At 36.3% G+C, this 144,179-nt stretch overlaps 8 protein-coding genes across 12 annotated transcripts; 3 read left to right on the top strand and 5 right to left on the bottom strand.

Annotated features, from left to right (window-relative positions):
- Positions 1-44,839: 44,839 nt before the first annotated feature.
- Positions 44,840-45,883, bottom strand: LOC123536692 (putative deoxyribonuclease TATDN2). The gene is made up of 2 exons (XM_053521007.1): positions 45,788-45,883; positions 44,840-45,625 (listed from the first exon to the last, which is right to left on the bottom strand). Exons 1-2 carry the CDS (start codon positions 45,881-45,883, stop codon positions 44,840-44,842), a joined length of 882 nt encoding a protein of 293 aa, XP_053376982.1.
- An 11,832-nt stretch (positions 45,884-57,715) lies between these two features.
- Positions 57,716-70,695, bottom strand: LOC123529688 (uncharacterized). Of its 3 annotated transcripts, none has more exons than XM_053522459.1 (2): positions 70,298-70,695; positions 57,716-58,955 (listed from the first exon to the last, which is right to left on the bottom strand). In XM_053522459.1, exons 1-2 carry the CDS (start codon positions 70,336-70,338, stop codon positions 58,286-58,288), a joined length of 711 nt encoding a protein of 236 aa, XP_053378434.1. In that variant the 5' UTR covers positions 70,339-70,695; the 3' UTR covers positions 57,716-58,285. The 3 variants fall into 3 exon arrangements, with proteins under 3 accessions (XP_053378434.1, XP_045166069.2, XP_053378433.1); XM_045310134.2 differs by lacking the exon at positions 70,298-70,695 and adding an exon at positions 69,149-69,330; XM_053522458.1 differs by lacking the exon at positions 70,298-70,695 and adding an exon at positions 63,402-63,538.
- A 4,252-nt stretch (positions 70,696-74,947) lies between these two features.
- On the bottom strand, positions 74,948-78,641 carry LOC123529685 (uncharacterized). 2 transcript variants are annotated; one of them, XM_045310130.2, is made up of 4 exons: positions 78,235-78,641; positions 77,709-77,880; positions 76,729-77,456; positions 74,948-76,009 (listed from the first exon to the last, which is right to left on the bottom strand). In XM_045310130.2, exons 2-4 carry the CDS (start codon positions 77,875-77,877, stop codon positions 75,338-75,340), a joined length of 1,569 nt encoding a protein of 522 aa, XP_045166065.2. In that variant the 5' UTR covers positions 77,878-77,880; positions 78,235-78,641; the 3' UTR covers positions 74,948-75,337. The 2 variants fall into 2 exon arrangements, with proteins under 2 accessions (XP_045166065.2, XP_045166066.2); XM_045310131.2 differs by having other exon boundaries at positions 78,173-78,240.
- On the top strand, positions 78,390-84,931 carry LOC123529684 (leukocyte receptor cluster member 9-like). Its single transcript, XM_045310128.2, has 4 exons — positions 78,390-78,506; positions 80,940-81,159; positions 82,000-82,179; positions 82,472-84,931. The coding sequence occupies exons 2-4, from the start codon at positions 80,943-80,945 to the stop codon at positions 83,731-83,733; spliced, it is 1,659 nt and encodes a 552-aa protein (XP_045166063.2). The 5' UTR covers positions 78,390-78,506; positions 80,940-80,942; the 3' UTR covers positions 83,734-84,931.
- A 2,280-nt stretch (positions 84,932-87,211) lies between these two features.
- On the top strand, positions 87,212-91,019 carry LOC123530095 (uncharacterized). Its single transcript, XM_045310796.2, has 4 exons — positions 87,212-87,368; positions 88,394-88,490; positions 88,936-89,093; positions 90,818-91,019. Exons 1-4 carry the CDS (start codon positions 87,317-87,319, stop codon positions 90,991-90,993), a joined length of 483 nt encoding a protein of 160 aa, XP_045166731.2. The 5' UTR covers positions 87,212-87,316; the 3' UTR covers positions 90,994-91,019.
- Positions 91,020-105,955: 14,936 nt separating this feature from the next.
- LOC123528662 (uncharacterized) lies at positions 105,956-113,084 on the bottom strand. Of its 2 annotated transcripts, XM_045308555.2 has the most exons (7): positions 113,024-113,084; positions 111,961-112,070; positions 110,671-111,223; positions 109,824-109,982; positions 108,050-108,541; positions 107,643-107,733; positions 105,956-107,091 (listed from the first exon to the last, which is right to left on the bottom strand). In XM_045308555.2, exons 5-7 carry the CDS (start codon positions 108,290-108,292, stop codon positions 106,238-106,240), a joined length of 1,188 nt encoding a protein of 395 aa, XP_045164490.2. In that variant the 5' UTR covers positions 108,293-108,541; positions 109,824-109,982; positions 110,671-111,223; positions 111,961-112,070; positions 113,024-113,084; the 3' UTR covers positions 105,956-106,237. The 2 variants fall into 2 exon arrangements, with proteins under 2 accessions (XP_045164490.2, XP_053378432.1); XM_053522457.1 differs by lacking the exon at positions 113,024-113,084 and having other exon boundaries at positions 111,961-112,267.
- A 4,182-nt stretch (positions 113,085-117,266) lies between these two features.
- On the bottom strand, positions 117,267-119,580 carry LOC123529101 (heat shock protein 70 B2-like). The gene has a single exon (XM_045309308.2). The coding sequence runs from the start codon at positions 119,485-119,487 to the stop codon at positions 117,565-117,567; it is 1,923 nt and encodes a 640-aa protein (XP_045165243.2). The 5' UTR covers positions 119,488-119,580; the 3' UTR covers positions 117,267-117,564.
- A 63-nt stretch (positions 119,581-119,643) lies between these two features.
- LOC123529102 (selenoprotein K-like) lies at positions 119,644-142,356 on the top strand. Its single transcript, XM_053522456.1, has 6 exons — positions 119,644-119,779; positions 127,921-128,005; positions 129,286-129,304; positions 132,767-132,825; positions 135,666-135,709; positions 137,967-142,356. Exons 1-6 carry the CDS (start codon positions 119,761-119,763, stop codon positions 138,002-138,004), a joined length of 264 nt encoding a protein of 87 aa, XP_053378431.1. The 5' UTR covers positions 119,644-119,760; the 3' UTR covers positions 138,005-142,356.
- Positions 142,357-144,179: the final 1,823 nt, after the last annotated feature.

The following is a 144,179-nucleotide window of genomic DNA, read 5'->3' as shown; positions in this document are numbered from 1 at the left end:
CTCGCTTGGTGCTTTGCATAGAGGACAGCGTCCTCGCTTGGTGCTCCGCATAGAGGATAACTTTTGTTTTGTGCTTCGCATAGAGAGGATAGATTTCTCGTTTGGTATTCAGCAAAGAGAGGATAGATTCCTTGCTTGCGGTCAACATGATTAGGGTAGCTTTCTCGCTTGGCGCTGTACATGGTTAGGGTAGCTACCTCGCTTGGCGCCCAACATGGATAGGGTAGCTTCCTTACCTGGCTCTCAACATTGTTAGGATTATTTTCTGACTTGACTCTCAACATGGTTAGGGTAACTTTCTTACTTGACAATTAACAGGGTTAGGGAAGCTTCCTTACTTGGCGCCCAACATGGTAAGGGTAGCTTACTTACTTCGCGCTCAGAGTTGGGAGGATAGTTTCCTCGCTTTGCGCTCAACATGATAAGGGTAGCTTCTTAACTTGGCGCTCAACAAGGTTGGGGTAATTCTTTATTTGGCGCTCAACTTGGTTAGGGTAACTTCCTTACTTGGCACTCAGCATTTGGAGGATAGTTTCCTTACTTGGCATTCAACACGGTTATGGTAACTTTTGTACTTGGCGCTCAACATGTTAAGGGTATCTTCCTTACTTGGCTACTTGGCGCTCAACATTGTTGAGGAAACTTCATTACTTGGCGCTCAACATGGTCAGGAGAGCTTCCTTACTTGGCGCTCAACATGGCTAGGGTAGCTTCCTTACTTGGCGCCCAGCATGGTTAGGAAAGCTTCCTTACTTGGCGCTCAACATGGTTAGGAAAGCTTCCTTACTTGGCGCTCAACATGGCTAGGAAAGCTTCCTTACTTCGCGCTCAACATGGCTAGGAAAGCTTCCTTACTTCGCGCTCAACATGGCTAGGAAAGCTTCCTGACTTTGCGCTCAACATGGCTAGGAAAGCTTCCTTACTTGGCGCTCAACATGGTTAGGGTAGCTTCCTTACTTGGCGCTCAGCATGGTAAGGAAAGCTTCCTTACTTGGTGTTCAGCATTGGGAGGATAGTTCTTTCGCTTTTCGCTCAACGTGGTTAGGGTAATTTCCTTACTTGGCGCTCAACATGGTTAGGGTCAAGATGAAAAAGATATAGCGTCCTTGTTTAGCACTCAGAATAGAAAGGGTAACGCCCTCGCTTGACGATCAGCATAGAGAGCATAGCGTGATCAGTTGCTCAATATAAAGATGATTGTTTTAGGACTACCAAGTCCGATTCATTATGACATGACAAGTCGAGCTTTAATGTGTTGTTTCTAAGGTGTGATATTCTAGTGAGACAATATCTTCATTATATGACTAGAAAAGTGTTATAAAAGATAAAGACAGCATAGATACAGTATTCGTTGCTTGAAAGCCTATCACTATATAATTCTTTTAATGAAAGAAGCTAAAGGAGCATGTGACACATAAATGAATGTTTTTAATGCATACGAGCATCGTATAATTAGTTAGTTTAATTAAATCATTGTGATTATTAGGCTGACTCCATACTTAACAGTATAAGCAATTTAAGAGTTTAGAAACCCAGAAGCGATTAACTATTTCTAACATACCCATTTGGCGTTTCTTAAGTCCTTCAGTATATTTGAAATAATTCTGAATCCAAACAAGTCAGTACGAGCTATTTTAACGTAAAAAAAACACAGGAAATAAAGATTTTTTGAAAATTCCACTTCCTGTTTTTTTGCAGATTCAGTTTCGTACTTGGACAAGGACAGGTATGTAGAAATTAATTATATAATTATTTTAATACGTACCATAATTTATTTTTTAAACTTGCACTTTTATAAATATCTCGTAAAAGAGGTTGCACGGATTAATTATAAAGTTTGCTGATCTATAGCAAAGCGAGATTGAAGCGAACAGTCAGATGAACAAACTTAAGGTTCAATGGCGATGTCAAGGTATAACCAACGACCAAATTACTTCGTGGCCGTGCAAGTCACGAACAGGAACATAGTTGAAAATCTCAAAGAAGCCCTGAGGCAAAACATGTCAAGGCTTTCAAGATACATAGAACATAAAATCCCAGCAAACGGATTCTATTTGAAGCTAGCTGTTCTAAACCTTGACTTTATGTCAGACAAACAAGTTTGTGTTGAAGCAATGAATGAAGTGAAGCCTGAGCTAGAATGTTTGGCTCGGAGGACCAAACCTCTAAGTTTTCAAGGATTTGGGTTTTTCGGCGCGAGGGTTGTACTTTTAGCATGTGTAAATGTTGAGTTCTGCTCAACCCGGGGCTAGAGGGCGTGGACGGTAGCATGCATTTTAACTACCGTCCATGAACAGGCTCAATCAAACCGAGTCTGCAACATTTTCGTTTTTGTTGTGTTGAGCGACCTGTGGAGTTTCCACTTTTTCTATTTTATTTATGCGGAAGTGAAATATTCACAAGAGTTTCTGCAATTGGTCGAGAAGATCAGGGATACCCTCGATAGTGCAGGCTATTTTATGAAAACTTTCCATTTTCAACCTCACTTGACTTTGTTCAACGCCAGAAAATCTTGCTTTTGGATAACCAGAGTATTCAGCTCAATACTGATGATGGTTCGAATCAACATTTCGGCTCACAAGCTATCGATAATATCCAAGTATGCCAAATGGGTACGTTACCGGCAATCGACCGAGCATCTGGATTCTACCGAAGTATTTTCGGCATGGATATTAACTGAACCAAACCATAAAGCGTGCGACTACATTGTGACGAATGCAGTGTATCGTTATGGAACGTTATAACATTGTTACACAATAATATACCTGTACTATAGCCATCATTAACAATGCTTATTCAGATGCTCAAATTTTAACATTGTTCACGTGCCTGGTTTAAATAAGAATAGATGTCTTTTTGTATTTTATCTAATTGAGATACATTGCGTATTTTCAACATTTTAATAGCGTTCCGTATAAAGTACCTTGTTGATTACAATTTACATGAGACTTCAGAAAATAAATATATTCAAAGTAGAATCTAACTACAGTTTTAAATTTAAGGTTTATCTTAAACTTTGTATATTTGCCAAAAATTTAACAGGGGAATTGCCCTACATTTTTACAAGGGTGACTGAGAACACAAAAAGGCTAAGAAGATTGGATGTGAAGACAAGTAAAGCTATTTTACCTGAGAATTTTATTTGGTATGTGTTTTAGTATCAATTAATTTAGTTATCTTACGTATTCTGGATTATTCCCGCAGTAACGAACTACAGGCGTATTGTATATTCTTTCAAATCACCTGGGAGACAGTTGAGAAATATCCTGTCTCCAAGAAACTATTACTTTATACTAATTTATTTTAGCCCAATTGTTATGAAAGCTTCAAGCTTATTTGCTTATTTGAACCACTCTCGAGTCCGCTTCCTGGAAAAGCCAGTATTTATGAGAAGGCGTAGTCGTGACCCCAGTGTGGTTTGAACCCACGACCCCCAGGTTGAGCGGCCGACACGTTAACAATTTCCAAATGAGCAAAATAACAAAGCTTCATATTCGTAGAATTATTTTAACACTTAAGAATAATCTCAGCTTCTATTAGTTAGTTCCACCCATTTCCTCGATGGTGTTTACATGTTTACATCTACGTAAAACCCAATCTGGGAATTTGAAAACAAATTAAGTTTGTTGCTTAAAAATGTTGTGGTTTCATCTACCTGTACATCCATATGTGGTACCCAGCATGTACGGACTTCAACATATACTTTTATAATTCCATACTTCCATACCACCATATATGGCTTACCTTCTATGTAAGACTGTAGTTAGGATATTTCCCTACATGTCTGTGTATAGTGTTCTGATGGTAGGATCTCGATCAAGGAAAACTTTGCAGGTACGGTCACCGCTGTGGGTTTTATCGTTGCTATATAGGTCGAATTTGTTCATGTAAGGAAGCCATACAGCTGGTTTGCTTGACGTAGACGATTCTGTGACTATGTGCCCTACACGACTGAAATGGTTCTCCAGCCTGTAAATAATACTTCCTCCAAACTCAAGCCATTATTATGCAAACAGTAGGAGAAAAGGCAATCAATAGAAATTAGTTTTTTTGGTGACAGTACCAATAAAGGAAAGGCAGACGACCAAGAACATGTGTGATAAGCAATGATTCATATTGTCAAAGAACTCTCATTAAACTACTTTCATTTGACTTCTACTGTTGAGTCATATATTCAAAATTGCATTGCAGCTATCGTAATGTCGGCACAAATTTAAACTTTCTAGTTTATGAAACTTGCTGATGTTATTAGAAATGAGATAAAATATGCTGCAATGACACTTAACCACGATGTTATTGTATTTAATGTTGACTTAGAGACAAACAAAAAGAGATTATTGATAAATTCCTGTCTCCTTACTATTTTATTCTGTTTTTACTTTCAATGGGAGATAACTGTAATGGTAATGAAATTATGTACAACTGGCGGTTATGCCTCTTACATGTTTATTCTGTATAGGTTGTATCGCTTTGCCCTTACCACTGTATGTTCGAATCTTGTCAGTGCAGTCTTCTGGCATAATTTAGAAGACATATCATGGCCTGTTGTTCATGTCACACAATGGACCGATCGCGGCTGTATTAGCGTGTAGAAGGGCAGACTTTGACGCCATGGAGCAGGAAAGAGTTGACATATGATTCAGATAAAACTGAGAATAGTATGGACATCTTTATATTGATCTTTTTGATCGCTAATTTCTTAAGTTTCTTGAATATTTTTTGAAACTTGTAGCTAATGTTACGATTCTATATCTAGTTCTCGTCGTCTATAATTATGTTTCTTTGTATACAAGTTGATATATACATAAAATTGAACGATGACTTTATATGGTACTATGGACAATACAGAAAAGGATTTTACACAAAGCAAAAAGCAAACAACATGCAGTAATTCTTCTACTTCTTCTTCTTGTTCGCGACTACACCGTCAGACCAGTAGCCTCGATGAAACTTGTGGTTTGCCGCAGATCCTCAATGCCTCCGTACAGTTTCTGGTGGATTGAGGTATCTATCGGCCAAGTCGCAGCTCGCTCCTGGTCATGCCTTTTACATCTCTGAAGTATATGCTCCGCAGTCTGATCTTCTTCACCACATGGACAGTTTTCATCTCCTTGATTGGTCTGAACAAGTGATGATGGTCAGGCTCCACTCAGGGCACAACAAGCTCAATGCTCACATGTACAAGAAATACAGACTGGCATCATCGCCAACTTGTCCATGCAGTAATTCCATTCATACAAACATCAAATAAATCAATGATATATCTGATAAGTACAGAATTTAATTAAATTAAATCAACACAGTAATTGCTATGTATGATTGAACTGGTATACACTTTCGTAGATGTTTTCCCACTGACCATTCCAAGACGGTGATCCATAGTATGACTTTATTTGTTGGTTTTACTGTTGTCTTTCCTATGTAGTTCTGTGTACATATTTATCGTATACTCATATGTATATCGGTGTAGGGATACGACTTTAGGGTGATGAGTTCTTGGAACATGGTCATTAAGTCCTACTGGATGCTTTAAGAAAACTGCGTTCTAAGATCCATCCTGGCTATTCTTTCTGATACTTCCGCCCGCCTTGTTATAAATAATGTTTGAAAGTAGCACTCGTTACAAAGAGAAATATACACAAAGAGAAATATACATATACATATTAATCTATTTTCATTGGTAAGAATATCCATGCTTGGTTCATCAATTTAAATTGATAAGGCATTTACGTTCAAAGGTCTGTAACTATCATATTTCTTTTCTTAATAAATTATTATTCATCCTTTCTGTAATAAAGGACAACATCCAAGGGTATAATAAATTTTGCTTTATTTGGTCAGTGACGAAAGGGACTTCTTGTTTTTACTTTTATCAAAACACCGTCATCGTGTTTTTCAGAACAACTACTAAAGACATATTTCATGCAATGATTGAACCTGTAAGGTTTCTACAAACGAGTTGTTACTACGTTCGTGAGACCGGTGCCAAAAATGTATATTTGCTGTTACCACAACAACTTTTTACTACAACGGAACAACTGTACCCACGAAAAAGACTCTATCTTGTTACAAATTTCATTCATGATAGCTTTCAATACTGAGTAAGTGCCCACAACATTTTATAAGTTGCTGGAGATTTGAAGACATATGTCATGCTTTATCGCCACAGGTTGCTTCTCAAGTCCCTATTTATTCTCAAGAAGTAGGAAACAGAAAAGATTAAGCAAAGTTAAAAGAAAATTTGATGATGGACATTGCTGCAAATTATGTATGAAACTGGTCATATTTTTGCATTTTTAATGTCAGACCTTTTCTAATGGAGACTTCGTGTGTAGGGGCATTGAATATCTTAATAATAAAATACATTTGGATTGTATGAATTCCGTACTAAAACAGAAGAAAACAACCCGAGGCAACAAATCATGTTCGTCAACTTTTCTTACGGGTATATACAATATCATGTTTAATATTTTTGGTATTTCGAAACTTAAGGCCATTCCTACATACTACGGAAGAGCATTAGTGCCAGTTGCATTTTATTTATTAACACGAAATTTCGGGTTACTAACTCTAACTCGTACAATGACCTTTCTATTTAAGATGGTTCTTCTGTCAGTTATTTGAGATTTCTTGGACTTGCAGAAGTGAAACTGTAAATGTAATCCTTAGAGGCTTCAGTGGCTGATTGGTTCAGGTTTCTGGCTTTAGATCACATACGCCTCACTGCTGTGGACTTGAAATGTCATTTTGGGTATAGAATTCTTTCATGTGAGGAATCATCTTGTTGGCTTGTGGAAGGTCAGCAGTTCTACCCATGTGTCTGTCCATGTCTGAAATTATGCACGAAGGGCACCTGGGATCTTTCTCAACCATGAAAATCTGGAAAGTCACCAATGACCTATAAATATGTGGGTGTAATGTTTAACTCAACCACAAAAACAACCATAGATAAATTATTTGATATTCCGTGCTAAGCAGATGACTTCCGCTGTTATGAGGTCAAAGGCCAAGTTCACCACATACTTAGTAACAGGGATACCTCAGATAGCCAAGAACATACTGTGAACAAATCATAACCCCGCAAACTTCGTAGTGGGTATATAGGAGTGAGCTTGTCGTCGGTCTGTTGGTAGGTCGGTTGGTTCGTTCTAACCCAAAAATTCGAGTTAGTAACCCGAAATTGGAGTTAGTAAGTCGAAATTTCGAGATAGTAATTCGATATTTCGAGTTAGTAAGTCGAAATTGCGAGTTACATAACTCGATATTTTGATTTATTAAGTCGAAATTTCGAGTTATTAAGTCGAAATTTTGAGTAAGTTTTTCGAAATTTCGAGTTAATAAATAAAACGCATTTGGCACTAATGCTCTTCCGTACATTCCTCATAGACATCGAAAGATATCAGCAAATAATATGGAATATTTCTAGTTCAGTCACGTTATTTATAGTACTAGCATGATTCATTTAATTTATACATACGTATATGATATATGCAATCGACACAGATATAACGGGTAATACCCACCTTGCTATAAATAGATATGTTTTGCAGTAAAAGAACATTATTCAAACTATTACCAAATATTCAAAAAGAAAATGTGTTATCACAAAAGTGTTTAACACCGGTTTCCAGTCGAAAGGGACGCGTCCTTTAATACTGTAACATTTGATCATGCAGACTTCTTGTATATGTGAAAATTTATTTGTCCTCAGACATGATATATAGACTATGTGACAAGGAAACAGAACACAATCTTTGAAGCATTCTGTTTACCCCGGACTGTACAGAAGTACTCAGAATAAGTGTCTTCGTTCCTGTAAAGGGTTAGATAGTATATAAAGAAAGAGACACATCCGTAACTGATAGAAGTTTTCGAAGAAATTCGGTTTCCGGATAATCAAAATGGTCAATAATGTAAACATTTTGGAAATGTATGTTTGTGTACTTGCGTGCGCGTCTTAAAATTAGTGCATTCATAGTAATAATTGTCAGGCATAGATTAAACATCGGTTTGCCTGTGTTGGTTGCGTATTCGTTATGCTCATTATATAAAAGAATAAACTGCTACAGAGATTTGCTTTAAATGAAACTGCGCGCTGGTATTTTCATCAATAAAATTAAAAACACGAGAAATGAAATAAACTCGCATAGTAAGAAAGACATAGATCTGGTAGAAGAGTTCACGATCTGTCTCCTGTAACATACAAAAAGGAAAAACGAATGTTGCTAAAATCTCTAATTAGCGCAATAGAATATTTTATCATTTTTGCGCTATATAGATTAATGCCATGTGTTTGTATTTGTATCGAACCCAGTGAACTTGATTAGATAGCAACATGGCCTGTAAAGAAATATATTAAGGAAGTCTTCCGATTTATCACAACCATGGTGTACGATATAGTAAGTTCCAAAGAAGTTTAGAATGTGCAAATAATGCCTCATCTTCTAAGGAAACCTGAACTAGTACAAACTATCTTCTCACAAAATAAGTATAAGTTGCGCGTTCAGATCACCCTCTAAAATGTTCACTTATTATATCATTATGCTTAACCAGACCCTTCATTTCTTCTATTGAACAGACTCTATAAAACCGACTATGCTATAATGTTTAGTTGCATTGATGTTCTTTTGGATTTCTTTTACTAAAACAACAACAGACCACTCTTCTTTCGGCGTGGTGGCCGTTAAAAGTTGACGTGTCCTTTGCATTCTTGTTACTGTTAATTTTTGATAAGAGTTCTGCTAAATGTGGCACTAAGGGGTTGGTGTTGACAACGTTCACAGACGAAACCAATTCAAGACTTCTATTAGCTTGCTTGCTTACGTTTTATGCTTCTCACAGGGTTATGATTCGGACGTCCCGCCACGGCCATAATTTATATCTTGATCTATATTTGTAATTATTAACAAATGCGAAAATCTGAATCGTGATCCTGTATCTCCAATTTCAAGTTACAATTCACGTGATATTTTAGGTTTATCAGTACACGTACTATGTTATTAAAGGGGTGCAAGAATATATCTGACAATTACTTGAACGGAAAGTACTTCACTATGAACAACTTGATCATGATAAATTTCATTTTTAAAAACACCATTAAAATCTTTATACTTTGTAGTTTGTGCACATATGTGGATAAAGTTTGTACTTAAATTATAAAAGTACGAAATTTCTATTTGAAAAATGATTATTTATAAAAAATGGCTCTTCTCTTTCTGTTTTCTATTGTGGGAATAGGGAGTGATAATAGAGAGTTTGAGATTTCAACCTTCGCCTTCCCCTTCAACGTCTCTTGCGAAGTTAACGTATGAAGTTGAAGTTCGATTAAAATTCCTTGAGATTTCAAACATTAGAATGAACCTTACTTCTTTTAATCCGCCCATTCAATTAATCCGTAATTATGATCGTTCTTTTCGTGCATTTTGATACCAATTTTACAAGGGGTTTTAAAAATGAAAAGAATGAAAATTAAATGAAAAAAACAAACTTTTCGATTAATATAATCATCGCATGGATATTAGAGCGATTACCTAAAAAAACAACAACAAAAAAAAAAAAAAAAAAAAAAAAAAAACCACGATAAAACAATGTGAACAATGTAAAAACTCGTTAGTGTTGCTCCAAACATTTAAGTTTTATATAAAATTATGTCAGTATAGTCAGTATACAATGCACCATTGTAAATCATACACGAGAGGAAATAAAAATGATTATTACATACCTAAAATTATTTTCCATTGGGTTTCAATGGACCGCGATCGTGCAATATTTTTCCATATCATGACGTTGAACGCTTTCATATCGGACTAGTCCCAATCCGTGACTCTAGTTACCTCCCCTGACGGTCCGTCCATTGCGAATCTCGTTTCTTTAGATTTTTGTTGCTATTGTGTATTTGTTTAATTTGTAATTTATGCAACATTTTGTTTACTTTTACACTTTGATTAATCTGACCTATTAGATATTGACACGTAGTAATTTATCAGACTGAAATGAAATGAAAGTTATAATTACGTCATGAGTTGGACTAATATAGAACGTGGAATGTTTTCTTAACGTTGTAATGGAAAGAATCGAGTGACATCCATGGCGTCCACGCGCACGTTGTGACAACAAGTTGACGTCATTTTCGCCAAAAATATTAATGCGCGTCAGTTTGATTTGTTTATTGCATTTTCGGAGAATTTTTTCCGTATTTTTTCCTGTCTTTCGTGACAGAACGATAATTTAGATATAAAGTAATCATTTGATAATGGCTATGTAATAAAAAGGTTATCAACTTTGTATGTGGATATATGCACTCGTTTTTTCGCGGACAATATTGCGCTCCTAAAGTCGCGCAATATTACCGCTGCAGAACTCGTGCAGATATCCACATACAAAGTTAATAGCCTATTATGATCATATCAAAGTGATAATGACACTGTATGACTCTGTATAATGCCAAACTCTCAGACAGCACAATATGATTTTAATATACTATTTTATAAGTAAAGCATCTGCGGATCCAGGACTTTTTGTTAGAGGGACACTAACATTAAAGAGGGGGTCACCAATTTCAGGGGGAGGGCGGTGGGGGAGGTGAAGGGGGAGGGGGGAGGGGGGAAGGGCGTAGGGGTAGGGTAGGGTAGGGTCACACCGAGTTTAAAGACTGACTTTCTTTGTAAAATATAAGAATATAAGATTCTTTCACTGGCTGTAGGTGCAAATGGGAATATCCGGCCTCGAGGGTAACTGTTTAGGCGGTAACGAGGCTCCTTTCCGAGTTACCGCCTAAACAGTTACCCGAGAGCCGGATATTTCCGTCTGCACCTATAACCAGTGACAGAATCTTTTTCTTGCATACCGATTTCAAGAAATAATAATAAAAATAAAATCAATCGAACGACTTTCTTTTTAGAACTATTTCATATGGCAGTGTATTTAAACAAAGCGCGGGAAACCAACGTCCGTAAACAGGAAAGACGTCATGGCGTTTCAAAACAAATTAACAATGTTTAGTTCCGGTTTTGTTTCATCAATTGCAGCGTAACGTTATGAATTTTTGATAAAATAACGTGATTTGAATCGAGAAATATACAATCAGGAACAAATAGGAACTGTCAAGGTATTGAATTTCTATTCCGTTTTTTAATAAAATATATATTACTACATAAATCTTCTACATATATGTAGTTCGTAATACGTCATTTACAGCACGAGAGTCATCTTACACCCCGGGGTGTAAGATGGATTTTTCCAGCACCGATAAAGATACCGGAAATCCCGTCTGGTATGCAAGAATCAAACGGGGAATTAACCCACAATGTCTCTCTGCCAGGCACTGGTTCCGTGCATTTAAAAAATGGAGTTATCCCATACGGCTAACAGGAAAAGTCTCTCATCAAGATATCATAAATCTGAAATTGTCTGACTTCAAAAGAATTTTCCGTCTTACTAGTACCATTTTATGTTTATAATTAAAACGCAGTTGTCGTATTAAGTGTCCGACAGAAACAGATTGATTTTATTTGGATGTGAAAATTAAATGTTCCACCAAATGATAATCGCGCGTAATTATTTATTTTTCAAGTAAAATGACTGTCATGCCATGTGCCTCCATCCAGATTTCAGTCTTTGATGCCGAGTATGTGGACAGACTAGATGTAAAAAGAATGAAGTTTCGACTTTCGTGATATCACATCTTCGGACGTTCAAAACTTCATTTCATACGACAAAAAGGCCCATCTGGTATAATCGATACCGTCTGGGGACACAAATATGCCGTAGAAGTTAAAGTTTGAACAAAATCTCAAAGTTTCTCAAAATCAGTTAATAACTTCGTACTTCCAGGTTCAATTCAATGTATTTAGTTAAAATCATTAGCCATACAAAACTTCATTATTCTTATACCTATTGATAGTGTTTCGCATCAAATTTAGTCTAATTATATATATGGATAATTAAATAACTTAATAAGCAGAAATCCTGAAACTAAGCTTTTTATTTCGCATAGTAATAAAGCGAAGTCTTAGGCTTACGTGATATTACATGGAAAACTTTAGTAGCAACGTGTGATTTAAATAAAATACACGCATGTCCGTGACGTTTTACCCAAAATATATATGAGAGACGTTGAAGGGGAAGGCGAAGTTTGAAATCTCAAACTCTCTATTATCAATTTTATAACGAACAGGGAAGAATTAAGCTGCTATTAAATCACAAAACTTTTTACATCATTATGATAGTGAAAGATTAAAGTTTGTTCTCACAGGTGGATAAATTATTCGGCATAAAAAATAAAAAAGTTATTACAATTTAAAAAATCATTTCCTATATATCTCTGTAGTAGCAAAATCAGTCGGATCGAGAAATCGATAACGCCTAAAGCGTATTTTCAAGGGCGACAATTTCATCGATAAGCCAGCGATTTGGCTATGAAAGTTGGCAATGGAACAATTTTTTAAATAAAGGGATGACTATAAGAGCTAGACAGGTGATGACCGGTCTTATAAATTAATACAATGAACTACAGTTATTGATAATGTCATCTTGCTTCAGCAAATAGCAGTTTTAGTAAAGTATCGTGATTGTAAGATGCCTATAAATAAATTTATATATGACGAACCAAACAAAAAAGGGAACTAATGAAAATAGTTTTCTACTATCATATTTTACATATTCTGCTTCATCTTCGGCGATATATAACCTTTTTGTGTCGGTTCGCCGTAAAACCCAACTCATTCATTCTGCTTCATCTTCTATCACGGCCATAATTTATATCTTGATCTCTATTTGGGAGCATGGGAGAACTGCTTAATTCCATATCGTCTGATTGTAAATGTCATTGTAAATGCGAAAATCTGAATCGTGATTTCAAGTTATGATTCACGTGATATTTGAGGTTTATCAGCACATGTACTCTGTTATTCAAGGGGTGCAAGGATGCACCTTACAATTACTTGAACGGAACGTACTTCTTTAATTCATAAACAAAATCATTTTTTAAAAAGGGATGGCTATGAGACTTCATCTCAGTGTTGTTATATTTGTTGGTCCTTCGGGATCATTGATTTCAACTCATTTAGATTTGAAGATTGAATACTGCATAAGCCGGTGCTAGGGGGCGTGGGCAGTGTTGCATTTTCCATTACTGCTCATGAACTGACTCAATCGAACCGAGTCTGCAATTTTACTGTTTGCCTTGTTCTCGGTGCTTCCGAGGGATCTACTTTCCAGATTTTATTTAGTTCACAACATCGGGTGTTAAGTGGCGGCCGTAAAAGGTCGCCCCGACTTCAGATGGGCCTCAGTGTATAAAGTTTCTAATTTGCATATATGTCTTGAATTTGTGGGTGGAGTTACACAAGAACTGTCCTGCCAGGCCACATTTACCGTATTTGGAACTAAACCACAGAGTTGGCGGCATGGCTTGTGCTAAACTGCGCAGGGCTGGTAATTACCGCAGCTGCAAATCTGATCCAAATGATGTCGGAATTAAGGATTTTTACAACCCATGGATTTTTATACTGTTACGACACAAGACGATACCTTCGTCGTCAATTGGTGCATCAGAAACGGCTTACTACATGGACTCATGCCCTGTCACAGACCTGGGTGCAGTGGCACACTTTCACTAAAAGGCAAGGCAGCATATCGGGAGCAACACTTTGATGTAACAAACACCGCGAACATGAACAGAGTGTTAGGATAAATACATTCTTTGAGAGGTCGCACCTTACCATACATGATGTAATGATGTTCACGTCACGGTCTTTTTCGCTGAACATGTGTGCCAAGTTTGGTGGTGTAGCGTACGGTAGTACTGCTGTGGACTTGAGGAACTTTATAAGGGAGGTGTTAAAGGAATATTATGAAAGAAACTTAAAGACTAAGACTTTGCAACAGCTTTAGGTCCCTTCTTATAGACGAGTAGTCACGGAATGAATTACATTGTCACCTAAACAAATTGACATTATGAAAGTTAGTTTACACAATTACATTCATTCCGTAGAGTTGATAACATGACTCCTAAATTATCTCTAAACCAGGTGTATATATAAAGCAATGATGACTGACTTTGGGAAAAGACAAAAAATTTGAAATGATTTAGGCATCATGGTATCAGCTCTATGTCACTCTGTTAATTTGTACTGTGTTGCCGTAATAATTGGCAGTATAGCTAATAAGTGTTTATGGGGATGGGTTCTTCTTCTTACTTTGTGGGTCAATGAGCCATACAATTGTATACAGTTTTCTATTTTAATATTGGTAGATCTATCTCCATAATGTATGGTAAAAACACATCCAGGTTGTGGACCTAAATGCACCATATGTTACAGCAGTACTCAGTCCAGCAAAACACACACACAAACACACTGTGATCTGTTTAGGTCTGTAATAATCCAATATAAATTCAACTATTCTTAAAATAAAAAGTTCAATACATGCTTTCAGAAATATGACAATCTAGACAATGACCAGATATCTTATCAGAGGCTAATCCAATGAAATTAAAGCATTTCAGAGGGAAAAATAGTGACCTAGGGTCAATGCACATGAATGCACACAAAACACAATAAAACTAACAAAGGGAGGTGACTCTGATTTTTAAATACTGCTATCCAAACCCTTAAAATCAGGACTGCCACACACTTCCCCTGCCTGAGAAATGACGTCCCATCATTCGTCTGTCAAACCTTATGCAACCTTACACTAACGTACTACTATCTGTAATATACAGACACTACATACACCTACAAAACTGACAAAGGCTATCTTCAAAATAACCCTCAAATTTCCCATTTCTAAATGATAAAGCAATTATATACTTGTTTCTCAAACAAAATTATGCAAAATTAGTTTAATTTACGAAGTTGTCTCCCCCTCTCAAAACTTTGTGGCCTCACAATTGTCCAGATCCATGAACATGAAAAATAGCAAAATAGTTTGTTAAAACAATAAAAACACAATATTACAATTGATATATGTTACTATATAATAAAGGTGCATATACTTTCATTTCAAAATTTAAAATTTACAGTACCTTTAATCTGTATATCAGTAGTTCAGTACCTTTATACATTAAATTTCATTCTAAAGATACTAGTAAATCAATCTGTAGTTAATTCAAACTTATTGCATTACAGCGTTTATAACTTTTTTCACAACTTCTGAATTCATGTCATTGAAAACTCCAGAATTTACTAAAACATCTAATGCTTGCAGTCTGTAATCTGAAGACTGTGTCACTATCATGTTCATTTCATAGTCTTTAAATTTTGGTGGGAGCTTTTTGTCTCTTACTGACTTTCGTAGAGGTTCCTTTTGAACTTGTTTCAACCTTTCCCTTTTCTTTCCTCTAGTTTGTTCTAGTTTATTCTCTTCTGTTTCATTATTTGTATCCTTTTCATTGTTTGATTCCTTGGAATCAATCACATGTATTGACTTCTTTGTAAATTTCTTTCTAATGGCTCCTTCTCTGAGTCCGACTTCTTTATCAATTTCTCCCCTTTCTGTATGTTCTGTATTTATCTCTTTAGGGTTTATACTTTCAGTAGTATCAGCCACTTTCTCTACTTCTATCTTATTTTCTTTTGTATTCCCTGTATCTGTACAAGTATGTGTAGAAACATCTGTTATGATTTCTTCTGGAGGTTCTTCTATTGTAGCTAGTTCAAGGTCGTCTGTTTGACCACCTTCTGCTTTGTCTCCTTTTTCTTCTTCTTGAACAGTTGGTATTTTATCTTCTTGGTCATCTTCTTCTATCTTTTCTCTTACATCTGCCTCTTCAGAATGAAGTATATCTCCATCACTGGTAGCTATCTTTTCATCTACCTTCTTTATTTCATCACACTTTTCAGATATGTGGGCGTCCCCACTCTTATATATGCCTACCATATACTCATCATCTGAATCACTTGATTCCTCATCATTTGTGACGTCACGTGTTTCTGTTTCTATTCCTTTTATCTCTTTAGGTATACCTGTAGTTTCACCATTTGCTTCACTGGATATATCCTTTATCTGTTTGTCTACTGATCTCTTAATCATGACCTTATCTGTCTCATTTCTAATTTCTAGTGTCCTTATTGGTAACAGATTGTTTCCATGTAGTGTTCTCACTACTCCAGATGTCGATCTAAGTTTGAATACTGGTATTTCATCTCGTGGCTGTTCAATCACCTCATACACATCCTCTTCAAATTTATCTGCTATTTTATGTTTTCTTCAAACGCAAGTATCTTAACTAGTACCTTGTCGCCTACTACTATTCTTGATGCTGTTGCTTTCTTATCATACTGTTTCTTTTGCTTTTCTCTGGCCTTATCTGTGTATTTCTTTGCAATGTCTTGTGTTGTTTTCATTCTATTCTTCAAATCTTGTATATACTCTCTAGCTGTTTTATTTGTTGGTTCTTCTATTTCAGATGTCTCGAACAAGGAATCTATTGGTAGTTTGGGTTTTCTACCAAACACGAGTTCAAATGGGGATATTTTCGTGCTCTCATGTCTTGTACAGTTATATGCATACACTAGTGATGGTATGTAGTCCTTCCAATCTGCTTTCTTGGATGGCTCTAAAGTACCTTACATATTCAATAATGTTCTGTTCCATCTTTCAGTACAGCCGTTACCCATGGCGTGATATGATGTTGTCCTTGTTTTCTTCATCCCCATTATATTACACAGTTCTTTGATAAGGTCTGATTCAAAGTTGGTACCCTGGTCTGTATGTAGTTTTGTTGGTATCCCATAATTTAGTATAAACTTGTTGTAAAAAGCCTCTGCTATTGTTTTGGCTGTCTGATTTCTGGTTGGTACTGCAAGAGCATACTTAGTAAAATGGTCTGTGATGACTAGAATATTGCCATGTCCTCTAGATGGTTCAAGAGTTAGGTAGTGCATAGATACCAATTCCAATGGGTATGTTGTCACAATGTTGACTAATTCTGTTTTTATGTTTGTGGATGACTTCCTTCTGATACATCTCTCACAGTTGGAAACCCAGTTTTCCACATCTGACGACATGCCAGGCCAGAAGAATCTTTCTCTAAGCAGAGATAATGTTCGGTCACGTCCAGGGTGTCCAATGTCATTATGCAATCCTTGAAGTAACATTTCCCTATAACATTCAGGTATGACAAGCTGGTTGATGGTATTTTCTCCTTTCACCTCACTGTATAGTATCCCTCTCACTAACTTAAAGTTGTTGAAATTTTTTCTCATAAATAGGTCTTCTTTTGTTCTACATTGATTTCTGTCTGGAAGGTACTTGTCGATAACTGCTCGTCGCCATCTTTCGATCAATCTATCTTGTCGCTGACTTCTTCTTATCTCTCTTATTTCAAGTTGTGCCATAGGAATGCCTGGAGATTCTGTTGCCTCTACTATGTTGATGTTGGCTGCTGGTATTACCTCTATATATGGTGGCACTGAGGTACTGCTACATATAGCTTTAACAGTACTGTCTTCTATCTTGATTACATCTTCTTCTCCATCTTGAAGTCTTTCATAGGGGTATCTGGACATAGCGTCCGCATCTGTGTTATGTATACCTGGCCTGTATAAAATGTCAAAGTTGATTTCACCTAACGCGGAAGCCCATCGCTGTCTGGTTGCGTCTAATTTCGCTGATGTTAGTTTATAAGTTAACGGGTTTTTGTCGGTTAACACAGTAAAATGACTGAGCGCAAGGTAATCCGCAAACTTCTCTGTAACTGCCCATTTTAAAGCTAGAAATTCTAACTTGTATGCAGAGTAATTTCTTTCAGACTTGGTAAGTGACCTACTGGCATATGCTATTACTCTCTTGTCTTGGTATAAGACTGCACCAAGGGCTTTAGTAGACGCATCCGTGTGAAGTTCAAACTCTTTCGAAAAATCTTGGAAGGCAAGTATTGGAGGTGATGTCAACTTCTTTTTCAGTTCTTCCAATATGTACTGTTCTGCACCTGTCCAAGTCCATTCTTTATGTTCTTTCTTAGAGTGTTTCTTTGTTGGTGTTCCAGGAATTAAATCAGTTAGCGGTTTGGTAATCTTCGAAAAGTCTTTTATGAATCTGCGATAGTAGCTCGCAAAAGAAACGAAGGATTTTAATTCGTCAGGATTTCTCGGTGTATGCCAATTCCTAATCTTTTCTATCTTTACAGGATCTGTTTCTATTCCATCTTTGCTGATGACATGTTCAAGGAAATTCACTTTCTCTTGTATGAAATAACACTTTTCTGGTGACAATTTAAGCTGACATTCTTTAAGTCTAGTTAGAACTTTATCGAGTCGGTCCAGATGTTCTTCGAAGGTATTGGCGAAAATAATCAGGTCGTCCAAATAAATCACGCATATGGTCATGTTGTAGTCACCAAGACACTCCTCCATCAACCTTTGGTATGTCGCTGGTGAGTTTGCTAAACCAAATGGCATTTTGACCCATTCGTAAAATCCAAGTGGTCCTACTGTAAATGCAGTTCGCTCTCTATGTGTCTCTTCAATTTCAACTTGATGGTATCCAGCTTTCATATCTAATGTAGAAAAATATCTTGAGCCATTTAATACGTCAAAGACTTCTTCGATTCTGGGCAGAGCATATGAATCTCGAACAGACTTAAGGTTCAACTGCCTATAATCTACACAAATTCTAAGAGAATTATTTTTCTTTCTGACCAATACGATATTTGATGCCCGTGGTGACTTGGATTTCTGAATAACTCCTGCAGATAATAACTGTTCAATGTGTTTTCTAACTTCTTCTATCGTATTTGGTGGTATTCTTCTGTGTCGTTGCTTGAATGGGACGTCATCCAATAACCAAACTATTCAATCAATCAGCTTTCAATATAATTCTGTCTGTACTCTTCACTTAATCAGTTCTGTTCTTCACTAATCAATACATTCAATTAAGTTTGACTTCATCAAAAGCCTTCACTTATCCCAAGCAAAATCCGTTCAGTTCAGTTCAGTTCTCTATATCCTTGACTTAATTCACTTTTGCATTCACTTCACAATATTACTTTAATAATTCACTTTGTATTACTAAGCTTCATTCGCTTTAATTCACTAATCTTTGACTATTATGCTTAGTCTAACTAATAATAGCACAAGTCAATTTCAGCAACTTAATTCAATATGCCTTTGAACTTCTGATTCAATTACTTTCTTTTAACGCTAAATCAAGTTCAAGTTCAAGTTTCAACACAACTAGTTAACTCTGTATGTATTAAGTGTAATACACGCAAGTTATTACATCTTACATCTCAATTCAACTCCATTTGAAACTCAAATTACTTCATCAAGTTCAAAAATATAATATTAAGTATCACTGAAAAATCAAGAAGTCAAATATCAGAGATGATATTGCTTAAGTTTATTCAATTACTTAAGTTCAAGCCTTTCTGCACTACTCATTTATTAAAGTTAATTCACTTTTGTACTGACTGTAGTGTTTGCTTAACACCTTTATGCACTAACTATCAACTGACCAAATTCAAAGTATTCAAGTACTCAAGTACTATGTCTATCCAATCAAGTCTATTTCCACTTTCAATAAGTATGTCTACTTTCACTTTCAATTCACAACACAATACACAATAAATCTTTGACCTTAATACTCATCAATTATAATTCATCAACTTTAATCCTGTCTATCTATAGTTGTATTCTATTCAATTACTAATCCATTCAATCTATTGTTCACTCAACTGTGAAAAACCAATAACCACTTTCATCAAAATCTAATTTTTTCAAAGTGTCAAATTCAACAATATATCTCAATCAATTATTGTTTTCCACTCTGTTCTGTTCTATTGCACCTTAATACCTTTCACAATTCTATATATGCACATCAATACATTTATCAATATTCAATTAAATCAATATTTGTAATTATAAGGCTTTCTTTTAAATCTATATCAAATATGATATTACAATAGATATAACAAATGTCTTATCATACTAACAATATATAGATATTTAAATGCTTGAGCTCAAGTTTGTTTTACTTTCTGCCATCAATTTAATTTTTATTAAATCAATTTCAGAAATTTGTATTGAAAAAGAAAGAAATTAAATTTAATCTCAAACTTTTTCAAGTATGTGTACTATGTAATTCAGTTTATTTGCTTTATCCCACTCTGGACACAGTATTTATATATGAAATTCTAATTTTAGATTTATTTAATACAAATGTCACCAATATCAAATACCAATATAGAAACTGACCTATATTTACTGTGCTAGTTATCAATTTTAAACCCTGAAATAGCCTTTCACAGTTCACTGCTACTATTTTTACTATCTACCGTCTAGTACTAGGTTACTAGGCAACCATGTCACATGACCTGTCATGTAGTCTGTAAAGTGGCAATGTCAACCAAATCAGCCAATGAGAACTGTGATCACCTTGAGGTAAACTAATGTAACAGGTAAAAATGGTCACATGATCTGAATGTGTAATGTCAAAAAAGTAGCTCCTATGCAGAACTCATCAAAAGCTGTGACTAAACAGGTTTTACTGACCTCTGTTCAATTTCTACACCAAGTTTAAAGAAACTGCTCAACCTTGACAGTTCAACTTCAAAATCCTGACAGATTTGGGTATGAAAATAGTTCCAGTACACAAAATCAGCTGGGGTCAAAACTGAGTTCAACCTGGTCCCATAAAATGTTTACAAATCAAATCCTTTAGAAATGTCTCTAAATACCAGTTTCAAATGACTGTTATTACTAGAAACACTAGTTATAGAAGACTAGAGTAAAGGATGATTAAATAGAGAGCATTTTACCAAGAAAGGTCTGTTATTGTGCAATGTGACAGCACTCTCATTGACAATAGGCACTTCCGCATGATTATACAAAAACTGCAGTTATTTCAATTTAATGCACAAAATTAATCTGTGCAAACTATATATATTACAAATGTGTTGAAATGTCAACACTGACTTTAACAATTACTGGCTAACTGCAATTTCTGCATATGAAATATTTATAACTCACCAGTCAGTTGATAACTGTACTTTACTGTAAAAATCTTGACTTAACTGTAAAATACTGTAAAATGTCTATGCCACTATCACCATAAAACTAACTATCCACTGTCTTAAATTGTAAATTTCACTTAGTTCCTTGTTTCAGGTTCTAAATTTAAGTTTTCATTTATTCCACTGTAACTGTCACTGTTCTCACTGTTTTTTAAATAAATCTCACTGTCAATTATCCCTATCACTGTTCTCTCCTCCGGCTGTCAAAATGAAAAGTTGTAACACTTTTCAAACTCCAAAACGTAACAATTTATAAATCTAAATCACTGTCTGAAATTTAACTGTTTTTATTCCACTGTTCCGTAACTGTTTTTATTCCACTGTTCCGTAACTGTTATTTAGGTAAAACTATGGTTACTTCCATCAAAATGTGAATCCAGTAAACATTCTGAATTAAAAATATCCGTATTAATGGAAATACCACAAATTTCCATAATTTATTTAAAATCCAAGGTAAAATTCAAAATCACTGATTAAAAGTTCCTATCTCCTGGTTGCTGACTGAGTTCATCGCTGTTATGTAACAATGGTTCGTTATCACAAAATTCATGTTGGGCGCCAATTGTCGCTCTGTTAATTTGTACTGTGTTGCCGTAATAATTGGCAGTATAACTAATAAGTGTTTATGGGGATGGGTTCTTCTTCTTATTCCTTTGTGGGTCAATGAGCCATACAATTGTAAACAGTTTTCTATTTTAATATTGGTAGATCTATCTCCATAATGTATGGTAAAAACACATCCAGGTTGTGGACCTAAATGCACCATATGTTACAGCAGTACTCAGTCCAGCAAAACACACACACAAACACACTGTGATCTGTTTAGGTCTGTAATAATCCAATATAAATTCAACTATTCTTAAAATAAAAAGTTCAATACATGCTTTCAGAAATATGACAATCTAGACAATGACCAGATATCTTATCAGAGGCTAATCCAATGAAATTAAAGCATTTCAGAGGGAAAAATAGTGACCTAGGGTCAATGCACATGAATGCACACAAAACACAATAAAACTGACAAAGGGAGGTAACTCTGATTTTTAAATACTGCTATCCAAACCCTTAAAATCAGGACTGTCACAAATGGGAAAAGACAAAAATTTTGAAATGATTTAGGCATCATGGTATCAGCTCTACTGAATGAATGTGTTTGTGTAGCTAACTTTCATAAGTTCGAATAGATTTATTCAGTAGAGTTTATTCGGTGACTACTCGTCTATAAGAATGGACCTGAGAATGTTGCAAAGTCCGTCATCATTGCCTTATATATACTCCTGGTTTAGACCCCGGGGCTAAACCAGGAGTATATAAAAGTGACTAAGAAAATAAAAAGCCCGCCCGCTTAGCTCAATAAGGAGAGCGTTGGTCTACGTGAGTTCGATCCCTGGGCGAGGCGTATGTTCTCCGTGACGATATGATAAAAGACATTGTGTCTGAAATCATTCGTCCTCCACCTCTGATAATTCGTGTTGGGAAGTTGGCAGTTACTTGCGGAGAACAGGTTTGTACTGGTACAGAATCCAGGAACACTGGTAAGGTTAACTGCCCGCCGTTATACATGACTGAAATACTGTTGAAAAACGGCGTTAAACCCAAAACAGACAAACAAAGAATATGAAAAATAGAGATAATTTAGGAGTCATGTTGTCAACTCTACGGAATGAATGACATATATATACGGGGCTAAACCAGGAGTGTATAAAAGTGACTGAGAACATAAAAAATTTCAAAATAATTTAGTCATCACGGTATAAACTGTACGATTGAATATAAGTGTTTAAAAGCCATAACAATACTATCCAAAAATCTGATTATGTTTATGTTTGTATTATATGCTCCTAGTTTGGTCCTGGGGGGCTAAACCAGTAGTATATAAAATATCAGCAGATTGCATACTTGTACACAATACAATACCATCCAACAATCTGATTATGTTTATGAGGAGCTTATTTTAATCAGATCGTAATTCTTCAGACAGACTGTACTATCCAACTTAAAATCAGCTCGTTAGAAACATAAGGCAGATCGTACTACTTTAGTCAGAATTGTATCCAACTGTCGTTATAATTGATGACATCGATAAAACTACATTAGTATTAAAAATTCAACATTTTAGTCTTGTTCATAGTTTACCAGATCAAACTGGAACATTGTAGGAAAAAACGCAATCCCCTTCGGGGTCTAAACCAGGATAATGCTTAAAAGTATTTTAGAAAGTGGATTTCTTTTGATTTCAATTTAATTTCTAGTATTGCATTTGCATTTGATAATATTGGTATATTTCATTAGCCTAAAACCATGGGCAAGTTTTGAAACAGCGTATATCTTCGGAATTCATTTATTTTCAGTCTATGACAAGTTTTATACAGTAATGATTCATATCATTCCTTAGGCAAAATGTGTTAATTTGATTTATACTTTTTTATAACACGAAGAGATCAACGGTTAATTTTCCGTTTATGCTGTGATCCATTACCTATACTTTTGGTATTCAGTTTGTTATCATTAGTCTTTTCTTTGTACTGGCATTCTAACGACGAACTTGGAGTTAGTTTGGAAGTGTCTTGTGTTGCATTGCCGGTGTTTGTGTACGTTTTGTATTCATTGATCTTTCACAACTGATAACTTGTTTGTTATTTTTCTCTTGTTTAAATACACAAAAAAAAAGAAAATTATAATTCAGGTTTTAAAACTCCCAAAACATCTACGGATTCTATCAATGTTTATTATTCTAAAAGGCTTCATGCATTTCCACTACCGTCCATGAACAGGCTCAATCAAACTGAGCCTATAACATTTTCGTTTTTTGTTGTGTTGGGCGACCTGTGGAGATTCCACTTCTTCTATTTTCTAAACAAATGATAGCCAATTTTTGGTTAAACTTCTTTTCAAATGATTCTCATAAGAAATGTTAGAATGTTTTTAAATTGAGAATTTACTGCTGTTTAAACCTTGGCAACATACAGAGGAAGATTAAGTGTTGTTATATTTTTAGGTCCTATGGGATTATGTAGTGCATGTATATTCAATTTTACTGTAATAGAATTCCGCCTAAGCCGGTGCATGGGGGCGTAACGGGTGGTGTTGCACTTTTCATTACCTGTTATGAACGGACTCATTTAACCCGAGTTTGCTATTATTGTGATAACTTGTGCTTAATCTTCTTATAGAAATATTATCTTAACTCTTACCCTTCTAAATTTCTATAATGAACTTGTCCATCTTTCAGTTAACCCAAGGGGTTCGTACCAGAACGATACTTACTGAACGGCGAACAGTGCATACTAATCATGATCTCCAATGGTCGCAAAGGCAGAATCAGTCGTGTCCAGCATGATGAGGGTTAAGATCTTGTTGAAAAGATTAATATTTGTTTAGAATAATAAGGGCATAAATAACAAGAGCTGTCTCTGTGGACTTGCAGGCAATGAAGAGGCAGACAAACTGGCTAAGCTAGGAGCTCAGTCAGAACAACCAACAGAACCTGTGAGTTACAAGGAGAAAGTCACCATCATCAAGGCACTAACGAGACCAAGGATGGAGGAAGATGCTTTTCATCTCCTTGATCGGTCTGAACAAGTGATGACGGTCAGGCTCCGCTCAGGGCACAACAAGCTCAATGCTCACATGTACAAGAAAAACAGACTGACATCATCGCCAACTTCTCCATGTGGTGAAGAAGATCAGACTGCGGAGCATATACTTCAGAGATGTAAAAGGCATGACCAGGAGCGAGTTGCGACTTGGCCGATAGATACTTCAATCCACCAGAAACTGTATGGAGGCATTGAGGATCTTCGGCAAACCACAAGTTTCATCGAGGCTACTGGTCTGACAGTGTAGATGCGAACGACAAGAAGAAGAAGAAGACAAGAGCTGTCTCCATAGGATGACACATGCCCCCGATGGCACTTTGAATGAATAGTTATGGCCTATGTTAGAGTTTAGGACCTTTGACCTACGGACCTGAGTCTTGCGCGTGACACGTCGTCTTACTGTGCCACACATTCATGCGTAGTTATTTTAAAATCCATGCATGAATGACAAAGATATGGACCGGACACGCCCATCAATGCACTATCATGAAACATGACATTTAACGTCTAAATGTTACCTTGACCTTTGGGCTACGGACCTGGGTATTGCGCGCGACACGTCGTCTTACTGTGGTACACATTCATGCCAAGTTATTTGAAAATCCATCCATCGATGACAAAGATATGAACCGGACACGCCCATAAATGCACTATCATGAAAAATGACCTTTAACGTCTAAGTGTGACCTTGACTTTTGAGCTACGGACCTGGGTCTTGCGCGCGACACGTCGTCTTACTGTGGTACACATTCATGCCAAGTTATTTGAAAATCCATCCATGGATGACAAAGATATGCGGACAGACCGACAGACCGGCAGACCGACAGACTGACAGACCGACAGACGGTTCAAAAACTATATGCCTCCCTTCGGGGCATAAAATCAATTAATTAACCTGCTTTAGGTAACGTACACATTCTGAATTATTCCTGCTGTAACGAACTACTTCCGCAAGTGAATGAGAGGTGGATGACTACAGGCGTATTGTATTTTATTCCTTCAAATCATATGGGAGACAGTTGAGAAAGATCATCCTGTCTCCAATAAACAATTACCAATTTCCAAATGAGCAAAATAAAAAAGATTCATATTCATAAATTTATCTTAACACTTAAGAATAATCACAGCTTCTATACTAGTTTGTTCCACCCATTTCCTCGCGGTGGTGTTAACATGCTTACATGAAGGAAACATAGCGACGTAAAACAAAATCTGGAAATTGGAAATTAACAAATTTATTCTGTCGTTTTCTTTATTAATGCCAGTTAATTGTTACTCAAAAGTTTTAGATGTTAAGTCCAAATTTCTTGTCGGTAACTCGAAATTTTGCACTAGCCACGGTTATTCGAAATTTCAACTTTGTGTCTCGAAATTTTTATCTAGTATCTCTCTCAAAAGTTCGACTGCCTCTCTTGAAATTTCGAATTACTCTATCGAAATTTCGACTTATTTACTTAAAAGTTCGACAAAGTTAATCGAAATTTCTACTTAGTATCTTGCCTCCTTGTTCACAAAATTTGAGCGCGTGTCCGTCGATGAACTCTCATTAATCTGCTTACATTTCACTTCTACTGTTGAGTCACATAGCAGCTGTCGTAAGTTCGGCACAAATTTAACTTTTCTAGTTTATGAAACTTACTAGCTGATAATAGAATATGTCTCTTAACCAGCATGTTATTGTATTTAGTTTTGACTTAGAGACCAACAAGAAGAGATATATTGATATATTTGTTCTTCCGACAGGACCTGGGAGATAACTGTAATGGTTATGAAATTATGTACAACAGGCGGTTATGCCTCTTACATGCCATTCTGTAAAGGTTGGTGAAGGCGGGGCCTTACCATTATACGTTGCATGTTCGAATCTTGTGAGTGCAGTCTTCTGGCATTAATTAGATCACTAGAGGCTGGCGTTTGCATTCATTAGCGTGTAGAGGGGCAAACGTCGACGTCACGAAGAAGGAAAGAGTTGGCATATAATAAAGATGTTGGTGATACTATTGACTCAACAAAACAAATACACAATCGCTGGCAAATTGCAAAATGTAACCAGGTAAATGTGTCAATTATTTAAATGTAAACTTATTATGAATTGATTAATCGATAGTATTTACGTACTTAAAATTACATATTCATATCACATATATTGTGCTCTTAGTGCAATCCAGTATCAAATAAACTGTCCAATATTGACAAATATTGAACTCCACGTGGAAAATACAGTACTGAGTCCCATTGAAAGCAACCCAATATAAAAATTATAGTACTACGAGTACAAAGCAGTGACGTCATTACAATGCTTTAAATGAGAATATAAAGATCTTTAAAAAGAACATGTCTGAAAACTTTTATAAGAAAAAGAGTGAAATCTCCTGCAATCTCATGACAACAAAATGAAAATCTCGTTGATCAACAAAGACGTTATGCACTTCACTTGACTAGTTCATAAGTATGAACAGGGTTCAGGCCGAAAAGGATAATCATTCTAATCTTAAAACTAGGTAAATTATATACAGTGTAATAAAACATCCAGCAGCTTATCATCGATAGCAGTCAACCTTCATTTAGAACGTCTTCATACTAATTGTAATGTATCGGGGTGTTATGTTTTTACTCCAAGATATAGGAAGACAACATAGTTGGCTTATACTGGTTTACTTACATTGTTTCTAGTACCGCATTTCAAGACTATCCTAGAACTCACTAACTCTGGTCAGTGGCATTCATACATTACATTTAAGCCACGCCTACTGGTACATGATTGGCTATAGAGATATTACATTAATTATGTCGGTGTGGGAGACATATTGACTTAGTCCTGTGTATGTGCGTGCGTGCGTGTCTGTCAGTCACAAATCTTGTCCGCACTCTAAGTCGAATATTTCTCATTAGATCTTCACCAACCTTTAACAAAATGTGTTTGCCATTAAGTCCTCGGCCAAGTTCAATAACTAGCCAAATCGGCCAAGGCACTTCGGAATTATGGCCCTTGAATTACTGATCGGAACCACTCACCCAAACCACTTTGAATCACTAAATCAAAACTTACTGAACCACTCATCCGAACCGCTTTGAATCACTTAACCAAAACTTACTCCTGAAGTGTACATTTTTTTACAATTCAAATACTTATGCAGTAGTAGGAGACATGCGCTTTTCTCAAAAACAGTTCTTGTTTTGATAGATTAGCTGGTTCTCAGCTTGTTAGTTGCTTACTGCACAGAAACATCATGGTGCTCAAAGCCTCGGTCTGTTTTGTTGTTTTAAAACAAAAATCTTAACATACCGACCTGTCAGGATGAGCCAACAAAAAAAAAATAAAAAAAAAAAAAAACGTACACGTAATCACATTTCACGATCCTTCAAAACATTGAATGCAGATACATGCATGAGTTATCTAGACTTTATTTTTCCAAATGATTAATATTCCTGCACAACCTTATCAGTATAAAATTTGTTTATTTAGTTTGCATACATGAAGTTTTACTATTGAGCATGTTTTTCTTTTTTCAGAAAACAAATAAATGACGAAAATCGAGGAGGATCTTTCAATATGTCTCATATACTCAATAACTTTAAGAGGGACTCAAGCTTAAAAGAAATTTATTTCAAGTTGTATGCAACTTATTTACTAGTAGACGAATGTCCATTTAATCCGTTCTTACTGTTATCCGTATCGGTACCACATACGTGAGCATATCGTGCTTAATATACTAATTATTGAACAAATCAAAAGTTTTTCCGCCGACAGAAATGTATATTCAGATCAGTCATAATGAATGTCCTTTTAATGATCTCAAAAATAATTGGGGTCATCTGCAGGTCATGGTAATCTAAATATATTAGATTATATTCTAAAAATCTAATATCTATAGGTTATGCGAATTAACCACACTTTCCTAACCAGAATCCTAACAGAAGTAATGTAAACACATTTCCATTTACCGTTATCAGCTCACTGAACAGCTGATTATTTGTTTACATGTTATGTACGCGGATATTGATGACGTCATACACAACCAGTATTTTTTACAATTTAAAATTAAGAAAAAGCATAATTCTACAAATCTTTGAATATATATATATGTATATATATATATACTATTTTATCCTTTAAATAAAGTATTAGTGTATCACACATCTACGAACAAAAAAATCTGTACAGAATCGAAAACCTGTCACGTGACTTACTCCATGTCCCTAACGTGAAAACGTTTTAGCATACCAATAAACCCACCGCCTCCTGGCGGCGGGTAACAAGGCAAGACACTAGCAGATGATCAGATTCGTTGCATACCACAAAGATGGCCCGGTAGTAGAACGTCCACCCTGCATGCAGGAGGTTTAGGGATAGTCGGATCATACCTAATACTGTAGCGTTTTCGTTAGTCGCTCAGCAAAGAAGAGGTAGAGTGTTAATCATGGACAGGAACGCTTTCTCTCTTGACGCTCAACAGTTAGAAGACAGCCTCCTCGTTTGGTGCTCATCCTGGAGGGGACAGCTTTCTTGTTGAGAGGATAGCTTCCTCGTTTAGTGCTCAAAATGACGGGGGACAGCTTCCTCGTTTGGTGCTCAGCATGACTGGGATAGCTTCCTCGTTTTGTGCTCAATATGGAGAGAATATCTTCTTATATATTAAGCACGATATGCTCACGTATGTGGTACCGATACGGATAACAGTAAGAACGGATTAAATGGACATTCGTCTACTAGTAAATAAGTTGCATACAACTTGAAATAAATTTCTTTTAAGCTTGAGTCCCTCTTAAAGTTATTGAGTATATGAGACATATTGAAAGATCCTCCTCGATTTTCGTCATTTATTTGTTTTCTGAAAAAAGAAAAACATGCTCAATAGTAAAACTTCATGTATGCAAACTAAATAAACAAATTTTATACTGATAAGGTTGTGCAGGAATATTAATCATTTGGAAAAATAAAGTCTAGATAACTCATGCATGTATCTGCATTCAATGTTTTGAAGGATCGTGAAATGTGATTACGTGTACGTTTTTTTTTTTTTTTATTTTTTTTTTGTTGGCTCATCCTGACAGGTCGGTATGTTAAGATTTTTGTTTTAAAACAACAAAACAGACCGAGGCTTTGAGCACCATGATGTTTCTGTGCAGTAAGCAACTAACAAGCTGAGAACCAGCTAATCTATCAAAACAAGAACTGTTTTTGAGAAAAGCGCATGTCTCCTACTACTGCATAAGTATTTGAATTGTAAAAAAATGTACACTTCAGGAGTAAGTTTTGGTTAAGTGATTCAAAGCGGTTCGGATGAGTGGTTCAGTAAGTTTTGATTTAGTGATTCAAAGTGGTTTGGGTGAGTGGTTCCGATCAGTAATTCAAGGGCCATAATTCCGAAGTGCCTTGGCCGATTTGGCTAGTTATTGAACTTGGCCGAGGACTTAATGGCAAACACATTTTGTTAAAGGTTGGTGAAGATCTAATGAGAAATATTCGACTTAGAGTGCGGACAAGATTTGTGACTGACAGACACGCACGCACGCACATACACAGGACTAAGTCAATATGTCTCCCACACCGACATAATTAATGTAATATCTCTATAGCCAATCATGTACCAGTAGGCGTGGCTTAAATGTAATGTATGAATGCCACTGACCAGAGTTAGTGAGTTCTAGGATAGTCTTGAAATGCGGTACTAGAAACAATGTAAGTAAACCAGTATAAGCCAACTATGTTGTCTTCCTATATCTTGGAGTAAAAACATAACACCCCGATACATTACAATTAGTATGAAGACGTTCTAAATGAAGGTTGACTGCTATCGATGATAAGCTGCTGGATGTTTTATTACACTGTATATAATTTACCTAGTTTTAAGATTAGAATGATTATCCTTTTCGGCCTGAACCCTGTTCATACTTATGAACTAGTCAAGTGAAGTGCATAACGTCTTTGTTGATCAACGAGATTTTCATTTTGTTGTCATGAGATTGCAGGAGATTTCACTCTTTTTCTTATAAAAGTTTTCAGACATGTTCTTTTTAAAGATCTTTATATTCTCATTTAAAGCATTGTAATGACGTCACTGCTTTGTACTCGTAGTACTATAATTTTTATATTGGGTTGCTTTCAATGGGACTCAGTACTGTATTTTCCACGTGGAGTTCAATATTTGTCAATATTGGACAGTTTATTTGATACTGGATTGCACTAAGAGCACAATATATGTGATATGAATATGTAATTTTAAGTACGTAAATACTATCGATTAATCAATTCATAATAAGTTTACATTTAAATAATTGACACATTTACCTGGTTACATTTTGCAATTTGCCAGCGATTGTGTATTTGTTTTGTTGAGTCAATAGTATCACCAACATCTTTATTATATGCCAACTCTTTCCTTCTTCGTGACGTCGACGTTTGCCCCTCTACACGCTAATGAATGCAAACGCCAGCCTCTAGTGATCTAATTAATGCCAGAAGACTGCACTCACAAGATTCGAACATGCAACGTATAATGGTAAGGCCCCGCCTTCACCAACCTTTACAGAATGGCATGTAAGAGGCATAACCGCCTGTTGTACATAATTTCATAACCATTACAGTTATCTCCCAGGTCCTGTCGGAAGAACAAATATATCAATATATCTCTTCTTGTTGGTCTCTAAGTCAAAACTAAATACAATAACATGCTGGTTAAGAGACATATTCTATTATCAGCTAGTAAGTTTCATAAACTAGAAAAGTTAAATTTGTGCCGAACTTACGACAGCTGCTATGTGACTCAACAGTAGAAGTGAAATGTAAGCAGATTAATGAGAGTTCATCGACGGACACGCGCTCAAATTTTGTGAACAAGGAGGCAAGATAGTAAGTAGAAATTTCGATTAACATTGTCGAACTTTTAAGTAAATAAGTCGAAATTTCGATAGAGTAATTCGAAATTTCAAGAGAGGCAGTCGAACTTTTGAGAGAGATACTAGATAAAAATTTCGAGACACAAAGTTGAAATTTCGAATAACCGTGGCTAGTGCAAAATTTCGAGTTACCGACAAGAAATTTGGACTTAACATCTAAAACTTTTGAGTAACAATTAACTGGCATTAATAAAGAAAACGACAGAATAAATTTGTTAATTTCCAATTTCCAGATTTTGTTTTACGTCGCTATGTTTCCTTCATGTAAGCATGTTAACACCACCGCGAGGAAATGGGTGGAACAAACTAGTATAGAAGCTGTGATTATTCTTAAGTGTTAAGATAAATTTATGAATATGAATCTTTTTTATTTTGCTCATTTGGAAATTGGTAATTGTTTATTGGAGACAGGATGATCTTTCTCAACTGTCTCCCATATGATTTGAAGGAATAAAATACAATACGCCTGTAGTCATCCACCTCTCATTCACTTGCGGAAGTAGTTCGTTACAGCAGGAATAATTCAGAATGTGTACGTTACCTAAAGCAGGTTAATTAATTGATATTATAACACATACCAAACAAAATTCTCATGCAAAAAAACAAAATTTACTTGTCGTCACATTCAATCTTCTTAGCCTTATAGTGGTTTTCTCACCCTTACAAAGATGTCGGACATTTTACCTGTGAAATTTTGGCTAATACATTAGATTCTACTTATTAATGTATTTATTACCTGAAGTTTCTTGTAGATTGTACCGAATTAAATAAAATACAAAAAGACACCTTTTCTTATTCAAAACACGTGTTTGAAAAATGTTAAAATTTAAGCATTTGAATAAGCATTGTTAATGATGGCTAATGTAACGACCTTTGAGTTTGCTAGTATTTTATTCATCGATAACATCCCTCCAGAGAGGCAAGGTAAAAAGCTGTAAATACACACAAACAAATAAATAATAAATACAGTGAAACATAGGTATATGGCCAGAGACCACCAGTTCAAAAAAGTACAGGGAACTTACTGGGAATAAGGTAACGTATGTTTGGGAATCAGGTAAGGGTTATTGCGTCCTGATTGGTCAGTTATGTAAACAAACACAAAAGGTGAACATTTTTTAAAAATTCGACATTTTCTAATGTTCTCTCAGTATTTAATTACAGATTTTGACAATATTTGCTACCTTTGATGAGTATTGAAAAAAAGTTGTTTATAACGCTTTTCTCCCATCATGCAACCGATGTAAACAGGGGTCATACCGTTCACGCGAAAATTACTCAAATAAAGTATCACTATTCATATGTTTTTTTTGCCGTTTTTTCTGGTGGATCTAAGATAGTTCTTTCAGAAAATGTGACAACATATACATGTTTCGATTTTGGGAAGTCGGTAGACATCAGAATGCTATAATGTAAGTCTATGGGAAAATAATTGGTGGTCTCATCCCTATAGAGCGGCTGGCGGATTAAGATTCACGTGCCTTTAAGTGATCAGGTTTGTTTATATTTTACAATTTAAACGGTAAGAACTATTTAATCAGATTCTATTTATATCTCAGCATGTCTAGCAATGACCGTTTCTGGAATAAACTGAATAAAAGCTTTCAAAAACATAGTAAAATGGGGACAGTGGTACCTGGTGCTACTGAACCGTGTGTAGAGTGGGTGGGGAGTGTTGACCGTTACGGTTATGGTGTAAAAAAGTGACTTGGCCTGATGGAAGCTGCCAAAGAGTTGGCGCCCATAGAGTAGCATTTATGCTACATCACCGGGTATTGCCAGATGAGATGCCTGGAAGTAGCGCTAGTGATTATAACCCTGAAATAAGCCATATATGTCATAACAGACTTTGCATTTTGTATTCTCACCTTGTTCTTGAGGACCATGCAACAAACTCGAGCAGACAGCACTGCCATCACTTAGGCTATTGTACACGGGCGCATACACCAGCCTGCCTGCTTCCACGTCGAGACTTCTGAACACGTTCATAGGTGTGATCCTGATTTTCAGCACACGTATTATGTAATGTAATTGTTTCAGAATGCTTTCCTGTTATGCGAGCTGACCAAATGCTATTCAAAAGCTGATAGCGCTTGTAGTTTTTCTCTTCTCTCTGCCTCTCGTACAGCTGGTACATTATTATACGTCGCATTTTTCGCTTAATTTTACGATCTCCCATCTTTTGAATGTTCTTGTGTATTTCAGACTGTCGCTGTAGGGACCTTAGTGTCGTATCAACTCTACCTTTATGTGGAATCGGGCAACGTAGTTTCTCGCATAGATGGAAGATTGAGTTTCCAGGACCGTTGTTGACGCTATGAACTGCACTCTGCGCACGGCCTGTGAAGTTTCTTGTGTATGTTACATTCTTTGGTAAGCTTCTACATAGAGATCTGTTTGTTGCCTCCACCTTTTGTGTGTTAGTATTAAGCTTAGTCTGTTGTAACGTGAGGTCTCCCAGTCTATACTCTATGCAGTCGAGTAGCGTACACTCATTAGCACCATTTGAGATGCTGATTTTAAAAGACTTTGGTAAGTAATTGTTTTGTAACCTCCAGTTATCACTACCAAACCCACAACAGACGCTGGAATGAATTATGCAACGGCTGTGGTTACCAGCGTAGCAGTGTTTTATGGCATTAATGCACTGATGCATACGGGTCGATAGCCTGCAAAAGTCTCCGTTCTCTTGTCTGTGGATAGTGTTAAACTCTGCTTGGCATCGTTTGCTCAGATCAAGGGCAAATCTGTTTTGTAAGTACTGTCTGTATGCTTTGGTGCTTCCAGGCATCATTTTTTCAACACGTGCGTCTGATTTAATTAGTTTACGGTGGCATTCAGATAAATGCCGCGTGTCAATTTGCATTTCGGGTAAAGTATTTGTCACGTTATCTTGATACAACTCCAGTGCAGCCCTGTGGGCAGCTGTGTCTGGGTCAGTTGTTATATAATTTACTTCAAGGCCATTACTTTTTAGATCTGTTAGTGCCTCTCTTGCCCATGTCTTTTCATCTCCAATATTCTGCTCAATAGGTATTGTTGCAGTACAGGGTCCATGTTTAGAATCACAAGGCTTTTGGTCATCTTTTGAATGAAATCCATGTTTGGCACAGATTTTATTGGGAGTAACACATGCAATGATTTGGTGTTGTTCTGTCATATTCTCTGCAACAATATATACTGCTTGGGTTGTTGGTTGGAATGGCGTCTTACCTACTCCCGAATACAAGTTATTATTATACATGCCGTCTGCCTGAACAGACACCTCTTGCTCAGGTCGTCCTTTAAATTTATTGATTCGTTTTAGTTCATTTTGTCTGATATTCATGTCCTCCATATTAGCTGCTTTTATATACTTACACACATTAGCTGCACACTTTTGCATACCGCTACGTGATGGGGCAGGGATATTACTTGCAAGGCACATTTTTCTGAAACTGGTAGGACCTGCAGGTGTTTGGGTCAGTGCTATATTAAGTCCAATATTGGCAGTTGCGTATTTACGCCCTGGCTTACCTGTTTCTATTTCTTCATACAGGTTGTACATCTTTGAGCGGTACATACATCGACTGCAGATGGCACACTGTCTCCGGCAAAGTCCACGTTGCTCTTCACAGTCTGGATCAAACTGAAGGTCACCATCACAGCTCGGATTCATGTGCAGATGCTTTCTGGTCACAGCATTTACCATCTCCCATAGTTTTCTGGTATGGAGAAGCTTGTAACACTCCGAGTTGGCACTATAACTAATAACAAGGGGAGCAACTCATTTTATGAACACTATACCTGAAGGAGTTACCTCCCTTAGCAACACTGACTTTTCTTCTTTAAATTGTGGAATTACTTTTTAGTACAGATTTTAATATCACCATATGAACAAGAAAACAAATAAAGTGTGGTGTATTAAGTCACTGTATTCTGTTACAAAATGTGACCATGATATACAGCCTATGCACGTGTTATGTTTGTACTCTGACAATGACTTAAAGGGCCGTTTATAGTATAACTTCGTAGCTGCCATGTTGTACTTTCATAGCATACGCTTTTATTTGTGTCATGCAGCAATCAAGAGAGGCAGAGAAAATACTTTCTCGCAATTCAAATATTTTCTCCACGATTTTTTGTGCATAAACATAGTAAAAATCCATTAGAATGAAGCACAAAATCATGTAGGGCAAAATTAATAAATCCTTGATTTATAGCAAGTACGTTTTACAGTATTTACAACTAACTTGTTCTGTTTCGGGTCCATTGATGCACGCTCACTTCCGGAAGTTTTGGTATGACTTCTGAGCAGTTTTACATTTGGCTGGGGATCACTCACTATCCGTCTTTTCTCAATTGCTCCTTTTAAAATTGGTTCCTGGGCCATGAATTCAGCTTCACGTGCCGTTACTCGTAAATATTGCACTGGTAGGTTCTCAACTGGGTCAACTACTTGTGTTGCATGCTTCGTTGGTGTCAAATTATTTCCTTTCTTGAAGCCGTTTCTCCTGCGTCTGGCATCACCTCTAGCCATTGTAGTTTTCACATAAAAAAAAACAAAGTTTTTTAAATATACTACGCTTCTAAGTATTTTTTTCTAGCTTTCTATGACTTTTTACCAACAAATACTGATAAGAGCATCAATGCATATTGTCAAGAACTGTTCAGAACTTGTTTTGACGTCGCGAACGTCGTCATGACGTCACTTCCTTTTTAACCAGTGACGGACTCGATTTAGCTCTTCTTAGATTGGTAGCGAACATTCTGTTCTACTCGATTTACACAGAAGACTCATCTACCGTTTAAAGTAAATCAAGTGTACAGAAGGCTTTTTAAATATGTCTGCCCCCATTGAATGCATTATTTTGAATGAAGATGACGACAATTTTGAACGTAGTGATGAATCAAATCGCAGAATAATCGCAGTTTTTACCGATTTACTGTCAACTCGTCCACTAGTCAACTCGTTCCCGACCTGGTAATTTTTCTGGTGTTTTATTTCTAAGTCTGCTACAACACGATTGTTTTTAATGTTCGCATTAAATTTTGATGCTGCTTATTTTAAAACTCTTGAATAAGATTAATTAATAAACTTCTTTTTTACAAATAAGTTCCTCAATCCAATCCACTATTAACACATTTCATTCAGTCAATCAACAACTTCTCATGCAATTAAATACCATTAACACCTTCCACCAATCAGCCCAATCAACGGCTGTTAATGTGATTAACAATCTTTAACACCTTTCGTATATTTTTTTTAAAGAAACCCTGTCCCCCGACTTTTGAAGTATTTTCTTTTTATTTTAATGACAAAAATGATTATAAAGCATGTTGGTTATTTGTAGTAATACATATGTGATAGATACCAGTTGTTAATTTATTTTTCATTGTTCTAATTTAAACTTCCTTTTATCATGACCAGGGATAAGGATTTATTGCTCTCTTTTTTCTCACTATGATTCTTAAGAAGTTAATTTTTAAATCATAATTATATTACTAAAGGCATTGAATTTATTCAGTTATTGTCATATATTTTCAGTATATTTCTTTTATTATTTTATCCAACCTTATTATCTAAGGTTAACCGTATCCAATATAACTCCTTCAAAAACACGATGATGTTAAATACCAATTTTCAAAGTCAAAGATATCATGAAAAAGCGAAAATACCTCCTATATTTAGGGCGCTTTTGTTAGTAACAAACTCAGTTCAGTTTCAACCGGTTTGCCAAACTTTCAATTTGTTTCATAAAACTGGTTTTGATCTCGAAAAGGTTTGTGTCATTTGTTTTCAAAAACCGCTAACCGGTTTGTCATCCGACCCGTCCCCAGAGGCAGTTTGTTCGGTTTGTTTATTTCTGGCGAAAACCCGTGGTAATCTTTATGCTCAGCCGAGCTCATTTGTCAATAATTACTTCTAAAAACATTCTCTTTGATTGGCATACATCGTTTTCATCAGTTTCTCAAACCAACGAAATAGTCCAGTCATTTCGTTCCAGTTAAGATTATTCGTCTTCCATCACTCCAAAATCCCCTTACTGTTATAGAATAAAGTTTTAATTTATAGTAAATGTGTCTGTTTCTGAAGGATTACATACATATGCAATATTTTGTCTTTAAATAAATGTCTGTGTTGCTAAGCAAGGGATCACTTCTTGTAGTGTAAAGAAACACACTTACTTTTGTAAGAATTCTAGGTTCAAGTCCTAGCAAGAAGGCATATGCACATTGACATAACTTTATATGCACATAAACATCTTTAGTATATAAATACATATGCAAAGCAGTTCTCTAGCCTGACTAAAAGTTGCAGTTTAAAATGTTTAAGAGCAAAATGAGGTTTTTTTTTTTCATGCAAACAACTATTCATATAAATGAACATTTCAGTTTCCAACTATATTTTCATTCTGTATCCCTGACAAGATATTAATTGAAAATAAATTGACTGATTGAATTAATACTGACAGAGGACCTGTTAAAGTATGCAGAAAAATGACCGAAAATACTGCAATGTCATAAATACTTGTGGGGGAGTTTTCATGGATTTCATAGTTGTGTAATTAATTTCTAACAAGCCGATAAAAATACCATCGTTTTTATCTTCAAAAGTTGAATTCCATAAATTCATGACCCCATGAAATAGCCATTTTAATGTAAATAAAGCAGTCATCAACAACAACAAAAATGACTATAAATTCTGTAAAAGGAGCTGATCCTGTACCTTGTGGTCAAATGTTGTACAATCTATTACAATGCTAACTTTGAAAACAAGTTTGAACAAGTTTGTTTCAACCGATAATGCATTGTACTCCTGTTCCATACAAGATTCTTTTGTTTCATTTTTAAAGTAAAAAAAAGAGAAACACTAACCAGCTACTGATTTCAAATATTTTTTCAGACTTTTGATAATTGACTGATGTTTTCAGGGTAGGTATTATTATATACACATGTCACAATACCTTAAAGTGAGTGTTTAACCAGTTGTGACAAAATGCATTATTTTCATTTTACTTATTATATTGCTGGAGGTAGAGGTATGGTTAAGAAATTTAAAATGTAATTACTGTCTTATGAAAGTGGCATGTACATCTAACAAATCATTAGGTCAAATATAATACCTACTTTCTACAGGTCAATAACTACACCCGCTCATATTACTCTAAATAGTACAATGACATGAAGACATTTCAATTCACTGAAACACATATTATTATATACATAATTATCAATTATGTCTAATAATGTATATCCATGGTTTCTGGTCCCCCTTAATACAGTGACATAAAAGTTCAAAGTATTAAATATTATCTGATCAAGTTAGGGGTGTCATTGGATGCCATCCAACTCATTGTTGCCAGGTTGTGGATATATATACATTGTGTCATCAGAAAAAATGTCAGGGATTAAATATGTAAACCATTTTTTGAAGAATCTTATTTTAATTAATATTTATTTAAACAAGTTTTTGAGAGGTAAGACACACTCGCTGGCTTAAAATACAACTGGTTACATAAATCAGTCCAGCATCAGAGTCAGAGTATATGTGCTTTGCTTGAATCTTGAGTAGTACACCGCCGTGGGGTAGGGGGCACTCATGTGATGCTCACTGGGCACCACATGGTGTGCTGCCATGAGGATGGTCTAAATGTGACCCTCTCCTGGCGGCTTGACACCTCGGCATATGGCGGTGCCTACGGTTCGTTACATACACTTTTCTCAATTCATTTGTCAATTTTGCATTTTGAACAATATTGTTATTCATGGTTGATATAACCTTTGGGCAATATACTTTGCTTTGTACTCTCAAATGTATACGGTTAACCTGTCATATATTTTGGGTACAGGCTACAATTGATTAGAACCAGTGTTAAGATACCTTTTATGATGCCGGTTGTATTATTCATCCTCAACTACACGTTAACTTACACTTTCACACGTGATACCATGTTTAATTGTATATTATATATATGTATATGATGATGTACTATGTACAAGTCAAAATAAAATGTATGTTCTGTTCTGTTCTATGACTATATATTTTTGCACATTAACTACATCACAGCTGTCTGTCATACTTTGCTGAGTTTGTCTTAAACAGGGAAATTGCAAATTGAATGATTTCAATTAAGCAGTTACCCCTGTTACAAAATACTTAATCTCTAATTTTCAGCAAATTGAAATAAAAAATGATGTAATTTCAAAGTCTACTGGATAGTGGATACAGTTAAATAATAACATATCAGTTTTAGTCTTTGTGGCCGGGTGGTTAGGGTTGTTGACTTTATTTGTCCTTCCATGCTGTGTGTTCGAAACCTTGCTCAGGGTGTAGAATTCTTTCATGTGTGGATTTTTAAGTAATTCAGTTGGTTTACAGACAGTGGCTTAACCTAGCTGCCCGCCCATGCCTTAAATAATGCATTGAAAGTTGATATATGAACTATAATTCTGTCAGACTGACATTAAACTTAACAAAACTGTCTATGTCATAATTAGCCTTGCTATACACATGTTAAAATAGAGTCGGCATATGGGAAGTAGTCATAGTAGTACATGTTATTTATATTATAAGTTTGGCTCTTGGATACAAAATCTGTCATTAATCTCCATTTAGAATAAATTTTATCACCTGTGTTTCTACCTTCACCATTTTGTTCATACAAACCGCCTGTTTGTTCAAGAACTCCTTTTAAAAGAAACCAGTTTAAGTTTGTCATTATTTTTTACCCAAACTGAAACCTAGAACCCAAACCGGATTTTTGCAAACAAAAGCCCCCTAGGGTGAAAAAATTACCAAAAAGGGGACGAATTGCCCAAAAGGAGGAAGAGTTGACCGCAATGGGGACGAGTTGACCAAATTTTATCATGAGGGGGGCGAAATAACCAATTCTAGGGGACAAAATGACCATATCGGGGACGAGTTAACTGAGGGACGAGTTGACTTGATACCATTTTACTGCTGCGTGCGTAACTGCGTAAGACCCTGCATGCTATTTTGTTATTCTCACATTCAAATTATATATATTGTGTTTTTGTATCAGTGCAAAAGTATTCAGATTTAGACAATAGAAACCAACAGAAAAAGAATCTTTCAAAATATTGGGAACATTTTTAAGCCATTTAAAAGAATACATAGATGTAGGCCTGTAGAAAGAGATTATATCACTAATTTATACAAAAAAGTCAATTTTAAAGGACTCTTTAACAGTACAAAATTGATTATATAAATCCTACACGCGAAAAGTGCCCTGTGCACAACTCAATGCTCCCAGTTCTCTTTCAACTTGAGGAATCACTGCTCTTTGGTCAGTCTAGAAATATCCATATATATTTGATAATTTTAATTAATAAGTCTTTTTATTTACTATTTTGGATCAGAGGGGATCGTGAGAAGATGTCTGGTTATGTAGAAGATGTAATTCCAAATTACCAACCAAATAATTTGAATATTAAGTTCAGAGCTTCATAGAGGCACATCTGTTAAATATAACTACAAAAAATATTGCTGGAAAAAATCCTATCGCTTTTTAGTATGTTACAATCCGACCGTGCAAAATGATGATATTTTTAAAGTACATACATAACACTATATGACAAATCATGTTTAAAACAATGACACCAATACAGGTCTAAAATCAGCAACTTTTATCGTTACTTCAATAATTTGTAGGACGGCAGTTGCAGCCTCTGCTCCAATGACCATAACTGAAGTGTCATTTAAACTCTACCTGACTGGAGTTTCCCAAATGTTGATTCATCAACCTCTACATTCAAGATCTGATGACTGCCATCAACTGCATCAACTTTTACCATGAAACCAGCTCTACTTGAATTATTTTTGCAAACTTAATAAGTTATCTGGAGGGCACCTACTGCAAGCGTATGGCATTAGTTCTATTCCCATTAATACTTATTTTTCCAGAACTATAAGCCTCTACAATCCGTATTTTCAGTGACCTACTTGTCAGATCTCCAGGTAGCTGGAGATCCTTTAATAATGTATACATCTTTTATCATGTGAAGCCCCAGCTAATAAAAACAGATACATGTCGAAGGAGTCTACAATTGAATCAACCAACACAGCTAATTCCCCATCATTTCATGTTTGAAAGGATTAAATTTGGATAGAAAGCACACAGATAAACTGTTTTCTCCGAATAATGTACTGCATTAGATTATCATTGATTTATCAACATGATTGATATGGTTAATTTCTGAATCATTTTGAGTAAAGATGATTAATAAGGCTCGACTTGGCTCGAGTGAGAATTACATAATTTTTACAATAACAGCATATTACTTTCCTATATCATTTTTTGATTGTTTTTGCCTCTAAGACAGAAAACATTCACAAATCTTAACGCAAAACTCATACCGACGCCATGTTGATTCGTTTCATCATTCTGTGCCTTCCGAATTCCGAGCAGAATGCTCGGTAGACCTTCTGAGTAGGCCTTCCGAATTAATCGAGTGTTCGGAATGGTAGGCTGGAAGACCATTCCCTTCTTGGAAGCTCTAAATCGAGCCCGCCTCAGAATAGCGACGTCAAATCTAGCGCCAAAACGTAAAATATTAGAAGCTCTACATTTAAAAATGTTTCTCAACGATTTGCTGCGTCTATCAAGCTTATTTTTAGACTTCCAAGTCTTAATAACAAAAGATAATAGTTCGTTAATAAGAAAGAGTTCATTTTCAGTTAGTTAAAGTGGGTGTGGTAACAATTTTTCATGTGTCACACCTCAAAATATTACGGAATCGAGAATTGTTAGCATGGCTGTTGCTCTGACATATCCCTTCATATTTGTGTATAACTTCATTGATATTGGTGAACGTATACGACCACAATAGCAATATGTAGATAATACGCTCTGTCGCATTCTTGTTTTTACACATAGCTAAAACTCGGGTGTAATCATTAGGGGTGTCAGTTTAGAAAAATGGTCACTGTAAAGGCAAATATTTGTCTAGGTGACAGGCAAAACATTGTTTTGTTTGGAAAAGACTTCAGCACATTCTGGTATACGGCTATATAGCTAAAATTAAGATTTGGTTTCTCTATAGGTCAGAGACCACCAATTTAAAAAAGTACAGGGAACTTACTGGGAATAAGGTAACGTATGTTTGGGAATGAGGTAAGGGTTATTGCGTCCTGATTGGTCAGTTATGTAAACAAACACAAAAGGTTTAAATTTTTTAAAAATTCGACATTTTCTAATGTTCTTTCAGTATTTAATTACAGATTTTGACAATATTTGCTACCTTTAATGAGTATTGAAAAAAAAAGTTGTTTATAACGCTTTTCTCCCATCATGCAACCGATGTAAACAGGGGGTCATACCGTTCACGCGAAAATTACTCAAATAAAGTATCACTATTCATATTCTTTTTTGCCTTTTTTCTGGTGGATCTAAGATAGTTCTTTCAGAAATTGTGACTACATATACATGTTTCGATTTTGGGAAGTCGGTAGACATCAGAATGCTATAATGTAAGTCTATGGGAAAATAATTGGTGGTCTCATCCCATATACAAATCAGACAAATATCGATATCGTCTAAGTAAAGCCTGAATAATATGACATATAAAGTTCCCGGACAGCCCGGTACTACCTTACTAGACTATCGGATACCGGATCTGAAAAGACGTGACCTGTTTTAAATTGATTTAGTCCCAAATATTGTGTTAAATTACACAATAATTTTCAGTAAGGAGCACAACCTTAAACAATACAATGTTATACTTTTTTAAACAATAACTGGACAATAGATATATGCAAATTGCAATTCTAGTACATTTACAAACGATTCTGAAGATTTTCAAATCATGGAGGTAAAATAGAGATGGAGTGCGGGCGAGGTAATTGGTGCTAATTATTTATTATACCACATGTAGTTCCTTGCTGAGCTCCTTTCAGAATCCTACGAGAGATATCACCGCAGACACCTAATTATCACTATTTCACATGTAATTCACATTTTCTTTGAACACACTGTGCGGCACCGCGGTTTTATCATAAATCAGCAGATGCATCAAAATTTCAACAAAACGGAAGTTGTGGGTGACATATGCGCACGTGTCATAGTTTGAAACTAATTAATACAAACAATGCGCACTGCAGGGGATTCATCGGTAGAATAAATGTACCACTACTTAAAGCATGCGTTTTCATGATATTGTAACCCTTTAGACAGCTGTGACTCAGTAAAGTAAGTACTTACAGTTTTCTATGTAGTCATTTTAAACTAAATTCTTCTAAATTTCCTAAAAATTCCTAAAAAATTTAAACATGTTAAACTGAAGTCAATGTATCAAATTTTCATTTACTTGGTATTAAAAACGTGAGCAATTGTGAGCATTTTAAATAATGACCATGTTTTTAGACTGCATATTTTACGTAATTAGTCTTTATTACAAGTTTATAGAAGTCATTCATATAACTATATTAAATTTTATTTATTTAAGTAGTTATTCAGTTACCAAACCCCTTCTTTGTATATTTATCTACCTATCTATTTATTTATTTGATTAATTAATTTCGCAGATTTGAAGCTGGTGTGAAATCTCTATATTACCTCCATGTTCAAATCAAATCTATCACGTGACCTTAAACAAAGGAAATTCTAAATGCACTTCAATGCATAAATATACATTTATTGCATATTATTGTAAACCTTGTTTTCTCTGCCTAATAAAACGGGATAAGAGTGGGTTATACTTAGCAATTGGTTGTTGGCTCCTCTAACTGTGCACTTCTGCTCTGTTGGGCGATCAGCTGTTCAACTGAAGTTCCGTGCGCAATTACCGCCAAAAGTTACCCCTACGCCGGCTAAACTTCCGGAGGTATAACACCACTAAATACCGATGGTGTCCGCTAGATGGAGTACCGTCACAACACTTCCCCCAACTTTATAAGGAATGGCTCAGTCAAGTATGGGAGAAATGCTGTCAATGGGACTGAAAGTACCCATGATCTCTTCGATCTATTAGAGGTGGACTGAAAGTCCTCTGTAGTGGTCACTGTTGCATCACACTATTGTTGTGGTTTCCCAGTCAGGCTGGAAGCTCTGTGGAACCCTTGGTACTGATGTTGGATGCTTTGAAATATGAATACCCTTGGCAAGTTAGAACAGCTGGCTAAAAGCACTACTGTCAAACTTCTTATTTAATTCTAGGCTTTATTATTCAGTATCTTTGACGTGCTGAAAGCTACGTCTCCGTCTACTGAAGCGTCTTACTGGAACTGGCCGTGGTACAAATATCGTGCGTTTGCTACTGTGATCTCCAGGATTCGTTCTGGTGTTGTTTCTCGGTGTTGAGCCACATTCATGGCAGCAGTGTAGAGCTAGCTTGGAGACGATACATTGGTTCCCATCGTCTTGAAGTATGGAGCGTCAGATTCCAGGAGCAACCTGTTTTCTTCAATGGCGCATAAAGCAGCAACTTGCTCTGGATCAAACGACTGGACCATGTTGGTGAAACCAATGTATGTTCGTGGAAACACCTCTAACCATCTTTTCAACACATACTGATTACCTGCGAAGCAGCGGAGATGAATGGGATGATTGGTGCGGACTAACTTCTTCAAAAAGTGCAGTAGAAGTAGAAAAGCTTCTGTTCCGCAGTCGCCTCTCATTCCACGGCAGTGTACAATCAATACATGCTGATCCTGGAGCTCTGGCAAGATCTTTTCCAGTATATCCACTTGGTAGGACCAATCTTTTCTAGGCTCAGTGTGGTCTATGCCTATTTCTCCGAATGCCGAGACCCTAGGATGACGCAAGAGTCTCAACATGTGTTTAATGTCCTCATTCAGTCTGCGATGGCTACTGCTGGCATGTTTTGGATGAAATCCAATTGCCACAGACATATCCTCTGGTAATGAAGATAAAGTTTGCTCGGAAGGATACGATGCTGGGTCACAGTAGACGGCTACAGTGCCAACAAGTTTGACACGTTTGTCATTGTCCATTGAGACTTTGTTGAAAATATCCTCCAAAGTACCATCGGACAGATGCAACTTTCGCAGAGTTCGATCCAAGTGGAAATGGCTATCGAAGGCCTCTGGTATTTTTACTTCTGGCTCGACCCGTTGTACCTTTTCTACGCCTTCCGGGGCTGGGTAGTTGTCCTGCCAACAGCGTATTTCGTCCTCTTGCTAAGTGGCACCTATTAACAAAACAGCTCTCCAATGTATCAGAACGGCGGGGGAATTTGCTGGTTCCAGTGTAAATTGATCAGGAACATGGACCCGAAGAAAAGTACACATATGCTTCATGGCTTCCTTCTGTACTTCTGAGATGCGGGTGTTATCTGCGGCGCTCAAACTTTCTGGATAACCACGAAGGAGACTAGTTCGTCCAGTGTTGCTGGTCTGCCCAGAAGCCATCTAGCCGCTTGATTCAAGGCGTTTCGTCTCCCTCGAAGGACTCTTTCATCGTCAGGTTTGAGTCTTTCGTCAAAGACCTCTGGAATATGATGTTCGAATGCATGAACTTTCGGGTATGTTGATGGTTCAGAACAACCCGGAATCCAACACTCGAACTTCCTTCTTTCCCTTGTCTTTCGACCTTCAGAATTTTATTTGGTAGAAGGCTGCTAAATTCACCTTAGGATTTTTCGCGTGGAATTTTCTACTCGCGTGGACTTTTCTACTTGGGGAAAAATTCAAGAACAGCCTTACTACATTAATATTAGAGTGTTTTCTAAACACTAAACCAGCTCTGCCTGAAATAAAGTTGATATTGAACAGAAAGAGGCTTTCACGACTTCCAGTCTAAAGTACTCTCTGTACATCAACAAGGGGTTCTATCATTGGTTCTACCAAGCTAAGATATATCTAGCTGTAGGTTTCTGACAAGTAATTTATTACTTTCTGGGTAAGGAAATCTCTGTCTCTGTGAAAGTCTCCCACACTCACTAAAGCCCTTTACAGGTATAACAAGATAGAGTGGACGTCTACAGGACCCACCTATACATATTGAAAGACACTGCAGGTTAGTGCTTTTTATTTTTGAACACTGGATTCTCAAAGGGCCAGTGCCGCATTCGAACCAGTGTAACCTATACACTACCTTGAGAAATCAAATATTTATTGAAGTGTCTGGGTGGCCGGTCTAAATATTTGAATTAGTAGTGTATCTGCTACATTCGAACCAAATGCAGTTTGTCTGAAAAATATTTGGGTTGGGCTTGACCGCATACATAATATTTCGGTTCAAATAAATTGAGATAATTTTGAGTATTTCATACACAAAATTAATTATTTTTGACCGACATTGATTGACATAGACATTGACCATGACCATGATTTTCATAAATCGAGCTTCAGAAGAAGAACTGAGGTCAATACCATGCATTGGGCCTAGAAGAGCTGCCAATTTGTTAAATTATAGACACACATATGGGTGTATAACAAAGGACATCTTCTGTTTGGCATTCCCAGGAGAAGTACCAAAAGATGTCTTAGATTCTATTAATTTCATGTCACCTGAAGAACTTTCAAGAAGGGGAAGGGGGAGAGGTGCACAAGAAATTTCACCTGTGGTTACTTTCAGTACCACTGGGTCAATTAAAGCTCCTTTATTTTCCACACCCATAACAAAATTAGGAAATAACACCCAAACTACATCTGTAGTTATGACAACAACAGTAAATAAAGCCCCCTCAACAACAACAACAACAGTCAATACCATTGTTAATACCAAGCCAAGGGTGTCAACACAAGGCAGTGCCCAAGGTGTACAATTACCTTCAAACAGTAATGTTCATGACCTAACAGGTGCACTTGATTATCTATTACGCTATAGTCAAGGTATAGGTAATAAAGATATAGAAAATTTAATTGCCTCGTTATCGACAATTGAAACAGCTGCTGTAAATACATCAACAGATACAGGTGCAAGACCAAAGAGTTCTGTTAAACTACAGCCTTCAGGGGTTAAACAAGATACTGTTAGCAACAGGGGAGATCAATCTAGTTCTTTCAGAAATAGATTATCTCAGCAGAAAGAAACAGGCAACTTAAAGGGGAGTAGCACCACAGGTCATAACCATACGGAAGATACTAGAAGCAGTTTACCATGAAATGGCAAATCACATCATACAAGGTCACGTGATTCATCTTACGACAGGTACTATGATGTTGATAGGTCCGACTATTACCCAGATGATAGACATTACAGACATAGGTCTCCGTCAAGGCATAGGTCTTTCAGATCTCCGCCAAGACGCATGACTTCCAGATCACCAAGGCGTGAACGAAGGTCTACGTATCAACATTACAGCCCAAAATCACGTGATACTTACAGAAGAGGGTCTTTGTCTCCATACGAAAGGTCAAGAGATAGACGGTCCAGGTCACGTGAACGTTCTAGTATACTGAAAAATGGACATCACCATAGAAGGTCAACATCAAGATCAACGTCCAGAAATAGGTCAACACACATGAGCCGATATCAATATAGGTCAGATGACACTAAATCAACTTCTCGGTTGTATGATACGGGGACAACTGGAAATCATCAACATTACAGATACGATGAAAGGCAAGACGATGCTACAAAACCGAAAGAACATGACACAACTACATCTCCAGAACATGTTCCAGAACCAGTTTCACCGGTTTCGGATACAAGACATAGTCAAAGGTCAAGACATTCGCCGCATCATCGGTCAAGGTCATATGATGATAACCAGAGGTCATGATATACACAAAGGTCATCTGAAAGGTCAAGACATTCGAGATATTCAAGAAGTAGAAGCAGATCGGGTGATAGAAACAGATACCGCTCCACTGAACGCCATATTAGAATAGACCCAAGAGCTTATAGAGATAGATCCAGGTCCAGGTCAAGTTCAAGGCAACGTCACTATTCGTCTACAGCCTTTCAGGCAAGAGACGATTCAAGATCACAAGGGTCTAGATATTATAGAGATGTTTCAACTTCTAGAGATAGACACAGTCGACGTTCAAGGTCAAGGTCGCCATACAGACTTGACAGTTATTATGAAGCATACCGTCACCAGAGATACTTCTTCGACAGCGACGACGAAGATGACTATAGACATAGCAGATCTTACAGACGCTATTCTATAGAAAGAAGGGGCGATCCAAAAAGGCTTCCCAAAAATTTGAAGTATGATGGGACTTCCAGTTGGCAGTCATTTAAACAGAAGTTTGAAAGTTATATGGTTGTTCTAAATTGGTCTGAAGAAGAATGCCGAGATTATTTGAATTGGAGCTTAGAGGGCAAAGCGCTAGACTTTTTCACAATCACAACCAGAATGGGAGAACTGTACTCCTTCAGTCAGATTATGAAGAAGCTAGAAACTAGATTTGGTTCAAAAGAATTAACGGAAACAGCTAGAGCTAAATTTTAGCAGGCTTCACAAAAAACAAAAGAATCTCTTGAAGACTGGGCAGATAGATGTCTTACCCTCGCCACAACTGCTTTTCGAGATTTACCAGAATACCATAGTATGCAGGAAGCTATTTCGAAGTTCTGCCAAGGGTGTACTCATAGAGAAGCTGCAAAACACGCCTGTTTTGAACGGCCGAAGAGTATGTCAGCAGCACTGAATGCCGTTAAACATCACCAGTATATTTCGCAAGCTGTAGATAGCAGACGACCAAGCCGAAAAGCAAAAGATAATGTTTCAGTCAGTGCTGTCGGTTCATTGTCAGAAACAAGGGTAGAAGACATGATTGCCAAAGCAATTAGAAAGTTAGCAGAGCAGTTAAAGAAACCGGAAGTTCAAGACAAACCACCAACTTCAGGTCTATCCGAGATAGAATGCTACTTTTGTAAAGCTAAAGGGCATCTAAGAAGAAGATGTCGAAAGTACAAAGAGTGGCTGCAATCGAAAAATAGAAGAGCAGAATCGGATTTAAACAATGAAGGGCTGAATGCCAAGGCCAAACATTACAGCCCAAAGGAAAAGAAGTAGGTGGCCATTACACAAAAGATGTTGAAGTGAACAACAATCCTCCATCTGAGTTAACAAGAACTTCCAGCTCTGAACATGCAATTAAGACTGCGGCTAAACCAGAAACTGCACTAACTAACCAGTCTAGCGAAGGCAATAAACAAACTAACTGTGATGCTTTCAGTTCACAGGAAGTTACAGACAATACAACTCCCAGTCCAGAATCGACAGTTAAAGAGGTTCAAGAAGAAGAAACGATCAGTGTACATCAATTTCAAGCAGGTTCATCGTATGTATACCTGAAGGTAGCTGATCAAGAGGTCAAGGCTCGTATAGACTCTGGTGCAGAAATTACCATCTTGTCTACAAAAGTCTATAACAATTTGAAGACCAAGCCTGCTAAAGTTAAAGAGGTTGTTATGCAGATGGCAGATAAAGAGGCTGTTTTGAAGGGTTTCAGTACAACACCTTTACGTCTACAGTCGGGTTCCCAAGTATTCAAGGAAAGAGTTTATGTAGCACCCATAAGTGATGAAATGCTGTTGGGACACGATTTCCTCCATCATTTAGTAGTATTGTTAGACATGCATTCTGACACACTTATTTTGAACGGGGAGCGAATACCCATGAATACCAGGTTCAAAGAAGGCAATCCAGTTGTAGCAAGAATCACAGTGACTAAACGTACTGTAGTACCACCAAATTCAGTTGTTCGCATGACATGTAAGATCGACAATCAACTTGAAGACTACTTCATTGAGCCAGATGACACCGTAACAAATTCTGGTGTTCTTATTCCAATAACAGTCCGATCTTCGAATACACAGCCCGTGGTGTGTTTAGTCAACCCTACAAAGTTCTACAGGACGTTCAAGAAGGGGAAGGTTATTGCTACAGCATACGAAGTGCAATCCATCTTGAAAGAGAAGAGTATACAGAAGGAAACTGATGTATTTACCTGTCATGCTGTAAAACAAAGTGAACAGTCTTCTGCAAAAGATGCTTTCAGCTCTTCTAGCCAGAAGGCTACACCAAAAGCACCAAATGAACCAAATATACCAGATCATCTTAAAGAGTTGTATAAAGCTTCTACAACGCATTTAGACAGGGAGCAAAGTGAGAGGTTAGCAGAACTTCTTTCTGAGTTTTCAGATGTGTTCGCCAAAGAAGATTTTGACTTGGAAAACTTTACGGCGATTGAGCATGAAATTGATACTGGAGATGCCAAACCAATAAAGCAACGTATGCGGCGTACTCCAGCTTGCTTTGTTGGGGAAGAAGAGGAACATCTGAAGAAGATGTTAGATGCCGGTGTCATTCAGGAGTCTACATCAGAGTGGGCATCTCTGTTCTGATAAGAAAACGTGACAATACAGTCAGATGGTGTGTCGATTACAGGGCCTTGAATGACGTCACGGGTAAAGATACATTTCCGTTACCATTGGTTGAAGATTGCCTAGATACGCTTTCTGGAAGTGTCTGGTTTTCCAAACTAGATGCTAATTCAGCATATTGGCAAGTTCGAGTTAGGGAGGAAGATCGAAAGAAGACGGTTTTTCTGACAAAGTAAACAGTTCATCCATTTACTAATACACTTGCATTATCATTACTTACACTGTGGGGAACATAGGGAGGCCTATAAATTTACAAATTTGCCGAAGCAAAATTGCCTTTCGCATGACGCGACATTTCCTATACAAATGGCGTACTTATACCAAGGGACACAACTCTTACAAATTTAAAGTGAAAATTCCGTACTAAACCGGTACAAAAACGGAACAGCTAAAGTGCAGGAACAATGTTATAATATAACACTTCATTCGTCACAATATAGTTACACGCTTTATGATTTGGTTCAGTCAATAATCATGCTGAAAATACTTCGGTAGAATCCAGATGTTCGGTCGGCTGTCGGTAACGTACCTATTTGGAATACTTGAATATTATCGATAGCTTGTGAACCGAAATGTTGATTCAAACAATCATCAGTACTGAGCTGAAAACTCTGTCATCCCAAGAGAAAGATTTGCTGACCTTGAACAATGTAAAGTGAGGTAGAAAAAGGGAAGTTTTCATAAAATAGCCTGCACTTCCGAGGGTATCCCTGACCTTCTCGACCAATTGCAGAGACTTGTGAATATTTCATTTCCGCATAAATATCTCTCGCGCCGAAAAATCCAAATCCTTCAAAAGTTAGAGGTTTGATCCTCCGTGCCAAGCGTTCTAGCTCAGACTTCACTTGATTCATTATTTCAACACAAGCTTGATTGTCGGACACAGAGTCCAGTTTTAGAACAGCTAGCGTTAAATGGAAACCGTTTGCTGGGATTCTATGTTATGTGTATCTTGGAAACCTTAACATGATTTGCCTCTGGGCCTCTTTGAGATTTTCAATTCTGTTCCTGTCCGTGATTTGTAAGGCCACGAAGTAATTTGGTCGATCGTTATACGTTGACATCGCCACTGAACTTTTGGTTTGTTCGTCTGATTGTTCGCTTCAATCTTGCTTTGCTGTAGATCAACAAAATTTATAATTAACCCGTTGTTTGAATTACAGATTACAAAACAAAATCAGGAAAACCAGGATTAATAGATGATATTGTTTCACTAGAATATCACAACTTTGACACAACACTTTAAAGCTCGACTTGTCATGTTATAATGAATCGGACTTGGTAGTCCTAAAACAATCGTCTTTATATTGAGCAAGTGATCACGCTATGCTCTCTACGTTGATTGTCAAACGAAGGCGTTACCCTTTCTATTCTGAGCGCCAAACAAGGACGCTATGTCCTTTTCATATTGACCCTAACCATGTTGAACGCCAAGTACAAGGAAGATACCCTTACCATTTTGACTGCCAAGTGAGGGAACTATGCTTACAATACTGAGCACCAGCTAAGGAAGCTACCCTTACCATGATGATCACCAAGCAAGGAAGCTATCCTCCCAATGTTGAACGCCAAGCGAGGAATCTGCCCTAATATTGTTGAGCGCCAAGAAAGGAAGCTTCCCTAACCATGTTGAGAGAAAAGCGAAAAAACTATCCTCCAAATGCTTAAAACCAAATACGCAAGCTTCCATTACCATGTTCGGCGTCATGGAAGGAAGCTACCCTAACCATGTTTAGCGCCAAGTAAGAAAGCTTCCCTGACCATGTTGAAGGCTAAGTAATAAAGTTACCCTAACCATTTTGAGCACCAAGTAAGGAACATACCCTAAACATGTTGAGCGCTAAGTAAACAAGTTACCCTAACCGTGTTGAGCGCCAAGTAAGGAAACTTTCATCCCAGTGCTGAGCGCCAAGTAAGAAGCTACCCTAACCATGTTGAGCGCAAAGAAAGGAAGCTTCTCTAACCGTGTTGAGCGCTAAGTAAACAAGTTACTCTAACCGTGTTGAGCGCCAAGAAAGGAAGCTTCTCTAACCGTGTTGAGCGCTAAGTAAAAAAGTTACCCTAACCGTGTTGAGCGCTAAGTAAACAAGTTACCCTAACCATGTTGAGCGCCAAGAAAGGAGGCTTCTCTAACCATTTTGAGCACCAAGTAAGGAAGATACCCTAAACATGTTGAGCGCTAAGTAAACAAGTTACCCTAACCGTGTTGAGCGCCAAGTAAGGAAACTATCATCCCAATGCTAAGCGCCAAGTAAGAAGCTACCCTAACCATGTTGAGCGCCAAGAAAGGAAGCTTCTCTAACCGTGTTGAGCGCCAGGTAAAGAAGTTACCCTAACCATGTTGAGCGCCAAGAAAGAAAGCTTCTCTAACCGTGTTGAGCGCCAGGTAAGGAAGTTACCCTAACCATGTTGAGTGCCAAGTAAGGAAACTATCCTCCCAATGCTGAGCGCCAAGTAAGGAAGCTACCCTTACCATGTTGAGCGCCAAGAAAGGAAGCTTCTCTAACCATTTTGAGCACCAAGTAAGGAAGATACCCTAAACATGTTGAGCGCTAAGTAAACAAGTTACCCTAACCGTGTTGAGCGCCAAGCCAAGTAAGGAAACTATCATCCCAATGCTGAGCGCCAAGTAAGAAGCTACCCTAACCATGCTGAGCGCCAAGAAAGGAAGCTTCTCTAACCGTGTTGAGCGCCAGGTAAGGAAGTTACCCTAACCATGTTGAGCGCCAAGAAAGGAAGCTTCTCTAACCGTGTTGACCGCCAGATAAGGACGTTACCCTAACCATGTTGAGTGCCAAGTAAGGAAACTATCCTCCCAATGCTGAGCGCCAAGTAAGGAAGCTACCCTTACCATGTTAATGGCAAAGCGAGGAAACTACCCTAACCATGTACAGCGCCAAGTAAGGAAGCTACCCTTACCATGTTAATGTTAAAGCGAGGAAACTACCCTTACCATGTTAACCATAAGCGATGAATTTATCCTCACTATGCCTAGCACCAAGCGAGGAAACTATCCTCTATGCTGAGCATCAAGCGGGGAAGCTATCCTCTCTGTGGAGCATCAAACGATGACGCTATCCTCTATGCGGAGCACCAAGCGAGAAAGCTATTGTCTCTGCGGAGCATCAAGAGAGGAAGCTAACCTCTATGCGGATCACCAAGCGAGAAAGCTATCCTCTCTGTGGAGCATCAAGCGAGGTAGCTATCCTCTATGTGGAACATCAAGCGATGACGCTATCCTCTATGCGGAGCACCAAGCGAGAAAGCTATTTTCTCTGCGGAGCATCAAGAGAGGAAGTTAACTTCTATGCTGAGCAACAAGCGAGAAAACTATCCTCTCTGCGAAGCATCAAGCGAGGAAGCTATCCTCTATGCGGAGCACCTAGCGGGGAAGCTATTCTCTCTGCGGAGCATCAAGCGAGGAAGCTATCTTCTGTGCATAGCACCAAGCGGGGAATATATCCTCTATACGGAGTGCCAAGGTAGGAAGCCATATACACTTTGTTGAGCGCAATGCAAGGATGCTATCCTCTGTGTGGAGCCCAAAATCAAGAGGCTACCTTCGCGATGTTGTGCGTCAAGCGAGAAAGCTTCCCTCTCCATAAATTAGAACAAAATGTTTGGACTTTCCTCACTATGCTGAGCGACAAATGAGAACGCTACAGTTTTAGGTATGATCCGACCATCCTCAAACCTCCTGCATGCAAGGTGGACGCTCTACTACTGAGTCACCTTTGTGGTATGCAATGAATAAAGATGAAAGATTTCCTTCAAGTCACGATATGCTCATGTAAATAACAACGATGCAGATAACTGTAAGAATGGATTAAATGAACATTCATCTTAACAAGTTATATACAACTTGAAACGCTATTAACACATGAGGCCCATCTATTAAAGGTATTGAGTATGAGCTAAACTGAAATATCCTTTCCGATTTGGGTTATAAAGTCGTTTTCTGAAAACAGCCATGTTCAATTTAAAAACTTTAAATAAGAAGACTACATGTATCCAAAGTAAATTAATAAACTAATCTAATAATGATAAGGCCACTGCCTGGTTAGTGAAGGGATATTAATCTTATAGCAACATACGGTCCAGACAACTCTTATATATGCATCTGTATTTAATCTTTCGAAGGATCGTGAAATTAGATTGCGTTAACGTTTGTTGTCTTTTTCTTGCCCGTATTGACAGGTTGGTATAAGGTTAGGATTTTTGTTTTAAAACAACGAAACAGACCGGGGCTTCGAGCAACTTGATGTTTCTGCAGCTAATCTGCAGCTATTCTTGCATACCAGACGGGGATTTCCGATATTTTTAACGGTGCTGAAAAAATCCATCTTACACCCGGGGTGTAAGATGACTCTCATGCTTTAAATGACGTATTACGTACGTTGGTTTCCCGCGCTTTGTTTAAATACGCCTCTATAAGAAATTGTTCTAAAAAGAAAGCCATTCGATTGATTTTGTTTAATATTATTTCTTGATATCGGTATGCAAGTAAAAGATTCTTTCACTGGAATATCCGGCTCTCGGGTAACTGTTTAGGCGGTAACTCGGTAGGAACCTCGTTACCGCCTAAACAATTACCCTCGAGGCCGGAAATTCTCATCTGCATCTACAACCGGTGAAAGAATCTTATAATCTGTCAAAATTAGTCTACAGAACCTCTTTTTAAATGAATGTTGTTTGCTTTCGTTGATATGCTGCTGGATGATTTGTTACACTATAATCACCTAGTCCTGCACACCTGTGATGAAGTAAATTGCATCGCATATTCGTCGACCAGGGAGTTTTTCATTTTGTTGTCATGAGATTTGAGCCTTCTTTTAAATGAAAATTTTCAGATCTGTTCTATTTTAAAGATCTTTGTAAGGGTAACCAGTGAAAACAAATATAGGCCTACGTGTTTCATAACTGATTTTACGGTGTACCTGTAAGTGATTATTTTGGTGATAATGGCTAACCATATAGGCTTGGGTTTTATGCTTGAATAGTACAGAACGTTTTATGGTTTAGAAGTAAATCGCAAAACAGAAATTTTCAGTAAACGAACAAACAAAGGTTGCTCCCCCACCCCCGCCCTTTAAGAAAAAATGTCATTTGTAAAGAAATAAATGTAAACAATTGTCAAAACCGATGTTTTACATAGTTATTTAAGTTTAAACACTGGTACATTGTTAGAAATGCATAAAAACGAAGAAAGGTATCAGCTTTTCAAAAATGGTGAGTTTTTAAAGGTGCTGAACTGTCCAGAAGTGTGGCACTTTCATGCAGTCCCTTTCCGGAATTCAATACATATATAAGTAAAATGACAATGGTTTTGTAGAATAATATACATGTTTATATTCTGTTTAATTTTCATGTAAAACAATCCTTTTTTCTCAGACTGGATGATGTTTGAACTTTTTTCTCCTAAATACTGACCTAAATCTTAAAATATATTTCCAAAATTACCATTTTCAAACAAGACTGCTAGTTTCTATCAAGGAAATGAGCCCTATTTTGATTGTTGAATATTTTACAGGTTGTGAGTAATTGTATGCATACAGTATAAAGATTTTAAAAAGTATGATCAATCACAATAAAATACAAAATATCCCCACATCGCAAATCCCTTGTAACAAATGTTATATTTGAGTTCTGAATACTTAACTCATTTTTCTATCAAAATGAGAAACTGAAAACCGTAATAGAACCATATATAAATAAATTTGTATCATAAATCAACATATAATTACCTAAGTATAATTTTATTTTATTGTATAGAGTCTAATTATTATTGTACAGAAAAGACTAATCCATAGAATATGTACAACAAAATCAAGCAACATTAACTAAAGGTGATGAATGTACCCCACGCATGCACTGACACAGTACATTGCAATTTGACGCACACAAGAATAATTATGTTGACTGTATGTATATAGACTGTATGTATACAGTTTAGTAACAAAAAACAAAGTCCCATAACTATGCAGAATATTTATCTAAAAGAACGTAACATGCACCATGCACAACTAGAGTTGGTACTGATCACTTGTGTGAAGTTTCATTAAATTGTGTGCAAGGGTTCGGAAGATTAGGCGCGCACAAGACTGCATATGCAGACTTTATGTACATAGTATGTTAACAAGAAACAAAGGCCCATAATTCTGCAATTTTTGTCGTTGAAAGAACCTAACATGCCCCATGCACAACTACTGTTGTTACTGATCACTTGTGTAAAGTTTCATTAAAGTGTGTCAAGGGGATGAGGAGAGATGGTGTGCACAAGATTGTGTCTATGTATATAGTATAGTAACAAAAAACAAAGTCCCATAACTCTGCAACTTTTTTTTCTGAAAGAATCTAACATGCCCCATGCACAACTACTGTTGTTACTGATCGCTTGTGTGAAGTTTCATTAAATTGTGTCAAGTGGATTAGGAGAGATGGTGTGCACAAGATTGTGTCTATGTATATAGTATAGTAACAAAAAACAAAGTCCCATAACTCTGCAATTTTTTTTCTGAAAGAACCTAACATGCCCCATGCAAAACTACTGTTATTACTGATCACTTGTGTGAAGTTTCATTAAATTGTGTCAAGTGGATGAGGCGAGATGGTGCGCACAAGATTGTGTCTATGTATATAGTATAGTAACAAAAAACAAAGTCCCATAACTCTGCAAGTTTTTTTTCTGAAAGTACCTAACATGCCCCATGCACAACTGCTGTTGTTACTGATCACTTGTGTGAAGTTTCATTAAATTGTGTCAAGGGGATGAGGAGAGATGGTGTGCACAAGATTGTGTCTACGGACAGACAGACAGACAGACGGACAGACAGACAGACAGACGGACAGACAGTCAGACAGACAACCTGAAACCAGTATACCCCCCCTTACAACTTTGTTGTCGGGGGTACAATTAAGTCATAAACTGTATAGAAGTAGTCTGGACAATTTCTAAAGACATTTAACAGTGCATAACTGCGCAGTCAATAACATGTCGGGATCTTCATTGCTGATTTGAAGTTCCTTTTAAATCCAGCCTACTACTGTCCAAGAAATATAAACGCTGAAATTTCATTCAATTCAAACTTCACACATTTCCGACGGGTTTGATTTTATTTCCATAGTACATACAACCTCTATTACCAAATAATTACACCCCGACAAGCAACTATCTCCACAAAGACAGGCATTTTATTTCTGAGACAAAATATTTTCACTTTGGCATTATAACGATATTGAATTTTCTGCGGACTGAAAAAGTGACGGCCCTGGAACGTGAAACGAAAGTATAGTTTGCAAGTCCTTTGATACCAGCTCTTAGGTTAATGCCAAATGATTTCATTACTGAGGCATATAATTATAGTCTGTAAGCAATATATTCTATTGTTGACTTGTAAGATTACTCGTGCACTATTTCTGTTATAGTGCACTATGAGCAGATAACGAGTTTAAAACGTTACGTGTACGTGTTACGATTTATCAATTTGCAGGTTGAAAATACTGCGGTAAAAGTCTGTTTCCCCTTCTTCGGTTGGTAATGTATGCATTTCACAAATCTGAATGTTGTTTACAGGCTGTGACCCAAAGTACGGATCTGGATCGAAAAGGGACGCCAAAATTATCTTCCCTTTATACCAGCGTCTGTCGCTATACGTCTCCTTGTCCACGTTAAATAAAGTTACATGAAGTTTTGGTGGTCTCAGCTCGGTCTTAATTCCTGCGCCTTTTATAGCGTCCTTAATGACATCCACTAGTTCCATAAACTCACTTGGAAATTTCACTTTTGCAAAAATTACTCTAGGACTAAAGCAGCCCAGCCCTTGGAACTCGAGCGGTTTTATCATTTTCGCCAGTTTCTCGATTTCAGGTTTTGCATGCTCCATAGCTGCAACACAATCTCGGATATTTGACTCATTGTCTAGCTGAAGAACTGTTAATGTCAAATGGAATCTATTCGCTGGCATTTCAAAATCTTCATAACGGGGATATCTTGACAATATGTCTCTTTGCTCGTCTAGCAAGTTTTTTATCGTCCGTTTTCTGTTATTTGTATTGTCACAAAATAATTTGGGCTTAGCTTTGAATGTGCTTTTGTCGATTTTCCACTTTCGTCTGCTGTCTGCATTTTGCTGCTTCAATCTGAAAGAGAAAATTAAAACAGTAGCTGCTGCAGCATAACATATAGATTTTTACCACATTTGGATTTCAAAGAAGTAGTAAGTTAGTTGTACAGACGTTCGTATTTGTAATGCATGTCGTAAACATACGCACTGACAGTTTCAGTGAAAACGACAATAAAAGATCAACACTAGATAATAGTTCCTTTGAAGCAGATACTCTTCCTAGTTGTGATAAAATTTTAATTCTTATATGCTTTTCTCTGTTAAAATACTCATATGCTAGAATGACGTTAACGTGCGCTGACGTCATTTTTTGCGACCAAGAAAGAGCACTACCATATTTCATCTACTGTTTTACATTAAGGGCATATTAGAATCGAAATAATTTATACCAAAACCGTATTTTAACACTATTTATGCACTCGGACGTTAATTTCACTCAGGCTACGCCCTCGTGAAATTGTTACGCCCAGCACATAACCGCTCATCGTGCAAAAATAAGTATTTAAACATTCCTTTGCTATAAATAATTTCTTAATTCATTCGGGACAGATAATCCCTAATGACCACACAATCGAAAGTCAAATTGCTATGGAGTTGATATATCGGACGGGACATGGAAAATCTAAATCGGTGATACTAGTCAGCTGCAGCTCCTTATCGAAACAGAATTCATACACTCAGTTTCACTTTATATCGTTTTAGCTTTTACAGACTTGAACTTGGTCATGAACACCTAGAAGTCTATGTTAATCATTGCAAAATCTGTTAAAGCGATTTTTCATTCATAATGCAATGAGTTGGTTCTTGCCTGACAATCAGCGTACTGGTTCCCGGTCAAAAAGCTAATGGTTGTATGTTTATAACATTGTTGCACTGATCACTGGTACCAGACCAGAAAGCAGAAGACACTGTACATGGTATATCCTATCCCTAGGTTTTACTAAATTAAAGAACAATGGACGTGAAAGGAAGCATGCACTAACCAATTTCAACCGCGTATTTCTAACGCAAAGCACGGAGTTCGGAAATTAATGAGCACTATGCATGTTAGTTTAGTTTAAACATATTTATTCCTAGAAAATAAAGTACAAACACTAATTAATACACACTATGTCGTACATTGATCAAAGCGACATAGGAAAGGAAAGTCTAATAAAATTCTTCTCCTTCGCGGACAAAATAAACATGTACGGACATATCGAGCTTAATACTTTATGGGACTAGGAACATAGTCTTAAAACATGAAAATAATACTAGTTATTAATGTAAACAGTTGAACAGGGAAATATATGATAGAAGAAAAAGTACAATTTGTTAAATACATATGTAAGTATATATTGCAGAAAGACAGATAAGTTGGGAATAGAAATTAATGAAGACTGAGAAAAAGAAGAAATGAGACAGTCTCGGGGTAGCTAAAAACTCTCTTACTTTTGGACATGTATGACTCTTCATGAGTAAATAAAGTCGTGTTATCCTGATCAGAAAGGTCTAGGTTACCAAACAGAACAGTGTCCAAGTTCATTAATATCGAAATTACGCACATTAATAAAAAAAAAAAAAGGTTGTTTCGACAGTCGGTAAAAAATCTGCGAGGATATTTAATAAGTGTTAGAAATGCAAATATTTGCTAACAAAGGGTTATGCAATTATAAGACATATTCAGGACACCTATGTATACTTACGAAGAGAAGGAAGTGAGTAAAAACTGGTAGGAACCCGTAGTATCGTGATCGAGAGGGTGATAGTATAAATTCGAGAAAGGCCGTCATGCGAATGCAAATAGTATCAGAATTTTTATAGCTTACAACCCCGAATGAGAAGAAATGGGACATGAGAAGTGTACTTTAGACAAGGAATAAAATGTATATAAAAGGAAATTGGCATTTTATGTGGCTGGAGTGTGGATCAATGAGGGACAAACTCTGCGATACTTGAAATATGTAATTCGCCACTTAGAATAAAGGTAAGGAGAAGATTTAATTCGTTTAATAAAATGTTTAAGTGGCAGTGTTACTTGTAAAACGTGTGTAAATCTAAAGGTGCAACGCGCAGTTTGAAAAGAATTCTACGGACCGTTAACCATTAACATTATCATTAACAGGTACTAAAAAATGTTACGCACAAGGAACAATAAGGATCAATACCAAGTCATTTAGGGGAAAGATTCACACGCAATATGACTCTAGGTACTTGACCAAAAGTACCTGTTACACACAAAATACTGAGCAGAGTTTTTTAAAATATATGTGTTTAAAATCAGTGATAAAGATAAAATTAGTATGTATACAATTATGAGTTACATGGTTTAAGGCAACGCTTAAAATTCATAATTGCGCTGATATCTCGTATTGAAAAACTCATCTAAAATGTATCAAAAATGTTTAGGGTAATTGCTACATAACTTAATGATACTATTAGGTTATTTAACATTGTTCTGTACAATACGGAGATATATTTGGACGAGTACCCAGCTGAGAAAACCATATTGGACGAGCCGCTATATCTATTTTATCTTACTATAATAATAGTTTAAATTAAAATGTTTCACTGCATATTGTATTCCTGCCTTTTCTAGTTTTTCTCAGTTTGGTAGGAGTGCAAATATATATTATACAGAACAATGTTAGACCTTAAAATAACCTTTTTATTCTATATTTATTTCACTTCATACGTAATATACGTAATTCATTGAATGTTGTTTTTTCTGCGTATCATCATTAAAAAAAAGAATATGGTGCAACCTCCCTACAACAGCCATTTGGCGATTTGGGTGGTAATAATACTTGGCTGAGATATTATGCCCACAAACATTGTCAGCAAGTTTGGTGAAGAGAGGATGAAAACTTCGACTTAAAAGAGCGGACAAGGCTAAATTCCCCATTTTTCGAGTGATTCAAGGACTATAATCAAAGAGTGCCTGGTACAATTTGGCTGGTTTTCAAAATTGGCCGAGATGTAATGCCCACAAACATTGTCAGCAAGTTTGGTGAAGAGCCGACGAAAACTGAATTATAGAGCAGACATGTTTTGGATGCTGACCGGCCGTCCGCTGCCTTTCATAATCTTCTCCATTTTGTTTCTTAACCGTTAAATAAAAACTGCTGAGGTAGCTATTCAGACAGTCAGGGCTGATACCAATTTCTAGGTTTCGTCCGGAACGGCTTCTTTTAGCGACTTTTCAAATATTCCAACATCTGATGATCCTTTTTACTGTATTTTTAAGTTTTTGATTATTAACGAACGTTTTAATACCTAAATCATATAGCACTGTTATCCCTTGAATCGTTTTTGTGTGTTGTAAACAAAAAAAAACACAAATTAAATCCAGATTTCAAGACGCATAATCAAACTCTGTACATAGAGCGCCTACTTCATCTGGTTTACATTCGGAACATTTTTTACGCGTTTCGGGCTTTATCGTATGTTTAACATGGGACTGTTGAACCGTCCAAATACAGATAATACAGGATTTTTTGTACGCACGTGCATCCAAATACCGTAATTTATCACATGTTTGACGTCGCGGGAGTGTAATAAAGCCATTAAATAAAAATGATAATACACTAGTGTAATAAAGCTTTGACGTCGACGTCATTTACGGTATAGGAGACGTTGGTCAAACTGACTTGTTTATATAGTAAAAGAAAGTAGATTTGTTGATGTTTCGACAGGAAAGGATAACATGTGATAAAAAGAATATACCATTTGTGACTTTCCAGATTGAATTTATTAAACTCGTTGAATAAAATTGATAAAATGCTCGGCAGAGCCTCGCATTTTATCATTTTATTCAACTCGTTTAATAAATTCAATATGAAAAGGCACTCATGTAATATCCTCTATATATTGTACGGTCACGTGTTGCAAATGAACGTTCGCGATTGGATAGATAAAATAGGTATAGAATAAATTAATTTACGTGTACGCAAAGTGCATATAAGTAAGTAAGTTTTATTTGGCACAAGTGTACATGACATGGCAATATAGCGATAAAACAAATGACAAATCAATGCATAAAAAATATTACATAGTGACAAACCAACAAATCATTAGACAGTTATATCATATTACTCAGCAAAGCCATGTAATGCTCACCAATACCAGGGATAACACAAAAAAGATGAAATGATTCTTCTTATTTCCATTGTGGTCCCTGTTATTGGCGGCATGACACAGAAAGTCATGTTTAACTGTTATATTTTGAGTAATAAAGCAAGATACATAATCTTAAATACTGAATAATTTATGAAAGCTAATTGAGATCACATATATGTATCACAGTAAAGGATTTATCACATAATATTTCATGAGGAATGATCATCCAGGCCAGGCCAGATTTGTTAATACGTCAAAGTATAGTTTAAATGCAGTTCTACCTAGAGATAAAACAAACAAACCAAATCGAAAAATATATGGATTTTGAGTAAAGTATTAATATATATAAAATATAAGGATTTACCTGGCGCATGTAAACTCTGACCTCTGGGTATTTCCAATATGGCTACGATGCGCTATAAATACTAGCATATTAATCCATATCCAGCCAACCAATAAAAGCGTTTGAACTACGGACTAAACATGTACAATGAGTTTAACACTGAACAAATATGAAGGTATTCTAAATAATGAGACTTTGGTTAGACCGATTTTACATTTTGATATTTTACGTTGTCTATACCGAGGCGGATATCAACCAGACAAAAAAAAAATTATAACGATATCTGATTATCTAGAGTTCAGTTAGTTGGACTAATATGAAGTTACATATACTATCATACATGTAAGATTTAGATTTAGTAAGATAAACGCTGGTACATACATTTAGCTGAGAGATGTATGCTATCTTAGGTGTATGCTACTTGTATGATAAAACAAAATTTAACAACCATTTGTTTTAGCTTTGTGCGTAAGATTTATTAGTTAATTTACGTTACAAAATAACATACGCTCTAATACATATATAGTTTTTAAAACGAAATGTTTAAGGTCGAAGGTGTATGCTACTTGTGTAATTAAATGAGCCGCGCCATGAGAAAACCATCATAGTGGCTTTGCGACCAGCACGTATCTAGACCAGCCTGCGCATCTGTGCAGGCTGGTCTGGATCCATGCTGGTCGCAAAGCCACTATGTTGATTTTCTCATGGCGCGGCTCAAACGAAGATTTTCATGAAAGTCGAAACGCAGAAAAGGCAGAGAATCGTAACATGACATGTTACGGAGCTTAGTAATGTGAAATGTTTACGTGAATAATTATAATTTTACAAACTTCATCATTGACATCATCTCAGTCGTGCTACATCGTCATATTAGGGAGACGCTCAAACTCCCCTCAGTCAAAACCTCTTGGCTGAAAAACGCCATGGTGGTCAAAATCCCCTCAGCAGAAATGAGAAGGTGTTCATAATCTCCTCAATGGATAGTCAAAACCCCCTTTGCAAAAATGATGGGGTGGTCAAAATCCCCTTGGCAAAATTATATCGTAGTCAAAATCCCCTTAATATGATAATAATCCCCTTTACTCAAACATCAAATTTCTCTTTGATCTTTGTCATTTTGACGATAGCAGTTGTGTTGAATAGGGGGCTATTAAGAAAAAGCAATTACGTTGAGAAGGAGAAAAGAGTATCTTTTCACAATAAAGTAGATCTTTCTTTCAAAAAATTAATGTCCCAGGTGAGAGGTGTCAGAAGCATAACTTTTATACAGAAAAAATTAAAAGACAAACAAATGCACATTTCTGCAAAAATTTTGATTTAGTTAAACAGTATTATTGGCATATTTATTTATTACGGGGTGACAAAGATGTTACAAATAATTATCAGCAACATGAAATTGTTGATACTATTTTTTAAGCTAATTCATAGCACAATAATCGGATAAAACATTGGCTGATTTTTAATAATAGTATTTGTCTTTAGAGCTAGGTAAATGACATATACTACTTTATTTTTTCTTTCCTTCTAGCACATATTTTTGCTTTTATTTTATTTTGTTCCTATAACCTGTCCAAGAACACTCAAGAAGTTCTCAAGAGACCGCTCACATATTTTAACCCTTTCCCTGCTAAATTTCTATAATGAACCTGTCCATCTATCAATTTGGACAGCACCATTAACTGATGAAAGGGGTGATTACCACAAATATACTGACTAAATGGCAAACACTGCAGATCATGATCAGTATGTGCTGGCTGGTCATGATCTACAATGGTCGCAAAGGCAGAACCAATCGCGATTTTATTTTAAAAAATCAGAATGATAATAGAGTTTCGAGAATGACTCAAATTTTGCCTCACAATTTCATTTCACTAAGGAGATAAGGGGCTTTTGACTACACATCGAGGGGGTTTTGACTACCCCAAGTTTTTGCCAAGGGGATTGTGATCACCCTGTCATTTTTGTTGAGGGGATTTTGACCACCATGTCAATTTTTTTCAGCTGAGGAGGTTTTAACGGAGGAGATTTTGATATACGCTCATATTATTGTAAAAAGCTAACGAAAATACGAATACATAGCCGATATATTTACTTAAATAATAAATAAGTGCGGTGCATGTACAGATAAAGAATCGTTTCAAGTGTCAATATAAGACATGCATTTTTCTGTGGGTGTCGAAACTACACTATTTCCTCAAAAGCTTCAAGACAATAAAGAAAACAAAATGGTTACCTGTTAACTTACCAGGATAAATTTATTTTGTGTTCATATCTATTGTATTAAGATTGTCATTTAAGTAGTACTAGAATATAAGGAAGACGCCCCGTGTTTCAAAAATCTAACGCTCGGTAATATATAGCAATTTGGTACAATGTAATGATTATACGAATGAGCTAACCTTCAGATCACCACCTGTTTGACATTTAGTTACATTTCCATCACATTTTGTATCTGCAGTGTGAGACAGTTTTTGCTCTATATTCTTAAAATTAAGCTGAAAAGAGATTGGCTGAATAAGCTTGCAGATAAGATTGTGGAAACACATTTATTTAGGAAGGGCCTAAATTGTCCCCCTGAAAACTTTTAGTATAGCTGCTTATTACCTGTATTGTAAGAATGATTTTCATGTAATTTTTGTTGGCGAAAAAAGTAGGTCACTAGGTCGTGGTGGGTCTTTAACGAAGTTTGTTTATATTTCAGACGGTGCATGGAACACAAACAAGAAGACATGCACATGTATGTGTAATCTGAAGTCAGTCAACACCACAGACGATACTGGACTCGTCAGCACAATACGAAATAAAGGGCACAAGGTCATGTTTGAAAAGATTCTATGGAGGCTGCTTTTCCTATTTTCATAGGCCTTTAACAGCACAACCTCATCTGACGACCAGGCACCAATAATTTTCTTGGATTTCACCATATAAAGAATAAATATAGAAGTTGTGACCTGTAGTTGGTCAGAGCTTCATTGATGAAGGTACCCGTGTAATTTTTAGATTTTAGCGGCAAAATCTTTTGATAGAATGCATTTCGACACCGACGGGACACACATTTCACTAGTACATATATCATGTGGCTTGTCAGAAGATTTTGGTTTACCAGCTCGGTGCGACACAGCTATACCCTGGAACGTTTACTGGACACCAACTGCAGAACTGATGTTAAGAACATGCTGGTCAGTGTCTTATTTATCAGACTCCGCAACACCTCATATTCTAACGCTATCACGTCTGCTGTACTGTTCAGCCGCGTCAGCCTGGAACTCCAGCATATCGACCATGTGTGAAAGATCCGAGTTCTCGTGATGGAGAGCTTCATTTTCAGCTTGTAGAGAGTTAATTTGGGTTGTTAAGGTGATAACGGAGTATCCGTGGCTGGCGAAACGGTCACTGCAGAATCAATGTTTTTTTGGCGATTGGTTAACTAATTTATTTTTCTTAGGAACTAATAAATCGTCGGGAGAAGATAAGTCTCTCTTTTTGCTTGCAGATGGTTCTGTTGCAGAAACACTGACACTCATAACGCTCTGATTATATAGAAAAAGTTTGCACGTGCGCAATTTATTACCTGTCTTCAACACTGACACTGAACAGAATTCACGAACCGTAACATTCCAACAATACATCATGTATCAGCTTATGCATATGTCCATGCACTATTCAAAATTGTCAAAGTCACATCATATTCCATGGAGGCACATATTAGAAAGTACTCCAATACATTTTCATCCCTCAAAGATCGGCTACGAAAAAATAATCATATAATTTTGCTCGCTGTAGAACATGAACAACATATCCGTCATTTTAGCCCCGTTTTGTGCATATTGAACAAGTGTTATCTACCTTCCATCGTGCACCATTAGGGAAGTTCATCCATAAACAACGGAGAGTTTCTACTCTGTGATTAGAAATATTAATGAATTATGGCCGGTGCACGATACATTACCATTTGTTCAATATGCATAGTACTATTTCCCGAACTCGAGCTTAACATGGAAACGGGTTAGTATATTTTTCCGTCCATGACCTTGGTACTTATAGTATACCTACAGGGGTAGGGTATAGCATGTACAGTGACTCTTTATCTTTCTGGTCTGGTGCCAGTGATACTGGAACTCTATTAGTAATATGTTTAAATTTATTGTTGGCCTTATCATTTCTTCCAAAATATTGGGACAATAACATGATATTGAATTTTGCCCTAGTACTGAATTTGTTCCAGTAGTCTGTCTGTCCTCCTGTCGGTCCCTCTGTCTCTTCGCCAGTTAATAATAAAAGATTCTAAGATAATGTTGCACAAATTGTTTGACATATGTTCTGCTATACTCTTTCTCCGCTACGTAGACAACACTCGGTTTTAATGTTACCTCCGACAAGTCATCAGACCTCTCCACACCCCTCCGCTCCGTCGCCCATTTCAAACTCTAAATACCATTCATTTAGCCTTTTAAAAACAAAAAGAACATTGATCCCGAGATCATAAACATGTTTTGTTACATTGGCGTAGGATCGATCTCAAAGTTGGAGTGGGGGACGGGGGTTGGGGGGGGGGGGGGGGCGGAGGGTGAATGGCAGGCGGCCAGATGAACCTATACCAAACCAAAAAAGAAAAGAAGGAAAGAAACGTTCTTCCCATTAAAGTGACAGGTAAAGAAATAGCTATATTCATTTTAAAGGTTCTTGTATTCAACTGGTTATTTTTGATGTTTATTAAACTAATGATTCTTGCTGTTTAGAATAAATGAATTCTTGAATGATTTTCCTAGTTCTGCGTATACGGTCGGGTCTAAAATCTTACCTGAAGTAACAGGTCAAACGAAACAAAAATGCTCATCCGCAATCTCGATTCAGGTGGAATTTGCGAATAAAGTAAACGGTTGTGAGACACTTTTCTTACCATTATTTTCGTCTAGTCACATGCTTCAAAAATATACATAATGTTTTAGATCAGTCATCTGCAGATAATACGTAACAGGTCGTGCAAGGTGTGCATTTTTGGCAGATTTTGCCTGAAATTTAGTGTCCTGAAACCGGAGTTTTACAAACAAATGTCGAATGATGAACTGTTAGGTATATGCAATAATTATTCGCTCAACACTTCCCGGACATTTCTCAAAATTTTTTTTTTTCGCACGGGTATTATATTTTCAAATTTACTGTCCCCTGCCACCAAAATGACAATATAGATATCACAGCAAATTATGGTCTCAGTACATATACAGGTTCTCTCAAATTGGCTTGTTATCTATTATGACAAAATTAGCACTTGCTAAAAAGTAAACAATGAAATTACTTGACGGTCTCTTGAGTACATGTAAGCGAATCAAGTTGACGAATGGCATACTGCAAAATATAGATACATAGAGAATAACAGGCTACTGTCTTTGGATATCAATGTTATCAGATCGAGGTTGATATGGGCTGGAAGGGGTGAGGGAACTGAACCCCTTCCCCCATATCAGCTGAGACCTGATAACATTGATATATCAAAAGACAATAGCCTGTTATTCTTTTTATCATGAAACTTATACAAACTGCCTAGAACAACATATGCCATCATCTCTTATTTCGTAAAAAATGACCTCTGAAGCAAAAAAATAATAGATCTAAATTTATATTTCACGAATTTAAAAATTCATCCGCCCCTGAAACATCTGAACGAAACAATACGGCAGCCATACTGAATTCAACTTCGACAATGTTTTTGACTTTTTGATAGATTCTATTCTTGTAAGAATAACAATGAAATAAACACTTGGATCTACCTGCGTAAAAATGCTCTTGAATAAGGCAGAACATGCTTTATTTCCACATTATTAAACATCTGACTTGGACAGCTACAAGTCCAAAGCACTGAAAATTTCACTTCCAGTTCCATGGCAGATTCAGGTCAGAAATACTTTAAAGTTTAATCATTAATTTACACTGATCCAAGAATCATAATTAACTGATCCAAGAATAATATTTGACACAAATAGTTTTGCTAATAATCAATAAAATGTGCATGCCTTAAATTAGCCATAAATCAAGAGGAAGTAGATCTATATCATACATTGTCAAGTGGATTGTTAATCTTACCAATAATCAAATCGATTCATGAAAACATTGTGATGTCATGATGAACGTTTCACAATGACGTCATTCAGTTCTATTGTATGTGTGATAAATGTGGAGACACCTTGTTAAGATTACAGAATCTATTTAGTACAAAGAACTGGACTCTGTTATAAAATATAATCTGGAAGGAATCTGATGTAAAAACTAGTCCGTCAATATGGGAGGAGCTTAATTTTGATATCAGGTCAATGACTTGATATCAAAATAAATTATCAGGCAAGTGATATCAGGCACTTTGCATAGTAGTTGCATGATAAATTAGTTCTTAGATGTTGTGACATAAATGTCAGTTTGCCTGTAGATTAGGGCAAGTATTTGATTTACCAGCCGTTGCCAAGCGTGCCGCCATGGTTGTACCATCGTCACGTGATTTGCTTGAATTTGACAGGTTACGCAAATGACTTATTTGTAACAAAGGGGAGTAACTCAGGCTATCGGACCCTAGGTAATGAAACAGTAACATGGGAGGTCCAGAGTAGGTTCACCATTTTAAAATCTATTTTTATGTTGCCATTCTCGCCAGTATAAAAGGTAAATGACGTTGGTTTCCATGACCGAGCATCCATGCCCCGTTTTGGGCCGTCGTGGGAGCCACCTTGATTGCAGCTACAAAGATGTCCCATACGCGTTTGAAATATTCTGGAGGAAAAAAGTTGCCATATAAACTGTTGGAGTATCTTAAAGCTCAACAAACATGCAAAAACTCAGTTTATTACCTGAAAGTGTTTATACTTACAGGTACATGCTAAGCTATTTTTTTTTAAAAACGGCGCATGTAAAATAATAATGTAACTCACCCGTTCTGTAAATTCCTTCCTGTCAATGTATATTGTTTCATAGCCTTTGAAAAATCATTTCAGTGTACTTAGAAATGTTGCTTTCATATAACACATAATATTATGTAACGCAGCTTGCTTATAATATGTAGTTTTCCAGGTAAAGTAGTATTTTGCTAGGCGGCATACCGTTTAACTGACGGTGTGTTTTATAGGCCAACAATTGAGTTACGTATCTAATGTATGCTACTTAGAGGAAACATGCACAATTACCTTACAAAAAATATAGGCATGCACATTTCAAAATGAAAATACGTACTTTGACAATATCTTAAAGTTGAAGTAAAATAGTGTGGAATGTCTATGAAATATTTCTCGGTGGTAACGTATTCGGTTATCTCGTCGCTGCATGCAGGCCCGGATCCTGAAATATTTGACTCGGGGGAGGGGGCTCTGTAGGACCACATTCGTAACAGATCGCATTTGTAACAGGTGTTACAAATGCGATCGCATATGTAACAGGTGTTACAAATGAGATCGCATATGTAACAGAAATCAAGCACATTTGTAACAATTTTTGAGACAAATGTGATCGATGCCGATTTTTGATGTGACATCTGATCACGTTTGTCACATGTCATTTTCAATCGGAAAAATGAACAAAAATGTGCACTTTTACATCTGAAACACATTTGTAACATGTTTTAGCTCACTTGTACGTAGTGACAAAGTGAGCTATTGTGATCATCCTTTGTACGTCGTCCGTCGTCCGACCGTCCGTCCGTTCACATTTTTCTGTGAATACGTAGAGACAACATTTATTATTTGATTTTGACAAAACTTGCACAGAACGTGTATATATCTATGATATCTCGGTTCCTTTCAAAAACAAGCCATATAACCTTATTCGTCTTGGGGTTATTGCCCCAGAGATGGCAATAATTACAGATTTTAGCCTTGTGAACGTGATAGAGACCACATTTTTTGTTTTATTTTTACTATATATAGCTATAAGATCTCGGTTCCTTTCAAAAACAACCGTATTGCACCATTTTACTTGGAGTTACGGCCCCTGAATTGGCAAAAAAATGCTGATTTTATCCTTGTCAACACAAACATAAACTTGGAAAGAATACCGTTATCATGACTGGTCTGTTCATAGTAGCATGGTGCTACATGTACATGTCACTTATGAATTTCCCATATCGGTTTTGGTTTGTAAGGTTTCATTTTTACTGAATGCATGAATATATGAATATGTATGATTAAAGGGGAAGATGCACACCGCATGCAATCCCTGTTCAACTTTTAAAGGTTGCATTGCTTCAACAACAAATAAAATGCACTAAAAACAAGATCAAGGCAGTCTCAACATAGCAAGTCCTGTAAAAGCTTGTTTTCGTAGTACACCGGGTATATATACATTTATGTATACTTTTAAATAGTGACTAGCTTGACTATTCGAAGACTGCTTAATATTATTGTTCTGATCCTGATGTCGTCGACGTGCGAGGGTTCGCTGCAAGATGGGTCGTTTTCGTTTTGTTTATATTTGTCAATTCGCATTGCTTTGAACATCAAAAATAAAAAAATTTATACTGACGACAATGGATACATCAGATGAAATATGTCCTATTCAAAACCCCGACACTCTTATTTTGTATCTCTATAGGAGCGGCACAAGTAACTCCATCGGTAAGGGTGGTGCAGTGGATAGTTTTGCAGATTACGAAACCGGCGGAGCCTGTTGAATTCCCAGTCAGGACCGGAACTTCCAGAGATATTGTGTCTCTCATCCACCCAGTTAAGACTTTACGTGTATCGGTGCGTTTTACCAGACCCGTAAACGATTGTATGTGTGTAAACTCGTATATAAGCCAGGGTATAATTTCAATTAATATTAATGGGAGCAACTAACCATCGACTAGAGTGTCGAGGGATACACGTTCGAGACCGGGTGATAACTACACGTATCTGTTGCGATTTTCGCCTATCGGTTGTACTGATTTTGATATTTTTGACATTTTTATCATCATAATCATCATCATCATCATAATCATCAGCATTATCTTGGACTGGTCCGTTGTAGGATCAATGGTAAGATTAACTGCCCTAAACTGTATTACCTAAATACTGTTGACAACAGGCGCTCTGAATCGAACAAACAAACATAATATTCATCAAAACCATTCTACAGACTGCCAAAATTTTAGTCGTTTGCAGTAATATGTGTAATATGATCACTACAGATTGTCAATAAATGGTAGTTATTTGTACCAAGGTATTTGGAAATCTGACTAAAGCGTATATATTACAGCAAAATAACAAAACAAATCTAAGTTCAAAGCTGTGACCATGATCTTGGATATAGCAACATGGATCATGATCGCAACAAACCTTCTGTCCTTGCTGATCATTTGTACCAAATAATTTGAAAATCTGACAATGCATGGGCAAGTTATACCAAGGACAAGAACCTAAATATAACTGCACGAATGCACAAACTCCGCTGTTTCACGGCGGGATTATAATAAACGAAGGCCAATTTCCTTACAAGCGAGCTCAGTGGGGGTGAGGGTAATGAAAGGTGTATTTTCTTAAAATCTCATAGACATTAGTTCGCAGCATGCACAAGGTCGGGCCCTCCTAGACTTAAGCCTAACGACTCCGTCCATGACAAATTGTATATAATTTGTCCCACGACATAGCAACTTCCTGTTTGTCACCCAACTTGAGACAGGTCTGGATAACGAAAGATAGCTACAAATGTATGTCGCCACCGGGTTCAAACCAGTGACCTAAGTATGTGGGTCACATTTCAGGTAGTCGAGGTAACAGTAGAAGTAGCTGAAGTTGTAATCATATTATAGTGGTAGTAGCAGTGGATGCAGAAATGATAATAAAAATTGAGCCAAGTATCGGGAAAATTGGCATTCGGACATTTTTGTGAATTTCCGGAAACTGTATATTAAGGCCGACCTTGCATTTGTGCATCTGAATAAGGGTCAGAAAAGTTCATATTCAGATAGAATAAGCCTTCTTTGAAATAACAGCGAACGGTTTGGGCTACGATCAGACTGCGGGGATGCACAGGCTGATCTGGACCAACACTGGTTGCAAAGCCCCGAAGATTCCCGAAGGCCCATTTTCTCATGATGCGGCTCAAATAATTTTATGACGTTTTTGACGTCGTCGACGACGACGCTAACTTGTGATGGTGCTTATGGCAGTCATTTAATGATGTTGCGATGACAACCAACTGATTGAACATTTGCAGTATAAAACTCAACATGATACATATGTGCTTCTCATGTCAACCCCCATGTTGGACAAACACATTCGTAACACATTTTACCTGTTACGAATGCGATCGCATACGTACGAAATCTGTTACAAATGCGATCTGTTACGAATGTGGTCCTACAGGGCTCAGTCTAGAACGAAGCATGGCGCGGGGACGGGTAGGTATGGGATGGGGCCTCTGCCCATTTAGAGGGTGGGGGTGTTAGGATCAGGGGGTCTCCCCTGAAAAGTTTTGAAATACAGGCATGAAATAGTGGCCTCTGGTGCGTTTCTTGATCAAAATTTTGAGAAAATATATTCCGTTGCCAAAATAGTAGGGTGCATCTTTGATGAGTACAGGTCGCTTCTCAGCCAACTAGGTTGTGGTGGGGTGGAAACGAGCCCCTCGGCCCGGCACTGGATCCGGGTCTGGTGTTTACCAGCTGTAGTGAGTGATATCGTAAATGTTACAATCAAACTTTCGTCGAAGTGTAACATTTATGATTTTGCTTCACGTAAGGAGGAGATTATGGTAAGATTATAGCATTTATGGTCAGAGTGTAACATTTATTGTAAGACTGCAGTATTTATGATAAGAGTGTTACATTTATGGTAAGATTTTGGCATTTATGAAAAGAGTGTAACATTTATGGTAAGACTGTAGCATATATGGCAATATTTAACAACAGTTTCAACAGTTGCTGGCTGATACATATAAGGAAATTTTATCGAATGAAGACACAATCGGTAATAGTTGTGTATACGTACATGTTCTTCAAACCCAAAAGATCGTTGTCCCGTATAGAAAATTGACAATTTCCGTGAAGTATCGTACCTTCGTCAATTATATTGTACAATTTATTTGACCTGTCAAAACTTGTTCCCGGCTTTCATTATATTCTATTCACGCCTACATAAGATTAACATGAAAGCCAGAAACATGTTTCGACGGGTCAACTAAATAGTACAATACATACGCGAGGAAACGTAATCGAACGTATGTTGCCGACCTCCGTGACGGGTTAAGACTTTGGACCGCGTGCACGACCAGATACATATTGTTCGCCAAATTTGGACAATATATAGAGTATTTGTTTTCCATGTGAGGTCTAAATATAGTTTATCTTGTGAACAAAAAATGCAGTAGTTTGTGTGGTGTAGATCTTGAGTACACGAATGACAGATTTTACAAACGCAGACTGTTTTTGTTTCATGTCTTTTCAATTTCATTCATTATTTAGTTATACGAGAGTTTCATTCTGAAGTTAACATGTATATCTCGTCACCTCGGTGCAAAAAGTGGATAACTGCAATGACATAAAGGACTTATTAAACTTTTTGCGCTGAGGTGACGATCTAAATAATTTATTAAAAAAGATAAATGCAGACCTTATTTACCTTTTTGTTTTCTACACCATTCCTGTATATATTATTCAACTCGTTTAAAATAATAAATTCAGTATGGAAAGATACAAATACAATATTATTTTTATCAAAAATATATACAATATTCTTTTTATTATATGTTTTAGTCGTAAAGTGCGTTCATAAGATAAAGATACCTTACCACATAACATAGCAGAAAATATTTATTATAATTGCCTTAATAAAATACCAAAATATAAAAGTATGTACATCATACACGAATTGTCCGAGGTGTAAGTTGAGTGCATCACTGACTCAGTTATGGGGCATTTATCTGAATGTAAAATGCTGTTGCAGGAGTGAAAACATGAAGTGAAATATTCAGTCTTATGCACCATATTGTTGTCTATGAATCTAAACAGTTTGGTCAATATTCAAACTGAAAATGTTTTGATAGAATTCAGTTGATTCTTTTTCCGGTAACGTACCCATTTGGCATATTTGGACATTATCGATAGCTTGTGAACCGAACTTTTGATCCGAATCATCAAAAGAATTCAACATTATGCTCTGGTTATCCCATTTGATCGACCTTCTGACATTGAACAAGCTCAGGTGTGGCCTAAAACTACATGTATCCATATGAAATCCTGCATCGTCTAAAACATTCCTAATTTTGTCGACTAACACAAGAAACTCTTGCGAATATTTCACTTTTGCATAAATTACCCTTGTACTGAAATGGTCAACTCCATGAAATATTAAAGGCACGGTATTTCGTGCTAAACGCTCAAGGTCGACCTTTGCTTGATTCATAACTTCAACGCAAGCTTGTTTGTCAGACATCGAGTCAAGTTTAAGAACAGCTAGTGTTAAATGGAAACCATTTTCTGGGATTTTATGATCGGTGTATCTTGGATACCAAGCCATTACTTGCTTCTGAGCCTCAACAAGTCTCGTAATTGTGGTCTTGTCCGTAACTTGTAAGGCCACGAAGTAATTTGGGCGTTTATACGATCTTGACGCTGCCAATGAATCTTTATTTTGGACGTCTGTCTGTTCAGTTGAACCCTGGCCTGTTTCAAACTGTAAACAAATAGAAGTAGATCTAAATTAATTTTCATTTCGGTTTCGAGATTGTCTAATTCGAGGGGTGAATGCGAAGAAGTCTAAATGCTTATTTATTTATTTATTTAGAAATAATATATCTCATTTAGTGATTTGTCGCTGAATAAATCATTGTTTGGAGTTCAGATGCGAAGGAATTATATCACGAGGGCGCATCCCGAGTGATATAATAATACGCATCTGAACGACAAACCATGATTTTATTCAAGAGCAAATCACTAAATGAGATATATTATTTCGATTCTAACACGTTACCAAGGGCTTTAAAGTACATCCTTCACGGCATTCATTAAATATTGGCCCGTTTTCAATCGGTTTCTTTTCCAGCGCGCTGCTATGCCGTTTGACGCTATGATGTAATAATTGTGACGTCAGAACAGTGAATTGTTATATAATAAATCACTTTCAGCCTTCTTAGTTTAATAGGAAAATGAATCGGATCGTGTTAGAAATACACTTAAACCTCTTTTGCATTTGCCCCTCGAATTGTAAATTCTTTAAAAAATAATTTTGGTACAAATCCTAACTCACCAGAAACTGCTAGGTCTATTTTTAATTAAAATTATTCAGATATGTTTCACTTCTGTCGAACATTATACAAACTGAAAATACAAAATGTGAACATGAATACGATTCTGTTTTAGATATTTTAAGGCTTTTATATAAAACGTAAATACCTCGTCATTTACTTCAATGTCATCTTCGCAATCACCATCACAAGCTCCTTCCTCGTGATTTTCAATGACGTCAACTTCCGGTGTTTGTTTCTTTTCACCTCCAATTTTGCTGTCATCAAGGTCTTTCAGTTTGTCCTCAAACTTTTTAACCGCTTCAACCAGCGTTAGTTTACCACCAGTCGAACCAAATACGTTATCTAAGCGTTCATTTTTGTCCCAAACTTTTTCTGTCTTATACTTGAAATACTGTATCCTGTGCTGCGGGATAGCAAGTGAATAGATATCAACAGAAGCTAAATCTTCCCATGTGAACGCAGTGAACTTCTTTTCCACAAGTCCAATTATTCTATCCATATATCCTATGATGAAATCTTCCTTATCAACTGCTTTATCCCACTGTAGTCTTTTAATAACGTCTGCTGCAGTGCGCATTGGGGGCTTTTTACTAGATTTATCTATGGACTCATGTTCGGATTTTGGTTTATTTTCGTGTTTAGATTTTCCGTTCCTTTTCTTGCATTTGGATTTTTCAGCAACAGCTTTTGCTGTTACGTCGACCTGATTATCCTGTAGCCATCTTTTACAAGTCGCCATTAAATCGGCTATCATAACGTGATCCAGCCTGGTAGCAGCATCATTCTGAAGGGAGCTTGTGAGACTCGCTGTCTGATCCGCATTTAGTACAGAAGATCGTACACTTATAGTCGGTGGAATGCGAGGATAGCTTTCTACAATACAGATATACAGTACTGATTTATAAAAATCTTGCTTAAACGTGACCTTCGATGACAGTTTAAGTTAGATACAGTGATGATAAAAAAACAGAGTTCAATTTATATAGTAATAACTTGTTTCTAAGCCCGTTCGGCTGATCAAATCTGAGAAAATCATAATGCTCGTGGTCATATAACAAGAGATACTCTGGGATATGTGTCTTTTACAAAACAATCTTAAATTTAAAATGAATCAAGTGTACAAACCAGTGAGCTGGAACTTGCAGTGGAGATCGAGGCCGTCTGGATGGATCGTTACCACATTTGTAAAGTCACCAATTCCTGAAATGACTCGAACTTGACCTTCAAGCGACGCTTTGATCTCTTCTATCTCACTCTCTTGCAGGTTAGCTGAACTTCCCGAAACACCTGCCATACTCTGATCAAGAAAATAAAGTTTTAAGTGATACAGACTAAGCTAATTTTAATATTGATATAACTGAGAATATCAATGACACTTTTACACTTACATGCCACCCTTGTAATAAGTGTAATACATTTTTTCTCATTTCTAACTGTGACAGTGTGGCATGCCTAGTTCAAAATGACAAATATTTATTATTTGACCCGAATACCTGATAACAAACTGCCCCTGCCACTAACAAAAAATGTGAAAGAGTACAATAATCCGGAAATTATTGTGTATAATAAAAAAGTACATGCAATTTTACCTTGACTGAAGTAACTTTTCCTATTCCTAATTACAATACTATTATTAACAACAAAACCATACCTTTATAAACCAGCGAAAATACGATATTTCACGAACAATTCCTTTCGTTGTGCAATGTCAAAAATTGTTTACATCAGGTGACTGCTAAATTTAGCTGTTATATTGGTTCTTATTTCCCATAGAGTTGACCGTACGGTAAATATACAATACAGGAACCATCATCGCCGGATATTGATAAAAATAGAATACATACGTCACCATGGCAGTATATAAATAAACTTTGCTGTATACTTTCGTTTCATTTTATTTCTCAGGATAGGTATTTAACCCAGGTAAGACATTTAACTGGTTAACATGTTATTTCAATAAGTGTATTACTCAATGTATTTGAAACGGTGTCGTCAATTTGTTGTTATTAAATTCTTTGTAAAATGTATAGTTTCGCACAGTTTGTGTGAAATTAATTTACATGCTCCAGTTTAACACTGAATTATTGTCCGTAAGTATTGACCTGGCACTCATGAATATTCCGTATGTTTCCGTAAATTAATTTTCGGTGTACGAACCCAAACAATGATATTGATATTGAAAAGCCAATTATATATAGTCCGTAAGTATTGACCTGGCACTCATTAATCTTCACCAATATTTTCGGGCGTTTTCGTTATTTTACGTGATATTCGTGTCCTGAAAATATCTAGATTTATCAAAATAATCAATTTAGAGAACCAACGGCACAGTGGTGTAGTGGTAAGCTCTCCGACTTGAAAACACGTTACCATGGGTTCGAATTCTTTTCTAACCATTTTTTAAAATATAATTCCTTGTGTTTGTATTTGTATATATGATTATATTTTTTTTATGACACATTGCATTTTGTATCGCTAACAACAGTTCTTTGAATTGTCCGTTGAATGAATGAATGCTTGTCCGGTCCTGAAGATTTTAAACGACATTTTGTAGAACGGTTTTATGTACGTAGAAGAATGGTAATCGATAGTAGAGTATTTCGTTGATAAAACATGATAAGTGTGACAAGTTTCCGTCTTTTACAGATAAAATCATAAAAAAATAATTTGGTAAGTCAGAGGACTCGAACACTCAACCCTGAGATTAGTGGCAAAACGCTTTCAGTGTCCGCACAGCTATATCTGCACATGATACGTGATGGTATATAATTGGCTTTTCAATAGCAATATCATTGTTTGGGTTCGTACACCGAAAATTAATTTACGGAAACATACGGAATATTCATGAGTGCCAGGTCAATACTTACGGACAATACCATCATGTATCATGTGCAGATATAGCTGTACGGACAAAGCGTTTTGCCACTAATCTCAGGGTTGAGTGTTCGAGTCCTCTGACTGACCAAGTTATTTTTTTATGATTTTATCTGTAAAAGACGGAAACTTGTCACACTTATCATGTTTTATCAACGAAATACTCTTTCTTCTACGTACATAAAACCGTTCTACAAAATGTCGTTTAAAATCTTCAGGACCGGACAAGCATTCATTCATTCAACGGACAGTTCAAAGAACTGTTGTTAGCGATACAAAATGCAATGTGTCATAAAATATATATATATATATATATAATCATAGATACAAATACAAACACAAGGAATTATATTTTAAAAAATGGTTAGAAAAGAATTCGAACCCATGGTAACGTGTTTTCAAGTCGGAGAGCTTACCACTACACCACCGTTGGTTCTCTAAATTGATTATTTTGATAAATCTAGATATTTTCAGGACACGAATATCACGTGAAATAACGAAAACGCCCGAAAATATTGGCGAAGATTAATGAGTGCCAGGTCAATACTTACGGACAATACAAACCTTGACAAATTTTAACATTGATGTCAGATTATGAAAGCCAAGGGCGGATCATGTTGTCACGGAGGATGGTTAATTCTCCAGGCAAATAGTCTTTGTGGAAAAGGCTACCTGTTTCATAGAGACAGTGACATATAGGCCTTCAACCAATTAATATGAAATCAGGCACTGCCTCAATCAGTCCATCAGCTTGCCCAGAAAAATGCGTTTGTATCAAGGTACTGCCCATATTTGTACTGATGTGTAAGACCGTGCGGTTCAGACAAGTTATATGGACGCTTATTATGCACAAGGAAAAAAGCGTATTCTTCCATAAAATCCGAAGTCAGACGCTCTGTGCACGTGCCGGAAGTACACAATTTTTAATTCGATTGTGTATCTCATTCGGTATATATCGGGGATCGATCCCCTATATTTAAGAAATAATAAGTTCCCAAGTGTGGTTTATCGTAGAATTAACCCGTGTTTTGAGTTCTTATGCGTAAGAATATGCTTGAGTGATACATGTATATTGTTTCGCAAAAGAACGAAAAACTAGGGTTATTCTACGATAAATCACACTTGGGAACTTGTTATTTCGATTCTAACACGATATACTAGTATCAACAGTGTTAGAAAAAATGGTAACTACTTTTAACGACCGTGCTACGCACCTGGATCGGATGACGTCATTGCACGCGAGTGGTTTATTGCGGATAACCCGAGATAGATTTTGCAGATTTTGCTCTACATGTATGTAGGTTATTCGCTGGTCGTGTTAGAATATCTGATAAATAATCTGAGTAGATTAGAGCGTGTTTATTTGATCCTGTAACATATCATTATAGGCAGTGGGTTATATTCACATCCTTCTACAGACGGTAAGATTGATCATACAGTAATTTAATGTACAACTAATTCAATTCTTTTTGTGTTGAAAAGGATATGGCGGCTGTGACAGCGGAAAAAGAGACCGTTGCTAAAGAAACATCTTTTAAGCAGCAAGATGGAGAAACGAACCGGAAGTTAGCTGAGGAACTGGCGCACCTCATTTCGCAATTCAAAGGCCAGTGCAAGGTCATTAATACGGCAGGAAAGTTTGCTAAAACGGTGAAGCTACATCCGGAAAATCTAGATATTGTTTTCAACTTCAAACTTACAGGTTATTTGTTTTTTGTTGTTGTTGTTTTTTTTTTTTTTTTTTTTTTTTTTTTGTTTTTTTTTTTTGCTTGAAGCAAACGCTCAATAAAGCTATGAGTTGTTTATCTATGTTTCGCAATTTTGCATGGTTTCTTCTAATGAAAATAGTCAAATGTCACAAGATAGCCTTTAGTCCGCCTGTAGAGTTCAGGTGTCGCAAGTTCGATTCCTAGGCAAAACGTATGACCACTGTGACGATTTGAAAGACAGTGTGTTTGAAGTCATTTGTCTTCCTTGTATGATTCATTTGCTAAGAACAAATCGGTGACAAAAAAAGGTTAACTAACTTAAATATAACTAACTTAAATACCATTGGAAAATCAGCAAAGAAAAAAATATTTGTGATGAATTGTTTATTTCCTGTAACAGATGTTTGTATATAGCTCAGACACTTGGGGTCAGGACCCCCACCCTCATCCGCCCTTGTCAGCTGTTAGCTAGTATATTTTAAGCATTATTATAACACGTACTGAAGCGTATGTGACGATCATAAAACGGGTTTTGTTACAATTTCAGCATGTTACTATACGTTTAAAGAATATTGATGGTAAAAACGTGCATTTTTAAAACATGCTGAAATTGCAACAAAACCCGTTTTATGATCGTCACCTACGCTCAGTTAGTGTTATAATGCTATAAATACTGTCTAACAGTTGGCAGGGGCGGAGGAGGGTGGGGTGGAGGTGCTGACCCCAAGTGTCTGTACATGTTAACATGTCCAAAACGAAAAACCATTTAAGGGCAGCCAAAATATCCGTTTCGTTTTTGTCCAATTATTTAAATCTCATTTTATTTCATGTAGATGCATACCCGAATACCGTTCCAGTGATTGAAATTCGTTCAGAATCTTTGGACGAAGATGAGATTTTCGATCTTCAAGCATTTCTGAAACAGTCTGCGGAAAGCATGACATCTGTATCCCTGGAAGGATTGGTGCAAGCTGCACTGAAGTGGCTCATGGAGGGAAATATTGATGTTTCAGGTATAAATTTAGCAGTCTTATACCCTCATGATTGTTTAATAGGAACTCTTTAACGAAGTGATTTCAATATATGATGATTGATATTCGCGATAGTCAATAAATGATGACGTGTTATGTGTGCATGTTAAGAAATAATTAATATTCATGTTTTATATGCTTTCGTAAAAATGTTGTTCTTAATCAGTTATAAGGTTTAGATAAGTTTTTTTTGCTGGTTGTTTTACTTAAAGCATTTATTTTATCTTTTATCATATAACCAAAATATTGCATTTTAAAATTTGTGTTTCTTTAGGCAAACGTGCCAAATCAAAGAAAGAAGATGGAAAAGAAAATTCATCGAGGAGACGCCAAAGAAAAAGTAAAAACAAACCCAAAGACCCGAAAGAAAAAGGAAAGAAACCACCAATGAAAACCGCTATTGATGTCGTAAAACGAATTCTCTGGGACGGGGCTTTGCAACAAGACCAATTTTTGGTAGGATACTTAGATAGAATTGACGGACTCAAGGAGAAATATTTCAATGCATTTAGTTGGGAGGATATTGCATCTGTTGATTACACTGTCTTAGCAATACCTAAACACAGGATTCAGTACTTTAAATACAAGAACGAAATAGTTTGGGATAAGCGTTGTCGTCTTGACAATGTTTTTGGTTCAACTGGAAGTAAGAAGACGATCGCTGACGTCATTGCTCATATTGACGGTGTTCAGGGGAGAAATGATGAACGTGAAATTGGCAATAATGAGCCCGAGGAATCGATAGCTGATCATGATAGTGATTATTATGATAGCGATGACTATTCTGAAAGTGACAGTGACGACGGAATCACCGTTACTATTGGTAATTCCGACGGAGGGGCCATTGGCGGAATGGAGTTTGATAACGATTATGGTAGTGACAATGACGTTGACGATAAAGACGGTGATAATGATCAATTTGACAAATATTGGCGAGATAAACTAAGACCTAATCATTTCATTGCGCTAAGAATCACAGATGAAAGTATTCGAAATACTGCGGAAGAAATACAAAAACAAGTAATAGAAAATGAACCGAAGTTAAAAGACTGCAAAATTCCAAGAGGTGCCATGCATTTAACTCTCTGTACCATGGGTCTTGAGACATCCGAACAAGTTGAAAATGCAGTGAAATGTTTGCAAGAAGCTCTTCCAGAGTTTACATCAATCGTTTCAAAAGATAAGAAATTGACTTTCAAAGGGGTTGAGACCTTCTTTAATCGTGTAATCTATGGTAGGGTAATAGATTGTCCACCGGAATTTTATGAACTGGTAGATCACTTGAAAACATGCTTAGCGGCAAAGGGTATTGACGTCAGAGATTACCATGAATTTGTTCCCCACGTGACTATAATGAAAGTTTCCCGACCTGTAGCTAAAATGACTGGGAATAGTTACATTGCTCCGTGGTTGTATTCTTCATTTAACGACACAGTTCTGGGTAGTCAGGCTGTAGACAATTTACACCTGTGTGCGATGGTAGATGAAAGACAAGAAGATGGTTTCTACGTTGCTCCGGCGTCTTTTAACCTGTAAAATCACATTCAAGTATTTAACCATGTATCTTATCATGCAGCCACAAAGTTTTTACTGTGCACATTATCATGAAGCAACGTATGCTTTTACTATGCACATTATCATAAAGCAACATATGTTTTTACTGTGCACATTATCATGCAGCCACAAAGTTGTTACTGTGCACTTTATCATGTTTTTAATGTTTACATTATCAAGAAGCCACATGGTTTTTTTTACCGTGCACATTATCACGAAGCAACATATGTTTTAACTGTGAACGTTATCGTACAGCCACATAACTTTTTACCGTGCACATTGTCATACAGCTACATAACTTTTTACTGTGCACATTATCATACAGCTACATAATTTTTTACCGTGCACATTATCATGCAGCTACATAACTTTTTTCCGTGCACATTTTCATGCAGCTACATAACTTTTTAATGTGCACATTTTCATGCAGCTACATAACTTTTTTCCGTGCACATTATCATACAGCTACATAACTTTTTACCGTGCACATTTTCATGCAGCTACATAACTTTTTTCCGTGCACATTATCATGCAGCTACATAACTTTTTACCGTGCACATTTTCATGCAGCTACATAACTTTTTTCCGTGCACATTATCATACAGCTACATAACTTTTTACCGTGCACATTTTCATGCAGCTACGTAACTCTTTACAGCTACATAACTTTTTACCTTACACATTATCATGCAGCTACATAACTTTTTACCTTACACATTATCATGCAGCTACATAACTTTTTACAGCTACATAACTTTTTACCTTACACATTATCATGCAGCTACATAACTTTTTACCTTACACATTATCATGCAGCTTCGTAACTTTTTACAGCTACATAACTTTTTACCTTACACATTATCATGCAGCTACATAACTTTTTACCTTACACTTTATCATGCAGCTACGTAACTTTTTACAGCTACATAACTTTTTTCCGTGCTCATTATCATACAGCCACGTTGAAGAACTTCTCTGTAGCAAATCACATGATGCCTTTCAATTATTTTTATTTATATATCAAATCGTAAAAACTCCACCTTTTAAAATCAAACTTTTTTTTCTTCGTACTCGTGTATTGGTAAACTGCTGGTATGCGATGGAAAATTGTTACCAGACCTTTTTCGTTTTATATGTCGTGCATTTATATGAATGATACAATAAAATAAAATAAAAGATTTTTGTGTGTTTTGTGTCTCGTTTTGGCGCGCACGCCAATGCCAAAAAACAGATCTAACAAAGAAGTGTTGAATGCTACAGAATGATAATTTTATTTCGCGTTGGCGTGCAAGCGTTTAAGACTTTATTTTAGCGAGTTGGCGCTCCCGCTAAAAATGAAATAAAATGTTTCGTTATACCGCAGTGGTGTGAGCGCGGCTTTGAAACAGATTTCGTTGTTTTATCCTCGCGTACGTGTCAGTACAAAACAATGAAACATTTTATTTCGTACTGGCGCGCGCACCAACATGCCAAAACGAAATCTTTGTTAATGGCGTTCAGCATTTATATGAATGATACAATAAAATAAAATAAAAGATTTTTGTGTGTTTTGTGTCTCGTTTTGGCGCGCACGCCAATGCCAAAAAACAGATCTAACAAAGAAGTGTTGAATGCTACAGAATGATAATTTTATTTCGCGTTGGCGTGCAAGCGTTTAAGACTTTATTTTAGCGAGTTGGCGCTCCCGCTAAAAATGAAATAAAATGTTTCGTTATACCGCAGTGGTGTGAACGCGGCTTTGAAACAGATTTCGTTGTTTTATCCTCGCGTACGTGTCAGTGCAAAACAATGAAACATTTTATTTCGTACTGGCGCGCGCACCAACATGCCAAAACGAAATCTTTGTTAATGGCGGACACGCCAACACGACAAAACGAATTTCGTCTTGGCATGCGCGTCGACGCGAATTTTTTGTTGTTGATGATGGTGCGCTCGCATGCACATAATAAACCTTTGTTTGTCGCGTTCTATGTTTTGTTTTGAAGCATTTTTAGCTTGGTTATGGCGCGTTGTTGCGTGCATAAGTGCCACAGGGCGACACAACGAAATGTGCTACATAAAGCAAGCCAAGCCAACATAACGAAATCAGGGACCAATCTGATTTTTTGTCGTCATTAATGACGTCAAATTGCCACATTACGTCCAGTTCCAATCTCCATGACAGTGTTGTAGTTTCCACTTCCGCTTTATTATATCTCAGTTACTACATTTCATTGTTCAGCTGCTTGGATATTTAAACCCCTCATGGTTCAATACTTTGAACCGCGGTAAAATAATTGAAAAGTGCGGTAATATGGGTTTTTTTTATTCCAAATATCTCGATAAGTTCTGACTCTATCGTAAAAACGACTATAAGCTCTACTATTCAAAGAATAGGTATAGCTATTGGACTCACCCATGCGTCGGCGTCGGCGTCCCGATATGGTTAAGTTTTTGTATGTAAGCTGGTATCTTAGTAACCACTTGTGGGAATGGAAAGTTAGAAATTTTTGGTTAAGGTTTTATATGTAAGCTGGTATCTCGGTACCCACTGGATTGAAACTTCACACACTTGTTCACTGTGATGATCTGACATGTATTGTACAGGTTCCCTGTGTTGCAATTTTACAAAACTATGCCCCTTTTTTTGACTTTAATATTCATTCAACTGACAAGGCTATTGAGCAGTCGAGCGTTGCTGTCCTCCGACAGATCTTGTTATAGGCTATTGTCAATTCAGCACTTTTGGGGAAACTGCAAATCTTACTCCAATTGCCACCGGATCAATAGGAAACGGTTTGTACAAAATAACAAGTTGTTTAAAAGTTTCATGAAGTTAAAAAGACGGATATTTTCTTAAGAAAACTACACATTTGCCAGTAAAAATAGAATTATTCCATAAATGTTCATAATTCAAACACCTCCTACTACCGCTCCTTGGTACATGGTGTATTATTTATATCTGGTAAAAAAATCACGAACATATCCTGTTACGAACTGGGTGGATCGAACTGTACGTATGGAAGTTTCAAATGTACGGGCCCGAGTTTTCTCTCTTTATTATACAGAATAACCTCTTGTTGATAACGCTAGGAGATTTCTCCGTGCCACTTTGGGTTATATTCCTGGCTCCATCTCAAGTAATTTGAATATTTTATTTAAACATAACGACTGGGACGCACTTGATCTATCGACTCTGTATGAACTGAATGAAATATAGTGTCAGTGCCCAGATTATTTACGCATTTCCTATATGGGATGAATGTCTTGCTTTAAATCTAATAAAGGATTACTAAAAAAAGGTTATTACAACATATTACCTGTAAACAGAAATCTCACAAGTATAAATCGATATATGATGTCAAAGATTTTCTTTATTGAAATCGTCATTTTTTTCACCCATTGATTTGGCTATTGATATGAATTTTATAAATATATATTTTTTTTTTGTAAACTAACCAATCGAATAGAATTATATTAATGAATACAAGTTTATGTAAATAGATGTTCCTTTCGTTGAAACAAACTCATAGTCCGTTCCTGGAGTTTAAAATAAAATTTAATGTTGTAATATTAATACAGGAAAATGTCACTTTCTCATTACAATGTTTACGTTTTGGTTTTTGTGTTTCTTATTGGTAAGTTACATCTTTTTTTTTCTTTGTAAAAAAATCTGTTTATAGAAAAAGGGGCGGGGGGGGGTGGGGGGTACGGTTAGCGGTTAACTTGTGCTTTATTTTGTATTTCTTTTATAAAGCTCACCAAAGTAACTACTCACCAAAGTAATAAAACAGTAATTGTTTCTTTCTGTTCTTCCGTAAAAAATACTCTTTTTTTCACGTAAAATTCAATTTTCAGTGCTTCTGTTAGTTGATAATTGTGACTGAAAGGTAAAAATGAAGAAAACCCATAAGAATCAGCCAGTTCCGCGTTGTCACGCACGTAGAAATATGTAGACATCTATTTCGAAATAGAAATTTATGGGGGAAAATGGAGTTATCTTGCTGTGCGTGCATTGCCTCAAACTTAAAAACTATTCTTATATACTTTTGATAATAAATGCAGATCACTGCCTGATTTGAAAATTAAATACATCCAACGCCTACTCTCGCTGAAATGTTTCATCTTAATATTTATTTCAAATTAAGTAAATCTTCAATAAATGATTTAACTAACTTTGCTAAATAAAATAAATGATCGTTGTATGTAGAGCTAAAGTCACAATTAAATTCAAATAAAAGTTGGTTTTAAAAAATAGTGGTAGACATGTTAAGCATGTACTATTTTAAACCTAATGCTGAGTATTGTTAGTTAATTTATGTTTAATATGTAAATTCGTCATATTTTCAAATATGAAATTGGAGGTCTAATATATATGCAAAATTTTAATCTGGAGCCATACTTGAAATAACGAGAAGTTACACATGTGACGAAGCTTCCGGAGTCTGTGTTTATGAAATCTGTTATATAAATCCAGAACTTGATAGCAATATTCCAAAAGAATGTATTATTTGTACTTTAGAACTAGTCTGGTGCCAAATTCCACCCGATTCCTAGAAACGGATTGTGTACAACAGTTCTTTAGTTTAGCAAAAAAAAATGTCTGTCCGATTGATAATTTCAGCAGCTAGATGTAACTTGATTTACCGTATATTTCAACCAGGTATCCAACATTGTGGAGCAGCCGACTATTGTGTTTTCAACAGCGGTCAGAGCTACTGTGATAATGGGTGCTGTACAGACGCCTGCTGTGATATGTCGTAAGTAAATCATACGCGAGAAGTATTGTCGTCGTTTCGAGGTTATATTGGTAAGGTTGAACAAAATAACTCGATTTGAATATGAACAATATCAAGAATTAGTAAAAATACAAGCTCTACATACGATTTATTTTGTTTTGTGAATGCATTCTGTAAGTAATAAGTTTGTAATTCAAAACTTGAAGACGTCTAGTTATCATCTAGTGGTCATGTGTGTGCTAGGTGTTGTGCAGACTCTAGTAATAACTCCAAGGAGAAATTTGCACCGACACCGAAATATATACAAACTTTCCATTTATGACTTACTTTTAGCAGTTGAATATTTTTTTGACTTTGAAAAGTTGATCCAATTTAATTGCAAAAAAAAAATCAAAATTGAAAACGTTAGACCGAAGTTTGAAAACGAGAAATTACTTTGAAGTTGTTCGCACTTGTTTTCTTTAAGGACATTGGCGATTATTGGTCTGGTTATAGGCGCCATTCTGTCCTTAGCCGCCGTAGCCGGCTGCATCGTCTGCTTGGTGTGTATGTGTAAACAGTCAAGTGCAAATAGTGGCGCAAATATGGTACAACCAATGCCCAACAACTCGAACACTGTGTATGGTAAGTTTTATCATTAAAAAGTAATAGAAGAAAAGAATTATATAAAAATGAACATTATGCTGGAGCTCATTCATCCCAGATGTCTAAGGTTGGAATACTTCTTGCGTTCCCCATAAGATATCAACTAGTTGCGGACTCGAAAGAGGTAAACTTACTTCGTTGACTTACTTTAGGTTTAATTACAATCGATTAAAGGCCTAGATTCACTACTATATAAGTGTCCACACCCCCACCCCAATCCAATATACAACTCCCATCTTATCTGCTGCTTATCAGCGATTATGTAACCGTAACTGATTAGAGGGCAATTAGCACAGCAGGGACCCCAACTAGACCATGAAGATGTGTGCAGTGAGTTCAAAGAAATTAATTTTTCTTCAGTGAATGTGGAAGGATTATAATATTAATTATTATTTTGATATTATATAGATGATAATAACTATAGTAATGTTATAATAATGATAATTATAATAACACAAATAAACATAATCATAATTATTATTATTATTTTTATCGTTATTATTTTTATTATTATTATTATTATTATTATCATATTACATAAAGGATGATTAAAGATACAGTAATAATATTGAAAATAATAATGATAATAAAACACAAGTATAGTGAAAACTTCATGAGTTCTTTGTGCTGACAAACAATATTTTTCTAATTGGAAACTGGGTTTCTTGTATTCATGTAATCAACATTATTTGAACTTAAAATCATTGTGTTCCATCTATACTGAATTTTCATTTTCAGTATGTTGCCAAAAGTGACTTTTTTCATACTTTGCTTTGTAACTTTGAAATGCACATACTGTTTTCAATTTTAGGCAAATGTTATTTACAGTATTCTGCAAGCTTTAGATGAGTGAAAGTCACATTTTTCTAAAATATCACAATTCTCCAGACAGACTTTGAAAAAATAAAAACTTGCGTATTTCTTTAAGTAAATTTATCATTTTTTCATTATTGTGAAAATAAGTTTCTGATTATCTTATTATTGTGTTTGATCAACAAATATTTTTCTTTACATAGAAATGCCAAAAAAACTAGTATAACTTTAAAAGTTATCAATTATATATCAATTTAAAATAAATTACATTGTTTCCCCTTCTCACTAATTGATACACTTGTAAGGTAGACTGACTCTCCAATAAACATTGACCCTTGTTTATTGGAACCATACTGTAATGGTCATTAGCCCCCAACTGTGCTGGTGAAGACAGAAATCCCCTGACCCACTGCCAAAATCTAGGCCTTTAACTTAATTGGTTATGTGGTTGGCAGAAATATGTTACCATAGTATATTCATACCCATGCCAGATACGGACATACAGACTGTGCACTAACTGTGGAGCAACATGGGAAGGATAATTGATAAATAAGGAAGAAAGAACCTTCATCGGCAGAATATGTGTGCATGTTTTGTAACATGTTTTGCTATTAATAAGCGTATAGTTGCGAATGTCTCCTGGCAACCAAGCAGAAATCTGCATTTTAGACCAGTATCTGAATGCTGCCAGGTCATTGGTCAATTTTAAGGTTGAACGAAGAATCAGCTAATCAGATGCTGGAGGGTGTTAACTGGTTTCCAAACACTATATAATAACCTTGGGACTTGCACTTTTGCTATACAGGCAGCCATAAGCGGTATATATTTGTAACGTTTTTTGTTTTTTGTTTTGTTTTGCTGGCAACTGCATCGTTACTGTTTTCTTTCAGTTCACAATGCACCAAACCATCCACCGCCTCGGGCTGCGCCACCAAGTTACGGGCAGTACGGCTCTTATCCAGGAAGCGCAGACAATATGTACGGGTTCAACGATGCTGCATACCCACCGGGATCTCATCCGCCGCCCGCATATTCGTACTCTAATCCACGGTCGGATAAATATTAGCTGAAACTGATAAATCTTCAATATGATAATGTCTAAACAATGTTCTTGAGAAAATGTCCGGACACTTTAAAGGGAAGCCAAATCCTTAATTTGAAACTGTTAAAAGGTGACATACTTATTGACCTATTGTTATTTGTGTTTTTATTGTTTCTTTTTTCCTTCATTTGTTTCTGTTAGTTTATATTTTGTTGTTGTTGTTGTTTTCAATATTTCTTCTACACTGATCCCTATTTAGAGTTGAATACTTTGATGCTGTCTGGGACAATTATCGACCCAAAGAGTAAATATGGCATGAAGGACGTATTAAGTATTAGGATCAAGTGAATATTCAAAAGAAGGCCGTAGTGAATAATCACACCAAGTTCATCGTGGTCTATGAGACGCTTACTTTTAACTGTTCTTGACTTTAGCTAGATTACCATATATAGTTTTGTTTTTCGACGCCGAATAATGTCAGCTGTTGTATGGAGATGATTAAATTGTAGATATAACTATCAACAATTACCATTCAGAATCCCTGCTACAACCCCGACTGTCATATTTTAACATACCTTACTGTCTACATTGTTGAATTTGCCTATTTTCACAGGTGAATAAATATGTGCCTTTTTTGGTTTCAGATAAATTGGTTAATATATATAAATATTTCAAATATATTTTACCAATATCTATTGCTGTCAATAAACATTTTCGTTTGATGCGCAATACATTAAAATGATGTATATAAACATCAATTCAAACTGAATACATAGAATTATGTAAATGAAGGCATCGTTTTAATGATCCCAAAAAGTCCGCCAATAACATTTTATTTATGAAGGATCGATTGCCTAAAAATGAATTTTATACGTATTTTGAATTCGATAACAAATTCTTGTATTAAAAGTATTTTTCATAGTTTAGTTGTTGGATTATTTGTAGGTAAGTCATTAGAGATTATTTCGTTTCGCCGCAAACAGTTTCGTACCAATCTCTAACCCTATGTAATCCAATTTATTCGGAAGGCAGGTTACCTTCCATGCATATTTAGTCAATCAAAACCCCAGAATGGTCTCAGAATAATCGAATCAATAATTATAAAGGTTACAATCAAACCTTTTGGACAAAATCATTGCATTGAAATGAAATTGATAAAGAATTCTCAAAAAAAAAGCTCTCATCCGCAATTTTTCTTACCTCTATTTCTCGTTGTTCTTCTAGAACCTTCCGCACCACCGGTTGGAATTCTGAGAAGGCCTATAAATCGACTTATTTTTGTCCATGCAGATTTATGTACCGAAAACTAGTAGGATGCATGTTTATCCTTTTTTAAGAAAAAAAAAGCATTGTTGTGTCACAGCATTTAATATTTGAACTAAATGCGGTGATACTGTTAACTGTGTTATGATTCGCAGTTGACCACTTGCAAGTGTGTTATGATGCACAGTAAACATTTAACTGTGATATGGTGCGTAATAAACAACGTGTTACTGTTAAACTGTGCGCACTTAAGTACTTGAAACTCGGATATGGTACACAGTTAACCGCTTGGAACTGAGATATTGTGTGCATTTAACCACTTGGAATCGTTATATGGTGCGCAGTTAACCACTTAGAACTGTGATATTGTGTGCAGTTAACCACTTGGAACTGTTATTGTGGTGCGCAGTTAACCACTTGTTGTCATTGTAAGTGGCCAAGCAGCAAACCGGACAGAGAATAAATTGTCAGAAGTTTGTTGATGTATTGAATTCACGTAAAAAGCATGAATGGCACTAGCAACATTTGCTACATATAACAAGCTACAAAACAAACGTATATAATTTTTGATTCTGCTGGATTAAATAAGTGGTTACAGCCCGTATACAATCAGGGCCATACTATGGACATCGATTTCTGTTGAAAAGACTATCTAAATGATTGTCAAAAAATTCTGCCCTCAGCAATAATAGAAATTAATTGATTACAGATTACAGGAAAGATTAACGCTGTATAGGAAGAATGTTCAATAACAAAAGCAAACCAGATGTGAAACAAGAGCTCGTAGAACACGAAATGCCCACCTTGATGCATTCAGTAATTGCACAAGGAACAGAAATTATTTGGTCACAGTGCATTGGATGTTCCAGGCACGTCAATAATTATGGGTCATTTACCAGTCATAAGTAAACTCGGTATCAGATGTGATCTTAGACCAAAGCATTCTCTAGTTATTTGGAAAAAAAGAGTTCTACTGTACTAGGTCACTGTGACCTTGACCTTAGACCTACTGACCTCCGAATCAATAGGAGTTATCTGCTGGTGTCATGATCATCCTCCCTATCAACTTTCATGATCATAGGCCCAAGCATTCTTGAGTTGTCATCTGGAAACCGTTTAAATGTTCTGGGTCACTGTGACCTTGACCTTTGACCTACTGACCTCAAAATCAATAGAGGTCATCTGCTGGTCATGATCAACCTCTCTATCAACTTTCGTGATCCTAGGCATAAGCGTTCTTTCGTTTTCCGGAAACCATTTAACTGTTCCAGGTCACTGTGACCTTGACATTTGACTTACTGACCTCAAAATCAATCGAGGTCATCTGCTGGTCATGACCAACCTCCCTATCAACTTTCATGATTCTAGGTTAAGCATTCTTGAGTTATCATTCGGAAACCGTTTAACTGTTCCGGGTCACTGTGACCTTGACCTTTGACCAACTGACCTTAAAATCAATAGGGATCATCTGCTGGTTATGACTAATCTCCATATCAGCTTTCATGATCCTAGACTCAAGCATTTTTGAGTTATCATCCGGAAACCGTTTAACTGTTCAGGGTCACTGTGACATTGACCTTTGACCAACTGACCTTAAAATCAATAGGGATCATCTGCTGGTCATGACCAACCTCCAAATCAACTTTCATGATCCTAAGCCCAAGTGTTCTTGAGTTATCATCCGGAAACCAATTGGTCTATGGACCAACCGACCGACCAACTTCTGCAAAACAATATACACCCCCCCACCCCGCCCCCTTCTTCGAGGGGCATAAAAATCAGCCTGTGTCCGTTATTACAATGTCATTTAAAACTGGAATATTTTTTCTCCCCATTTTCTGATGATGTTTATTTTTCCTACCTGTAGCCGTTTTATCAACCAGTGCGGCGGACGAATGTTACTTCGAGAAGAAGGGTGAGAAATACTGCCAATATGGCTGTCGCGAGGGAAAATGCTGTTCAATGACGTAAGTACAGAATTTAGCAGTGGATATGCATATTTTAATCCGTTGCAAACTAAACTATATGCCTAACTTACTTTTAAAGACCGTGAACACTCTGTATAATCAGCAATCCTAATGACAAATAACCCCAATGGAAAAAATAACCCTAATGTATATGGGTAGGGTGGGTTTTTCATTTATTTCTTTTCATAACGATTACAACTAAGGAATGTGCATGGCTTAGATTTGCACATTTTGATCTGAAAACGATCGCTAAGTTTGAAAAAAAAATCAAACAATTTCATAAGTCTGAAAAATTGAACAAAAATCCAAGATTTTGCGCAAATGTCTTTGCTTTCAAACTATTTATGAAATCCATTTGGTTAAACAGTTGTCACGTTTCTAAGTATGTGTGCTAACTGTCCGACTTCCACGTTCTTTCTGAGAAAAAGTTAGCCGTGAAAATGGTATGGGGCGGATATATCCGTTGAAAACGGCACGTTTCTCTGAAAAACGAATTATTGGTAGTAATCCGACTAAAACTAAATCAATTTTTGAAATGATCATCTTCCCTGTTGAGAGACTTTGTCAAAATATGACTATATTTCTTTACAGCCTGACAGAATTTTAACCAAGTAAATGCGTTGTTGATATTTCTCCGCCATGCGAAACCCAACTTAAACTTCTTAGGGTTTGCAAGCGTCATTACTTCTGGTACCCGATTTGATAATTTAAGCATGATGTAGTGCATAATATATTGCAATTCATTTCAATTAATATATATATCCTATGATGAGATAATTTTAAGAGAATCATTTATTTAATGCCTTTCAACCTTTAATAATATTCTTTTTAATAATATTCTATAAATATTTATGGATCTCAAACGTGCGCTCTTTTGAAATTTAATTAAGAAATAATCTGTAGCATTTAACACTATTTATGCACGATGGGCGGTTATACGTCGGGCGAAATAATTTCACGAGAGTGCAGCCCGAGTAAATTATTTGTACTACGTATTACCACCCGAGTGAATAAATAGTGTTAAAACACGATTTTGAAATAATTATTTCAATTCTAATATGCCTTTAATCTAAAACAGTTAGATATAGTAGCTCTCTGTCTTGGTCGCAACAAAAACATTGACGTCATTGCACGTTAACGTGAGGTCATTCTAGCGTAAGCGTGTGTTAACAGAGACAAGCATATTAGAATACAGTTTCTTATTTTGAAAAGTGTTCCTTATGCGGTGCTAGAAAGACTTTAACCATTCATCAGGAGTGGATATGCTATTAAATTTTCTGCTATACAACAATAATTTGAATCCTTTACCATCTTGAGTCTGACTATGTCAACCATTTTTGTTAACATTTTTTACACAATCATTTCAAAACAGTTATGCTCCGGACACGATTCTTGCTATATAACCTTTCGTAAGAGGCTTTAGCCCAAAGTGCGACCGTAACGTTCAAGGTAGGGCGTAGGACCTGCTTGACCCACATCGTCTTGCTGTGGTAAACATTTGTGTAAAATATCACAAAGTCCATTCATGAAGAAGTCATGCTCCGGACAAGAAATGTTTTTTTATATCGATTGAATAATGCGAACTAATTTGAAAATCGATCCGAGAATGTAGAAATTACCAGTCCGGTCATAAAAAGGAAACATAACGATTGGTTACATACAAGAAATTGTAAATGTTGGGGTGTATTTCTTTCGTGTAGATCTAGGAACAATGTCTGTTATAATGGTTACTGTTTTTAGAATATGACTCTCCATTGATCCAATTTTTCCGTACAATAGCCTCTCTTGTTTTCATCTTTTGTGTGCGGGCGTGCGTGTGTGCTTTGTTGTTTTCTTTCCTCTCGTTTCTTCACATAGTGAAGACTAACAGAAAACACGTTTTAACGTAACTGTCGTTCCAGGAGAGCGGGGATTATTGGACTGATTATCGGCATAGTGTTGGGAGTAGTCTCCCTTGTTGGATGTGTCATCTGGCTGGTTTGTATTTTCAAAAAGCAGTCGTCAGCTCCGATGGTGCATCCCGGGGATAAGAAAGTCAACCAGTTATATGGTATGTTTGATTCTCATCACATTTACCTGACATGTCTTCAAACTTGCTTTCATTATTTTTAAAAAATTCTTTTGAATTTGACACATATGCTAAAAGTAATATAGATAATGAAGACAGTATTCTGAATCCGAGAGGAAAATGCAGAAAGGTAAAATTAGTTAAATATCAGAGCTACAAAGTGAGAACCTGTGCGACAAACAAAGCGAACGCCTCTTTGTTCAACCGGTAAGTATTTAGTTATCAGCAGTACATCACAGCATGTGTTTATATACATTTCTGTTTTTCAGCCCACAGTTCTCCAAACGATCCAACGAGTTCTGGCAGATCCAGCTTCAGTTCGGCAGATCCGAACCCGGACAAAAGGTCATATTCGCCGGCATATAAACACTCAGATCCTCGTTCCGAAAAATATTAGTTTTAAACGAAATGTTCTACTCAGCACTATGAAATGATAAATATATGCCTCTTTATTATAATAACTTTTAAAAAAGAGAGAGCTTAATATTTTAGCACACGTGTACGTATATGCGTACGTGTAGGAAATTGTTATAATTAAGATAATGATAGGCGACTACTCATGCTTTTCTGGGATGGATCACTACATGTAATGTGCATCATTTAGAACGTTTGTATGGAAGGCCGTGTGGAAGGCCGGTGCGATATGCTAATGCAATTTGCCAAATGCTTAATGTCAATTATTGACGGCAATTGTCAGGAGATAAATGCTAATTGTTAAATGAGAAATGCGAAACAATAAATATCAAATGCTTATTGCCAAGTGCTTACTAAAAGAGCCGAATATATCAGAATATGAATGCATCCTTTGAATAGTCATAGGCCTTTGTTAGATAACTTTTCTCTATTCAAAACTTCTTCCTAAACATTTTAAGTGTAAACAGTTTCGGTCCAATGTTCTTATGGCCAGTAGATCATGTTCATGTCAGACTGGTAGAATATTATATGTCATAAATAATTAAAAGTTACATTCATTAGGTTAAGAGATAGAAGTCATTTATTGGTAAAGTTAGAGAATTTGACAATTAGCATTTATCACTTAGCAATAAGCATTAGCTATTTGGCATTTGACATTTAGCAATAAGTATAAGGCATAAAGCATTTGGTATGTAGCATTTACCATAAAGTACTAGTAACTGGCATTTAGAATTAAATAATTGGCATTAATTATAAAGTTATTGGCATTTAGTATTTGTTATTTGGCATTTTGCAATTAGCATGGCAAACCGGCCTTCAATAGATTATTATTCATACCATGTTTATTGCATAAATGATTTTCTGATTATCTGTTGCTTATGAAATTGCATTTATATCAAGCTTCTGATACGATATGAATAAGTTATTGCTAATCATTATCTACATTATGTTATTTTATAAATGAAAACTACAAGAAGTTAACAAATCTTCTTACATTGCCTTCTTTTAGTGTAATAAAATATAAAGAAAAACATCTGTATCTCGCGTGCCGCCTGCTGTATAGAAGAAAAAGTCGTCGCAGAAAATAATCAACATGGAAGCACGTCTAACGCTTGAAAACTTGGTTTTCTAAAAGTTAAAACACATAAAATGCCAATGAACAACAGCATCAATAAAAGTTAGCTCTGAAAGCTGACTCTTCAACATTCTGGTCTGATTGTAAAAGGCGTTAAAAGAGTTTAGTTTATAGACTTGTACCCAGCTCAAAGCAGTTACCGAATAAAATTCATCTGAATTGGTCACATGTACTAGTATATCCTTTTAACGTTTTGTTTGTCTTCCAAACCTGACCACGAGTGGTGAAAGGTTCTTTTGGAGTTTATTCATTTTATGACTGTCTGTATGTGCCGCTTTTCATCTTTTTTAAGTGAATGAAGTTACTCTTCAATATTAGGTTATAATTAGTTCAGCAAGCATAATAAACAGGCTTGTTGAAAGGCTTATACAAAAAACATTATAAAGCTAACCTTGTTCATTTTACTGCAGGACCCTAAAGGCCTCAGCTTTGCGTGCGTGCGTGAATGTTTGTTCGGATTAAGCGTCTTTTAAAACAATTTCTTTTTCAGTCATATTTTAAACGTTGGAATTTTCTGTTTGCAGTGAACGGAATTCCTAATTTTATAATGCTGTTCATTTGAATAGCATGCCGTAAACACGTGACATGATACTTCACCCAATCACATACTGACACAAGGATGACCAGTCCTGGAATTATCCTCTCAATGAGCGCCACGTGAGGAAGTACCAGTTTTACATCCTTGGTATGACGCGGCCAGGGATCGAACCAACGACCTCTCGCACTCGAAGTGGGCGGGCGCTCTACAACTAGGCTACGAGGCGGTACTATAACGTTGAGAATGCTAACTATAACGAATAAATCGCTTCTTTATGCATTTTTTTACAATCAAGGAATTTATCAAATGCTTATCAAAAGATGCGACAATCTATTAACATTGAAATGTTTAAGCATTTATAAAGTCAAACACAATGTGTATAAAGCAAGGTAGGGAGAGCACTGTTTACTCCATCAAGTCATGTTTGGACGCTTCTTCGGGCATTTTCTGTATCTTAAACTATTCCTCAGCGGATACGCCCACACGGGTTATCTGTAGCGGCACTAAAACAAACGCGCGAGGGGTACTGTCCATCATAAACAAAAATATAAAAGTCTTTCTGTGTGCAGGAAAACTTGGTAAATTTTAGTGAAAATACATTACTGCAAAAAGCACAGTGTTCATATTCCGTGCCGGTGTTCAGTATCCACGTCTGGGAAGACAGCAACTTGCTTGCACGCTTTGATCTCACTATAATTCTAACGGCCCTCGATGGGTACCATCAATTTTGGTAATTTTCAGCACCTTTAACGTCTCAACACAGGACAAGTTTTTACATTTTATTATAAAAATTTACTTACCTTTGGAACTAGGAACATTGTATTTTATTGATATTAAATGATATTGCCAAATTATACGAATAATATGGCGGACATTGTTATTTGAACCATATATGCACAGGAAATGGACTGAAAGACAGACCCTTAACTTGCCATGATGAATATTTGCTATTTGAGTATTCTTATTTCTACCCAAATTTTATAGACAAGACACGAACATTTAAAAAAAAGTTTTTCATAAACATTTGTGTGACATTTTTACCTTTAAGCCGAATGTGTCGGTCTTGCATGCAGCATATTGTCGTATGGCTAAGGTTTGTGTCAAATAGTTTAAATATCCATGCACTTTCATGTAAGTTCATAGACCGGACATGAAAAATGAACTAAAAGTCTTTGACCTCTCTGAGTGACATTGACCTTTGAACTAGAGATCTTTGTCGCGTATGCACCATATTGTGTTGAGTGCTAAGTCATTAAAAATCCATTTTCATGCAAATGCAATGGGCCAGGTAAGATAATTGAGGAAAACTGTCTAAAACTACAAGAAGGGTTCCATGCGCGACACACTGTCTCATTAGAATAAAGGATTGTGCTAAGTTATTTGAATATCAGTCCATACATAATCAAAGCGCTCAAAGCGCTGATGGTGGCTGCTAATCAATGTGTAAAATATTACAAAGAAAATGACATTTGAGGAATTCTTAATATAAACCTGAGAAGAACTTTTTTTTTTTTTTTGTGTGTGTGGGGGGGGGGGGGGGGGTGCAAAATATTCAGCTTTGGTTTCAAAATTAATCATTTTTTCATTGCCAGTCATGAAGTTTTTTATACAAACCATTCAGCTTTTAAGATTTCTTTCTAAAGCTTTTGGACAGTGCCTATCATTAATTATGTACACACTGATTTAGTCCTTATCGGATAACTTTGGTTTTCATGAGATTTTTGTGGAAGAAAACAGCATAAAACATGCACCACAAATGCACCTCAGAATTTCAGTTCTGCAGCCAGTGTATTAAAGAGGCGCATTAATTATCACTCAATCTGCTATACTCAAAAGTCCGCTAGACATAACAGCAGGCTTCGCAAAAATGTTGGACATTTAAGTCAGACAAACTTACAACTTTAGTCAGACCGAGAAAAAAGTCGAAAAATAAATTATGTAACTGGCGAAACGAAACCGTTTTAATTTTTATACATATTTGTATCAATACAGATATTTTGAGCCGCACCATGAGAAATCCAACATAGTGCGTTTGCGACCAGCATGGGTCCAGACCAGCCTGTGCATCCGTGCAGTCTGGATAGGATCCATGCTGTTCGCTTTCAAAGCCTATTGCAACTAGAGAAACCGTTAGCGAACAGCATGGGTCCTGACCAGACTGTGCGGATCCGCAGGTCCATGCTGGTCACAAATGCACTATGTTGGTTTACTCTTGGTGCGACTGAAGTGAGCAGAATCTGTCTTAAAACAATTCAATTTTTAAGTTGGTCAAATCTGTTATCCGATGGCTTGCTACAGTCTGACATATTGCCATTTCAAAAAGGCGAGTATTAATATCATCGGTGCGCCCGTTGATAATTCGTGTTTTGTTAGACAAAATTGTACCGAATACATGTGTATCTATGCATTAATATAGTATCTTATGTTGTACATTTGCTGAAGGAAGATTATCCGTGAGGGAATATTATTTAGAAAACACACATGTCTTTGATTCTCGTGGCAGGTCACATTGCAAACAATATTGAATGAATGTCAACTGAATATTCTTTTGTTTTGTTCACTCTCGTATTGCAAAGCATGTTTAATTATATTTTGTTCTTAATATAACGATGAACTGTACATGTTCAAGTTATATCAATAAATTACTGTCCTGTTCTGTTCTGTTCATAAATCATCTTACTAAATTAGTGCGCTAATTAGTGTTAATTGGCAGTAGCAACGCCTGAGGAAATCCGTATCACTGCTGATTATCGATTTTCTATAAATAGCCTAATTAACATGTGGTCATATTTTCGAGTGTTTGAAACGACAACGAGACAATACTGTCTTAAATTCGGTAACATTCTTAGATCACTAGGGTTGCATTAATATAATATCTTATAATTTGATAGCTATGATTGACGAACATTTAAGTTTATTCTGACATACTTGAAAATTGTTACAACTTGCTGGAAAAGCTATGGTAGGTACAAACTGGTATTGTCTATGGACCGGAAATGTTCGGAAACTTTTCCGTTGAAATTCCGTTTCTATTTTTAGCCGTGGATTATCTGTAGATGTATATAATCTGTAGATTATTGCTATTAGAAGTCATCGTTCTTTATCAAATACAGTCTTATATTTCGGGAGTTATACATGTGACAATGCGGTTAGGAAACATGTTTGAATTGTCAGTCTGGATTCCCGGCTAGGTTTCTACCTTTTCTACGTTATAAGCTACGTGACCTCTAGGGCAGTACTAAGGTAGCAGTTGGTAGTTTCCAGCCACAGATTCGAATTGGCCAGGTCAAAATCTGTCATTAGAGATAAAACCTTGAAGTGAAGGCTGTTTTGATGTTTGAAATATTTGTTGATGTGAGTTTGTGATTAACAAGTTTAAGAATGGTATGTTGCAGAAATTCTGGCAGATGCGAATGTAAGCTTGATGGCATCATTTTCATATAACTGCTTGAAATGCATATATACCACTATCAGCATTGAGCGTCTCGTGAACTGTCAAATGTCATATAGGCCTCACACAGTTGAAAATAGTGAAAAAAGTAATCGGTTGACAGGTATTTTTGTCCAGCTCTGCAAGTAATACTTGAAACTGAGTACAGAATGCAAGTGGCCATTTGGCTCTATCATTTCCCCTAACATTTTATAGCCAGTTGGAGTTATGGCTAATTTGGGCTGAAATGTCATGTATTTTCGCGGGCTGAAATTATCTTTCAGGTGGCTTGTGGATTTAAAAATCTATACTTTATATGAAGTTTACTATGTATTTTATTTCTTCTTCAAGTAAGATGTAAACCGGTATCTTTTTATTTTCAGGTCTGCATCTCGTAAGATATCGGAAGCCGTCTGACTTGGCCACATCGCTCGGAAGTCCGAAGTACTAGAAAAAACCGCCATCTGCTACCTAAGCAAATCAATATCATCGCTCAGTTCAGGTGACATGAGGTCAACGTTTATTCACGTGATCATAAATTTGCATATTTGTATTCATACACGTGGTTGTTTTAATTAAAACTTTGACTTCTGTTTGTATTGATTTTAGTTGCCGAATTTACATTAAAAATGGTATTAAGGCATATATTGTAGCATTGCATATTCTGCACGTTGTGTAGATAATCATTTCCCTGGAAAGCCTGGAACTATTTTTGGTTGTGTTGTTAGGATGGTCTTAAGAACTGACACGAATTCTCAAACAGAGTATTCTTTTTAACACTGGTGGCAGCAGCCACCAAAAATGTTATTGACTGAACAAAAAATAGCATACTAGTATCTGTTTGACCACACAAAAACGCACGCACGCACACACGCACGCACACACGCACGCACACGCACACGCCCACACACACACACGGGCAGAAGTGACTTTACTTTCATCGCAGATTGAAAATCGTACATAATACACAAGCCATTCCATAAGAAACCTCATATAAGTGACAAAAAATCGAAACATTCATGTAGAACATTCTTTTACCTTTCAAATATGAAAATTTAAAGTAATTATGTATCTTCTCTATTTCATGTTTTTACTGAAAGATAACTTAACCGTGTATTTTTGTTTCATCACGGCCCTTTTATTTACACACCTCTATATTTTCATGATGGATGAGTGCTTTGGAATTTCCGTTGCCATGACAACACAAACAACTTTATATGTAAAATAAGGTAGAATCTGATTTTCCTTAAATAACTGTTTATACTTGTTTCTAGTTTCTGCATGAACGTAAGAAAAACAATGATTTTCCAGAATTTTAAATTACATATTATGCAAAAGTTATATCATGTCACTAATACAGGTTTTCACAAATTTTCAAACTATTTTTCTCTCTAAACGAGGAATAAACAATTTAGTAAATTTTCATAAGAATAGATTAAATACTATTTTTTTTCAAACTGTTTTATAATCAGTACTAATACAAATATATGAAAACACTGTCTCATTTCATTCTTATATCAATAATATCATTTACACTTGTATGAATAGTTTCAATAGCACCTTCCTAGTTTATCTATTAATGTTGTCACTAAGCGTAAACGAAATATTATACTTATATGATGCAACTGCTCTCCATTGCTGTGCTGTAAATCTGTCAGACTGTTTAATATATTCAATCACATCGTCTTGATTAATTGTTGCCTCCTCTAAATCTATATTGCAACTGGTAAGGGGAAGGCGTTTTTCGAATTCTCTCCACTGATCTAACTCAATGTCAAGTTCAGAGATGTGAATTTGTTTTATACATTTAAGTGGAGTAAAATCGAAAAACATATAACCACACCAATTCTCTCCTTCGCCTTTGCAATAGAAGTATTCTAAATATGTCAATTTCGGGAGAATCATCCCTAGAACTCTTGAATCTGCATGCGAAATCATATCAACGTTAAAGGTTCGAAGATTGTTTATATCTGGCACTAGTCTTAGCATTGTGGGACATAACCAACCGAGAAAGTCTTCAACTTTTAGTGTCTGCAACTGTTCTAGATACACAAAATGGTCACTAACAGCTCTATAACATGCATGTGATACTTGTCGTAATGCAAGACATTTCAAAGACTTCAAATTCTTTAAACATCCAAACACTCTTTCAGTGTCAACGTATAACCACAGCAACGATCGTAATTCTATCGTCGTGAGGTGTGATAGAAACTTTAATTGTACACCCAATCTGACAAAAATGTCCTGAGTTATGCCGCCAATCTTTAGCGTGGTTAAACTTGATAATCCTCTCAGTGACGAAGTTTCCAAGCCTGAACTTCTAAAGTAAACAGTAGACGAGTACGCTTCAATCTGTGACTTTTTCACACCACAAACAAACATATCCAATCCTGCCTTCTTTAGTTCACCATGGTCAATATATGTATCTTCATTACATTCTTTGCTATGTAATGTTATAAAATCGAAAAGTCTGATAAGGTCATACCTATCTCTCATTTCACCCCTGTAATATGAATCTGCGCCATACCACCTTACCATAGAAACATTTTCGTGTTGCATAAACACAATGTCTTTTGACATATATGTACTGTTAAAAATATCTTTGAAAATATCTCTCATTTCACCATCCAGATACACTGCATGTATTAAGTTGATGTCAATAATTTGCAAATTGCTTAAATGGTGTAGTTGAACTAGAAAGTTTTCCAACTCAAGTATAAGGCAAAATGACAGTTTGATACTTTTCAGATGAGGCAGTTGTCTAATATATTGAAGGAAACAAAACGTATCACCAGGAGGGTCCAATTCTAAAGCCTCCAGGCAAGGTAACCCGGGTAAAACGCATTTCAAATGGTTTAAATCGTCATCGTGTAAGCCGGTTAGAGTCAATTTACGCAACTGTAAAGAACATTGAATGTAGTCAGAAACTCTCTTTGTAATTCTATTTCCAAGTCTTAAAGACTTCATTGAGGTTACTGCAAATTTGCAGCACGAGCATTCCACAACATCAATTTCATGTATCTCAAATCGAGAATCGAATACTGTTTCAGCACATCCAGAAAACCCAACCGTAACACTTTCTATTCGCGACGTTGTTTGTCTTATCGGATTATTTGTTGGTTCTTCTTGGTTCATATCAATCAATTTTATAGTACTATTAACTGACGAATAGTTACGTATATTGAACCTTTTAATGTATGTGTTAGATGATATATAGACAACAACAGGTGTCTTCATACATGCAGTCCTTGCAAAACATTCGACATCCACAAACTGCATAGGCTTAATTGAATTTATGACAAGTTCATACAAACATTCAACCACCTGCAGTTTTATTAGTTTTGTACATGATGATAAATCTATTTTCATCGGCCTAACCCATACGCCTTTGCTTTGTTTTGATCTTGACATGGCACTTGTATCTTTTAGAACAAATTCTACTAAATTAATCAACTCCTCAAAACAAAACAAATAACGTCCAATGTCTATATTACTGACAGGCATGCTCTCTATCTTAAGAGTTTTTAAATTAACAGCACTATGTATATTTCTTAAGATGCGAAAGAATGCTAGCAGTCTTTTTAGTTCATTTCTTCCTCCAACTTCTGAAGATATAGTCATTTCTAAAATGGTTACGTGTTCTTTGTTGCGTTCAAATAGTCTATCCATACGATTAAGTAATTCAATTGTATTTTCTGTACCAAAGTACACCATGTGAGTTCTAATAGCATAGGAACTGTCAGTAAAGTACTCTTTGCCGATTCCGTCAAACTCTTCATCACATTTTACTATTAAATCTAAAGTTGCTGGTACCATGTGGTGGTTGAATTCTAGCTCAGAATCAGCAATGTTTGCTAAATACTCTGAAAGAACGCTGCCAGATTTTCTGTCTAAGCCACATATAAATAGAATTACGTTTTCATACTCGTCAAGCTTCTTTTTCGAGTAGCAGTGTCTAATTAGAACACGTAGGTCATTACTTCGGTCATTTATGATCTCATACACAATGTGAAGGGCACATAGAAACTCCTGAACAGTTTTGTGCAAGAATGTTAATTTTGACAACTTTGTGAGAGTCTTATCTACTGCCTTTGATTATGAAAGTATACCAGCTTTAGTGCTGAATTTCAGTTCATCGTCGGACAAACTTTGACTGTTTCTTCTTTTGTAAACACTAGTTTACTTTCTTCTGTTTCAGATACCAGTGTGTTGAACGCAAAAGATGCAAGTTTCACAAGAACATTAGCATATTTCATGCAACCAGGCCTATTCTTTATACAAAGCGGCAGTTCATTGTTGCTAAATTCTTGTTGTGTATTTCGAATGTTGTATTTCTTTTCAAAATGTTCGAACAGGAATTCAAAAATATTCATATAATTCAAAGCCGTATTACCGCCGAAATTTCCGTTATCATACCATTTGCAAACAACGTACGTCAGCAGCAGTGGGGTCTTTAAATTGTTGGTTTTTTGTTACCCGTGTCCAGTCTAAAGACAGTTTTCAAATCGGTCTCAAAATCAGTTATTTCCCTTGAAATAATTGAGGTTTCACTGTTTTTCATGTTGAGATGTTCTATTATTTTCGTCGCTAGAGTCACTACCTTTCGGTGAGTTGAAAATCCTTCGATGGTTACCGAGCGGTCAATGTGCTTATCAGAGAGGCGTATGTGATCTAGTTTCCATGGCCTTGTCGTTGTAACTATTATAGCACCGTTCAGATCTTTCCTTCCAAGAAGATCAGCTGCGTACAATGGAGACCTTTCTACGACCGACTGTTGAGGTATCCATTCGTCTAAACCATCGCAAATTAAAAGACACCTCTCTGGTTCTTTTCGCATTATCTCTAAAGCAGATTCGTACATACTGGGATATTCCTCAAACAGTTGACTTTGAATCATATCGCAAATGTTATAGTCCGTGGAAGCAAGTCTGAGTGAAACAAACAGCACTATGTCAAAGTTCTCTGATATGAAGTTTTCATTCGCCGGCATTGTTGTGGCTATTTTCTTCAAAGAAAGAGACCATGATCGCAGCACTTTAAGACACCATGTAGTTTTGCCTATCCCAGCATCTCCTATGACGTAAACATTCTTGCAAGGCTTGTCGTTCTTGGTAAGGATATCAGCGTAGCCATTTACCTCCCTTGGCACTGTCCAAAAGTCTTGTTCTTCCTGTCGCACAAGGTCGTCGGTAATTGTAAGAGCAACATATATATCCTCTATGCGAGCATCAATTTCTTCCAATACTGGTGAAACGGGAATTGTTGAAAGGTATGTATCGTACAAGTTACACAAGGAACATTGAAATTCTGAAATATAGCGAAAGTTTGACTAATTTAAAAGAAGTCGATAGAGTGGAAAAGTTTTTTGTTTTCAAATGATTAAGAATTCCTGACGATTCTGAATTTGACATTTTAGACAAGAAGAAAGTAGTTTATTTTACTAATACTTCATTATGATATAATAGTTAGATTTCATAATTGTACAAGTATGCGTTCATGTATGATTTCATTTTTCATGTCAATAAATCTGCGACATGTTGAAATTCCGAACATTGCATGATATTAACTTAATTTCGCCGAAGGCGTTCAAAATGTTATTGTAAAACATTCATATGTATGAAGGAAACTATAACATGCATGGAGAGGGACTAGTTCTATCAATTTTAGAAAAAGCTTATTAGTTTACGCGTACAGGTATATTTCGAAATTTCAGATAATAAATCCATCATGTCTTCATTTTTTCCCAGTATATGCAATATGAGATTGAACAGTTTATTTCGCAAGCTGAAAGATATTTGAAAGGCAGCCACACTGTATATATCAATTGATATAAACAGTTAATATTTTGAAATACGAACCCGCCTTTTTCTTCAAATAAGCTATCTTCTGTTGATGAGAAAGTTCAGTTTTGTCTTCTTCATTTGACCTAAGTTTAAATTGTAGAATGTCCTGAAAAGAATGTCAAGCTTTAATTACCTCAGATTTTGCTCCACAAATGTTATCCTTATTTCGAAAATCCATAAAATGTACAATGTCACTAAAGCTAAAAAGCAGTATTAATTGTTAACGAAGATTATAAAAGATAGACTGAACATTGGTTAAATTTCAGGTTGTGATGTATTATCATCTTTTCAAAATGGTAAATTAATAAAAGACTACCTATATAACATTCAAAAACTAATGATGTATTTTACATATAAAGATATAATATTTTCTTTCTCATGTAAAACAAAAGCAATGAAGGCATTTTGAAATCTCTGCTTACATTCTGCATTTGTTTCAACTCGACCAACACATTTTTCTGAGTATCCTTTATGCCTGCAACATCTGTATCTAACACACGTTGTCTCTGCTCTATAGAATCTAGTCTGGAGTTTACTGACGGTAGTGTATTTACAGTGGTTCTAACTGACTGCAACTGAGCCTCTAATGTGTTCTGAACATTTGCCATGGATGTCATCTGTTGCTTCGTCATTGACAAATCTTCCTCCGTTTTTGACTGTTCCATCTCTAAAGTGGTTCATGACTGTAAGCTCAAATCAGCATTAGCTTGTTTTGAACTCAAAGAATCGACAGATTGCCTTAGTTTTACAACCTTATCCTTTAATTCGTCGACTTGAATGGTTTGTATAATTTCCTCTTGTTTATCTTCCAAAGCTTCAATCGCGTCTACTTAATCTTCTCGGATTGCTTCTAGAGCTGATTCTCGGATTGCCATCTCGTCCTTGTTACTTATGATAAATTTGTCACTCTTCAGCTGGAAATAATCAAAATATAATAAGGACGTAATCATAATAAGGCATGAGACATCTCTCATCATATCTTGTGCTAAACAGATGTGCTTAGTCTGTGAAGTTTCCACTTTTCTCTATTTTATGAAGTACAAGAAAGTCCTAGGGAGGGCTGCCGGATTACAGAGATTTCAATGTCGCATGAAGTATTGTTAAATGGGCGCGTTCTGGACCAAACACAAAAGAGACATGGCAAACAGTGCATTTGACCTTCAACTTAAGGATTGTGTCATGTGTGCGTTATGAAAAGCATTTCTCTTAAATAATAGTATAATCAAATGGTTGATCAGTTGAATAATGGCAGAGGTACAAAACATCTCCTTTAGGTTAAGTGGCCTCCGTGGCCGAGTGACTAAAGTTGCCGACTTTGACTCACTTGCCCCTTACAGAGGTTGGTTTGAAATCTTGCTTAGGGTACAGAATGCTGCATTTTAGGAAGCCATTCAGCTGAAGACTCTACCATGATATCAACTCACGCCTGAGACGATTAACGGATGGGTATCTCGGATTTTCTCCCACTATTAAAAGCCTGAAACTTCGCTACATGACGTAAATTGTGTAGATGTGCCACTAATTTCTAACAAAAAAATAACTTTTAAGTTACATACCTTTGAAAACTGCGTGCGCGATGCTTTATATTGTTACATTGGACTGTTTACTGATATTATTAAAATCCCTAGATATAGGACAGAGTTATTCACAACGACCCACGTTGGTTTGCATTGTCTCAGAAAGAAGGAAACGGGTAAGTTATAAAAGATTTAAGTGGCAACGGAGAAAATGTTTTCCTTTAAATAATTCCCTGTCTCTTGCAACCTTTAGTTTTTGTTGGGTTTAACGTCGTACCGCCACACTTAAAGGTCATATGGCGACTTTCCAGCTTTGTTGGTGGAGGAAGACCCCAGGTGCCCCTCCGTGCATTATTTCATCACGAGTGGACATCTGGGTAGAACCACCGACCTTCCGTAAGCCAGCCGGATGGCTTCCTCACATGAAAAATTCAACGCCCCGAGTGAGGCTCGAACCCACGTCGATGAGTGGCAAGTGATTTGAAGTCAGCTACCTTAATCACGGGCCACGGAGGCCCCCCTCTTGCAACTTAAAGTACTGAATGCGTGTTCGGACATACGAACAGTTGCAGCTTATTTCTACTTCTCTGTTTCTACTTGATACCAACATGTATATGAAACATAGCGGACCGGGGGGTGTGCCATTTAATACAGTTTTAAAAAACTGAAAATGAATTACCAATAGCAGCTTTTGAATGGCTTCTTCCGATCGTTGTCTCCCTTTCAGGCATTTCTTGTCATTCAGTGCACTTATCATGTCTTTGATGAGATTATTCAAAGCAACATCAGTTAACTCCAAAGTTGGTGAATGTAGAACTGCATTACGTGCCGACTTAATCTGAAGAAAATCAAAACGAATATTTGTCAGAAAATAGACATAACAATGAGCTGCGTTCAATAAACGCTTGATGCCCCCAGTGGCATCCTTGTCGATAGATTTTGCACTTAAGTCCAAAACGAGGTCAAGGTCAAGGTCAAACTGAGGTCAGGTGACGTTCGAAGATGAGGAATGGTCACAGTTTACATTTGTATTAGTATCAATTCATTCTTGTATGGGGTATTGATGCTAGACGAAACGGTCCCATTTGGTTAACCAAGGGATGACCCATATAAAGCAACCTTAGTCCAAAATAAGGTCACGGTCAAGGTCAAACTGAGGTCAGGTGAGGTCTGAAGATGAGGAATGGTCACAGGTTACATCTGCATTAGTATCAAGTCATTGTAGTAAGGGGTATTGATGCTAGACGAAACGGTCCCATTTGTTTACCTCGTACGGACGGACGGATGAACGGACGGACGGACAGGACAATCACTATATGCCTCCCGCACCAGTAGATGCTGGGGGCATAAAAACAACATTTACAAAAATGTACAGAGTTTATCACAAACATTACCAGTTTGCTGGTTGTGGGCCAAGATAGTATTCTTTCCCCAATCTTACAAGATTTTGTTACACTGACAGAATGTTCACTATATGTTGATTTAACGCTAATTTTCATAACAGACCTTGCGTGTTTTATGTATACCTTTGAAAATGTATCATTTGGTGGATCAACTAGCTCGTCAATAGAACTGTGAATGAACAGGTTGTTGATTATAATGTTAAGAAGTCCCTTGCAGTCTGTGTCTGCTGTTGATGTCTTTTCTTTGTAACCTTTCTTGTCCAAGAAACATTTTCCAATTTCCCAGTGATCTGTACACCACTTGGAGAGATCTGTGTTGTGCCATGAAGGAGACCCATACCTATGCTGCACTATAATCCTTTCATATATCTTACCACAGATATTCTTTGGACATGGTCTTCTTGATTGTTGCATGTAACAATGACATGATTTTCCTCTGCCACAACTGCGTGTTTTATGTGGCAAAGACTCTGCAAGGTACATTGATAGCAATGTACTGATGTAAGGCTTAACTCATTCTTGACGACGCTCAGAAGACTTTCTTGTTGTCGCCTCAAACATGAATCTACAAATTCCTCAATACCTTCCTTGAAGTACTTCAGACTGAGACCAGCCTTAACCCAATTAGCATATTGTGAGTTACGAAGCTGGTCTCTATGAATTATATTTGCAGAACCTAAATGTAATAAATAAATAAATAAATAAATAAATAAATACAAGTTTACGATAATTCATACACTGGTCTCCCTTTACTACTCAAAACATACGTTAACAAGCCAAGACGAAATTTGGCTGGGACAGTGGAATGTAAAAAGATTAAATTGATATATCTGAAAGTTGAAACATATGTATTATCTTGTCTTGCAAGACAAAAGACCAGTATCTGATACATATCACTAAGTACGTATATAAATGTAACCTGGGTAGCAGTCGTTAATTGAAGATGAATACGAGTCTGTCAGACCGAGCAATAATCGTATCAAACTATCAAAATACTAGTATAGACTGAAAAATTGGAGAAATATTCGAGAATATAACTTATCTCTTTAATGAAAACGTTTGGAAAAAATAGCGGTGGAAACTTGGTAAAACAATCAAAACAAAGAGAAATATTAAACAGGGAATGCCACGCACCAAAAGCGCAGCCTCCTCAAAACGAACCCCCCAGCACGCAAACGCGTGCACCACACACACACACACACACACACTCAAAGCTTACACATCAGGACAAAACGAACAACACACACACACACACACTCAAAGCCAACACATAAGGACAAGACGAACAATAAGCATACACACACGCGCGCACACAAAGTCAACACACAAGGACAAAACGAACAAACAAAGGAAGTCATTTTTCATCTTGATTATACATGTTTATCATACACATAGCTAGAAAACAAATCTCACCTGTTGCCATTGCCTTCCTTTACATCCTTCTATCTTATCGTCTCATTAACTGACAAAATCATTTCCATGTTCGAGTGTTGAAATAGCTTTTGACAAAGATTTCCGTAAGACTGAAAAAGGGATTAAGAAAATTGAGCTACCCAATGTTATCAAACAAAAATATACATCAACGGGCTGGGTATTTATGTAGAAGTTGCAACGGACAAGAACCGGCTCGTGCCAGATGTTCCTATAAAAAGGCCTTAGGATGCGACTTACAAAATGACCCATATGATTACAATATAACCTAATGCCAAATATTCGCAAAATAATACAGTGTCCGAGCTCTACTGTATGGCTCTTAGATACGCAGACACGGGTGTATGTAATAAATTTCCCCCTAATCACCGTGACAGAAGCAGCAACCACACAATGTCCAAAAATCAAGAGACCAGTAAGTTATTTTGTAACAAAATAATTTAAAAGCAAAACTGAACGTTACCCGTATGCGATGGAATAAAATTAAGTGTAATAAAAAAGAATTGATATGCAAAAGTCTTGTTAAACTAGTTTCTTTGAGATAGAAATAGACGAAACCCGGCATAGCAACTTTCCAAACCATCCAGGGCACAAATGAGAAGCGTATATAGCCCACACAGTACATTAAAAGTACATGTAGTATGTTTCAAGCACACGTGGGTCAATGGCTATAATAGGCAATGAGTGCATTCCAATATACATATAAATAAAGAAATTACTGATTGGCAAAATTAACGATTTGATGAAGTTTTACTTTTTTATTTTTTTATTTTTTATCTGTTTAATTTCTTTTTTGGGCGAGGGGAGCGGTGGGGGGTGGGGTCGCTCAAGAGCTCCAACCTTAACTCCACATTTTTAAACCGAGTTTAATATTTTAAAACATCCGCCATATTGAATTGTCATCTTATGCGAAACATTTGTATTTTCAAAGTTTTTTTTTTCGAATTCATGGTTTAATAAACTTTGTTAGTAATTCACAATGATATCTAAATCAAAACTAGCATAAAATACAACATAAGATATAAGAAACAAAATGAATTCATACCGTAGCCTATGGCATATTCGGCGTCCATTTTGTAACACTGTGGGATACCCTTGTAAACGGGTGACCTGTATGCTATTTATAACTTGAACACACGTTCTAATAATAGAACCGGGTAAGACATTTAATATGACAAGTTAAGCGGGTGATTGTCCTCCATCAAAGATTTATACACACTTTAATTATTAATTATATATATGTCAATACACACCTCACGGATGTTGACCTATTTTCTTATGTACGGTATACCCATCATTCCAACCACACTACCCAATATCCCGTATCGTTCCGCGATGAATATGCGTATGACCTTATTTTATTATTTGTTCGCGGTTGTACAGTAGACGGTCACATGACATGTCATGCGTAAAAACATTTATGAATACAGTATAATGCACTGGTGCTTGATACATACTATTCTTGTTAAATTAATGTTCTATATGGCCTACATACTGTAGTTTTTTATTAAATTAATGTTCTATATGGCCTATATACTGTAGTTTTTTATTAAATTAATGTTCTGCATGGCCTATATACTGTAGTTTTTTTTTTATTAAATTAATGTTCTATATGGCCTATTTACTGTAGTGTTTTTATTAAATTAATGTTCTATACGCCCTATATACTGTAGTTTTTTTATTAAATTAATGTTCTATATGGCCTATGTACTATAGTTTATAGTTTTTATATAGTATACAGCCCATATACGATTAGAAATGGACTGTTTCAAACACCTGTACTACTGGTTTTCACACAGGATTCCGTACAGTACAGAAAATGAGTACTATGTACATTGTTTCTATAATTTGTTTCTTCATAACCAAAGAATATTTCCGCATGCACATGACTCAAGTCTCATTGTATGGAAGTAAGAACTGTCGATGTAACTTAATCTAATCTGGAAATTGATTTTCAAAAGTTTACGCCATTTTAGATAGCCTTACTCATTTGGCTTATCGGGATGACTTATTTTGTGATCTGATATTTTTAGTTGTCATCCTTCTAACGAGACAGCGATAGTCTAAAGTTATCACGCTGTCCTGAAACGTCCTATTATTTAGACTAACATCTTTGGTGATTTATAATAAACCTGGAACAACTGATAGGTATATGACCTTCCTGAATAAACTAATTGAAATATGCATCTGCTAGTAAGCCATCTCTAGACCTATAATAATATTGATGATGATGGTGGTGGTGATGATGATGTATTTTAATACAATTATTTGGTTAGAGACCACCAATTGTTTTCCCATATACTTGCATTATAATATTATGGTGTGTACGGCCTTCCATACATCGAAACGTAATCTAATTACAAGTTTTTCAAAAACCAAAATATCGAACGAAAAACACATATGAATAGTGATACTTTAATGATTTAAGTCATTTTCGTGTGCATGAGATGACCTCCTGCTTACATCGATGGCATGGCGGGAAAAATTCGTTTGATAAAACTTTTTTTTCAATTCACATAAAATGTGGCACATTTTGCAACATGTTTAATAAAATACTGTAAATCCAATGAAATAAATATAAATTTTGAAAAAATAATCACTTCCCTGGTTTGTTTTACACGACAGACTAATCAGAACGCACAGACGTTACGTTATTCTCAGGTATACAGTTACCTCAATCCCAGTATGTTCCATGTATTATTTTGATTCGGTGGTCACAAACCATTTGCAATGAATTTTATAAGTATTAAACAGACTCGGAAGCGAAGACCGTGGATAGGTTTGTTTCTCTTTTTCTTAAATGTTTAGCTGAAAACAAGTTTGTTCAGTCCTGTGTTCAACATTCAAAACACTAAGCTATGTTGCTGCTGTTGTTGCTGGTAGTGCTGTTGTTGCTGCTGTTTTTTGTTGTTGTTGGTGGTGGTGGTGGTGGTGGTGGTGGTGGTTTCACGTACCAGATAGCGTTCAATCATTTTTTATGGTATAGGCTAGTCTGGCTACCGACCAGATAATCTTATTTATTTAAGAAAAAATCATTTCTTTGAGAAGAGAAGGGACATAATTATACAAAATTTAAACTAGTCGCCTCAGGAGTTATCTCCTGTAAACAAAAACATAAGAGGCATAGTCCTGCATTCACCATGTTCACAGGAAAATGAAAATATACATTACACCAATTTTGTTTTCGTTTTTAGTAAAAACATTTTCTACATGGATTTTTTGTATACTTATTATTTATTATCATTATACAAAAGATGTTATGTCAGCTGTTTTCCTTTTTCTGTTCAAAGTTCACTGAAAATATCATGTGAAAGACTCGAACCTGGACTATGTCAGTCAAACGATGCAGTCCGCCGATATTTTTGGTATACTAGTATTGCAATTCATTGAACTCTAAAACTCAACATGTGGGTACAAACACAAAACACAATAATTTTATTCAGGAAAATTACATAACTTAGCAAATCTAAAGTGATTTGAAATTTCTGATTTTTTTTTAAGTTTGTCTAAATCCCTTTGATTGGACATCGTATAAAAATCGTTCATGTAATATGCTGGCATCCAGTCATTCCATATTTACGTATCGTATATGTAAGCATTCTGGTTATAGCCTTTACTGATGCTGAAGGTTACTCGTGGACTAATATAATATTATGTAGGGATAATACACGTTTTTTTGTGTATTAACGTCTGCAGAAGCCCGCGGGATTGTTTGTGACCGAGACCGAAGGTCGGGCTTCTGCAGACGTTAATACACAAAAAACGTGTATTATCCCTACAATCTGCATTGCCCCTTTGAATGTGCGAATGCTTTGGGCGTTGTTTTTTTTTGTTTGTTTTTTTTTTCATTTTTTTTTTGTGTTTTTCATACACTGACTTCATTTCTCACATAAGAAACAGCAGAAATGTTTTGATTACTGTTCTGTTTGAAAATATGAGCAAAACCATTTTCTATATGATTAACTATTTTAAATTGTTTATGGTCGTCAATGAAAACCAATATGGGCGACTCAGACAGAAATTTAGTGGGAGGATAGTGTACGATACAGAAGATGCTAAGTTCCAGAGAAGTTCTCTGATTCTTTAGCGTGCCAGATGTAAAGCACGCATACACGGGACTCTTATCCCAGTGGATGGTATTTTTAGTTGCAGGAACTTCGTCTCGGTTACACGAGACCTGGTTTCGTAGTATTACCACTGGCCTGAAATATTTGACAGACTAAATGTGTTTTCATGGTGGAAACCAAATCAGACACCATGACCGTGTATTTTTTTCTTGTCTGTGTCGTGGGTCCGAGTTCGGCAGGGGGTAAGAGCTACATTTAATAACATGAGGGTTTGTTTCCAAAATGTTTTAAACCCTCAGTCAAGTCTGTCTGAAAAGAACACTACTGAAAAATGGTTATATGGTTGAAGAGGGAGAGTGGCCTTTATAATCATGTTTTACATTCAAAGGTGGTATCTGTTACAATGTTTAGCGGTATTTGTTTCATGTTCAGACGTTCAATCCCTACATCCCTTCGACTCCCCGAGCTGCCGAGAGCTCAAACACCGACCGAGACGACTGTTAAATTTTCGGACAGATGCCAGTAAGTTCACTTCTAGCCTTACTCGTTTGGCTTATCGGGATGACTGATATTATGATCTGCTCTTTTGTAGTTGTCATCCTTCTAAGGGTTATGGTTAGGTGACTGGACAGCGACAGACAAAAGTTATGACGCTGTCCCAAAATGTTAACGTCCTATTATTTTGGACTATAGTCACTTCGTGATTCGTGTGTGTAAGGTGTCGTCAGTCACATGCGGCGATCAAGTCAGTACAAAAACAAAATCCATGTACACCATGTTATTTTTCAAATTGTTTTAGATATAATAAAATAACTGTAATTGGAACTGAATTAACTTTATTAACATTATAACTACATGCAGCAAAAGAAATCTTTAAACGTTGTGCACGTAAAACAAATATATTCACAGTTATTAAAACTTTATAAAGTTTACATATATGTACCACGTTTACAGAGTATTACATACAATGTAGGAAGTATTTACAGCTTAAACAATATGATTAAATATTACAACAGTTTATTACATACAGTGTATAAAGTAATATTACAACAGTGTATTACATACAATGTATAAAGTAATATTACAACAGTGTATTACATACAATGTATAAAGTAAAATTACAACAGTGTATTACATACAATGTATAAAGTAATATTACAACAGTGTATTACATACAATGTATAAAGAATTTACAGCTGAAACAATGTAACATTACAACAGTGTATTACATACAATGTATAAAGAATTTACAGCTGAAACAATGTAACATTACAACAGTGTATTACATACAATTTAGAAAGTATTAACCGCTGAAACAAAGTGTAATGTTACAACATTTAGCACATGAAGCGAAATTAAACAGTAGTAAAATTGTAAACGCTATTATACTTTCTACATATTCACACGTATCAATTAAACAAATCCTTCTTTTTGTATGTGTCCTTACAAAATTTTTTAATAAATTAATGTCAAGAAATTATGTTCATTATTTTTTGCCATATACATGTTATAAGTCTTCTTAGTCGACCTCTTCGACCGTAGGTCCTCCTCGGCCACCTGCTGCGTTCTGCGAGCCTCCAAATTGTTGTCCTTGGCCTTGGTTTCGTCCTCCATGAAGTTTAACCATAATTGGTGACAGTTTCTTCTGAGTTTCTTCTAGTTTGTACTCAATCTCCTCTTTCTCAGCTGTTGTGTTGGAGTCTAACCACTTAACACATTCCTCGCACGTGCTATTTACAGTATCTTTATCTGCAGACGACAATTTGTCGTCTGGAGCTTCTGATGCCGCCTGCTTCACACTGAACACGTAAGCTTCAAGTTTATTTCTCGCGTCTACCCTCTGTCTTTGTTTCTCATCTTCCTCGCGATATTTTTCTGCTTCATTGACCATTCTGTCTATGTCCTCTTTAGATAGACGACCTCTTTCGTTTTTTATCGTAATCTTGTCCATTTTATTGTTACTCTTGTCTTGTGCTGAAACGTTCAGTGTACTGTCGGCGTTAATGTCGAATGTGACCTCAATCTGTGGTACCCCACGTGGTGCAGGTGGAATTCCAGTGAGATCAAAGCGCCCAAGCAAGTTGTTGTCCTTTGTCATTGCTCTTTCACCCTCAAATACCTGTATACTGACCGCTGGTTGGTTGTCCGAATATGTTGTGAAGGTCTGTGACGCCTTTGTCGGAATTTTAGTATTTCTCTCAATTATTTTTGTCATAACGCCACCAGCTGTTTCGATGCCAAGTGAAAGAGGAGCGACGTCGACTAGAAGAACATCCTTGATGGCCTCTGAAGTATCTCCGGACAAGATGGCTGCCTGAACGGCAGCGCCGTATGCCACAGCTTCGTCGGGGTTGATTGATTTGTTCAATTCCTTGCCATTCATGAAGTCTTGCAACAGTTTTTGAATCTTTGGAATTCTTGTTGACCCACCAACGAGAACAACTTCATGTATCTTAGATTTGTCCATTTTAGCGTCACGTAACGCTTTTTCTACAGGTTCCATCGTAGCCCTGAACAAGTCGGCACACAATTCCTCGAATCTTGCTCTCGTAATTTTGGTGTAAAAGTCAATACCTTCAAACAGAGAGTCAATTTCGATGTTAGCCTCGGCACTGCTTGATAATGTTCTCTTAGCTCTCTCACACGCGGTTCTTAGTCTTCGCAAACTTCGAGGATTCTTACTTATGTCTTTTTTGTTTTTACGTTTGAACTCCTCTACGAAGTGATTAACCATTCTGTTGTCGAAATCTTCACCACCCAGATGTGTATCCCCCGCTGTGGATCGTACTTCGAAAATTGATCCTTCGTCGATCGTTAGAATGGACACATCGAATGTGCCCCCGCCAAGATCGAAGATCAGAACATTCTTTTCACCATTCAAGTTTTTATCAAGCCCATAAGCTAAGGCCGCAGCCGTTGGCTCATTAATGATTCTCATAACATTTAGTCCAGCTATAGCCCCTGCATCTTTTGTGGCAAGCCGCTGGGCGTCGTTAAAGTATGCCGGGACAGTAACAACCGCGTCCTTAATCTTCTTGCCGAGGTACGCCTCGGCAGTTTCCCTCATTTTTGTCAGCACCATAGAGCTGATCTCTTCTGGGGCGAATGTTTTCCTCTCTCCCTTGTATTCGGCTAGGACTTTGGGTTTGCCTCCCTCATTGACGACCTTGAACGGCCAATGCTTCATATCATTCTGAACGCTCTGATCCTCGAACTTCCGACCTATCAACCGTTTTGCATCGAAGACTGTATTTGTCGGGTTCATTGCAGTTTGATTCTTTGCTGCGTCTCCAATCAGCCTCTCAGAGTCTGTGAAAGCCACATAGCTGGGTGTCGTCCTGTTGCCCTGGTCGTTGGCAATAATTTCCACTTTCCCGTGCTGGAATACTCCGACGCACGAGTATGTTGTTCCCAAATCAATTCCAATAGCTGATGAGCTCATTGTTATAAATTTATTTTAATTACAGTATATGTTATTAAATATAATATTCGCCTTTTAATATATCGCTCTGTAACTTAAGTATTCAGCTGGGCGACTTGTATATATAACTTTTGAAATTTCGAGAATTTTCCTGATGTTGTTACATCATAACATTAGATTTACCGAGAATATTCTAGAAAGAAGGGGAACAATCCATACGATCTTAGCATGTTCTCAACGGGAGATAATACTATTCAAACGGAAGTTGCAGTCATCAAATAAACAAACAGAAAGATGGTCTACATCTCAGGGGGTATAGTTTTCTATGATTTTCATCCTGTATCAATTACGTTAAACACTTTTGCTTGTTAATATCAATAGAAATACAGATGTTCAATGTTATTTCACAGATTTAAGACTATTTATGTAATAGTTTTTAGGAAATCATTGTCTGAAATAGTGCCTAATCATCGATAAAGTGTACTAGTAGTCGGACGTAATAAATTCGAAGGCAGTGGCTACGATTACGGTACCGTAATCCTAGCCTCCGGTTCCAGGATCACGGAAATTCCGTATGCCTAGACACACCTTTGAGAATAAGCTAGGATTACGGAAGTACTTAAGAGGCATCAAAAATATGTTAAGAAATGCTTAAATCATAAATGATGTTGTAAACTTACTTTTTTCACTTAAAATAGCGAAAACGAAATAAAAAAACGTATATGGGAGTTGATTTCAACCGATTCTATATGCGCGGAAATCAAAAGTGACAGGCAAAATAAAATCATAAAAGGACGGGATATGATAAGGACCTAAAATGGCCCCCACTAAATATGCATGTAAAAGTTAACAATGCCATTCCATTGGTAATTAACTATATTTTTCAAAATCCACCAAGATATAACGACCAGACCTCGGTAATGAACCAAAAATAATTGATTATTACATCTGTCTAAGACTTCCGCTGAAAAGATATTTGATCATTTAGAATGAGGGTATAGAAAACTATCTTGCAATATATTTTAGTTTATATTGCTGAACCCTATAAATTGTATGTCGTCACAATACACAGTGATCCAACTACTTGAAACAAATTTTTATTTTGTATTCTAAGGCAGAATGATCGTGCAAAAAACAAGGGAGATAACTCTTTCATGTAAGGACGACCGGAAACTCTTTTAAGAAATAAGATTTTTTTTTTATTTTATACATCTACATTGGCTTATTCTCTAACTATAATGTCTGTTTCGTTTTATTTCGTATCAAGAAAATTTCTAAAACTAAAATTCAAAACTTTCATTTCATATGCGTTACCATAGCAACATGGAAGCAGTTTTGCATTGTTTTGATTTATAGTAATTTAGCGAGTTATTTCACATACTTGATGAAATATTAACTTTTTAAAAAAAAATTTTGCTTCTATATCTCCTTACATATTTAGAGGGGTTTTTTGTTTCGTATACGGAATGTTCTTCTTGTTGTGTGACATTCGTATAAAACAAAACCTTCATCGAATAAATCAGGAGGCAGGACTTTGTCTTACAAGTTTCCATTTTTTTCATATTTTCGGTGATTTTTTTATTTAAATATGTAATGAAGTATTTTTATCAAGTAAGTTGGAAAAAACGACTGTGTTCATTTTACTTGAATAAATAATATACGAGTTGAATATTATTAAATCCTTACCACATAATTAAAACACGCACCCGCAGAAACGTCGCCGGAACCGAGTTAGATCGGTATTACAATTATGGAAGCATATCTATGTAGTGTATTCAACTTAATTTCTTAGATTAAATCAAAAACGTTTCCTTTTACACGGAACTATAATATCGATATGAGAAGCACGAAATATACATTAGCGTATGTAAGATCATTACGGAAGGAGTGACATGAAAGGCACGCAGTTTCACACCAAAATGCCCTTATATATGTAACGTAAAATGCTTCCGATTTCCTGCAAAGGATTTTGGGTTATAGATGAAAGAAAATTATTTCATTATTTTTATTACATTACGTTATATTCCAATTACAATTGTTGCATTTATATTATAAATTGTTTTCATTTTATTCTAATGGTATTAAACACTGAATTCATTAGAGCGGTAGGTATAAGTTGTTTACAAAATAACAATAGGTCATGGTTGCACAGTGAGAAGCAGATAACCCGACTTTCCTCTGGATTACAGCTTTTCCTTACCTTAGATAGAAAGACAGACAGATTTGAGACGAAACGGCTGCAGCGATAAAAAACCGTCACAGTTGCTCAGTACGCACGTGTTAGTCTAAGAAATATCTATGCACGTGCCCACGTAATAGCTAATAAGTGATCTCTATAGTAAGTTTTTCATCATGCCGAGTGATATGTGCGCAGAGGTATTTTTTTATACTAATACATGCGCAGATGTTTAATACTTATACGTGCACACGTAACATAATTCTTATTACGTGCGCAAGTAATAGATATTATGTGCGCACGAAGTAACTAATACGTGCGCATGTTTAAGTATGACAAAAACATCCATGTCCCCCTCTGTGATACCTTAACTACATGTATATACATTCCTCTGTTTTTTAAAAATCATTACAGTTATACTAGAAAAGAGAGAGAGAAAACAACACCTGCATATCGTCACCTCAACGCAAGAAGTGGATAACTGCATTGACTTAAAGAAGAACTTAATGACTTTTTGCGCTAAGGTGACGATATGTTGTTTCATTTTAAATACATATTCATTAACAGTGCAGAGTGCCTAGCTAGTCCAGGCCCGCTTCGATGTTGGGGGTGGGTATTGGGTTTGATCTCCGGCCCCGTCATACCAAAGACGTGGGAAATATTACCAGTAACTCCCTTACTTGGATGCTTGTCATTAAAAAGGAAACTGGTTCTCTGCTCTTACCCTGATGATGGATTCATCAGGAATGAAATGTCAAAATTGATTCATGTAAGTTGTAGAACTTGCTTCACAAGCTCAATAAGGACACTGCAGATTTGCGGATCGCAGGACTGCGAGTGCGATCCCCGCGCGAGGTTTTTCTTCTCCGTGACGAATTGATTCTGACTATAATCATTCGTCCTCCATCTCATAATCATGTGGGGAAGTTGACAATTACTTGCGGACAACAGGTTTTTACTGGTACGAATCCAGGAACTGTAATTAATTAATTGTCTGTTACTGTTGAAAAACGGCGTTATCACGCAAAACAAAACAAGTCACAATCAACCTACAATAAATTATTAAAAACAATAATTTGACGCGTCTTTCGATATTTAGATATTCTTTAAACACAAATATAGCTTAGCTGTTTTGTTTTAAAAATTGTTATAGAATCTATAGGGATTTTATCTTTTATTCATAAAATAAAATATTTCACAATGGAAATGGCATGTCAGTGACATTCATTGACTCAACATACATTTATTTATGAAACTTCGTACGGCGATGAAATGGAATATTTTAAAATTGATGAAACAATTCTGAGTTGTTGACTTACTATTTTTCATATGTCATAAAAAAGAAGTATAAAAACACATGTTTATAACTTTATCACAGACATACAGTAAAAGAATAATTGACTAATTATAGAAATAACGCGGTTAAATGGTTTAAAATATTTTAACTCGCTGCTAAAAATATAAAATCTAAATATGGTTTGCAATCATCAAAGAATAGTACTTTCTGTCGTTTTTGCCAGAAAAAAAAGTTTTACAGGATTTGTTGGGAATCGATCTCGCATACCACTGACACCAGGCATAAAATTCCATTTCAGCCGTCGTGCGTACCGATTGCGTCACAGAGACTTATGTACAAACTACGTCATATTTTTTACATAAAAGAACTATCTACATGTGTCTACTAGTTGCCGTGTGCATGAGTTATCTTTCTTGTCTCTATAACATTATATAAACAATAACAATTTTCTTTTTAAACAACTTTAATTACACTTTATTCTTTCTTTAAAAATGCTGCTTAAACAAAATCAACTTGAATATAATCCCGAATACAGTTCACGTAGATCTAAAACACGTAACTGATCATTAAAATGTCTAGATCTACTTTCAGTTTCACTTTTGTATTAAACTCGGCTCTAAACATTTAATTTTCTTATAAAAAAACTTTTGGTTATCAGTTTCATGGTTTGCCTGACAATTTTCAAAAAAAAAAAAATTTAATGTGGTTTTGGAATGAAAAGTGTATGTATACAGGCCTTGATTTTGCTTGTTCCTTTAAGATTATACTTGCCCAAAATGGCTGATCGGTAACACGAAATAATAGGGCAGGCATGAAAGAAAAACCCTATTTTAAGTGAAATAAGTAAGTTTACAATAACATTTATGCCGTGGCACAGCGGGATTGAAGTGACTAGGGGTGTGAAAGATTTCATCAATTTTCCGCTGCTAAACTGGAAATGAATGATTATGAGGCATATCTCATAAAGTGATTTCCGTCATTAAGATTTATGTCCCCTTGAAGCTCTCCTGTAAACTGACTGGCAAAGTTTTGACCAAAAAAAAAATGAAATTCTGTCTATTTAACCCATTAATGAGACATTATTTATTGTGATCACACTCTGTCTGTTGTTTTAAATGTAATTACTTAAAGAGATGTATTCATTTATTATAACTTAATGATTCTTCACTTGACTGCCATGATATATTCTACCCAAAAGTTCTCCAGCCCCCAAAATGACCTTTGAACGCAACTGAAGAGTTGACACATTTGGTTACAAAATTGCATTAACATCTTGAAATAAACACAGGCACATGGTGGCTGAAGTTCAAAGGAAAGGTGCCGATCGGCTTTTGGCCTTTGATGAAAGGAAGCCCTGTTTGACAGCTAAATGTTGTGATGTATGTGATGTAGTTTGACCTAATTCTACAAGATCTGTACAATTTGTGTATTACCTAATACACTTTTGATTTAAAGGACCGAGATGATTTATGGATTTGCAGTTAAAGTGTTGTGAACTTCGTTTCTTTTCCCTTACTTTAAGGATGTAAATCACAATTTGACATACACATACGCATACACATTATATATGACATACTTCAGCTTGTGTTTAAAAGTGAAGCCTTTCAATGTTCAAGTCTTACTAACAGACTAAAAAAAATAAGCATGAGAAGCTCCACAGCTGGTCAAAGTCACCCTTGTCTACACAGACTGGATTCAAAGGGGGTGGGAGGCCTATGCCGCTCCCCTGCCCTTAGTTGCCCAAGAAGTTACCTTTATTTAACAAAGTGCACCAGAACCCACCATTTCACACTTGTATTTAAAAAATTCCTGGACCCTTGATCTTCTATAACTACCACCAAATTTTGAACTGTAATGTGGCTTTTATATGCGCCTGTCACTTCCTTTGTCCAGATTAATAATATCTGGGTACTCAGAATTTAGACAAAAGATGTAACGGTTGCCACCAATTCATTCCTAACAAAGATGTAACAGAGGCCACCATTTCATTCATATATTTCCAACAACTCCAGGGGGATGACAGCATATATTCTACCTTACCTACCTTTCCCCACCCACACCTCACCACAAACAGGTTGAACAGCTTTGGAGGTCTGCAGTGAGGTCATTATAAACCTTCTGTCTCTTCCTGTGTCCAGATTAATGACATTTGAGTACTCAAAACTTAGACCAGAAAATGCAACAGGGGCCATCATTTCATACACTAAGGGTCTGACAACATCTGAAGCGAGAACAACTGTCCTGTAAAAGGTTTTAGGGAATGAGGGTTGGGAGTGTCCAGATTGTTTGGTATATTGTTGGTCTATATCCACAGCAGTGTCATTCAGTTTTACGAAAATTTGATTAATTATGAAATGAAAGATCTGGTTTAATAAATGTCTGTATGCAAGCATACAAGTTAGTGCTCTGTGAAATTCCTGGTAGAATTTGTCTGCTATGTATGTTCTTACTCTCTGAGATTCATGAATCTGTTTCAATGTTTGTTGTGAAAATTTGTGTTCACTGACTTTACAACAAAAAAATCCCATCCTACCTACCCACTCCTAAAAATCTGGGTCAGAGCACTACAAACAAATAATTTTTTAATTATGGCCTTACTACCTCCAAAACTAATGCAGGTATTCATTTGGAACATCACAGTCATGTGTCTTTGGAGTTATAAAACTAGGTGGTAGAGTCAAGTCACATAACTCTGACAGGTATTTTGGACAAATTATGCCCCCTTCTGGACTTGTTGAAGTTTAGTGTGCAAGTTACTATCTCCAAAATTCATGTAGATATTGATTTGAAACTTCATCAGATTCTATGTCTTTAGGGTTATAAAACAAGATGATAGCATAAAGTCTCATAACTCTGACATGTGTTTTAGCCAAATTATTCCCTTTTGGACTTACAAATTCCTGTTTAAAGTTTTGCGTGGAAGTGACTGTCTCCAAAACTATTGAAACTATATAGATATTTTGATATTTAAGGTAATATTCCTGCTTCTGGGACAACAATTAGAATAGTGAAGCACTGGCTGTCTTACAGACAGCTCTTGTTTGTATCACTGCTTAACAATAAATTACAACAGCAAGAACATTGACTATGGGTTTGGTGTTACTGTATTATCAGATGTATATTGTAATCTTGTAGGAAAAGCCATGATATTAGATAAGTTGTCATAAATTTGCTTTTATTAGGATTAGTTAATAGATCTTGTCTCTTTTTTTATCTCTGCAAAAAAAATGGCATTTGTGCGGAATCATGTGTTGTCAGTTAGGTTTTAAGGGGACGCATGTTGCATGACACAAAACCCTACAATACAACACATGATACGATAATGCAACATGACACATGACATTCATGTGACTATGTTGTATCATTGCTGTCCTGAGCTGTGAAAGGGTTTGTTTTTTATGCCCCCGGCATCTACTGATGCGGGAGGCATATAGTGATTGTCCCGTTCATCCGTCCGTCCGTACGAGGTTAACCAAATGGGACCGTTTCGTCTAGCATCAATACCCCTAACTAGAATGACTTGATACTAATGCAGATGTAACCTGTGACCATTCCTCATCTTCAGACATCACCTGACCTCGGTTTGACCTTGACCTCGTTTTGGACTTAGGTTGCTTTGTATCGACAAGGATGCCACTGGGGGCATCAAGCATTTATTGAACACAGCTCCTTGTTTCTCGTACATGTACATAGTGTATCTGTTATTTACAAATGAGTCAAAGGCCAGTATATTCTTGCTGTTGTGGTCTGTGACAAGTTCTTTCTATCTAACATTAGTTCAGTGATTATTTGGCAGTCTAGGTGTGAGTGCAAACCAGACAGTTCCTGTTGCAGCCAAAGAAGGACTTGCATTGTAATTGTTATGTAACAGACCTGTTACCCTCACTTACACATGCCTAAATGACCAGCATGGATGACGTATTTTGTATTTCACTGGTCAGTTTTCTAATGATGTCTGCTATTACGATGCAATAGCTGCCACCAATGAAATAATTATAGTAAATATTTATGTGCCAATGTGCATAATGACTATTGGAAGAGTTCTCTCACTTGTCAAAGATTCAAACCATGATCTCTTACCATGAATTACTGTTTCAAACAAAATTTGGCTCTTAACTCTGGCTTAGGAAGGTGGTGCCCATTGTAATTAAACAAAGTTTTTCATTCCTGCAGGAACCAGATCCCAGCATTTGCTTCTTTATAGAAGACGTTTTGCAGCAACTTTGTTTACCTAGATTCTGTTCTGCAGACATAACATGTAGTTTAAGCCATTCTCTTCATTTTGAATAGTGAATGGGGCCTGGAGAATATTTTTCAGTAAAATTATGGTCAAAGACATGCAGGAAAACAGTTACTGGTTATATAAGAAATGATATATCCCAAACAGTGATTTGCTCATGAATAAAATCATTATTTGGAGTTTAGATATAAAGGAATTATATCACGAGAGCACATTTGGGATCATATATTATTTTGATTCTAACACGTTATCAATGATTATTACGTATGTCCTTGACGATATTTATTCATCAAATATGTGTCTGATTTCTGCTGATTTCTTTTCCAGTGCACCGCTATGCTGTCTTACACTATGACGTCAGAAAAACAAATTGTTGAATAATACCACACAGTTATTTAGCTTTCTTTGTTTAATTGGAAAACGAATCAGGTTGTGATAGAATATAGGTTGTTGTTGTTTTTTTCATCAATGACTGATCAAGTCACATTCTGTGGACTAGTTGCAAAAACCATTAAACCAACCCTGTGAAAGTTGAAGTTTTTAAACATAGCAAAATAAAGGCCAGTGTGAAAAAATGTTATAACTTGTATTGTATTGGATTGGAAGGGAAAGGTGATAGATTATGGACCCAAAACTGAACGCAAGACCTCTGGAGCCTAGAGATAAAGTTTTGTCATTCTTTTTTACATTGATGTTACCAGTAATTTTAGTTACAAATTTTGTCTTGACATACAATTTCAGGCCAAGTGCAAGAGTCAAAGTCTCCATGGAGATTGTCATTTATTCCAGAAGTTTTCTGGGGGATCATCAACTTTATAGTATTATTGTAAGTAGAATTTTACCTATACTATATATACCTGTAAATAGTGTTCCTTTTGTGCTTCTGCCAGAAAGTAATTATTTGAATTTTTAGTATCAGTAAGATTTTAAGTGAAAACAAAAAGGTTTTATGGAAGAAAAATATTCTTTCCTTAAGCTGATAATTTTAGCAGTAAACTAGAGGAGGCATATTTCTTTGAATCTGCAGTATGAATTGTTCTTTTTGTAACTTATTATATGTATACTAGTCAAAACTTCTAACTCACCCTCCATATATTGGCATTACTTTTCATAATTCTAACTGTACATTTATCAAAATTCTCACAAAGACAAAAATATTATTTAAAAAATCAAATCAAAATTTCAACAAAATCAAATGGTTCAAAGACAGCATTTCATTTCGATCACTGCCCATTTTCAAAAAGTCACAAAAATACGCAAAAGTAATGCTTTTGTTAAATAAAAACAAATATTGATTATAATGATACAGTGTTATAGAAAATGTTTGCTTACTGACATATGATCAAATATCAAATAAGATTTAGTCCAAATATAGTGAAAGATAAATAAATGAATTTTTTTTTGACAAGATTTTCTTGCCATATAACTAGATTCTCTGCTTTGTAACAGTAAGTTGTACATATTTACATGTATTTTTGTTACTAGTATAAAGTAGGTTGAGGCTGTTAAATAAATAAAATGATTCTATTAGCATCATTCCATTTTGTTGAAATTTCATACATCTTTAAAAAATTTGCTATGTATTTTGCTACATATATGAGAAATTGCAGTAATGTGCTGATAGGTATCGATTAGAGTATTTCTGTTTGTAAATGCATGTTTTCCCCAAAAGATAATAGGTAAGGGTAGATTTCTCGGAAGCACAGAGCACCAAAAACACAGCCCCAGAGCCCCAAGATCTCTTAAAACATGTTTGAGTTTTGGAGTTGAGTCCATTCAACATGTTCAATACCTGTGTAACAGAGTTTCATTTAAGCTGATACCAGGGTGTGTGAAGTCAGAAAAACATGATTGGAGATGAAGGAATTGCAGGGAAATTTGTATTTGGTTACTGTAGGTTGCTACTGTTACGTAAATTGAAGTAATTATTTCCAAAAATAATATGAGCCATAATGCGGCAAATCCTTTTCTGCAGGAAAATATGTGTGACATAAGCGAAAAAAAGCCTTAAATATGCCGGATAGTAACATATTTCTTAACTTTTGACTTTAATTATGTGAGGATTGAGCTATTAGTATGTACATGTATGTTTGCTTTCTTTTTCAGTTTCCAAACCATGGTATCTGTAAGTACTTTATCCTCATTTTTAGCTCGACTATTCGAAGAATAGTCTAGCTATTCTACTCACCCTGGCGTCGGCGTCGGCGTCACACCTTGGTTAAGTTTTTGCATGCAAGTACATACAGCCATCAATTAAAGGCATATAGCTTTGAAACTTATTTTTTCTTTTTCTAGGTCAATTACCAACCTCTCTGGGTCAAGTCCCATAACTCTGACATGTATTTTGAGCAATTTATGCCCCCTTTTGGACTTAGAAAATTTTGGTTAAAGTTTTACATGCAAGTTACTATCTCCAAAACTAATGCAGATATTGATTTGAAACTTCACATGTGTCTTCGGGGTTATAAAACTAGTTGATAGCAGCAAGTCCCATAACTCTGACCTTCATTTTGGCCAAATTATGCCCCCTTTTGGACTCAGAAAATTCTGGTTAAAGTTTTGCGTGCAAGTACATACAGCTATTTCTAAAAGGCATAATTATAGATTTGAAACTTATTTTTTCTTTTTCTAGATCAATTACCAACCTCACTGGGTCAAGTCCCATAACTCTGACATGTTTTTTGAGCAAATTATGCCCTCTTTTAGACTTAGAAAATTTTGGTTAAAGTTTTACATGCAAGTTATTATCTCCAAAACTAATACAGATATTGAATTGAAACTTCACATGTGCCTTCGGGGTTATAAAACTAGTTGATAGCAGCAAGTCCCATAACTGATACGCATTTTGGTCAAATTATTCCCCCTTTTGAACTTAAAACTCTTTTGATATTTAACCTTTTTGGGTAATATTTTCCTGCTTCTGGGACAATATTTCGAATAGTCGAGCTTGGCTGTCTTACGGACAGCTCTTGTTTACTTGGAATTGATTAAAACATTATTTGTCTTTTCAAGTTTTTTTCTCAAGAAACAAGTTTCAAGTTTTATTAATAACTTCTCAGTATACGATCAGGCAGTATGAGATCACTTTCTAGTAAAAACAAAGACACATGATCAGTGGAGGACAACTTCTGTTTAAAAACTTGAAAGAAGGGCTTTATATATTTATATAACATGCAGTGAATTATTACCTTTACTCATAATCTAAATACAATAACTCACTATGGTTCCCAACACACAGTGGTTTGGGAGATTATATTGATTTACTTCTGACTGTTTATGTATGAGTGTGTGTGTCTGTCTGTCACAAATCTTGTCCTCGCTCTCAGTCAAACATTTCTCATCCAATCTTCACCGAACTTGAACAAAATGTGTTTGACCATAAGACCTTGGCCAAGTTCGATAACTAGCCAAATCAGCCCAGGTACTTCAGAATTATGACCCTTGAATTACCCAAAATCAGCCTTTTTACTCTTCAAAGGTATATTTGTAGTGATTAAACAGTATATAAAGACTAACTTACTATTTAGATGATGAGGCAGTTGTGGGAGACATGTGCTTTTCTCAAAAGAAGCTGTAGTTATATATTAAAAATAGTTCCTAAGCACAGGTAGTTGAGACTTGAACATAAGTCTATTTATTAGCCTGATGATGGTGGGCTATTCAAATCATTCTGCGTCCGTGGTCCGTCCGTTCGTCAGTCCGTCCGTTAACAATTTCTCGTTATCGCATCTCCTCAGAAACTACTGGGGGGATTTTGACCAAACTTTGTCAGAATGATGTATTGGTACCCTAGTTGTGTTCCCCTGAAAATCAGACTGGTTCAACAATTTTTTAGTGAGTTATGGCCCTTTGTTTATTTCTATAATTTACATAGATTTATATAGGGAAAAACTTTGAAAATCTTGTTGTCCAAAACCACAGAGCCTAGGGCTTTAACATTTGGTATGAAGCATCCTCTAGTGGTCCTCTACCAAGATGATTAAAATTATTTCCCTGGGGTCTAATATGGCCCCACCCCGGGGGTCACATGGTTTATATAGACTTACATAGGGAAAAACTTTGAAAAACCTCTGTCCAAAACCACAGGGCTTAGGGCTTTGATATTTTGTGTGTGACATCATCTAGTGGTCTTCTACTAAGATTGTTCAAATTATCCCCCTAGGATCAAATATGGCCCCGCCCCAGGGGTCACATGGTTTACATAGACTTACATAGGGAGAAACTTTGAAAATATTCTTGTCCAAACCACAAAGCCTAGGGCTTTTGTATTTGTAATGTAGCATCATCTAGTGGTTCTCTACCAAGTTTGTTCAAATTATCCAGCTAGGGTCAAATATGGCGCCGCCCTGGGGGTCACATGGTTCATATAGACTTATATAGGGAAAAGCTTTTAAAATCTTCTTGTCAGTAACCTACAACATTCAGATTTGGTCCACATGTATGGTTTTGAGTGGCAAGATAAACCTTGACATGAGTTGACCTTGATTTTGACCTAGTGACCTACTTTCACATTTCTGTAGCTTCAGCCTTCAAATTTGGACCACATGCATAGTTTTGTGCACCGAAAAAAACTTTGACCTTGACATTGATCTAGTGACCTACTTTCACATTTTTGAAGGTACAGGCTGCAAATTTGGACCACATGCGTAGCTTCGTGTTCCGAAATGAAAGTTGACCTTGATTTTGACCTAGTGACCTACTTTCACATTACTCAAGCTACAGCCTTCCAGTTTGGACCACTGGCATAGTTTTGTGTACCGAAATAAACATTGACCTTAAGATTGACCTAGTGACCTACTTTCAGATATCTCAAACTACAGCCCTCAAACTTGATGCACATGCATAGTTTTGTGTACAAAGAACTTTGTCTTTGAAATTGATCTAGTGACCTACTTTCACATTTCTCAAGCTACAGCTTTCAGATTTGGACCACATGCACAGTGTTAGGTACGGAAAAGAAATTTGACCTTGAGCTAGTCAGTAAGTCTTGAAATTTGGAACTGTCAAAAATGGCACATTGGTGGGCGCCAAGATCACTCTGTGATCTCTTGTTTATTTATTTACATTTAGGTCATAGCAGGTATAATTAGAAATTTTAAATACCTCACTCAGTAACCTAAGGTTTTGGTTAAAATAGGCCTTTCTGGTGCTGTGAGGGACAGCTGTATTCTACTAAAAAAAATCCCTTTGTTTTTCATAAGATTAATTTGTAAAAGTTCGTAACAAGCATACAGCAAAACAAACACAGTTTTAGAGTAATTTATTTTCACACCAAAAATGTGAATTAATGACACTAGAGCATTCTCTTCTGGGTATTTAATTTGTTAACCTTTACCCTGATGAATTTTTAAAATGAACTCAGTCTGGTATATCATTCAATTCGGGCAGTACCATTTATTATTTGAAGGGATGTCCATTGAAACTTTACTGACTGAATAGCAAACAGTGCAGACCATCATCAACCTGCACAGATGCAAAGGCAGAATCACTTCCTGCCAGCATCTGTTTAAATCCTACTGTGCCAATCTGATGTTTTGAGTTAATGTTACAATGTGTTTTAAAATTTCTTTTCTTGTTTTCTCAACAGCCAAGTAAAACAAAGTATGGGAACAGTTACACGTCAGATTATAAACCAGGCGGTGATGGGTAAGCATCTTTTATTATTTACCTATATAAATTCTGTCAAAAATACTGCTCGTATTTCACAAGGAAATTTGAATCAGAATCATTCCGTAGTAAATTGCGATGTCGCACTTGCCGTGGTTAGGTTTCGATAATGATACTTTTAATTATGTTTTAGGAACAGCAAAAGTAGAATGTTAAGCTACATGTAATGGAAGTGTTAAAAATACTGCTTTTCATTACCAGTAAAATAGTTATTCTTTCGTGACCCAAGTTTTTTTTTTTCAAATGTCCCCAAGTATTTGCTTTAATGAAGCCCTTTGACCCCACTTCTGGAATAAACACTGCATAGCAATATTTTATAAGGTATGAAACACTGTAGTGAGATATCAGAGCAAGATAATGATCTATGGCCACTGAAAATTATACATTAAGGGAAATACATAAAAGGATGAAATTATCTATTTCCATTGCGTTCCCCTCAAGAAATGGTCTGACGTTCAAAGATATGCATACTATTACCACTGAAAAGATGGGCTTAAATAAAAATTTATCACTTTATAATCACAGACATTCAAAAGGATGCAATGGTAATTGACATAAAAAAAGGACTGTTTTAAGAACTGAAATAAATCGCAGTTAAGAAATAATTTATAGCAAAAAGAGTGCTTTAACACTATTTATGCAAGATGGGTGGTTATACGTCAGGCGTAATAATTTCACAAAGGCAGAGCTCTTTTTTTTGGTCCCAACAAGAACTTGAATATCACTGCACGTTAACGTGCCATCATTCTAGCGTAAGCGTGTTTTAACAGAGACAGGCATATTAGAATGCAATAGAAACAATAATAAAGGTTTTGCCAGGCTTAATTAAACGTAAGTTGAAAGAAACTTGTGAGCACAATATCCGTTACAAAGCCAAAAGCGGAGAACAAAACTTGTGATTAGGAGATTACAGGTTTGAACCGTGGGTGAGAGGTAGTACATGTATCTCTGTTTTGGTCTTCCACCACTGTTCCATGTGGGGAAGTTGTCACTTGTTTGTGGATTACAGGTTATTGTAGGTATGGAACCCAGGTCCATTTATAAAGTCTGACTGTCATATACACCTGAAATCTTGTTGGAAGGTATTTTATTGTACCCCCAACAACAAGTTGTAAGGGGGTGTATACTGGTTTCAGGTGTGTCTGTCCGTCTGTGTCTGTCCGTAGACACAATCTTGTGCGCACCGTCTCTCCTCATCCCCTTGACACAATTTAATGAAACTTCACACAAGTGATCAGTAACAACAGTAGTTGTGCATGGGGCATGTTAGGTTCTTTCAGAAAAAAAATTGCAGAGTTACGGAACTTTGTTTTTTGTTGCTATACTATATACATAGACACAATCTTGTGCGCACCATCTCTCCTCATCCCCTTGACACAATTTAATGAAACTTCACACAAGTGATCAGTAACAACAGTAGTTGTGCATGGGACATGTTAGGTTCTTTCAAAAAAAAAATTGCAGAGTTACAGGACTTTGTTTTTTGTTACTATACTATATACATGGACACAATCTTGTGCGCACCATCTCTCCTCATCCCCTTGACACAATTTAATGAAACTTCACACAAGCGATCAGTAACAACAGCAGTTGTGCATGGGGTATGTTAGGTTCTTTCAGAAAAAAAAAATTGCAGAGTTATGGGACTTTGTTTTTTGTTACTATACTATATACGTAGACACAATCTTGTGCGCACCATCTCTCCTCATCCCCTTGACACAATTTAATCAAACTTCACACAAGTGATCAGTAACAACAGTAGTTGTGCATGGGGTATGTTAGGTTCTTTCAACAACAAAAATTGCAGAGTTATGGGACTTTGTTTCTTGTTAACATACTATGTACATACAGTCTGCATATGCAATCTTGTGCGCACCTAATCTTCCGAGGGGCCTCCGTGGCCGAGTGGTTAGAGTCGTTGACTTCAAACCATTTGCCCCTCATCGATGTGGGTTCGAAACCTCATTTGGGGCGTAGAATTCTTCACATGAGGAAGCCATCCAGCTGGCTTACGGAAGGTCGGTGGTTCTACCCAGGTGCCCGCTTGTGATGAAATATGCACGGAGGGGCACCTGGGTAGAACCACCGACCTTCCGTAAGCCAGCTGGATGGCTTCCTCATGTGAAGAATTCTACGCCCCAAATGAGGTTTCGAACCCACATCGATGAGGGGCAAATGGTTTGAAGTCAACGACTCTAACCACTCGGCCTCCGTGCACGGAGGGGCACCTGGGGTCTTCCTCCACCATTAAAGCTGGAAAGCCGCCATATGACCTAAAATTGTGTCGGTGCGACAATAAACCCAACAAAATAAAATAAATAAATAATCTTCCGAACCCTTGCACACAATTTAATGAAACTTCACACAAGTGATCATTACCAACCCTAGTTGTACATGGGGCATGTTACGTTCTTTTACATAAATATTCTGCATAGTTATGGGACTTTGTTTTTTGTTACTATACTGTATACATACAGTCTATATACATACAGTCCACATAATTATGCAATCTTGTGTGCGCCAAATTGCAAAGTACTGTGTCAGTGCATGCGGGGGGGCTGGGGGTGGAGCGGGTACATTCATCACCTTTAGTAATAGCTCTAGTTTTAAAAAGGTTCAAGTATTTTGACCCAAAGCATGGGCAAATAACTGATATTTAATCATATATACAACTTTATGTCCAGTAGTAGAAAAAAAAATTAATTTGAGCGAGTATTCATATTATGTCAAGATTCAGTCAGTCCATTTTATTCAGTGGAGCTTTTGAACATAGTTTATGTAGTTTTTGTCTTGTTTATAAAAACTATTTTGTTTTTCAGGGGCGGTCCTAGACGGAGAATGGGTGGCTTTAGAGGTGGTGGCGGTAAGTGATTTTGAAATTTATCCTAGGGACGTGTCTGGCAGCATTGTTAAAGTCTTTGTCTACAAATCACTTCCTCATAGTAATCCAATCTAAGGTGTAGAATTCTCTTATTTGAGGTATCATGAAAAGCTATCAAAGGTAGAATGGTTCTAAACTGGAACATGTGCATGCTTGAAGTATTGCCTGCAGGGTCATTTGAGGGTATTGTTCAAAATTCTCCATTTGACTTACTTTATGTGAACCTCCTAAATCTAAGGTAACAAGTGTCAGTGACACATAACAACATCTACTCTTTCTTATCTTATCAAAGGGAGGTAACTGCTTTACAGTTTAACACACTGATCTGGTTTGATAAATATGCTTGGGGGAAAAATAGAAACAATTTTATTTCTAACGTAATAGTTATTGGTTTGTCTAATTTGGTACTTGATCCCATATCTAACCATATTAGGTGAAACTGCAGAACTGCTGATGCATTTTAACCTTTAACCCACAGAGGTGTTTGTTTGAAATCTTACTTTTTCTAAACAGTTGTAATAAGGTAGTTAACCCTTACCCTGCTAAATCTCTGTAATGAAGTTATCCATCTTTCAATTTGGATAGTACCGTTCACTGTTTAAAGGGGTACTTACCAAAAGATACTGGCTGAATAGGGAACAATGCAGATCATGATCAGACTGCACGGATGATCTACACTGTTCGCAAAGGCAGAATCAGTAAAGTCCAGCATGACAGCATGTGATGGAGAATATACCTTTAAATTGTGATCTTCCCATACATTCTCATTACAAAAACTTGCTTGTGGTCAAAACTTTTAGTATATGTTTAACAAAACTCATTCCCGATCTTTTTCATTATCAGAATATACCAAGTATATCCTGAAGTTTATAGGGTGTTATCAAATTTTACTTTTTATAAAATTTTATTTATCCGAGTTCAGAACTACTGTAATGCAGGTTCCTGGGGTCATGTGATGTATTTTTGTTAAAGGTGAGCTTTTGTGATTGCCCTGTGTCCGTCGTCCATCTGTTGTCCGTCGTCAACAATTTGACTGTTAACACCCTAGAGGTCACATTTTTGGCCTAATCTTAATGAAATTTGGTCAGAATGTTACCCTCAATAAAATCTTGGATGTGTTTGATATTGGGTCATCTGGGGTCAAAAACTAGGTCACCAGGTCAAATCATAGGAAAAGCTTGTTAACATTCTAGAGGTCACAATTTTGGCTTAATCTTAATGAAACTTGGTCAGAATGTTACCCTCAATAAAATCTTGGACGGTTCCATATTGGGTCATCTGGGGTCAAAAACTAGGTCACCAGGTCAAATCAAAGGAAAAGCTTGTTAACACTGTAGAGGCCACATTTATGACTGTAACTTTATAAAATTTGGTCAGAATGTTAATCTTGATGATCTCAAGGTCCAGTTTGAATCTGGGTCAAAACTAGGTCACCGGGTCAAATCAAAGGAAAAGCTAGCTAACCCTGTAGAGGCCACATTTATGACCAGATCTTAATGAAACTTGGTCAGAATGTTAATTTTGATGATCTATAGGTCAGGATCAAATCTGGGTCAGATAGGGTCAAAAACTAGGTCGCTAGTTCAAATCAAAGCAAAAGCTTGTTCACACTCTAGAGGCTACATTTAAGACTATATCTTCATGAAACTTAGTCAGAATGTTAAACTTGATGATCTTTAGGTCAAGTTTGAATCTGGGTCATGTTGGGTCAAAAACTAGGTCACTGGGTCAAATCAAAGGAAAAGCTAGTTAACACTGTAGAGGCCACATTTATGACCAGATCTTAATGAAACTTGGTAAGAATGTTAATCTTGATGATCTTTAGGTCATGTTCAAACTGGGTCAGGTGGGGTCAAAAACTAGGTCACTAGGTCAGATCAAAGGAAAAGCTTGTTAACACTCCAGAGGCCACATTTATGACTGTATCTTCATGAAACTTGGTCAGAATGTTAAACTTGATGATCTTTAGGTCAAGTTTGAATCTGGGTCATGTCGAGTCAAAAACTAGGTCGTGGGCTTAAATCTAAGGAAAAGCTAGTTAACACCTTAGAGGCCACATTTATGACCATATCTTAATGAAACTTGGTCAGAATGTTATTGATGATCTTTAGGTCAATAGGTCAGGTGAGCGATACAGGGCCTTCATGGCACTCTTGTTTTTGAATGGGACTGATTTTTGCAACTATATTGTACTTATGTATGTATCATTTGTGCTATATTACATGACTTGTTGTTGTAGGAGGTCCAGCAGCACCACCTATGGCGGGAGGAGGATGAGGTCGGTAGATCCCCAGAGTTCTTCTTGTTGCCACGGTGACTAGTTAAGGACACGGGGATCATTTGTTATCAAAACAACAATGCACTTGCTGACATGTGGATTATTCTGTCAAGGATGAGTAATTCCGAAAAAAAAGGTAGACATCTAACATGTGTTATTAATAAGATATTTGTTGTATCCAGTTTCAACTCTTCAGTCACACGTAGAACAATCGGCATCACATAGAACAGTCTGCATTTCATGGAACAAGGAAAAGTTAATCTGAAAAACACTTAAAAGTTGAAACAGTGCAGTTAAACCAGGAAACACTTTTGTTTTCACTTGCAGTGTTTTAATGATTTATTTTCATGGAAAGTTGCAATAAAGTTTTACTTTGTTACATAATAAATCAAGTGGAGAGGTATTACTGCATTTTAAGGACACAGAACAAATAGTGATTATGCACTCCATGTTTTAGGTGTATTGATTTATTACAATAACGGTAGAATAATTCTTCAACAGCTGTTTGGTATATTTATGCAAATCACTTTTACATGAGTTAGTCATAAAGAATCTGTAGGATAATGAGAAATAAAGTACATTGAAAACAACAGAAGCAGTTTATTTATGGTGGGAAACTAATCCTTGAAGCATTTAATTCTTTAGTGCATGTTATATTTTTACATGCAAAAAAATAGAATAGATAGGCATACTGTTTATGTTTGTGTTTTTTTAGCTCAGTTTCAGGTGTTAGAAATATTTGTTACTCTCACTCTGAAGAAAAAAATGGTTTGTAGTGCTGCAAAACTTCGAAATTTAATATTTTATAAGGAAACAAAAAAAAGAAGTTGAAATAGATTTTATTTAAGTAAGATCTCAAGTTTCATATTTGTACTTACTAGTATGGACTTGCGTGATAAATCCGTGTACTACATTATGTGTTCACAAATTGTACCAGAAATTTAATGAAGTGGTTTGCCACACATTAATGTATTTATTTTATTTTAAGTTAGGGGACTGTTGTTGTTGGTATCTGAAGCAAGTGTGTTGTTGTTGAACGCCATGTATTTTCTATGTGCCGATGTGTACCACGGCTTTATGATTAGATATCTGTAAACCTTATTAAGGTTAGATATTTATGATGCTCCTAGAATTTACATGCATTTTTTTAGTCTTGTTAAATTTTTAAAAACAGCAAGTAGTTAGTTAAAAAAATCATAAAAAAAAGATACCAAGCAGTTTTATACAGAAACGTATATTGACCCCCCTTATATATGCAGCATATAACTTGAATATTAATGAAATATCTAATTCTAAGATATGAAACTAAATACATACTATAACTTTTACCACAAATTATTCTTTTAAAATCATATAAAATGTTTTGATCGAACATGTTTATGTTTATAAACAGAAGTATGTATGTAACAGATGTATATATTGATGTATGTTTGTAATCTCAAATGAAAGAAGTTACGTTTTATGAAGACAAATAACCCCTTCTTTAAAGACGATTTTTATCTCCGTAAATAAACATCTGTTAAGTATTCGTTTATAATTACAAAATTACGTCACCAGCGCGCGCGTTTTCCAGCAGTCGAGGGAAGATTGCTCACCGCACCCCAATGAAATATTTCTTGAACCGGGTCTGTTATACATACACTTTGTATTCTTAAAACGATAGCTGACATCATACATACTATTGTATTTTTTTTTAAATCTCAGATCTCCTAATGCAGCTTTAGTGAATATAAATAAATTCTGAAGTCTTCGTTCGAAAAGAAAGAAAATGCTTCTAAAACCCTTTGCCATTGGTTTCTATGGTGGATGATTTCTGCCATTTCGTGTTGGCGGGGTGAAAACACGAAAACTCGACAAAAACCTAATTTGTCGTGTTTTCGTGTTGTCGTGTCGGCGGGGCGAAAAAGCAAAAAACGACACATTTTACGCGAAAACTCGACGTTTAGAGGGCGCCGACACGACAAATTTATCTGTCGAGTGAGTTTCCGTGTTGGCGGGTATAGATATGTCGTGTTGGCGCCCTTTATTTGTCGTATTTTCGTGTTTTTGCACCGCCAACACGAAAACATGACAAATACCTTATCTCTCGAGTGTTTGTGTTTTCTCCCCACCTACACGAAACACGACAAATACATTACTTTTGAGTTTACGTGTTTTCGCCCCGCCGACATGGCAACACGAAAAATGCTACAAATACTTTTCAGACATCGTAGAGTTACTCTGAAACCTATGGTGTCTTGTTTCTGCCATTTCATGTTCCTTCTTTTAAAATGTTGTCAAATAGTTTTTATACATAAAACATGTGATATTTAACAATCTTAATAACAGGATATTTGTTGTTTTCGTACTTAAATAACACTTTGATAAATGCGCGTAGAGGATAATTATCAAACATGTTATTCGATCAGATTACTTATTTATGTGGAATAAGTAAATAACTTAACGGAAAAATTCGCTTATGTAGTGCTTTACATAATTATAAACTAAAACAACAGCTATTGATAATTTCCTAAATATTTAGAAATACAGCTTACTTTATATATTAAATATATACATAATCATTTGAAGGACTACTTTCACATTCACCAATACATATAACTTGATTAAACCTTCCCATTCGTTTTATATATTTTAAATATAAGGGGGGTCAATATACGTTTCCGTAATTTTAAGCATTTTTTGAAACTAAAGATTTGCTCTTTTAGATTTGTCACAACTTTATGTTTATCTTTTGTTATTTTGAGGAAGTTATTTAGTCATAATTTTCCCAACAGAACAAGAGGTTATTATGTGATATTGAATAAATTACATTTTTATGATTGATAAGTTACTTTATTGTGACCTAGTAAGCTGAATTCATGAGAATACATGTATATCCATCTTATATGTATATGATTATAAAACTGTTGATACATTTTAAGGTATGAAGCAGATGAAGTTAGAAGCTTATTACATATTGTCTAATAGCTAGGTTAATTAGGCTTTTTAACAATAAAGGAAGAAGTTAAAAGAGGTATACAAACAAAATAGATTGTGTTTTGTGGTTTTGACACAAAAATATGTTCAGGAGTATTGAATCACTTGACATTTATATCTGTGCAACATTTTAACACCTTATATTTATGAAGTGTAAACTTTGTGATAGATGATGTCTATGAATCCATTGATGTTGTATAAATGAGAGCTACTGTGAGAAAACCTAGATTAGGACCTTGTGACCAGTATGTATCCAATGAAGACTGTACATCCAGGCAATCTTATCTGGTTCCATATTGTTTGCTTATCACTCCATACAAATGATTTTGATAAGCAAACAGAATGGATATGCACATATCTGGATCCTTGCTGGCTGCAAACCCCTAACTTGAATGTTTACACAGTGACACTCAAGTGTTTTTATGTGTGAATCATTTGAAACAAAACAGGGAAATGTATCCTATGACTTGTATTTTATGTCGGAATTAGTTGATTATTTAATAATTACCTATGTTCATTGAAAAACATGCAGTGGTGCCGGACATTTTGACTGCATGTATTTGAAAGATGCATTATGTTTAGAGATAGAGTTAACTGTATGTGTCTTAAAGAAACATATGTGTAGAGATAGAGTTGACAGCATGTGTTTTAAAAAAAGTGTGTAGAGCTCCCATTGTTATCCATTTCTCTATGTTAGGGACATGATCTTAGTGAATGAACTTATTTTTTATATTTTTTTTATTAAAAGTTAAATAATTTTATTTTGGTGTGGGGAAGGGGGTCAGTATGAATTTGGTGAATTGTACCATCACATATTTGTACTACTTTTATTGTCCTGTAAAAATATTTCATTCAAGTTCTTGTGTTTAAATGAGTATATAAATAGCATGTTCCAATCTGATAAAAACCCTTACATAGTTTGACTGTATGTATATACCTGTATCCATTATATTTATGCATTTGTAAATACATCTTTTTTTTTCTGATTTTATTACATGTTTTTCATCATTTAAAAGTTATATTTTCATTTTTGTGTTTAACAATACATGCGGCTTTAAATTCGTTTGGAAATTCTTGTAATATTATGATGTAATGATACCCAAAAACAATATTTTTATCAACATTTTTCAGAAGATAACTGTAGTATTTGCTATTTCTTGTTAGTAAGCTGCAAGTTATAATTGGCATTACTTCAAGAATTTCATAACTTGAAAGTTTCTTATTAAAGCAGTTTGTATTTTCCTATGGTAGGGAATAAAAACACAAAATTTCCATATTGTACATGAATTAAAACTATTGAACAAAGTTGCATTTTAACATTGTGAAATCTGATCATAAAATGGAAAGAGTATCATCCTGTTATAAATGGTATATATTGACGAAATAAAAAGGAAGGGATAAATTTGTTATATTTGTTGTTTGTTTTGTTTTATTTTTTTTATGAAACTTTAGTTATAACAGCAACATAATAAGCATTATAAGCACAGCAACTTGTTATGCCCTTCTTTGAAGAATGAGGGGTATATTGTTTTGCTGATGTCTGTCTGTCTCTCGGTCATTCGGTCCATTGATCAATCAGTTTGGATGATAACTCAAGAACGCTAGCCTAGGATCATGAAAGTTGAAAGGGATGTGACCAGCAGATGACTCCTGTTGATTTTGAACTCAGTAGGTCAGTCACAGTAATCCGGAACAGTAAGACCATCTGGAAACCGTTTCAGGATGATGACTTGGGCCTAGGATAACATAAATTAATACAGAGATTGATTATGATCAGCAGATGACCCATATTGATTTTGAGATGAGTAGGTCAAAGATCAAGGTCACAGCATACCGGAACAGTTATTATTATACCAGATTTATATAGCGCCCTTTTCATGATCAATTTCACGTTCAAAGGCGCTTTACATAGTTCAATGCAGCCGCACACGGCGCATAATTCATCCTCTATAGTCCAGACACAGAGCGATCTGACCAGAGGGACAGAGTGAGACAAAGCCCCCACGACAGAGAGATCAGAAATCAGATACAGGCTTGTCCGGCTAACTTAGCCTAGCTCGTTGCAAATAGACAGCCTGGTTCTTTAACGTGCCCAGTGTTGGGTTAGGGTTAGGGTTAGGCACTGATGCACGCAAGGATTGCCTGGGTTCCTGACCAGTACACTCTAGTTGGGTGGGAAACACTGAAAAGCGTTTCTGAAAATTCCCGAGTAGCTGCCGGGGATCGAACCCCCGACCTCAGGATTGGAAGGCCAGTGTGCAAACCACTGAGCTAGCCGTCCACCCAGTTAAACCGTTTCTGGACAATTACTTGAGACATTTGGGCCTAGGATCATGAAACTTAATGGGGATGTTGTTTATGTCCAGCAGATTACCCCTATTGATTTTGAGATCAGTTGGTCAAAGGTATCGAGGTCACATTGATCCGAACAGTTAAACCGTTTCTGGACGATAACTTGAGAGCGCTTGGGTCTAGGATCACGAAACTTAATAGGGAGGTTGATCATGACTAGCAGATGACCCCTATTGATTTTGAGATCAGTAGATCAAAGGTCAAGATCACAGTGACTCGTGAACAGTAGAACATTTTTTGCCTGGTAACTAGAGAATACTTTTGTCTAAGATCACGCCTGATAAAAGGACACTTATGACTGGTAAATGGCCCATAATTATTGATTTTAGGTCAGTACGTCCAAATAATTTCTGTTCCTTGTGCAGTTACTGAATGCATCAATGGGGATTTTTCGTGGTCCTTTGGGATCATTTTGTTTGTTTGTTTGTTTTGGGTTTAACGCCGTTTTTCAACAGTATTTCAGTCATGTAACGGCGGGCAGTTAACCTAACCAGTGTTCCTGGATTCTGTACCAGTACAAACCTGTTCTCCGCAAGTAACTGCCAACTTCCCCACATGAATCAAAGGTGGAGGACTAATGATTTCAGACACAGTGTCGTTTATCAAATAGTCACAGAGAACATACGCCCCGCCCGAGGATCGAACTCGTGACTCCGCGATCCGTAGACCGACGCTCTACCTACTGAGCTAAGCGGGCGGGTCCTTTGGGATCATGGAGTCCAATTGGCGCGTAATATAGTTTCACTTTAGCCGGTGCTAGGGTGCGTGAGAGGTGTTGCAGTTTTCATTTTCTCTCATGAACAGACTCAGTCAAACTGAGCCTGCTATTATTTTGCTTGGTTGCAT

This window comes from Mercenaria mercenaria, chromosome 13, assembly GCF_021730395.1.
Source record: "Mercenaria mercenaria strain notata chromosome 13, MADL_Memer_1, whole genome shotgun sequence".
Classification (NCBI taxonomy): domain Eukaryota; kingdom Metazoa; phylum Mollusca; class Bivalvia; order Venerida; family Veneridae; genus Mercenaria; species Mercenaria mercenaria.
Note: the sequence above shows the minus strand (reverse complement) of the source record. Positions and strands in the feature narration are given on the sequence as shown.

Coding starts and splice junctions, on each gene's coding strand:
- LOC123529688 (XM_045310134.2), bottom strand. CDS start 69,261: ATGGAACTGGAAGTGAAATTTTCAGTGCTTTGGACTTGTAGCTGTCCA. Junction 58,956..69,148: donor TCAAGAGCATTTTTACGCAG/GTAGATCCAAGT, acceptor TTTCTCTTTCAG/ATTGAAGCAGCAAAATGCAG.
- LOC123530095 (XM_045310796.2), top strand. CDS start 87,317: ATGTCACTTTCTCATTACAATGTTTACGTTTTGGTTTTTGTGTTTCTT. Junction 87,369..88,393: donor GGTTTTTGTGTTTCTTATTG/GTAAGTTACATC, acceptor TATTTCAACCAG/GTATCCAACATTGTGGAGCA. Junction 88,491..88,935: donor GACGCCTGCTGTGATATGTC/GTAAGTAAATCA, acceptor GTTTTCTTTAAG/GACATTGGCGATTATTGGTC.
- LOC123529684 (XM_045310128.2), top strand. CDS start 80,943: ATGGCGGCTGTGACAGCGGAAAAAGAGACCGTTGCTAAAGAAACATCT. Junction 81,160..81,999: donor TTTCAACTTCAAACTTACAG/GTTATTTGTTTT, acceptor TATTTCATGTAG/ATGCATACCCGAATACCGTT. Junction 82,180..82,471: donor GGGAAATATTGATGTTTCAG/GTATAAATTTAG, acceptor GTGTTTCTTTAG/GCAAACGTGCCAAATCAAAG.
- LOC123529685 (XM_045310130.2), bottom strand. CDS start 77,877: ATGGCAGGTGTTTCGGGAAGTTCAGCTAACCTGCAAGAGAGTGAGATA. Junction 77,457..77,708: donor CTGCAAGTTCCAGCTCACTG/GTTTGTACACTT, acceptor TCTGTATTGTAG/AAAGCTATCCTCGCATTCCA. Junction 76,010..76,728: donor ACATTGAAGTAAATGACGAG/GTATTTACGTTT, acceptor ATTTGTTTACAG/TTTGAAACAGGCCAGGGTTC.
- LOC123529102 (XM_053522456.1), top strand. Junction 132,826..135,665: donor TATAAACCAGGCGGTGATGG/GTAAGCATCTTT, acceptor TTTGTTTTTCAG/GGGCGGTCCTAGACGGAGAA. Junction 135,710..137,966: donor TGGCTTTAGAGGTGGTGGCG/GTAAGTGATTTT, acceptor TTGTTGTTGTAG/GAGGTCCAGCAGCACCACCT.
- LOC123529101 (XM_045309308.2), bottom strand. CDS start 119,487: ATGAGCTCATCAGCTATTGGAATTGATTTGGGAACAACATACTCGTGC.
- LOC123536692 (XM_053521007.1), bottom strand. CDS start 45,883: ATGGCTTCTGGGCAGACCAGCAACACTGGACGAACTAGTCTCCTTCGT. Junction 45,626..45,787: donor ATAACACCCGCATCTCAGAA/GTACAGAAGGAA, acceptor CGCTGTTGGCAG/GACAACTACCCAGCCCCGGA.
- LOC123528662 (XM_045308555.2), bottom strand. CDS start 108,292: ATGGAACAGTCAAAAACGGAGGAAGATTTGTCAATGACGAAGCAACAG. Junction 107,734..108,049: donor AGTTGAAACAAATGCAGAAT/GTAAGCAGAGAT, acceptor CATTCTTTTCAG/GACATTCTACAATTTAAACT. Junction 107,092..107,642: donor TTATTTGAAGAAAAAGGCGG/GTTCGTATTTCA, acceptor GCTATATTTCAG/AATTTCAATGTTCCTTGTGT.